General features: G+C 40.8%; 6 protein-coding genes across 9 annotated transcripts; all 6 read left to right on the top strand.

Moving 5' to 3' along the window:
* Positions 1–311: 311 nt before the first annotated feature.
* Positions 312–12,204, top strand: ankrd67 (ankyrin repeat domain 67). Of its 2 annotated transcripts, none has more exons than XM_056239376.1 (5): positions 312–582; positions 4,758–5,010; positions 7,363–7,915; positions 9,998–10,294; positions 12,001–12,204. In XM_056239376.1, exons 1-5 carry the CDS (start codon positions 552–554, stop codon positions 12,169–12,171), a joined length of 1,305 nt encoding a protein of 434 aa, XP_056095351.1. In that variant the 5' UTR covers positions 312–551; the 3' UTR covers positions 12,172–12,204. The 2 variants fall into 2 exon arrangements, with proteins under 2 accessions (XP_056095351.1, XP_056095353.1); XM_056239378.1 differs by having other exon boundaries at positions 313–514.
* Positions 12,205–15,675: 3,471 nt separating this feature from the next.
* ccnl1a (cyclin L1a) lies at positions 15,676–31,289 on the top strand. The gene is made up of 11 exons (XM_056239410.1): positions 15,676–15,962; positions 16,342–16,416; positions 17,782–17,891; positions 19,935–20,055; positions 20,141–20,205; positions 23,719–23,818; positions 23,901–24,005; positions 24,090–24,231; positions 29,996–30,107; positions 30,207–30,305; positions 30,382–31,289. Exons 1-11 carry the CDS (start codon positions 15,720–15,722, stop codon positions 30,803–30,805), a joined length of 1,596 nt encoding a protein of 531 aa, XP_056095385.1. The 5' UTR covers positions 15,676–15,719; the 3' UTR covers positions 30,806–31,289.
* Positions 31,290–35,744: 4,455 nt separating this feature from the next.
* Positions 35,745–39,704, top strand: selenot1b (selenoprotein T, 1b). The gene is made up of 6 exons (XM_056239411.1): positions 35,745–35,935; positions 36,878–36,988; positions 37,094–37,220; positions 37,780–37,867; positions 37,969–38,126; positions 39,534–39,704. The coding sequence occupies exons 1-5, from the start codon at positions 35,745–35,747 to the stop codon at positions 38,091–38,093; spliced, it is 642 nt and encodes a 213-aa protein (XP_056095386.1). The 3' UTR covers positions 38,094–38,126; positions 39,534–39,704.
* A 1,004-nt stretch (positions 39,705–40,708) lies between these two features.
* Positions 40,709–45,721, top strand: tsen34 (TSEN34 tRNA splicing endonuclease subunit). The gene is made up of 4 exons (XM_056239379.1): positions 40,709–41,324; positions 42,238–42,379; positions 44,411–44,683; positions 45,291–45,721. Exons 1-4 carry the CDS (start codon positions 40,998–41,000, stop codon positions 45,506–45,508), a joined length of 960 nt encoding a protein of 319 aa, XP_056095354.1. The 5' UTR covers positions 40,709–40,997; the 3' UTR covers positions 45,509–45,721.
* Positions 45,722–46,447: 726 nt separating this feature from the next.
* Positions 46,448–49,191, top strand: bcl7bb (BAF chromatin remodeling complex subunit BCL7B b). Its single transcript, XM_056239382.1, has 6 exons — positions 46,448–46,668; positions 47,262–47,337; positions 47,424–47,526; positions 47,784–47,966; positions 48,318–48,397; positions 48,500–49,191. Exons 1-6 carry the CDS (start codon positions 46,577–46,579, stop codon positions 48,569–48,571), a joined length of 606 nt encoding a protein of 201 aa, XP_056095357.1. The 5' UTR covers positions 46,448–46,576; the 3' UTR covers positions 48,572–49,191.
* Positions 49,192–49,982: 791 nt separating this feature from the next.
* On the top strand, positions 49,983–71,798 carry baz1b (bromodomain adjacent to zinc finger domain, 1B). Of its 3 annotated transcripts, none has more exons than XM_056239409.1 (19): positions 49,983–50,696; positions 52,632–52,748; positions 54,439–54,583; positions 55,775–55,967; positions 56,099–56,418; positions 56,497–56,685; positions 57,268–58,768; positions 59,217–59,525; positions 59,876–59,996; positions 60,224–60,322; positions 60,443–60,620; positions 60,774–60,959; positions 62,086–62,233; positions 63,495–63,642; positions 63,892–63,998; positions 64,220–64,438; positions 64,487–64,539; positions 66,818–66,924; positions 70,407–71,798. In XM_056239409.1, exons 1-19 carry the CDS (start codon positions 50,578–50,580, stop codon positions 71,071–71,073), a joined length of 4,926 nt encoding a protein of 1,641 aa, XP_056095384.1. In that variant the 5' UTR covers positions 49,983–50,577; the 3' UTR covers positions 71,074–71,798. The 3 variants fall into 3 exon arrangements, with proteins under 3 accessions (XP_056095384.1, XP_056095383.1, XP_056095382.1); XM_056239408.1 differs by having other exon boundaries at positions 64,220–64,333; positions 64,370–64,539; XM_056239407.1 differs by having other exon boundaries at positions 64,220–64,539.
* Positions 71,799–111,285: the final 39,487 nt, after the last annotated feature.

The following is a 111,285-nucleotide window of genomic DNA, read 5'->3' on the forward strand; positions in this document are numbered from 1 at the left end:
TTTTGATGATAATGATCACATTAAAAAGAGTTGATTTATTGCACATTTCAAATACATTGGTAAATGTATTTGTGTTTAACATAGGATAAAGTAAAAAAAAGAGACAATTACACATATTTTAAATGTAATTGTGCCACAATAACCATCAGGCATGCGCAGTCTCAAACATCTCTCTCTCTCTCTCTCTCTCTCTCTCTCTCTCTCTCTCTCTCTCTCTCTCTCTCTCTCTCTCTCTCTCTCTCTCTCTCTCTCTCTCTCTCTCTCTCTCTCTCTCTCTCTCTCTCTCTCTCTCTCTCTCTCTCTCTCTCTCTGTGTGTGTGTTCTGTGCCATCATACAATAACAGTGCTCTAAAAGCCCATTCTCACCATAGCAACCTCAGATGAACATAAAACACTTGATGAACAATATCAGAGGGGGTGGAAAGACCGGATTTACATGTATGACACCCTGAGAAATCTGTTCAACAGCACAGTGGAGAGAAGCAAGACGTCATGGAGTAACTGGCACTCACAGGTAACTTCTCTGTCTTGTTTCCAGTGAACTGAGTTGGATGGATCTGCAAATTCATACGCTTATCTCTGGTAATGTGTATTTGTTTGACTGCTAATTTGAATCAAGAAATTATGTGAATTTATGGAGTGATAATTGTTTGGGGTGCCAAATACAAGTTTAATAGTCATTACTAAGAAATACGAACTGTTCAAATAATTTCACTGTAAATTCAACAAAATAGCATTATCTCACTTGATTGAATTGTTAATCTTCCTCAGCAGCAGTGTATATGTGCAGTTACGTGTTTTGTAATGATATTTTGCTTTGATAAATAGCAAGGCAGGAGGCAAGGGCAGGAGCCAGTTGTCCGCCCACATAATCCCGAACTCCCACGACATGACAGGCCGTACACGCCTCCAGATCTCCAGTGGCTCACAGCTTGGCTTTGAACACGCACTCACACTGAGGATAACACTAAAAAGTGTCATCTTTTAAAACTACATCTCAATTCACACACACAGCACAATGGCATAATTCTCTGTGAAATGAAAATTCTGTCAACCTTTACTCACCCTCATGTGTTTCCAAAGAATATTCTATAGAATAGATGGACCAAAAAACTTTGTGACTTTGGTCACACTTTAGTTTAGGGTCCAATTCTATTAATTCTATTATTCTTCAATTAACTAACTATTAAAAACGACTTTTGCCTCAATAAACTCCTAATTGTAAGGTAGTTGATAAGTTTAGGTTTCTGGTAGGATTAAGGGATGTAGAATATGGTTATACAGAATAAGGCATTAATATGTGCTTTAATAAACAGCCAATATCCTAGTAATATGCATGCTAAAAAGCAACTTGTTAACAGTGAGAATTAGACCCTAAACTAAAGTGTTACCAAAACTGTTTAGGCGTTTTGTCTTTTCATTTAAACGACAACGGCATTTTAAGGACCTTGAAAACGGAAACTTTTGAAAACTAGTTTCAACGTGCAAATTTTTGAAAACGATACTAAAGCCACTTGAAGACAAGCCTGCAACCTCAGCCAAAAAAGCGTAACACTAACGCTGCGGTACACAGGGAAGGAGACAAGAGGACGTTTTTTTTTAATGGATGTCAATGGATGAGAGGCTTCACCACGCTAAATAAAACCGTTTTTGTGAGGAAATAGCTTAATAAATCGTCAGCCCACCGGCTAATCTTCAACATGTTTGCTCTTAAACATTAGTTTTGGATTGATCTATTTTTAGAATTTACACCGGAAAAAATGCTGTTTTATAAGAGAAGTCACGGACAGGTGAAGTTGCGCGACAGGTATGATTCAGTCTGGCACTTCTCATTCATTTCTGTGGTATCCGCAATCAGTGATTGACTGTCGCACAACTCTGAATGAAATTCAATGACATCGAAGGCTGTAATGTGATTTGTTACCAAGGTATGTGATCCAAGTTAGCCGTTGCGCTTTCTCCAATGGTAAGAGCTGCAGATCCTCTCATCTCGACAATCTCTGGCGATATCGTTATCGTCTCCATGTAAACTACTAAAACGCGAATTTGTTTAAACGGCGACATCATGAGTATTACGTGTTCAGTCTATAGGTGCGTAGTGTTTCTTTACAAAGTGACATCATCAACTACTAGCCTGGCATTCATAACACAGCGTTTTCAATCGTTTTCGTAGATCCGTGTGAACGTGGATTGTTTTGACAACGTTGACGTCTGTACGTAAAAAATGCATTTCTGTTTTTAGTACATCATTTTCGTGTTAACATACCCTACTAATTTAGTAACCCTAACGCATAGAATTATTAACCCTGACACAGCGTTTCCCAAACCCTGTTCCTGAAGGCACACCAAGGGGCCGTTTACACAGAACATGTTTTTCCATTCCACTGCGCTCCATTCCAACAAGCACTACACGGACATGTTTGACTGTTACGTTCGCGTCTCGCATCTTTTGCAGAGTCTCGCTTTTGGTCTTGGAGTGTCTACTAACGATCTAACCAGTTGAATCAGGTGTGATTTGATTAGGAAGAGTATTTGTGTAGTGTTGGTGTGCCTCCAGGAACAGGGTTGGGAAACACTGCCCTAACTAACATTCTTCAAAAAATCCAAGAAAGAAAGTCATACAGGTTTGGACTGACATAAGGGTGAGTAAAGGATGACAGAACTCTGGCAACTTTTATTTAAAGGGTAACTAAACACTAAACCAACTTTTTTTAATTAATGATCTGTAAGACTGGGGCTTTATTAGTGGTGTTCATTGATTCGAGTAACTTTTTTGACATTTGGGTATAAAGTGTTTTAATTCTACAATATATGGTGTGAAAACGTCTCTGAGTGCTGCCCTCTTCAGGTTGAACGCTGGCTACTGCAGTTGAATTTTCCTATTGAATGTTTGCGGTAGTTCGTGACGGTAGCGGTGAGAGCTGACGTAAGCAGGTTTCAGCTTACCACGCCCTTGGTACGAGCTACCACGTCCATGGCAGTATAAAAACCATCTTGTTTCGTCAAAACCACTGTAGCGAGTCAGGAGTTGGAATTGCGAGTATTGAAAACGATCAGGATAGAGTATCCGTTCATCCCCTCTATATCCGCTGGGCTCCGCCCACTTTTCCAGCATTTTTCAAATATTGCCAGTGGGTGGAGTCAGGCTCTGACCAGGGGTTTAGTTACCCTTTAAAACAAACTTATGGCACACATTACTAATGGCTCATACTTCAAATCTGAGTTTGAACAATTTGTTTTAAACTTTGTGCTACAGACATGAATGATGCCTCAGATTGTGCCGCTTGTTGTGGAGAGTTTGACCATTTTCACCTGGTTAACGATAATATAGGCGAAGAAAATACTATAGACTTAAATTGAAAGTGGGACCATTTTTAGAGACTACATATGGCTAGGAGTTGACTCTTTTTACTTGAGCCGGGAAGCAACCGCTCAGAACACCTGTGCAACCACATGATGTGCTAAAAAAAATCACTTAAAGTCCTGGTATTGTCTCCCTAAAACTCATCTTTGATCACCAAAATGACATATTTAAACGTTTTTTCCTGTGAAAAGAAATTCTTGCCTTAAAATAGCTTGAAAGTAACTCTACACCCTTGCTTCATTTAGTACAGAGCCGTTGAACTACTAAATAATTATTTAACGGCTCCGATTTAGTATAGCCTATACGCAGTATCTATAAATATGCAAATTAGCCCCGCCTCCACTATAGTAATAGTAGACTATAGTAATGATGGTATGCTAAGCCCGACTGCATGTTGACGTGATGGTTACAAGGTAGTTTGTGATGTCAGAAACGCAGGCGATTTCAAATCGCCTTTGGTTCACTGGACCTTTAAGGAGAAAACATTCAGCAATGGTTTTGACTTATGAATTTGCACATGGTTTGTCTGAAAGCATATTAAAAACAACACATATACATATAAACAGCATTAAAAACATGTTTTTCACCACATGGGGTCTTTAAAACACCCCGAAACTCCCTAGCATTGTGGCAGCAATTTTGCATATACTCAGATTTTCTTCAGAAAATGTCAAAATCTTGTTGCATTAGCCTATACATGATGCTTAAGAAACAATTGCTCAGTGTACATTTCTAGTTTGAAATGTCATGAAACTGTGTACAGTGCTGGTCAGAATTACTGCCCCCTTGGTAAATATGATCAAAGATGGCTGTAATGATGTAATGATGTACGTGATCTGGAGCATTACACAATGTTTATTAATCAAATCCTAATAATATCACTAAAATGTCTTTCCCTGTTTTGCATCTCCTCTACAAGACAGGCTGCCAGGAAAAATGGAAACCTCTAAAATAGTAATTGCAGCCACTGTTACCATGACAACTGTGTCTCTAGATAGAATTACAGCAGAACTACAGATCAGAAGACTCTGTGAAAACATTCACTGGAAGATCAATGTAAAATTTTTGGATCCATAGAGACAATGACTTTATCGGTTACGCAACCGCTCCAGTGATTTACTCAAACTTGAAATCTATCACACTTTAGATGTAGGTCAGAAACGGTCCAATTTAGTGATGTAACAAAACTGGCTGAGAATCTTCTAACTGCTGTAAACTTTTACCACCCCCTGGTGGAATTAGTGTAGTAAGCCAGAAACTAATCTGTACAACTCTCCATATTCTTTTAGTTCAGTATAATAATTCAAATCAGTAAAGTCTTACTAACAACCAATGAAAATAAAAGGAATATGTGATAAAGCCTGTAACTTTGCACCATGACCTTTCTCCACAGGCTACCCTCCTGCCATGGCCCACGCAGGCCCAGAGGTGCACTGGAGATGGTTGGAGCTCCATGACTCTGTGTCCATGGTGTCTGTGGAGAGGAAGTTCCGGACAGCTGCGGGAACAAGACAGTGGAGGATCCACCGACGACCCAAACCCAGGCACTCTCTCTTGGATGAGCGCAGGCTGCACTATGCCGCTTGGCAGGGTTGTCTGGAGCAAGTCAGGGCCATGCTGGGACATGGGGTGCCTGCTAACTGCCAGTTAGTGAGCTATAAACTTAAGCGAACAATTCATCCAGAATTTTCAATTCTGCCATTATCTTCTCTCCCAAATGTCATTCCAAATGTTATTTTTGGCTACACTTTTAACCTGGTAAATTATAGATATATTGTCGATTTTTTAATGGCAGCAACTATCTGCAAGTGGTATTTACACTAGGTGTAAATAGCGATATATGCTATTTACACAAATTGAAAATAGCAGTACTTTCTTTGCACTAATGTAGCCTCTCCAGTTTGCACAAAGTGGAACGCTATAACCCGGGCCTGTCCGCATGGGATCCGTCACTCTAACAAGGAGGCTAAAGACCGCAGTCTCTAGTGTCAGTCACTAGAGCGCTTCTTGAGAGTGAGGTTTACACGCATAGCTCTCACTGGCCTATGTTTGTTACACTAAGTGTAAATAGTTGTTAGTTGCTATTCATAAATAGGCTACTATTTGCACCTCAGTGTTCACTCTGATGAACTGGGATTAAGATCCATGTGCAGTTTATTGAACAACAGCAGAGTCAGTGTAGCCTACTTACAGGCGCTGGTCAAATCACAGCGAATAACAATCGTGGTCATAACAGGCAGAGGGTCAGCCAGGGCAGGCAGCAGACAGACAAATACAATATCCAGATGATCAAGGCGGGGTCAAAAGACAGGCAGCAAGAGTCATGATAATGAAATCATTATTATAAATGCAAGATTTCGAATCCGAAATCGCCCCCTATACCCTCAAATAGGGTATTATTTGAGGGCAAAGTCATTTGTAATGGTGTCGGAAACCATAGTGAACATTATCGAGTGTACTCTTTCTATCCCACATTGCACCACAATAACGAGTGTAAGCCGATGTACGCTCAACGGCTGTCCGAATTCGTTCACTCGTTTTCATTCACCTCTTCAAGGGATCTGTATTAGTTGACTAACGTCAGAGACTATTTATATAGAGACATGCCACTTCATCAATCCTTAATACAACTATATAGGGAAAACCCGTAACGCCAAAGATGGCGGTTGTATGCACAAGTCCCGCCCCTACCGCTGGAAAGCCAATCGTCTGCTTTTAACAGTCAAGCCGGGAAACATTTAAGCCTATCGTCTGGTTCCACTGACGCATGCGCACAGTTGAGGTTTGCGACAGCGCAAAATACGTTACTGTTTGAAAAGGCGGCAGATTTGATATGCAGTGTATGTGTGAGTTGTGTAAATATCAGACATCAGAAGTCTCCCGCAGATTGATAGCGGCTCCCTGATGCCCGCAAATTAGTTCAAATCTCCCGGATTCTAGAGCGAGCGAGCAAGAGCTCGCACATACTGTGCTTCAAACTGTGTAGCACGCGCACGACAGAGGGAGAGAACCCTTGCGCATGCGTAGTAAAAGTATAATCTGTGGGGAAAAAGGCCTTTTAAACCTTATTTTGGGGCAAAGTCATCAAACTTTTTTAGCGATTTTTATCATAATTTACTGCTGTTTCTATACATGCAGTTTTTATGTCCCGGTGACCAGTGAAACTGCAGTTCTGACTCTCTGCCCATTCATTTAGAAAGGAGCCTGGTCTTGTTAGTCCGAAATAGCTGCCCGGAGGCGTTGCCAAGATGGCGGCCGAGTGGCATGACTTGCCTAAAAGGACTTTGCTAACGTATAGGGAATAGTGATTGAGGGTTTAGGGGGTGATTTCGGATTCAGCCAAGACTTCTCATTAAGCCTAGCGTGCTCAGTGCTTAACAGGTGTGTGTGCAGTCAGTCCAGGTGAGTTCTAGGATTTGTAGTCCAATTGCTAATATTCAGGTGCGAGAGACCTCCTGTGAGAGACGAGGGGATTTTCGTAGGTAGCGTTTGTGAGAATTTAATAAAACAGCATGCAATATAACAGCATATTCAGTGTATATGATTATATTTATTAAAATTATAGATGGATGCTGCCTTATTGGGGCATTACTTGTCCCTGTCCCCAAAGCCCTCACCTACACTTTTGCAATTTTGTCTGGCTAAATCAGACAATGGTGGGGGGAGTTAGTGTAAATAGCCTCTGTCAGCAAAGCAAGCTATTTGCGCTTGGTGTAACTAGACGCTATGTTGTTTAATTAATCTTATTTTTTAACAATAAAAGCTATCTATTCCATGTTTTTGTCCTAACAAGCCATGACACAACAATCACAGTATTTGTGGTATAATGTTTTTTTTTTAATTTTCACTTTCCATATATCCCTTTTAAATTAGTATTATTACAGTGTCAGATGTTAATAACATAAGGTAACAGGTTAAAAATAGTAACGTCTAATGCCATGCAAAAGAGTGTTGAGTTAATCCCAAAATAAATACACAGTACCATTTTGTACTTCCAGGGACCCGCATGGTTGGACAGCTGTCCACCACGCCTCTTTCAAGGGTCATCTCATGCTGATCAAGTTCCTGTTGCAAACTGGCCAGGTGGAGGTAAATAGCCAAGACTTCTTCAACTGCACTCCCCTGCACCGCTCTTGCAGCGGAGGAAACCCCGAGACCACAGCCTTTCTCCTCCAGAAGGGGGCATCACATTCAGAAAGGTCCTGCTCTGGCCAGACGCCCCTTCACCTGGCTGCAGCCAGCGGATACCTGTGCACGGCACGGGTTTTGCTCCAGCACTTGGCCTCACCGAACGCCCAGGACTTTCACAAGTGGACACCCTTGCATTGGGCGATTTTTGGAGGCTGGGGGGACGTGGCGGAGCTTCTGCTAGATAATGGGGCAGATGTGGAGGGAGGAAAAGGTGTGGGCATGAGCCCTCTGCAGCTGGCAGTGTTGACAGGGAATGAGGCGGGGGTGAGACTGCTGTTGCACCGAGGCGCAGATGCCAATATGAGGGGTCCTAATGGGCGCACAGCCATGCACCTTTGTGCCTACTCTGGAGACAAGAAGGTGATTGACTATGGGTTTGAAGTCGCCATTAAATGAAATCCACCCTATCTATTTTCTAAAAGGATGCTATAGACCTTATTTTAAAAAATCTATCCATGTATGTTTTATTTTTAAGAATGTTTTGACCTCATAATGTGTCCTATTTACACCTGGTGTTTCAGTGATACGTTTTCAGCCAAAACTCATTACCGTTTACACTTAAATGCGTCTCCTGTGACCACTTGTGTTCTGATTTAGTCTAGACCTTCCTCTCTTCTTTCGTCATACTCTACATCACTTTCACATGAGTGCACCGCACAAATATTATTGAATGAATGAATGAAGCCATTACGCTGCTTACAAGCAAGCTGGGAAGGAAGAAAATGGAAAGGATATGAATGATAATGTGTTTTGGCCAACAACATAGCGAAGTTGGAATCTATTGTTTTGGTGCAGAATTTTAATTTTAAGTGAACTATTCCTTTAACATTGTCCACCATCATTTTGACAAAAACACATTTTAATGCCAGGTGTAAACAGGTCTAAAAATTCAAAAATGGCTCTTCTGGAGACAAATCCCAGACTTCTCTAATCGTTTAGTCCACTTAAACCCCGCCTCTGCAAGTTTGTGTTCATTTGCCTCTAATTTTGAGTGCCCACATCTTAAAATCCAATCAACAACCGATGCATAGAACCAAATCCTGCACTACATCTTTTTTAAACTTTGAAACTATACCAGCATTTACCCCTGGTTTCACAGGCAAGGTTTAAGCCAGTCCCAGACTAAAATGCATGTTTAGGCTGTTTAAACTGAAAGCAACTTGCACTGACATATCTTAAAGTGGATCAAAACCTTTCATCAAAGTTTTTTGGAACAATACCTGTTCTTGTCTTAGGACAACTTTGATTAACTTTTTTGATCTTTAGTTTTTTACAAACCTTTTCCAGAGTACAATATCTATCAGATGGTCAGTGGACTGATTGTGGGTAGTGCCGACTTTAGTTAATAAGCTTTTTCAATTAAATATTGCCAATTTTTATTAATTTAATGAAGTTACAGACATATACAACTGAAATTACCTCCCTTCCCAAAACATTGTTGGGGAAAACATCAAATCTACCAACTGTTTTCACATTTTTCTTTGAAAAATTATGTTTTATTAACAAAGTTCAGGAGGAGCACATCCAGATAATCTACCCAACCGGCATTAGAAGAGGCTTAAATATAGATTCGACTGACTTCTGTTTCATGAACGTTTTTCCAACATCTCTCCTCTACCCCAACTTCTCACTTTTGTTTATTCCTATCCCAGCCAGGGATGGGGTGGGGGGTGGGAGTGGTAGAGGTGTTCTGTGTTCGGGCCAAATTCTGAGCTCGGAGCCCTCTGCTCGGACAGCACACCAAATACGCATAATATATACTATATCCGACTATATTCAAATCAAATTCAAATTCAAAAAAGCTTTATTGTCTATCCCCACAGGGGGGTAGAAAATTGTCTTTAGACAAGGGCTCAACAAACAGTACAATACAAAAGACAACCACACTATTTAAGACACGCCTCCCCCCTCCTCCCCTCCCCTCCCCTCCGCTCCCCTATTTCCTATTTAAAATATCAATGGCATATGTAAGTGTAATCTTGAACTAAAGACTGTAAAATAAGTTTTCTGTTTGGAAAATTGGCAAGTTGGACTCTGTTTTAAAAGCTATTTAAATAAAAGTAGCAGTGTAACAGTTACTGTATAACAGGAGTGATGAAATAATGTTATGCTATCCAATGTTATCTCATGTGATCATTGAGTGATAAATGTTCTCGCTAAAAAACTGAAGTGTCCTATAAACACCTAAATGCATTTGTTTCCAATAATCCCTATTACTGGAGCAAAACTTGCATTGCCAAGACTGTGAATTCAAGGTCTCGCTGCCCTTTTGGCAGAATGCTTTCAGAGTCACGCCAACCGCGTGCAGTGAAACAGATGGCATATGTGTGGGTGAAGGGCAGTGTACAGTTCCTGTCTGCTTAGCACCATTTGATCTTTCTTTCACTCTCTACTTTCCATCCTCTTCTGTCACTTCTAACCGTATCTTCTCCTTCCCCATAGATCCTTCAGCAGCTGTTAACAGGAGGGGCCAAGGTTGATGTCAGGGATGGAGATGTGGCGTCTCCGCTGCATCTGGCTGCCCGCAGTGGCTCCAGGGCTGTAGTGCACTTGTTGATTCTGAACGGAGCAGGACTTGAGGACAGGGACAACCTCAAAATGACACCACTGCACTACTCAGCACTCAGGGATAATGTTGAGGCTGCCAAACTGTTGCTGCATTACGGGGCAGATGTGAATGCTGTGGAGAGGCTCGGACAGACACCTTTGCACCTGGCCTCAGAGAGGGGTCACTGCAAGGTGTGTTGATTCTCTCTCTCTCTCTCTCTCTCTCTCTTTCTATATATAATCAGAGAAGCAGAAGAGTAAAAGTCTCTGTTTGCTCTCCATTTATTATGGTCTCAAGAAGAAACAATTTAGGGCCTACTTACACTTGGTTACTTCATGCATTTTCTCTGATAGCTATCAGTTTGTGAAAAGACCAGCGCTGCGTTATCCTATTTCCATACTATATAGTAGGTGAAAAACTGTATGTGAGCTGAGTAGTAAGGCCGAATTCATAGTGTTCATAAAACAGGTGAAAGTACCAGGATGACTTACTACTTCCGGCGAGATTCTGAAGTGCACATTCGATGGACACTTTACTATCCCATGAGGCCACGGGAGAGGATTTATGAATGGAGGTGAAGCAACGCAACTGAGGCCGTGAGTTACATACATGGTGGATGTACGTCCCAATTTTATTCATACTATGCGCATTCATACTATATAGAATGTATTTTTTAAAGTCCCCATGTAATCAATAATTTTATCCCTTAAATCTCATCTTTGATCAGCAAAATTACATATTTAAAAAATGTTTCCTTGAAAAAAAATTCTTCATGCCTTAAAATAAGCTTCAAGCTTTCACCCTTGCCTCATTTAGTATACGCAGTATCTATAAATATGCAAATTAGCCCCGCCTCCACTCACTCGCACCTTTTTTAAACATTTTAAAAACACCACATATAAACAACATTAAAAGCTGGATTTTCACCACAGGGGGACTTTGACGGTCACAAAGTAAGTTTGAATTTCAGTATTCAGTGTTACAGTATGTGATTTTGGATGCAGCACAGTTGTAAATGCCCACAAAATGCTTTCGAGACAGATTTAAAACCAATCACTCAAACCACTTCAGGAGGCTCCTGGTTGTAACATGGAAGAGGCGAGGAAGGCAGGCAGAGGTGTGGAACTAAGTACAGGTAATAACAAAAGAACCAAGGAACACAAAGGGCAGGAGTAAGAAAACAGGAAACCAAAATACAAGTACACACAAGAATTCTGAAATATGAGAAACAACTGACAAAGTAAACAGCAAACACTATGGCTTATGCACACAGGGAAAACTAGATATCAAGACACAGGTGCAAATGATGAGGGAGTAACGAGTGGAACCAAAAGGACTACAAGACTAGAAACAAGAAATAAACCTAAAAACTAAATATAAAAGTCCAAATGAGACATGATACCGGTAGTCAAATATGACAGCACTACTGCAACATACATTGCCAGAGATAATAGTTGAGCATCTTTTTTTAACAAGCAGACGCGCAAACTGCCACAACTGAAATTCAACATACTGCATCTCATCTGAAAACTCAACTCAACACAGTCAATTCCATTTAAAAAGCCCGTGCTGACGCATCTTGAAATAAGCTGATAATAAATTTTAGCGCATATGATATGCAGCATATCTGTTGCTTTTAGTGGCATGAACTCCGTTGAATTAAAATGTCATATTTCGGATTTATATCTGTTTTGCGGAGACACATTTATGTGGCCGTAAATAAAACAATTTTAACAAATCAGATAGCTATCTGATCAGTGAAAATGCATTAACTGAAAAGTTGCTCATCTGTGATTTCGCTTTCCTATGGGATGTTCTGCTCTTTGTATTATATAAATGTCTTTATGAATGTTTACCTGTCTTTACTTTCTCAGAACACTTGTGATTCAATCCACAGGTCTTCAAGGTTCTGCTAGACAAAGGTGCTGATCCTGCTGTAAGGAGCAGCTGGAGAGAGACAGCAGAGGACGTTGCAAGAACACACAATATGATAGGCATCGTCCAGCTTCTTCAGCAACACCAGACTGTCAGGATGAGCGATCGAGTTCAGGACGGTGTGCAGAGATAGAAGAAAAAACAGTGAATTAAGGCCTGATCACACAGAGGGGTTGGGTTTCACAGACAAGGCCTAAACCTCCCAGACTAAAAGCAGCTTGAACTGACATATCATCAAATATGTCATATATCCATTGTTTTGTCTCAAGATACACAGCAGTAATATTTTTTTTCTAAGGCACGTTCATAAAAGCTACTTAAATATCCTAATTGAACTAATGCCTAATCCTGCTTAAGCCCTCTCTGTGAAACCAGGCCATAAATAATCTTTCCAATTCCACACCAGAACTATAACGATACTGAGGAACAAATTTCAACAATTTGAAAACATTTTTTTTTTTTTTTTTTTTTAGCTGATGAACGATACAAATGATTGTGGCTCTGAAGTCTTGGGATTGTAGTTTTTATAGTCTACTTTTAGCTTTTTACTTCTGCCGATTGTATTTAGGCTTCAAAATGCATAAAAGTTGTGTTTATTTGTGAAGATTATCACGATGAAGAAAAGTAAGAATGATAAACGTTTGTCAGTCACAGAGCTTATTCTGAGTTATCCAGAATAATCCAGAGTTATATATTATGCAATAATCCATCCTATTGGGATTTTGTTGAGGGAACCAGGGTGATGCAGACTTGGTGATGGTTGGCCTACAAAAATATGTCATCCTGCAGCACTCTATTGACAGCCAATCAGAATCCACCTGAGCTCGAGCATTTAAAGCGGCAGACGGCATAACTGCAGGGTGAGCGTGATTTCGCCAAGTATACCACATGTTCCTCGATCAACATCATTGTTGATCCTGGAACAACTTTCCAATCAACCAATCAGATTTGAGGGACAACCAGGGTGAAGTACTTAAACATCCTCTGATTTTAGGGAAAAGTTGAGGGGCTTCAGTGGTTCATGTAGATTGTCTACAAACCGGAAGGTTGGTGGTTCAATCCCCGGTTCCACCTGACCAAGCTCCCGACGAGCTGGATGCCGCCTTGTATGGCAGACACCGCCGTCGGTGAGTGAGTGAGTGAATGGGTGGGTGAATGTGAGGCAAATTGTAAAGCGCTTTGGTGGCCATTGGGTCTGTGAAAGCGCTATATAAATGCAGTCCATTTACCATTTACCATTTATGGGTAGGGATTAGGTAAACAGAATGTCATCATGCATTGGTGGTGCTGATATAGTTATTGTTATAGTTATCTTCGTAGTGTGAACGGGCCTTATACGACAGCAGTCCACTGGTTTGATTGCAAGTGGGATTTCAAGAAAGTTTACATTTTGTGTAAAAGCTTGGTCACATTTACTGTTATTCGACACATATTTGTGGTCAAAACCGAGTCATTTTTATAGGAATCAAAAGATTTTCCCCTTTGCAGATTTCGCTCGAGTTCAAGTTGGTCCTGCAAATTCACCATGTTGACCAACAGAAAGCGGCTTGGTTTGAAATTGAAAGCGACTTCTGTCAGAGCTGTGACATTTGTGCCCGTGAAATTTACAGGAATTTCACTAATGTGACCTTGTGGAACTTGTGTTTGTACCTGATCTTCCCTAACAAAACATTACCATGATAACACAATTTCTGTCAAAATGCCAACTGTGACCATTGCTAGAAAGCATAGAGGATGGAACAAATTTTTACGTTTATTCTAAGTTTTTTTTTCTTTTTTGGACAGTGATGGATAAAACCTGCATTTGTAACTGTAGTGCCTATAGTATTTTGACGCAAAGTAGCTTATCTTTTAAGGGTCTATACGGAAATAAAATCATCTTCAACATTCAGATGCTGGCGTGACAATTTCTAGTAAAGCATGTATCATTTCAGCACATTATAATTGAAAATGTTCATGTGAAATGATTTTTTTTATTGCAAAGAAGAAACAACACTGTAATGAAATATATCTCAGCAAGAAAGACTACAAATCTAGGCAAAGAGTTCAGTTTTTTTTTTCTTGTGAATAAAAACATTGCTAAAATAAAGTTCACCAGCATGGTTACTGACAGAAAAATAAATCTTTCAGAGAGAAGTTTAATTCACATTTTATAACATGACATAGATAACACTTTATTCTTCCAAATGGAATGTAAGTTATCTGATTGCATAGATAAAAGCAGCAAAATTTGGGAGCTGGTTATTATGCAGTTTCTTAGTGTAGTAATCTTAATGTAGCCTACTTCTTTTATCTGGTTATAAATGCTGTATTTTTCAAGCAATAACCATGCTCTTTTCCAGTAAATACTGCCAAAAGAACTAGGTGATTGTTTTTTGTTGTTGTTGTTGTTTTTTAAACTAAGGGATCGTTGCTATCATGTGTGTATTTTCTCATGACGTCAGCCACACGTCTGTAGAACGTACCCGCGGATTGATATGTACTGCACATTTCAGTTCCTTCCTGTCATCAGCGTCATGGTACTTCCCGTACCTAGTCACTGGGTAGTGGCTGGCTATCTATCTTAAAATACACAAATTACATAATAGCATAACAGTTTCTCCGAAGGATAAGTGTAGCCTACTATTTATTTTTCATAATGCGTTGATGTCGAATAGACTCAAAAGATTATGAAATCTTTAACGCTGATTTTTTTTTTTATTGCAAAGAACAAACAGCACACAGCATTGAAATACAAAAACACATAACATGAAAAGGAAAGGAAAAATACAAACAGAAACAAGTAGCCTGCCTACTGAAAAGACACCACAATCAGTGAGAAAGATCAATTTGTTATTCTTATTGAGAGATTTTAGAGTATGAAGAAATTTGTTATTGTAAAAAAGAAAGAGAAAAAAGAAAGCAAAGCAAAGAAATTAACAAGGCCAACACCATGGGTACTGCCAGAGAAAAAATGAAATATATATTTTAGCGAAACGTTAAAATTACATTTTATGAAAGGAGAAAACATAAATTCTCTCTGATTGCCATGATAAAATGAACGAAGCACAGCTTCTTCCTCAATTTTACAGACTACACATAAGTTGGCAAAAGTAGAGACACCATGCTGATAAATTGCTATGCTCGCTCCCTCGTGATTACGTGGAGTATTTTATGTGTTTACTTATGTTATACGTGAATAAAATCCATTTTATCTCTCATTTTATCCGGCTCTACAATAGGTCGCGGATGTGTACAAATATGCTGTTTGTCAGGCCAGACTTACGTCAGACCTACGTTCAACCCTTATAGAAATATAAACGCCTGGAGGCGCAAGTGTCATTTACAGCAAAAGACTGCTGCAGGAGGCGCTGTGAAAAAAAAAAATCCACCGATAAAAAGCCTTATTGATAACGCTTACAATCCCAGCATAACCAGCAATGTATTTAAAGTGTATAATAAATGGTGTCTACTAGTCTATCTATGGGTGCAGAAACGTACTTCAAAGAAATGTGGTGGGTTACAGCGTTAAATAATGTAACAGTGTCTGACAGCTAACATTTGTTTTGGTCACATGACACACATCTCTGCACCAATCAGCGAGCTTTCACAGAAGCAGCGAATGCAGTGCTATTATCCGCTCTGGGTAACGAGAATATTTCTAGATTCTAACGTCCTCGGCAGGTACCGACGACAGCGATCATGGAGGCGTCGATGGCCACCGGTCCCGCCGCAAACGCGCCCGCTAATAGCGAAGGCATATTAATAGGGGATAAAGTGTATTCCGAAGTCTTCCTCACCATCGACAATTCTTTGATTCCAGAGGAAAAGCTTTCCCCGACCCCGTCTATGCAGGATGGCCTCGACCTGTACGTCGAGACCGACCTGCGGATCCTGGGCTGCGAGCTCATCCAGGCCGCCGGAATCCTGCTGCGCCTGCCGCAGGTAATTCATATGTTTGTTGGTGTAACTTACAAAAACGATTCATCTAAGTGCAACTGTTATATTATAGTGGAAGTTGAAATAAATAATTAGTCAAAAAAAATTGCGATGTGACATAAACGTTATCAAACAAACACCTATAATTCGACAAAACACGCCAAACGTTCCCATGGACTAAAAATATTTGTTAAAAAATGATATAACGTTACAAGTTTAGATTTTACACAGTGTTTAATCTTGAGTTCAGTAACATGGATTCTGTAAGTTACGTCTTTCACGAACGGTGTCCATCGGCTAGACAAAAACAAAATGGCGGACGTTGCTTTTTTTAAACAAAACAGGGCGGTTTATTAAATTGTCTTTAATTGCATTTCTGTTTCAGGTTGCCATGGCGACCGGACAGGTGCTTTTTCATCGGTTCTTCTACTCGAAGTCTTTCGTGAAACACAGTTTTGAGGTAAGAGAATAAAGCCGTATTTACAAGCAATGCGGATGGCAGCCATGTTGTTCGAGCTGCTGTAAATGACATTCAATCAGATTAAAACCAAACTATAACCCTGTATAGTGTATAAATTTTTTTAATGTTGGCGTCATAACAGGGTAATTATAATGTAACGTTACTTGTCTTCAAATGAACTGTCTAACTTGGCGTAATTTTTGGGCATCATACATAACGTTAGGCCTGTTTGAAAGGAACACTGTCTAGTTAGACAGCTCACTATGTTGACGATTTTAATATTTATATAGCTCTATTTTATATATATATAGTACTGGTCAAAGGTTTGGAAACGTTACTATTTTTAAAGTTTTTGAAAGAAGTCTCATGCTCATAAAGCCTAAAAAATACAGTAAAAAACAGTAATATTGTGAAATATTATTACAATGTAAAATAATGTTTTTCTATTGTTATAAACTTTAAAATATAATTTATTTCTGTGATACAAAGCTCAATTTTCAGCATAATTACTCCAGTCTTATGACACATGATCTTTCAGAAATCATTCTAATATGCTGATTTATTATCAATGTTGGAAGCAGTTGTGCTGCTTAATTTTTTTTTGGAACCTGTGATTCTTTTTTCAGGATTCATTGATGAATAAAAAGTTGAAAAGAACAGCGCTTATTCAAAATAGAAATCTTTTTTAACAATATAAGTCTTTACTATCACTTTTTATCCATTTAACATCCTTGCTGAATAAAAGTATTAATTTATAAAAAAGAAACAAAATGACTGGCCCCAAACTTTTGAACAGTAGTGTATATGGTTACAAAAGATAATAAATTAAATAAATGCTTTTTAATAACTGAGTATTAAGTCAGCATTTAAGAATGATTTCTGAAGGATCATGTGACAATGAAGACTGGAGAATTGGCTGATGAAAATTCAGCTTTGTATCACAGAAATAAGTTATATTTTAAAGTATATTAAAATAGAAAACCATTCTTTTAAATTATAGTAAGATTTCTCAATATTGCTGCTTTTTTTCTGTATTTTTAAATAAATAAATGCAGGCTTGATGAGCATAAGAGACTTCTTTCAAAAAACATTTAAAAATAGTAATGTTTCCAAACGTTTGACCGGTACTATATAATTTGTGTGTAGTTGTCTGTTTTAATTTGCCGACACTTACAAAATGAAATACATTTCATGCAACATTTGCTCAAATTCACTATTTAAAAGCAGAAAATGTTTCTTGTCCACGTACAAGTTCTGAAATTGATATATTTATCAGTATATTGGCCTATTAACTAATGTATGCTGCTTGGTTTCTTGTGTAGCAGTGTTTCTGACAGCTCTTTCTGTCATCTGTTCTCTATCTAGATTGTTGCCATGGCCTGTATGAACTTGGCTTCAAAGATCGAAGAAGCCCCTCGACGAATTCGAGACGTCATCAATGTGTTTCATCATTTAAGGCAGCTCCGAGGCAAAAGGTAAGCATGTCTCGGTCTCGCAGGGCTTCTGTCACACACCGTTTCCTCTGTTCGTTACCTGTGCGCCCAACCTCCCACCCTTAACCGATTCATTTTTCTTTGAATAACGTTTAATGTCATCACCTCAAATTGTAAATGATTCAGGTATATTTAAACATGTTAACTGTGAGTAGTCTGTGCACTTCTGTTTGTCGTTGATATGATGTCTTAATTTTGTTTGCTTTATTCTAAACCATTTTAAAGCTTTTCAGTTCCGTCATCAGTCATAATTGGTAGTAACAGCAGGATATTACCTGAACAAGTAAAATACGTTCAAACGGCTCAAAAGGTTAATTTTGATCAAGGGAATATGATGGCAATTGGGCTATGTTGCATAAATCACTGGCTAGTCTCAATTCTGAAAACAATTTGAAGAGAATAAAAAGGAAAAATTGTTCATCTGAAATCAAGGACGCGGTATTAACTTGAATTCTCTTTTCCCTTGCAACCAACTAACAGCGACCAGCTACATTTACCAATGCCTGGGTGATGTGGAATGGTACGTAGAGATGAAGCAGTCGGCATGGCAACAGTGAGCGAGGTGTCGCTTCCCCCCCTCCCCCGGGAGAAGCCAGTGGTCTGAAAGCGGTCACTGGGATATCGGGGATCGACAGGTTGGCCGCTGGTCCGAAGCGTCTGGGTGACTCCTGTATCTCAGTTTAAGCTTATTGTCTCTGCCAGCACAGGTGATGATCTAAATTTTCATTTCATTATCAAGAGACACCTCACCGCACATGTCATAGCTTCCACAGAAATATCTCACTCTGCACATCCAAGATCGAATTCTCTTGTATGTTCACATGACAGGAGCTGTGAGGGTTGCACACTGAGAACGTGCTTTTTTTTCTTTTCTTTTTGCGTCGTCTCGTAATACAAGTCTTCTGTTTGGATTGGGTGTTTTAGACACTTTATTGTCCAAAATGCACAATTAAATGTTGAGTTATCCTAAGAGCAGTCTTCGACATCAGGTTGTCAGAGCTGTTTTGTGTGCATTTTGCCTTAGAAATCACTAACCATGTTGTTTAGTGTAGATTTTTTGATTATTATGATTTCAGATGTAATTGTGTGACATGAAACTAAGTATGTTGTGTTAATGTTTATGAAATATTTCTGCATGTCTGGATGTCATGTCAGTGAAAATGAAAACATTTAGATAATAACTAACTATTGAAATATAAAGAGGTTTCTCTCTATTTCAATGCAAGAGAGAGAAAATGTAAAAATTTTAAATCTGTTATTTTGGTAAAATGTAGGCTCTTTTCCAGTACTGAATAATTGAATTTGTAATATTGTTTAGGTGTAGTGCATAGTTTTGGTAAAGTAATAAATGTTAAGTGTTTCTCTTGATATCACAACTGGACAGTTTTAGTTTTTAATGGCTAAAAGAGTACAAGAATACAATTCATTTAGATGGTCACCTTTTAGTTGGTCAGTATTTTTTTGCTGTTGTATTGCAGATTTTGAACATGTAGTGAAGGTGACCAATGTTATTACCTTACACACCCTGAAGTACATCCGTACTATTCTCAAATCGTGACTCAGCCTTGTTTTGTTGCCATGAACTTGTTCTTCAAGTAGTGTTTTTGATAAAAAAGCTCATGTCTCTTCTATGTTTTTTAATGGTTATGCTGAGACTTTGTATACTGTGTGTGTTGAGGTTTTTGATGCTTTTGTTTCCCAAGATTGACCTGGTTAGTGTACTATTGTGATATTCCTTAGTGCGTTTATAGTAGAACGTCTTTTTTATTTATTTTTATATTCTGTTGAAGCTATGATGTGGTGAGAGGTGGAGCATTTTCTTGCTAGTAACTTGTGGCAGTGTACTAAAAGTCTTAAACTGAAATTACAGGAGTCAAAAAAACTGGACCTGTTGCCTGTAGTTGGTTGAAAGGGAAACAGAATGATTTTAATTGAAAATGAAGCAAACAAAAGGCACTTTTTCATTGTCTTAAATAGTATTTGGGTATGGGGAAACCATTTTACTTTCGTTCCTTCATAAATCAGGAGTCCAAGTCCATTGATACTTGATCAGAACTACATAAACACCAAAAACCAGGTGATAAAAGCTGAACGGCGTGTGCTGAAGGAGCTGGGCTTCTGCGTCCACGTCAAACACCCACACAAGGTATGTCACTTTCTTTTGTAGCACTTAATAGTTTTGTTGGAAACTGAAATGAGTAACTTAACATGCAGTTTGGTGGTTTTTCTAGATTATCGTCATGTATCTGCAAGTCCTTGAATGTGAGAAGAACCAAACGCTGGTCCAGACAGCATGGTGAGTAACTAAGCAATCTTGAATTGGGTGTCTAGACACTGCGGTGTAACCAGCCCAGTAATTAACCCTCTTACGTAACTTTTCTGTCCCCTCATCTGATGGATTGGTGTATTCGTGGCTCATGTGTGTGTTGGTGTGTGTCTTCTGTTTAAATCTCTTGTTCATGGCTGTAATTAAAGGAAAATGGAGAGCTTAGTTTAACTCTGTCCTTTCTCTCTACTCTTTGATTAAAGGGTAGTCCATGATGGTAAGTGTCATAAAGAACCTCTGAACTCTGCTCCTCCAACCACATGACCTCAGGAATCTCCCCCCATTGGCTGCCCTTCTCGAGACAGCCAATCCAGTGAGAGCTCTCTGCCCGAGAATCACTGAAGGGGGCCTTTTCCAGCTGCCATCAGCATCTTGTTTTCTTGCGGTTGTCCAAAAGGATTTGTATTTGTTTTTGCTTCAAGTCTCAAGTTTTCTCTCTTTCTTTTTAATTATTTGCTTTTCACCTTTATAAAAGGTAGTTTAAAACCTGAATATTTGCATTTCATTATTAGACTTCACTTATTAGATTTAGGTGGTTTTTTCTTTCTAAATGTACTCCAAATTAAAGGGTAAATCACCCAAAAAGGAAAATTGTTGTCATTCACCCTGATGTCTTTTCAAACCTGTATGATTAGTTTTTTTTTCATAGAATAGCTAAGTATAAATTTTAAAGAATGTTCACGTTGCTCTTTTCCATACATTGACAGCATATAGTGTCCAGAGGCTGTCAAGATGTAAAAAGGGCAAAAAAGTGGTCATTCTCTTTATTCCAAGTCGTCTGAACTGAAATTTAAGCTTAATTCTGTCCTTTGATCTTATGTGCTTCTACATTAACAGAATTAGTTTTATTTAAATTTGTAAGATTTATATAGAAGATACATTTAAAAAACCTTTTGTAATTGTTTCCCCCAGATTTTGTGTAACTAGTGTAAATAATATTGAAACCTCTACTGGGCTATTAGAGTTTTGCTGAAAAGCCACTTCTTCACAAGCAAAGCTTGTGAGTTGTAATAGTGCGCACAATATGCTTTGTCATGCTTTTATATTCATTTTGGAGATGGACGGCCTCTGTTCACCATATTATTCCTTTGTATGGGGTGGGAAGGTCTTGAACATTGAACGTTGTCTTTTTTTTTTGTGTGTTCCACTGAGGAAAATTTCATGGGTTTAGAATGACATGATGGTGAGTAAATGACATTTTTTATTTTGGGTGAACTATTCCTTTAAATAAGCAATTATCACAATAATTTGGTGTGAGGCGTTATGTCTTACAGGAACCCTCTCCTGCTCAGTCTACGCTTGAACGATATGTTTGAAGCTCAGAATTTTCATATAAATCAAATGTTCTAAGTAGGGTTGGGAATCGAAAATCGGTTCTGGAATTGGATACTAAAGGTCCGGAATCGGATACTTGTAATAAAATTATCTTCGATTCAGCTTATCGATTCCTGTTTTCGAATTTTAATGTAATTTCAATCCATTTTCAAGCGCAAGAAGCAGCGAAAGAGAACTCAATTCGGCACTTGCGCTGTGCACAGTTTTGTTTTCACACACATCTAAAACGCGCACCCAGAGAGCCAGCTCATATAGTGTGCGATACCGAGTTGAGTTCTTGTATGTCGTCTTGGGCTTGAACGCACAAATGCACACAAAATTATGTCACAATCCTCGTAAACAGTCATGTTGTCTTAAGTGAACGTAAACAGTTGAGAAAGAAAACGCATATTGGATCCTGCATAAGGTCTTAAAGTGACAGCAGTCTAATAAACCTGCTGCAGTCTCATAACGTTAATCAAAAATCAAAATCACTTACTGATCTTGACTGAATAACTTTTGTGACTTTAATAAGGATTAATCTATATTTTATTTATAAAAAGCAAACTATGTAGTGTTATTTTACAGTTGATAACAATTTCTGTACCTGAAATCTGTTTAGTTGTATTTATTTGTGCTATTGCTAATTTGTTCTTATTACTTGTCTTAATGTTTGAAATTTGTTTGACAGTTGTTTTTGCTGTGGTATTTTTGTTTAAACTGTAGGAAGATGTTCTTTAGGCTTTTTTTTTTTGGCAGCTGATTTATGAAAATCAGCTGCAATAAAACGTTTTGCCAAAAGACTAAGAATAAATATGTTGGACATAAATGTTTGACAATTTTTTTTTTTTACCTTACTGGAATCAAAAAGAATCGGAATCGATAAGCAGAATCAGAATTGGAATTAGAATAGCTAAAATTCAAATGATACCCAACCCTAGTTCTAAGGCCTGCAGTATAAAATCTAGAGTGGTTCTATTTCAGCGTAATTCACAAACATGTAGTCTTTCCCTTATTTGTCGTAATGACAGCGTTTTGGGTCCATAGTATCCATCTGCTTGCTTGCTTTTTTCAGAGAGCTTTGCATCTCATTTCTGGCAGTCATTCAGAGTTGAAGTTAAAGATTGTCTGTCTGCAAGTCTCCATTTAGCCGTGTATCCTAATACTACAGGAGACGTGGATTTGCCCATTCCCAGGCCGACTCCTCAGCCCGCTTTGCATGCCGTATATTGTTATGAGTTGCATGCAGACATCAGTGCTACATCCCTGCTGATCCCGTTTCTCTTCATTTTACACTCTCATCTGCTTATTTTATGGAAAGTTAATCGAGTATGTAAGATGGAATTATGAAAAAACAGATGGAGTTGTAGTAGAGCTGCACGATTCTGGATAAATTGAGAATTACAATTCTTTTGTTTCAAACGGAGATCGCGATTCTGAACAGACAGCTAAACAATAACACGTAGTTCACTAGAGGTTCTAACAAATGTTAATTGCTGCAGTCTGTTTAAAATGTTTAATGAATCTGAATTAATTATTTTGGTTTGGTTTGAATGAATGATTCAATGACATTAATGATTATATTAATGGATGAATCAATTTTTTGATCAAACCTCTTGAACGAATGACGCGTCGGTTTATTTTTTTACCAGTTCTTCTGTGATCACAGAAATACCGATATTGTGTGGTTAAAAAGACTTGTTTGTTCATGACAACTGCCCTCTCTGGCTCAGCGGCAGTGCAGACGCAGGTTTGAATGTTCTGGTGTGATTTTTGTCAAAGGTTCAATAGACACAGGTGATTCGTTTGGGTTTTCGATTCGAGATCGCAACCTTTTAACGATTAATCGTGCAGCTCTAAGTTGTAGTAATATGTCGCATGCAAGCCAGTTATATTTTTGACAAATGTCCTCCCATGAGCTTGTCTATGTGCACATGGGTACACTGAACGTGTGCGTGTGCCCATTCACACTGCATGCTTGCCTTAAAACTTCTGTAGAGCGACAGAGGAACGCGAGGCAGAGAGGGAAAGGACAAAGTTAAGCTCAAGCCTCCATTTATTTTTGGTCTTTTTGCATCATGTGACAAATCTCGTACATAAAGATGATGTTATGGATGATCAACCCATGCAGGGAAGTTGCAATTTTGTGGTTCACCTTCTGTGTTGCAGGAACTACATGAATGACAGTCTTCGCACTAATGTGTTTGTGAGATTTGAAGCTGAGACCATCGCCTGTGCCTGCATTTACCTCGCTGCACGAGTGCTACAGGTACAAAACCGTTCTCTGTCCTTCATCACCTCTTCTTGGTTTACTCAGAGATGTGGTGGTGTTAATGTCTGACTTTTCCCAGATATCGTTACCCTCTCGGCCGCTCTGGTACCAGCTGTTTGGTGCTACGGAGGAGGAGATCAAAGATATATGTACAACCACTCTGAAGTTGTACACCAGAAAAAAGGTTAGACCTGTTTTAAAACGAGCAGGTATTCACTCTTGTGTTATATTGAGTCTGTGTTTCTGATTCGTTTCCTTTGTTTTTTAGCCAAATTATGAATTTGTGGAGAAGGAAGTGGACAAGAGGAAGGTGGCTCTACAGGAAGCCAAACTGAAAGCCAAAGGGCTGAATCCAGATGGCACTCCTGCTCTCTCCATATTGGGCGGATTCTCTCCTGGGTCCAAACCATGTAAGTTGTCACTTCCTCTACCTATTGTGCAGTCTAACGGCTTTACTTTTAAGCATAGTTTACCATCGTGGTTCCAACGGTCAAAACAGAAATGAAGGAGATGCAACAGCTATGAACTACTGGAGAGCTTGACAACAATAGACTCCTGTGTCGTCGAGCGATGTGTGAGGGGATTAAGTAGGGGTGTGTGATATCACGATTTTATATTACAAACGAGGGAATACAGGGCTCCAGACTAACTTTTTGCCTTGGTTGCACTGGTGCGCCTAACTTTTTTATTTAGGTGCACCAGCACAAAACTTAGGTGCACTCAAATTTTTCCTCGTCTCGCGTCGCCTTTAACGCCACAATTTCAAGGTCACCTTTTTATCACGCTCCATATATTCATATATATTATGTAAATGGTTTTAAACAAGAATAAGGTGTAGTTTTTTTTTTTTGGAAGCACAATTATACTGTATATAAAAATATAAATTTAAAAAAAAAAAAATTAAAGTGCTGTTTTTACATTGTTCAAGTTAGGGCAGGGTATTGACAAATTTCACAATTCGATTCAATATTGATTATTATGGATATCAGGTACAATACATGGCAAATTTTCTCAAGAAAAACAAATCTCAACTGCTGTAAACTGGGAGTCAGTTGTAGCCCACTATGCTTCATTAGCCTACTATTATATTGAAGGTAAAAATTACCTGATTTGTACACAAACACTTAAATTACACTTATTTTTTTTAGAATAATAAAGTTATATGAAATATAAACATTTAAATGGTGGCTGCATAAAAACTTGCCAGATTTTTTTTAAACATGCATTAAATATTGAAAAACATAAAATTATAATGACTATGTAATATGGTGCATATATTAGGCACAATGCTCCTCTAGAGTTAATTTTTCTAGCTAGCTAACGAGTTTATGGGCACTGTTTTTTCTGAGGTAAATGTGACGTTACATTATCTTGTTTACAATTGTTTTACTGACGTCTTTCCACGGTTGAAACACTGATTGAGCGATTCCATGTGAAAGATACGGATTTCGATAAGTTGTACTCTATCTTTTAACACACTTTCAGATGCTCGTTCATGTTTATTTGGCGCTGTAACTGGTATTATTAAGGCGGAAGAGGAGATCATGTGCGCTCCGCGCTGCTGCTTATCTTGAGCTGAGCTGAGCCAGAGCGATCTCACGCCACAGCCTCAAAACACTATTTATGTTTTTGAATTTCGTAAGAAAATGGACCTAATTTGAAATCTGAGACTTTGTTACATATCAATAGTAACAAAGCACAAAGATTATTGCGATTTATTGGATGGGATGCTCGCTACAATGTTCCATTCATTCATCAACTGAAAACAGCATAGCCCAACGGTTCGTAAAAATCAATGAGAATCGATTAAAATCGAGAAATCAATATTTTTTACCTAGTTCAAGTAGCCTACATTTTTAAAAGCTTCTTCGTCGTCTGTTTTCCTGCGTTTATTTAGCTGATGCTGCTGATTGCCGTAACAGATTCTCTGGTGCTCAGGTGACAGGTCGCAATTTATTTTCAATCACACAGCACGGCACGGAGCATTTTAGTCCTACAGGAATATCTGAACCACAGCCAATCAGAGGCAAAGACCCGCCCAATCTCTATCTCTGATTGGTTTAGACAACGATATGATCCAACCATGCGTGCAAGGAGAACAAAAGACTCGTTTTGTGGAGAGGCAGCGGATGCGATCATGCGAGGACGTTAGGTGCACTGGTGCGACCTAGGAAAAATTCTTGTCGCACCCTTACAAATTTTGGTCGCATGTGCGACCAAATTGGTCGCACTCTAGAGCCCTGGAATAAAAGAGATTGTAGTATCATGTTACAGCCACATTCTATCAGGTGCAGTTCTGGTGCCCCGTCCCAACATACTGTACAATACGACATACATTCACATCACGTTTAGCAACGCAGCAGTAGGGTTACACTCGTGTGACATTGCAGTTGTTTTCCAACTCAAAAATGTATTATTTGCATGCGTTTTAAAAACTTGCCAGTCGCTGGCTGTTCTGACATAAGCTTTTCTGAGCACGTACACCAGAAGCGCACACACACAAGGCCTGTCACACAGCGCTTGAGTACTAAACTAAATTGTGCTAAAACTGTCAAATACACACAAGGTTTACATAAACAGTCGTTTGTATATTAAGTGAATGTAGACAGTTCGGATATGTGTCAATGTATTGGATCCGTGCATTCGATCTTAAAGTGACAGCCGCCTAATAAACCGTCTGTGTCTTTAGTAGCTTTAACCTTTTGAGCGGTACAGTCCCACATATGGGATTTTGAATGAACAGTGACGTGACATATCTGCCAGATTCAAACTGTGCTTTCGCCCATTGGTTGGCGCTGAGCCAGAGACGGACGCGCTCAGCACTGTCATATATCACAACTATTTGCAGTGTTTTCAAACACATAATGTTTAATTTAGGTTTCAGACCTTTTTAAATTTAAACACACATAAGCACTAGTAAAAGAATACTTTTCGAGTTTGTAAAATACACACTGATGTCTATGGAAGCACCAATAATAATCTATTCAAATATAATTTGCCAACATGTGTTATTCATATCAGATACACATCGTGCAAGTAACTATAAAGTTTACTCTTCTTCTCCCAGTTCACCGGACACTTTCTTACATGTATTTCGGGAGAAACTGATGAATTTTTGTGCTTTAAATCCGACTGACAGGACTCTGAAGTCTGAATTGACAAACATGGTGGCGCCCATCTGACGTTATAGATCAAGATTATTTATAAACGACAAAACGCACTCCCTTAAATGTATTTGAGAATCGGAATATCAGTTGTTGACATGGTAAGCAAGTTAGTGAATGTTTAGAATTAAAAAAGGAAAAACTATATAAAAGCAATACATCTATCATACAGTGTTATTGTGGCTGCGGTGTATCACGTGACAAACGTCACCATGGAAACATTAAAGGGGAAACGTTCTAAAATAACGGTCGCCTTGAAAAAAACACTCTGGGCGTCAGTTAGAATATATTATACTACAGGGCCGTTGAATGCTTAAATCTGATTGGTTGAGGAACGTTCTAAGGTGTGCAATTATTTTCAGGGAAACGCACGGCTAAAGTAGTTCCAGGCAGGTCTTGACCACATTACCGTTCCATATCACTTCGCGTAGTCAACTGTCATAACGGAAAATATAATACAATTCATAACAAGAAAAAACATGCAGCCCATGCGCTTGATCTGCCATTTTCGATGTCTAACTTCACAATCAATGCAAACATGCAGTTTAATTTTAATAAATAAAGTATATAGTCCTATCTATAATCAATCAAATTAAACTGAATATAGGCCAAATACATTGATAGTCCTGCTGCACGGGTTTTCCTAATTAATGCAGATAATAGGCTATAACAAATAAATAATTATTGATAGGCCTATACTTGTTAATAGGACTTTGTGTTTCATTTATTAGGCTAGTCTACTGTCAATATTAGAAAAAAAAAAAAAAACATGAACAAACTAATTAAAACGAATTGAGTTAATTAATAAATAATAATATTGACGCACATGCTTCTCTCTCTATCTCTCTCTCTCTCTCTCTCTCTCTCTCTAATAACTGCATTAATAACTGCATAAAGCCGAGGACACACTTATTGTAAGGGCGGTTATGAATGTAATTTGATACTTTGTTATGATTGATCATGCCCAAACGCGTGTTCAGTCTGTGTTCACAGTCGGTGTGTAAAATCTGCTGCAGCCAATGGAAACAGTCAGAGAGTGTTTCAGCCAGTCGTTAAGTGTGTCCAGCATTTAGTCTGCTATCAGTGGCTCAATCCTCCGTTACTAACTCTAAAATGACGTTTTGGAATTAGCAACGGAGGCATGGGATTAGATGCGCAAGAAATTAGTCCTACATACAAGAGCGTTTTAATGACAAAAACTTTACAAACGTCTTGAAATACATCATTTGAACAATGTTTCGAGGTGTGGTAACTGTAGTATAAGCGGAATAATTGACTTCAGGCCGTTAAATTATTAGAAAAATAATGCACACCCGAGGTGTAACGGCCACTCCGCTTCGCGTCGTGACCGCATTACCACCTCGGGTGTGCATTATTTTTCTAATAATTCAACGGCCTGTCGTCAATTATTCCTTACTTAAACTTACGTGTGAAAGGGTTAAGAATCAGTGTATATTTAGTCTATGTAGTGTTTATGTAGTGTTTTTTTATTATTTTTTTATTCAGTTTCTTACTTAAATTGTAGTTACAGTAAATACACTTACTTTAGCTTATATTGTATTTGTAATTTGAATCTTTGTTCTTATTTTTACTTTGCCTAAATGGTCTGTCATTCTTGCTTTTTCTCCCTTTATTTTTAGTTTAGTAAATGATGACAGACCATTTATTCTTGAGTGAACAATCCCTTCAAAACACATCTCACTAGCCTGAAGATGTCTACAGGCGTCTGTTTAAAGGGATACTCCACCAGTTTTTCTTATTAAACTATGTTATTCCCTTAACTAAGACGAGTTGATACATACCTCTCTCGTCTCAGTGCGTGCACTATATCGCTCTGTATTGCCGCAAAACTATGTTAGCACTTAGCTTAGCCCATGCATTAAATATGGGCCAAGCAGAGAAGCGACCAAACACTTCCACGTTTTCCCTATGTAAACACAGTTACTCGAGTAGTGTAACTTGACCTGGGCTGGTGACACAAAATAAACCGTTGCGCTTTTCTAAGCGTTTAAAATTGATGACTATATTGTATGGCGGAATACCATAACAAGTGCTTTTGAGCACTTCGACTTGGCGCAATAATATCTTCACTCGTGAAAAGTCCCGGCTCCCGCTTCCTCTCCCCCTCCCTCTCATTTCCGTCAATACAACCAACGTGACATGCGCCGGTAGTAGTAGTTTGAGCGGAGTTGACGAAGTAACAGGTTGTTGGAAGCTAGTTTGTATACAATCATGGTTAAAACGTGCATCGTAAAGGGTTGTGAAAATAAGGAGAATGTACACAGTGCTGTCATTTTTCACCGAATTCCAACACACCACATACAGCGGAGAGCTTGGTTAGCTGCTTTCGGGAAAGCTCCGGTCTGTTCTGGATCATATCTTTCCCTCTCACGGTCCATAAGAGCTAATTCCTCCTCTGTGTACTCGGGTTCAAACAGATATGGCTCTGGGTCTTCTACAAAGAAGTCATAATCATCTACAAAGTCCGCCATTGCAAATGATCTGCAGTTTGCTAATAGCACAGCACAGGTAGTAAAAGTCACGTTGGTTGTATTGACGGAAATGAGAGGGAGGGGGAGAGGAAGCGGGAGCCGGGACTTTTCACGAGTGAAGATATTATTGCGCCAAGTCGAAGTGCTCAAAAGCACTTGTTATGGTATTCCGCCATACAATATAGTCATCAATTTTAAACGCTTAGAAAAGCGCAACGGTTTATTTTGTGTCACCAGCCCAGGTCAAGTTACACTACTCGAGTAACTGTGTTTACATAGGGAAAACGTGGAAGTGTTTGGTCGCTTCTCTGCTTGGCCCATATTTAATGCATGGGCTAAGCTAAGTGCTAACATAGTTTTGCGGCAATACAGAGCGATATAGTGCACGCACTGAGACGAGAGAGGTATGTATCAACTCGTCTTAGTTAAGGGAATAACATAGTTTAATAAGAAAAACTGGTGGAGTATCCCTTTAAGGTTAACAGTAAACCTTTAAAAAATGTAATGCTTCTTGTTAGGTTCTCCTAACATAATGAAGGCAGATGAGAAGTCTCCCAACCCTCAAACGCTTAAGACCATGAAGAAAGAACCAGAAGATCGGACTCAGGGCTCTAAGAGCCCACACAACGGGTGAGTTATTTGACAGATAAATTATGCGACTGTCAATCAGATACTTGTGTAGTTTAATTAAAGAGCACTGATTAAGCAGCCTCCTTGTTCTTTCCTCAGACTCAGGAAGGACAGCAAGTTAGGTCGGAACAGTAGGAGTGCAAGTCGTTCTCGTTCCAGAACGAGATCCCGGTCCAGATCTCGCTCTCCCAGACGACAGTAAGTACCGTTTGCAGTGCGCTACTGTATGCTCGATGATGTTTGTGTCTGTACTCAATTGCTGCCTTTCCTCTAGTTACAATAACAGGCACAGTCACTCAGGCACCTACAGCTCTCGCTCCCGAAGCCACTCTCACAGCCGCAGCCAATCGCCACGGCGACACGCCAACCACGGCCCTCCGTCTCCCCTCCTGCCACACTTGAAGTCAAAGCAGCGCTCAGACGATCTGCACCAGCACAGCAGACACGGCCACAAAAGGAAACGGTCGCGCAGCCGCTCTCGTTCCACCAGCAAGCCCCGTGAGCGGGACAGAGAGCGAGAGAGAGAGCGGGACCGGGATCGAGGTGCCTCTGACCTGGCGAAGAAGCACAAGCACGAGCGTAGCAGCGGCGGCGGCCATCACCGCGACCGGCGGGAACGCTCACGCTCGTACGAACGCTCTCATAAAAGCAAACACCACAGCAGCAGCCATTCAAGCCACAGTCGACACAGACGCTGAGTGTTTTCTTGTTACACGTCTGCGAGACTGCGAGTTCGTTTGTGTTCGATTTAAGTGGTCAACATTGACCTAGTTGTCTGTTTTACTTTATTGATTTCTTTTGTGTTATTTTGGTGTTTTAGTTTTAAATGTTGAAAGGATATGAAACTACATATTTACAGTGTAAAGATGGGTTCAATGTTGATGTAATATGGGAAATGCTTTGATTTATAAAAGCAAAGGTGGGAAAATCAATAGTTACATAGAAAAACGGAAAATGTTTTCAGGAAAGACAACGATACTTTGCACAGATATAGGAATAATAAATAAAGATGCTCTGCTGATGGATGAAAATTGGTTACTCTGAAAATAGATCATATTTTTTTACAGCTGGATGCAGACTTTTTTTTTTGGGATCATGGTGACTTTGTTGCACTGGTTTTTAGTCTGCACGTCTTCAATGTCTGATTTTTACTCAATAAAAAGTGACTTATTCCTACTGTCAGTTGTTGCTTTTTACTCCGTTATGGAACTTGGTTCTATGAATTGAAAATGTCTTGCTCTGACACACAAATCCCATGAGACTTTAAGACCAAACCTGTTATCACAAAATTATATTTATCACACCAGCACAAACGGCTAATATCTGGAGCTGTGGTGTTAAACATTTTGATTGATTTTAGTATATCGGCTTGTCATAAATGTTGTTTTTTTCTCTCTTATATGTAGGAGAAACCTGTTCATTCTAGTGAATCTTCTGTTTGAGGGAGGGGTCTAGAACACAAATTCAACTGCGGGTCAATCTGGTACATAGGACTAGAATCCCTTCATACTGGCCACTTTCTCTTGTTTACTGATGCCTCTTATGAGTGATTCCTTCTCAGTCAAACCTTTCCACATCAGGCTTGTTGATCATTGCTCAGTGTATTTCATGCAGGTAGCATCTGAAGACCAGGATATGGTTTTGGTGTTTTGTTTTTGAATTAAGCAGGGTTTAAAAAAAACAGCTGAGTAAATTATTCAGTGACTCAGTGATCAGAATATCTCATTCATAGTGAGTCCCATTCACTAATAATTGTGTAGTTGCAGGATTTACTTTACTCTGCTTTAGGCTACATTAGCCTAACATGATAATTCATACATATATCAAGTAACACTGCTAAATTAAAGACAGACAAACAGATCCAACTAAAATCACGTTTTATTGAGTCAGCAGTTATATACAAACAATAAGGAAAGCGTTGCAGTAGCAGACCACATCACCAATCTGGCTTTCTGCCTCTGGTATGCGCGCGCACCCTGTAATGTTTGTAAACAGGAAACCATAGACAGTAAAAGAAACAGGAAACCCGAGTATAGATCAGTGGTCGCCATCTACTGGCGTAAAGAGTCACTGAGAAAAGAAAAAGACACATTTTCAGTGCGATAAACATTTTAATTTGAATGAACGGCTATTATACTCTGTTAGACCAACACAAACATTTGCATGTCGTCAGTTTTATGTTTTATCCATGGAAAGGTTCAGAGAAAAACAGTATAAAAAATAAATACATTTTATTAAAACAAAAAATGATTTTAAAGATATACTTACAGTATAGTAATAGTAATGTTCACGGTATAAATTGGTCATATAACTATATAGCTGCCTATTCAGTTTTATGATGAGTTTCCCTCGCATGAGAATGATCATATTTGAAATTTGACCTTACCCTGTAAGACCCGTGGTGGTAAAATTACAACATCACTTTTAGCTCTTCCAAAAACACATCTGCAAGTTTTTTTTTCTTTTTTCGAAAGACCAAATTTACATGGGTCCTATTGTTTAGCCTCGCAATGTCATTGGATGGTAAATGTGTGTATAGGTCTTGCCATGTGGCCATGAACTCATTCAACCTGTAAACTTTCCTGGAAGCGTATATCCTTGTTTCATTGGACTGGATATCTCAACATTGAAGTAAGTAAAACCCCAGAAATATATTTTTTGTGTGTGATTATTATGTCTAGTTCATGTAAATACTTGGTTATTGTGGAATGCATGCATTAAATTGGATTTTTTAGCTTGTTATGTCTTTGTTGATTTCTTTCAACGTTGGTAGAGAATGGTAGTCAAAATAGCACGTGCAACTTGCACATTACATGGAGACATGGCACCTCTCAAATGTTCACATATAGGAGAAATACTTACAGAAATATAATGTATTTGATTATTCACAATTTCTAAATGTGTTATTTGTTATAATTTTTCAGTTTATATCAGATTTGAATCATTCTAAATGAATAAATAATTTCTGGTTGCAGTGTTTTAAGTCCTCTCAGTACCAGTATTTGAAATTGTTCCTGTAGCAGTAAAATATAGTTAACTGTTTTTTTGTTGTTGTTGTTTGCTCAAACATCTGCTTGTTGCAAGGCAGACACTGTTTGTGGAATGCTTTCGAGGATGGTTATTCAAGGCCATGTGTGAATGTCCAGACATATAGGGGGTTGCATGGTTCATTGTTCAGGGACAGGTGCTAGTGTTCTGGAATGTGGGGATGTGAGAGGTCTGGGGGTTTGTATGTTCCTTTTCGAATTGTGTGACTTCAGTGGAATGTATCACATCAATAGGATTCATTTACATTTAAATGATTTATACTTGAACTCTTACAACTATTATTTTCATTTAAGAATGACATCCGCAAGAGGCTCCCACAGCGTGTATGATGTTATTGCTGCTGTCCAAAATGGAGAGAGTGATGTTGAAATGGAATCGGACACCAGTGATTCGAGTGATGAGGAGGGGGTTGAAAATGTTGATGAAGTGGAGAAAGAGAATCAGACACCCACTGATTGTCCAGCTGCTGACGATGAGGACATCGAGCCAAGCCAACCAGCTAAACTGACAATGCCCCGGGACCGGTATCGCTGGATGAAAAAGAATTTAATCAGTCCTAATACTGATTTCTCTGGTCCGGACGTCACCAGTGGTGCTGTTTCCTTCCAGACACAACTGGAGTACTTTCAGAGGTTTGTGTCAGAAGACATGATTCAAACTCTGAGAGAAAACACTAATCAGTACAGCTATCAAAAGACTGGAACAACTATAAACGCAGACCACTAAGATCTGGTCCACAAACTATGAGCTGGCTTAAGCTGGTTGTTGAATGCCAGACTGGTCCACAGCTTGTAAACTGGCTTGGGCTAGTTGTTGGATGCCAGACTGGACCACAGATTATAAGCTGACTTGGGCTGGTTGTTGGATACTAGACTGGTTTGCCGATTATGAGCTAGCATGGGCTGGTTGTTAAATGCCAGACTGGACTGATGATTCCTTTCAAGGGGAAATTCAGTGCCATTAAGCAGCGAGGCAAACCTCAGCCATGGGGCTTCAAATTGTGGGTAAGAACAGGAATCTCTGGCATGCTCTGTGACTTTGATGTGTGCCAAGGCAGTGTTGATGGAAAAAAAGCCAAATGAGAACTTGGAATGTCAGGTGATGTTGTGATGAAGCTTGCCTCCACACTTCCAGAAGGTCAGAACTACAAGGTCTACCCAGACAACTTCTTCACCTGTGTCCCATTAGTAGTTCAGCTCCTTGATCGTGGAATTCATTATGTGGGAACATTCAGGCAAGAGCGCTTACCCAACTGTAACCTTGAAGATGAGAAGATCTTGAAGAAAAAGAGGAGAGGAAGCTTTGACATCAGAGTAGAGGCAAACCACAACATCTGTGCTGTCAAATGGTATGACAACAGGGCAGTCACACTTGTGTCATCCTTTGCTGGGACAGAACCTGTCCAAAAGATTCAATGCTGAAACAAAGCCACCAAATCCTACATTGAAGTTGAGAGACCTTACATTGTGGGTGCATACAACAAATACATGGGCGGTGTGGATTTGTTGGACTCATTTGCAGCCAAATACAAGTTCCCCATGAAAACGCGCCACTGGTACATTTACATCTTCTGGCACACCATTATCCTTGCTGTTATCAACGCCTGGCTCCTTTACAAACGGGACTGCAAAGCTCTCAATATTCCCAAGAAAAAGATGCTAAACAGGAGGCTGTTTCAAGGGCAGCTAGCATCCTCTCTCATCCTGGTAAGAATCCATTTCTGCTCTTTACCACATTTAATATTTGACTGATTATACCGTTTTTAATGTATGTTTGACATCGCAATTGATTCTTTTCTAATCGAATTCAGACAAACACAGCCGTTACCACACCAAGGAGAGGGCGGACATCTTCAGCCAGTAGGAGCCCTCTGACGTCCATAACAGTGACACCTCAGAAACCTGTGACTGCTCAGAGAAGACCCTCCTTAGGTCCACCAAATGAGGTCCCAGCCAAGAGTTGCAGGAAGTGCAATCTCCGTCTCTGCTTTTCAGAGGAAAGGAACTGCTTTTGGGACTACCATTGCAGTGAACACTGGACAATGTTTCTTTGACAGTTTTCAATCTGTTTTGTATTTAATATTTATATTTTGTTTATTTTTAATACATTTTAATGAATACAAATATGACTGTTGGGTGATTATTATTATTATTCATGATATTTACTGTTATGGTGCTATGCAAGCAATCCGCACTTCAAATGAGCCCTTAGTTGTTCTGTATATTTGTTCTGACAGTGTGAGTGCAAATGATGAAATTCGGCTCCCAAATAGGCCCAATTTCGCTTAAGAATTTCCTTAAAAACTTACTAAAACATAATTTAAAAATAAAAATCCTTCATTATTTGCATCAGAGCAGAGGCCTCCTACAACAACATCTGACAGGTGCATTTTTTTCTTTCTTTTTTTTCTATATTTGGGTCTTACAGGGTTAAAAGATTAAAAGATCCAGATTTTTGACCTTTAAAAGATTTGACATTTTAAAGATTGAAAACCTCGGTTCTAGTCATAGAGTGTAAATGCACAAAATAACAGCCTGTCTGAAGCACGCGAACTGATGATGAGAGCTTTTAATTTGACAGGCTGCATTTATGTATTTAATGCGGGAGTTTCCTGTTAGCTTCAGAGGTTTTGCGAGCAGATTGTGCGGGATGGAAACGCGGTGTTTAAGTCTTCTACTGGTCTGTGTGCTGTCAGTGTGTCATGCTACAGCCGAGAATGCCAGCGTTAAAAAGATGAAAATGCAATATACTGGAATGCCACTGCTGAAGTTTCAGATTTGGTAAGCAAATGGAATGTGCTTCCGTTTCCTGTCAGTGCGCGTGCTGATCAGTGTCATGTGTTGATGAAGCAACTTAATCTAAACTGAAATTATGTACATCAGTAAATGCACTAAATTTGGATCATGTATGTTTCCTATTAGTTTTCTATGTCTAGCTGAGCGTAATTGCCCCGTAGCCTATATATCAATGCAAAAATCATTAAAAAAAAAACAAAAACATGTAACGTTAACTGAATAATTACCATTTTAATATGTATAGTATACATAGTGTTTTATATGACATTACTCTCCTTGGTCATTCAGGACAAAACAACAAAAACGCCTTATAGCATTAGGAATTCATATTTTTGTACCGTTAGCAAACGGAAGTAGGCTAACGTTTTATAGCACACAATTAACCCTTAGGCCTACGAATATTAACCATGGTTTTACTACAGTAGTAACCATGATTTAACTATGATTTTTTTTTATATATTTTTTTTGCAGTAAAACCATAGCAGCTACAAAATTAACCATGGTTAACTATGGTTTTGTAGTAAAACCATGATAAACACAAAACTACATATGTTTTACAATAGTAAGTGTACTTTTGTCGCTCAACTTTGTTGTTAGGTATGGAAACTTGTTTTCACAATGGAATAAAAAAAGGTAGTTGTTTGTTGTTACTTTTTATTTTACAATTCTGACTTCTGCTTCGCAGTTGTGAGTTTATATCCAACAATTCTGACTTTTTTCTCAGAACTGTGAGATATAAAGAATAAACAATTAAGATATAAACAATTGTGAGTCTGAATTGTGAGGTAAAATGTTTTACCTTTTTATTTTTTATTCTGTGGCAGAAATAAGCTTTCATAATTATGCGAGCATATTATGTGAACCAGTTTATTGGTTTATTTTTCCTCGGTGGGTCAGTTCCTTAATTCAATGCGTCTCAATTTGCAGCGTGTCCTGAGGGTACAGGCGGGTGTTTGAAGAGTACTCCCGGGTTCTCACCCAGAGGTACCCAGACATCCGCATCGAGGGAAAAAACTTCCTGCCACAGCCTATATACAGGTGGGTTATTCTCACGCCTTAGACATTTTGTTTTGCAGACCATACAAATTCATGGTAGTCTGTGACTTCAACTCATAAACTTGTCTTTTTTTTTTTTTTTTTTAGGCACATAGCTTCCTTCCTCTCTGTCTTCAAATTTGTAGTGATTGGTTTAATTATCCTGGGCAAGGACCCTTTCACATTTTTCCATACGGAGACTCCAGGAATCTGGCTTTGGGCACAAGAGAATAAGGTCAGTGAGGGGCATTTTTGGAGTGCATATCAATTCCTGTTGAAAAAAAGTCACATTATATTTGGGAATATAGTAAGTCTCATTTACTAATAATTGCGTAGTTGGGGGATATCCCTGCCTCTGCTTTTGATATCCACCCTTCTGGTAGTTTATTTTTTCATTCCCATTAAAGAGACGTTTTGTAATCCGCTTTTTTTTTTCATTTCATTTTTTCCGTTTTTAATTTGTCTGGATTCTGTTCAGTTTTGAACATATAGGGTATATATCTCAGATAAATTTAAAATATAGTATCAGTTTTGTGTAAGTGTGGTTTCAGTTGTTTCTACATTTTTTTCCCCCCAAAAGTTTGTATGTTGTGTTCACGCACAGTCTTACCCCATAAGAACCTTTGAAAACAATGTAATAGAATTAAACATTTAGTTCATTAATTGAATGTTTGGGAAATCTGTTATTCAGTCAGTTCTGTTTGGTGATGCTAGTGATTCAGAAATTACAGTTCCCACGTGAAATGTTGCCTACTTACATGTGTTTGTGACCTCAGTTTGTTGTGTTTTTATAGATATATGCCTGCATGATGGTGTTCTTCCTCAGCAACATGATTGAAAACCAGTGCATGTCCTCTGGCGCCTTTGAAATCACACTTAATGGTAGGACTGATGATTGATAAATGATCAAAATACTGATTTCACACTACATGATGTTTAATACTAGTCATTTTTACTTTGCCTGTGTGTTTATGCGCTCACAGATGTGCCTGTATGGTCAAAGCTGGAGTCAGGCCACCTACCCTCCATGCAGCAGCTGTTGCAGATTCTGGAGAATGAGATGAAGCTGAGCGTACACATGGACTCTCTCCCCCACAGACGGGCGTAAGGCTGCAGGAACTGAACAGACCGGCTGTGACTTGTGGGTAGCCGGATGGTTTTTACGCCACCGTGAATATAGTGGTGCAGGGATGATGTGTTTCTGTAGGCCAAAACCCGGTTTTGGGTTAGCATTTTAGCACTTCTGGTTCCATCGTCCCGAAGTCAATGTTTTTTTTGTTTTTTTTGTTAAAAACCTGAAATAAGGTCTGTGGTGAACACAAGCTCAAGATATTTTCATGTTTTATTCTAAGACATAAAACACACCAGTAATACCCCACTTGTGATTTTTTTTAAAAAAAATTTTAAGCCTTTACATTTCTTGAAAGTGGTCGCTAACAAGTGTGGGACTACAGAGGACATTAAACTTCATCACACAGACCAGTAAATTCATAATTGGCTCTTGAAAAATATTCTAACTCAAACTTTCAGGGAAAATGTTTTTTTTTATTTTTTTTTATGAAGACTGAAAGAGCTGTCAGAAGCTTAAAGGGATACTCCACCCAAAAAATTCTGTCATCATTTACTCATTTAGCAAACCTGTATTAGTTTCTTTCGTCTGCTGAACACAAAGGAAGATATTTTGAAGAACGATTGGAACCAAACAGTTGTTTGGCACCATTGACTTCCATAGTAGAAAAAATATATATTATGGAAGTCAATGGTGCCAAAGTTCCAATCGCTCTCCAAAATATCTTCCTTTGTGTTCAGCAGAAGAAAGAAACTCATACAGGTTTGCAACAACTTGAGGGTGAGTAAATGATGACAGATTTTAATTTTTTGGTGGAGTATCCCTTTAATGGTGGTGACGTGGAAGTCTAGCCTACGTTTGTCTTGTATTTAGGCTCCAAAATTCCTAAAAGATGTGCTCATTTGTGAAAATTATCTTGATCCTTTATTTGTTGATCACAGAGCTTATTTTTTTGCAATAATTCAAAACCCTATGGAAAACCCTATTGGGTTTTTGTCAAAGTAACCAGGGTGATGCTGATTGCTTGTTTATCTACAAAAATGCATAATCCCTGCACCACTCTATTAAGATCAAAGATCTTTGAATGTGTCCAAAATAATACATTGTGATTTTAGTCACTATGAAATCAAAATTGACAATTCTTTTTTTTAAATTTTTTTATGGAATATTGCAGTATTTATTATAAATTACTTATCTGTGGACATACTTTTTTTTATTATTATTCATGTGCCTTCCTAATCTTTAATCAAAATAACTTGCAGCGAGATCTCTTCTCTGATGATGATAGTGTTTACTGGCGAGTAATTTTTTTTTTTATAACACTTTTCACTCAGATATACATCACAACAGGGAAGAAAAGACTATCGCAACTTCCATTTCATGCTGACTTTAAGAATATTCTGTAAATTCAGAACTCCAGATTGTTTTGAACCTCATACAACACTTCTCTGTTCCCCCTCTTTATAACTTTTTCTCCAGGTGTGTGATGTGAGCCATTGGTGTGTGAGACGGCATTAATGAAGGTTTGCACTGAATGCAGTGTGTCTGCTAGTGCAGGCTGGATGTCCAGTCCCTCTCGCTGCTCCATGAGTCTGCTGTACACACAGCCGCTCTGCAGTCTTCGGCCAATAAGAACATGTCCTGTTAAGTGGATCAAATTGGTGTCAAATACAGTGTTTTACCTGTTTTCAGGTGTATGCAGGAAGTAGACTGCTGTATTAATTACTGAAATCAGTTTTCAAAGTATTGGCGTTATTGGGAAATTCAAACTTTTTGTAATGTGTTCAGAACTACAAACTGTATTTGATTTTGCTCACTCATTTTATTGCGCCTTTCATCTCTCTTTATATGATCATATGCCAATTTATTCATTCCACTGATGTTTATGATGATTGCAATGTACGTTCTAGACAACGGTATTCTTTAAAAAACAGTTCTGTAAATGTGTCCAATAATGTACATATCATGAAGGATATACTTTAATAGAGTTTGATTTTTTTTAAAATCATATTTAATATTTGTTTATAATGTGTTTTGAATAAAGTCAATCAATGATGGATGTGTAAACAATTGGTACCATTTTTTTAAATTGGAAAACTTGCCTTCCATAAGAGGACTATCGCTCGGTGGCTCAGAATGCACCTTTGATCGGCATTTCTTTTTCAGGATGTATTTTTCTTTCCTTTACCATTTGTGCATTAAGCGGTGAAATATATTAAACCTATTAATTATAAGGCTTGGCAATGGCATCCGAAACCCAAATGGAAATACTAAAACGATTAAATAAAACGAGTATAGGTATTAGAAACGGCTGTGATTGGTTCATCTTAAAGAGCGAAGAGAAAAGTAACAGATCCCACATGAAAAAGCGGCTAATCACATCAACGGCTTTTTCGAGGGAGATTGCGTGTAACTTATTTTTATTATTATCATAATATATTATTTATATTATATCACCAATTGCTTGCCATGTAAATCTATTTTAAACCATGCCAGTAAAGCGAATTCTGACATGTAACTTTTAGGGGACCATTAGATGGCGCCAGCTGTTCTGTTTATTCAAACAGAGATTGTGGTCACATGGTATGCGATCAATGCATGCGAAGGAAGTTGTGTGAATACACGTGTTGTGAATCGCTATTTGACAATGATGTTTTTATAGTGAATTTATAATGTAAAAGTCTTGCAGCAGATGAAAGTACTGAAATAACATTCGTTTTCAGGCAGCGCGAGGTAAACGTGACCCTAGCATAGTTCATTTTGAAATATCTGTGCCATCACTGCAGTCATGTTACTTTAATTTTCTTCTTGAGGGTGAACCGAGATATCGTATTTACTGTTATAATTCGTAGTGCCGATACAAAATGTCTTGGTAAATGCTCTTTAGAGCGGAGGCACAGCGTACACATAATGTGTTGAGTCCAGGTGTGTTTTGGAAGAGTAATGGATGGGCATCCTGCGGAGATGAATATGCCACAATCATCATCAAGTATTGAAGTAAAGGATGATATGGATACCAGAAGTGAAAGTGAGAATCAGCCAGCAGGAGATGCTTTGGTGGACATCAGCTTTTGTGGATCCACTCCTCTGTTGTGGAAGGTCTCGGACATGAAACGGTGCAGGTCTGTGGGTGTGACCGGGGCTCTGGTGGGCTCTCTGGCCCGTCAGCCTCGGCAGAACGTGCGGCTGGGACGACCTCTGGAGCTCCTGCAGGAGGAGGCGCTGCTGCTGGAGGAGACGAGCACTGGTGTCGCTTCACTGCACACTCAGGTGTCACACTACACTACTACAGCCACATATCTATCTATCTATCTATCTATCTATCTATCTATCTATCTATCTATCTATCTATCTATCTATCTATCTATCTATCTATCTATCTATCTATCTATCTATCTAAAGCGGATTTACAGCCAAAGAACCAGAATGATTAATTAGGACAAGAGTCAGAATTATAATAAATTAAAGAAAAGTTTTACTGAAGATAGTTTGCAGTTTCATCAGGCAGAAGTCAGCTTCAAGACTCTCACAGGAGTTCGGAGGCCGCCCCGTTACAGTTACAAAGATCACATCAATTATACCCTACACCAAGGTCTACGTCCTTGCTTCAGGTTGAATCATTCTCATTGGCTAAGAAATAGATAAACATTGTAATTTTCCACACATATACAGATAGATTGAAGCATATCTCCATCGATTATGCAGCTGACACTCAGACCCTGAAGTTAGGCACGTCGTGACTCGTGACCTTCCAGGTCGCAGATTTGGGTTGCTGGGAGGCGGACACCAGCATGTCCAGAACAACAACTCAGTCAATCTCCAATAATAGCAGTGGTTCCTTAACCTGAAACTAAGCACCGACACAGCTTTTCCAAGGTTGGATTTGGCCAGGCTCTAACTATAAACAGGAGAGTCGTCTCAAAACATCAAGATAATACGTTCTTTCTCTAAAGGAAATAACACTTTAATCTAACACAGTAAAGTAAAGACTTTAGCTATGAAATGGTCTCTCAAACTATTGATTCCAATGACCCTTATATGTTTTAACACATGTTGAATACCTTTCTCAAACAAAACGAGTCCATATTTCATTTCTGGAAGCCGGGCTTTTTGATAGTATCTATCTATCTATCTCTCTGTGACTTTTTATGTGAGTGTATGTATGTGCTATTATTTTCATCAGGATTGTGGAGATGAAGAGATGCATTCAGCGGCTGTGAGGCAGTATGAGGCAGGTCTGGAGAGCAGTTATAAGGAACAGTGTGCTCTGGCCCTGGAGGACAAGAAGACCGTGCTGAAGAAAATCATCAATGAGAAAGAGAATGGTGAGAGAGAGATGCATACCTCATTACATGTCCATTTTACTTCACCTGTTCGCCAAATCATTTCAGTTATTTCAAAAGTCCTTACAGCCTACAACAGCAAAGGAACCAAAACCCACTTCGACACTGGCCAAGCACAGAAATATAGTGAACAATAGGATTAAAAACGACAAATTATTTCCATGTTTTTTTGCCACAAAGTAATGTTTTATAATGTACGGAATGCACATACTCTTTGTCTCCCGCTCTCCCACTCACTTGCGCACACACACACATACAGTACGGGCACACACTCACACAGAAACGTGTTGTCAGTGCTTCTTCGATGATTTTATCAGTAAATTAGTTTAGTAACTTAAAATCTACATTACATTTCTCAGTGAGGTCATGGGCTCTGTTCTTGAGGCAGATAAACTTACAGTTTCACTATTAGTAGAGACACTGCTGCCGAACACTGTTGAGAGACGCACAAACTCAGGTAATTCACACACTTTATCTCTTTCTCTCTCTCTAATAATTGCATTAATAACTGCATCAGTCTGTTATCAATGGCTCAAGCCTCTGTTACTAGCTCTAAAATTATGTTTTGGAATCACTAGCAATGGAGGCATGGGATGAGATGCGTAAGAAATTAGCCCTACACACAAGTCAATTCACCTTTATTTATATAGCGCTTTTTACAATACAGATTGTCTCAAAGCGGCTTTACAGAGATAACAGGAAAATAATGCTACAAAGTTTATTTCTAGAAGAAAATAGCGTCACTGCACACCTGTGTTTTAAGGACAAAAACCTGACAAATATCTTGAAATACAACATCTGAACAATGTCTTTTGGCGTGGTAACCATAGTATAAGCGGAATAATTGACGACAGGCCATTCAATTATTAGAAAATAACGCACAACCCATTCAAAGGCCCTTCGTCAATTATTCCTTACATTTGTTTTTTAAAAAGTGCAGTTACAGTTGAAGTTTAAGGGGCTTAAAATAAACATTAAAATGTTTTTTTTAACTACGATTCACTTTTAATGATTATCACTTTTCACTACACATATGGTTTCAAATTTCTGTGTAATGTAATATTTTGAGATTCATTAAACCCTTTTTAGTAAAATTGATTGATCAGCTGACAAGCGAATAGTAGTACATTACCAGGATACTGCAAATAATGCGCTTGACCTATTTTTATTTCCTAACTGTTATAATTGCTCCAAGCCTCACAAATAAAAAAAAATTAAATGTTTTCAAGTTTATTTTAAGGCATCAAAACTTTAAACATCAGAAGAAAAGTATTGGACATTTGACAGTTTGTCCCACAACTGTGTTAAAGTAGTAAAAACAAAAACATCCTCAGGGCTCAACACTAAGCCCCTGCCACAGAAATGAATGAATAAATACAAAATATTGTTTTTGACCCATGTAACCTTGTATTCTAACAAATAAGGGTATGACACCAGTGACATTTTTTCAATTCTTGATTACAATTTCGATACCACAGCAAAAACGACTAGCCAAACTAATATAAATATTCAAACATTAAAGGCAAGTAAACAGACAGTAATAAAAAAAAAAAAAAAAAAAAAAAAAAAAAAAATGAATTGCATGCATTAGCTCTAATACATGCAACAGTACAGAAATAAGACCGTAATTGAGTTAAGTTATTAAATGCAAAATAACACTGCATGATCTTCACTGTATAAATGAAATGTAGATTAATCTTTATTAAAGCCACATAAGTTATTTAGTCAAGAGCAGGGTGATTAACAAATGTTAAACTAATATTAGTTAGCCAGAATATTAGGCTGCTGTCACTTTAAGACTGAATGGACAGCTTTAATAATTTACTGACACACATCAGATTTTCTCTCAGTAGTTGATGTTCACTTAAAACATAACCGACTCTGTTTATGAGGATACTGTTCAAGGTGGGCATTTTGACATAATTTTGTGTGTATTTGTCTGTTCAAGCATGATAAGAGCCCTGATACTGTATACAATGTGTCAATGATATTTGACTCTTCCTGATCCCACAGCCACAGATGACTCCGGCAATGCAATTAGAGACCGTCTTAATGCATTGGACCAGGCTTTCCGCTTTCCGTGGCCGGCCATGGCGGTCCAGCTCTGTACTGCCCGTGCCGGCTTCAGCCACTGTCCAGAGGAACGCAGTTTCCTTTCCACTGATTGGCCAGTGCCTAGAGATGAACGCTTGAACACTAGATTCTGTGTATACAGGGATCTGAGAAATAAAGGCTTCTACCTGACCTCCGCAGGGAAGTTTGGAGGAGATTTCCTGGTATATCCAGGTATGTTTATGACGAAGGCAAATGTCTTTTTTTTTTTTAATGGAAGCTTCTTTCCACTTGAGAATAAAAAAAAAATCTGAATTATGAGATATAAACTCACAATTGTGATATAAATTCAGAATTGTGGGAAATAAACTCATTGAAAGATGTTAACTCGCGATTGCGAAATATAAACTCACAATTACCTTTGTTTTATTTTGTGAGAAAGTGACAGAATTGGAAGATGTAAACTTGGAATTGTTAGAAAAAAAAGTCCGAACTGTGAGATGTAAACTCGGAATTGTGAGGAAAAAAAAGCCAGAGTTGCGAGGTATAAACTCAGAATTGTGAGGAAAAAAGTCAGATATGGGACATGTAAACTCGGAATTGTGAGAAAAAAAGTCAGATTTGTGAGATGTAAACCCGGAATTGTGAGGGGAAAAAAAGAATTAGGACTCGCAATTCGGAGGGAAAAAGTCACAATTGTGAGCTTAAAAAAAGTCGCTATTAATATATATAAAAAAATTAAATTATGGAAACAAGCTTCCATAATTTTTCCATTGAATACAGACCGTAAGTATTTTCAGTGCAGCTTAATAGTTAAGATCTTATTATTGTCTTTTTGCAGGTGATCCTCTGCGTTTCCATGCTCATTTCATTGCATTATGCATTTCCATGGATGAAGAGCTACCTCTCTGTGATATTCTAGCTATAGCTCGTCTGGGCTCTAATGTGAAGAAAACAGTGTTGCTTTGCTCTCCGCAGAGCCGGAGTGAGACTGGGAAGGATGAGAGTGTGGAGTGTGATGTGGTGTATTCATCGCTGCAGTGGAGTTCTATGGTGTAACTACACAAATATAGCTTTTTTTTTCATCTATTTTTTATAGTTTATAGATGATGTGGTGCTATTGGAAACTCGGCGTGCCTTCTGGTGTGTGTGTGTGTGTGTGAGAGAGAGAAATTCTAATGACTGAATTCTGCTGGACTACTAAATGTGCATGACCAGCTATGCAGAGGGAGGATATTCCAATATCATCTAATAAATATCTTTAAAATGAAATGAAGTGTTTGAGTCTATTTATTTATAACATTGGTTTCCATTGTTACTCAGTTTAAACCTCATGAAGTATTAAAATCTACTGATAAAGTGAGATGACAAATATACTATGAACCTGTATTTATTCCTGTTATGCAGGAATACTTGTTAACTTTTGAAAAGTTAATTAATAAAGTAAATATTGAAACAATATGCAATGTGTTTGAAATATTTTGATTGAAGAAACATTTTGGTAGCACTTTATAATAAGATCCCATTAGTTTAACATTAGTTAATGCACTAACATTAAACAATACATTTGTTACAAGATTCATCTTTATTAATGTAGTTAACAAGTGGTATTTTTACTGTATTCTTCTAGCACCAAAATGGTGAAAATATTTATAATTTCATGTTCATGCTATTTTAATAAAGGACAACTAATATTATTTACATTTATTTTAAAATCGCAATTTTAACATTTTATCCAATATGATGATATATATCAAATGCAATATGATGGAGAGTGGAGACGTTAAATTTACTGCATAATAGGAGTCTGTCAAGTCCCAGAATATTTAAAGTGCAAAACACTGTCATCTGGTGGTATGATGAGGACGTTATAATGTACGTAACAGCTTATTTTGATGTTCACTCATATGGCTGTTATTAGATAACAGAATTCAAATAATGATTTATAATGAAAATAAATTAATTAATAAATTAAATATGGGGAATGTGAAAAATGCAAAGAGGCAGAACCAGTGGCGCGTTATGAAGTCTCGCGAGACAGAGACGAAGACAGGGTGAGATCAAGTCGCAGACGGAGGAAGGCAAGAAAAAGAGGAAGATCTTGACAAACTAATAAAACCCATTAAAATGTCGGGACGGTCCGTGCGGGCGGAGACACGCAGCCGTGCAAAAGATGATATCAAGAAAGTGATGGCGGCAATTGAAAGGGTCCGTCGGTGGTAAGTTATCTTTTCGAAGAGGGAGACAAGTTTCTTTTCTTCTACGTTACAAAAATAAACTTCAGTGGCGGGGAGAGTGGCGTCATTCAGTAACATGACAGACAAGCAAGGCAACCAATGGGCTTCACTGTATACTGTGTGTGGGCGTGTCCGTCATAGAAGTGTCAATTGTTGAATGTTGGTGATGTTCGGAATGTCTGAAATGTAAAATTTAGCATTTTTACATATACATTACAGGACGTGAATGCAACGTATATGCGTGAATCTTATTAAATCTGCCAAGAATTAGAATCGTAATGAAAAGAAAATAATCATTAGTCATGTTAAAATATTTGCATTTATTTATTGTACTGTTTAAATATTGTTTTTATTGTATTATGGTATAATTACTGCATTACATTATTTAATGAGAACTACCACTGAGAATAACAAAAATACACTCACAAAAAAACATCTAGGGGCATTTCTTTACTGAGAATCTGCAAACACAATGGTCCTAACATTGGTTTTATGCTCTTTATGCTAAATGTAATTTAATGGGGAAAATGTGCTTGTTTATGTGAGGTTAACCTGTAAAATGTTTGTCCTTTTAGGGAAAAAAAGTGGGTTACAGTGGGAGACACATCATTACGAATATTCAAATGGGTCCCTGTCACAGAAACTAAACAGGTGTGTGTATCATATCATCTTGAGTCCAGCTCCCAGATATATAAATATGGTCTTCAAGTTCAAAATGTCTTTTTTCTTTCTCGTAGATATACAAGCCTAAAGCGGCAGGTACTGCAGTGAGGAAACTGAAGGGCTTTCCTACAGATGTAGTGTTGGAAAATGCCCGTTCTGTGCTACTGGATTTTCAGGGTAATACAGGTTATGTTTATGTCAGACACAAGGAGGCTTAATATTTCCTCTGTAAACAATTCAGAACATCCTCCTCTATTTAATGTCACGCAACACTGGGCTGTGTTGCTATACTCTAGTTACTTGACCTGTTGTTTGCAATGTCGACAATGTTGTTGGCATACCAATTTTACCATGCTGAAGTACTTAAAGCATAATTCACACATTTCTTTAGAAGACTGCACACAAATATGTTTTTGGTTTATTCTCCTAAACAGATGACAACAGTAACCAGAGTTTCCTATCAGATGCCTATCAGTCTAATACAAAAGTGGACAGCAGCAGCAACTCCAGTCCACAGCATGTGAGTGAGGCAGTGAGCCCTTCCCAACCACCTTACTTCCGTACAGAGGATTCCCAGCCGCCCACCCTGGGACAGGAGACAATGGAGGCTGAGAGAGGTGAGAAATACTGTAGTTTACCCTATCAAAATACAATAATATAATACAATGATATATTTGATTTAAATACCGATATGTTTAACAATAACAACAATCTGGGTTTTTTTTTTTACTTGTTTTGCAATACTGTATTGAGAATTTGCAATTTTTATGAATTGTTATGAAAATAATGCAATCTTTTTTTCACTCCTAAAACAGACTTGAAATTAAAAGATCATTCAATTTCTTATTCTTTCTTTCTTTCTTTTAATTTTGGGACTTTCACAAAAGTATCTAATGATTATGCATCCTTCATTTCACATTGCATACTAGTATTTTACTTAGCTTTTCATGATCAACCCCCATATTTAGAGACATCAACAACCAGCAGTGAGGTCACGGATGAGCCCCCAACTCTAATTAAAGAAGATGTGTTGTCGCTTTCTACTCAGGTAACATCCACTAATCTTCATATAAATACTCAATTAAAAGAGATTTTATATATTGTAGATATTATGAATGCATGCCGTGTGTGACATTACTGTTTTTCATAGGAGGAAGAGGAGTTGATTGGAGCCCCGCCGCTTAAAAGAGTTTGCACTGAGCAAAACTCAACTCTTAGTTAGCACTATTATGCTGAACATCACAGGTCAAAAGTATGGAATACATTTTGAAAGAGACTGAACTGTACATTTAAGAGCCGTTTTACAGCCTGCCAAATGCCTGAAATTCGCTTTTGTGATCAAGAAACAAGCTTGAAATTGTTTTTGTTTGTACATAAAAAGATTTTACTTGGGTCTTTTCAGGTATTTTCTTATGAAGGTTTGTATTACATCTTGAAAATAAATTGTTTAATTGCATGTTTCTTAATCTAAATTGAGAAAGAACTGTATCAGTATAATACATGTGAGTCTGCATGGAGTGATGATTGGTATATACAGTATGACAAAACAGTTGAATTTTAAACATTTTAATTTGTTTTGTGTTTGCGGCATCCTTATAGATTATACAAATAACTTTTATTGGCTTGTTTTACTTTGCTTCATTGTAAAAATACTTAAATGCATGCAGTTTAGGGCAATTTTAAATAACCTCTGTGTTATCTATTTCTTCATTTGTTTATTATTGTTCATTGTACTGCATCCAATTACTGAACTTTGTTTTTGTTTTTAAAGGAATGCTTATATTTTATAAATGGTAAGGTAACTTACAGATTTGTATTTTAAATAAAAAGACTTCCACTTTCCATTGCCTTTGAAGTATTTTTCAAATAAAAAAGAAATATGTTTGTATGATCCATAAACTGGTAAAAAATTTACCTGGACTTCTTCACCAGAGATGGAAAATAAAACTACTTTGGATTCATTTGATTATTTTCTCTGATGCATTGTATGGAAGAGATAGAACATTATTCTACATATGAAAATAAGTGCAATGTCCAAGATCCACATCATCAAATCATGATTTTTAAGGCGATTACCCAATATTGGTTCCAAATAATGATACAAATTTTCAATAGACTGATTAGGGTTTAAATTGAGTGTTATATGAATACTTGAGACAATGCTTTATTATTTCATATGTTGCCTTGAGAAAAAAAAAACACGATATAGTACATTGTCTCCACTGCCAAGAGTAGCATTAACATATTAATCAAGGCTGTCTCTTTAATTGGATCATAAGTGTCGTGTGCAGGTTCTATTGTCTCTATTTTAATTATATAACAGCTGCCCCTTTCAGCTAAACGCTAGGCATTAGGCCTCATAATTTATGTTCTTACAAAAATAAAATGTCCTTAATTAAAGCAAAAGTACATGAGTCAAATTGCCATTTTGAAATAATCTATGAATTTACCACAAACTAACCTCTAGCCACGCTTCCAAACACGCCTTGTATTTATGATTGGAGGGGTGTTCCTTTGACAAAAGGTGGAGTAGGTATAACTGACAGTTCAAGCGGCCAATAAAATACCTCAGTCGTTGTCGTAGTTGTTAAGTAACCAATAGTTGGAGATGATGGGCGGGACTTATCCTTGCGTTGCAGCTTGCTACCGGGGTAACGGAGTTTTGAGGTTGTACGGAATGTTGCCGGTGTAGCAGGAACTCCCGCCATTTTTCAATAAGCTATAAACCCTGTTGTTTGTTTATGTAATCAGCACGTCCTTCAAAACAGTATCTACGCGGTCTATAGTCGCTGCGGAAAGGGGATTGGTACGTCGCTTTGGCCTGGAGAATCGACAGCAACACGGACCTGAGCGGCATAAGAAAGCCCGCCATACCAGCTCTGACGGGCCGCCTTTCGCGCTTCCATCCCCGGCACTCAGGAGGAGCTTCCGTTCACTTCTTACGCTCTTTTCAACCATCTCACCATGACCCCACCGGCCGCCCCAAACCAACGGATTTCACACAGGAGATGTAACTGACCAGTAAAGCCGTAGTTTGGTTTTGTTTCGTTTTCACGCGCTTTGTAAAAAGTAACTTAAGTAAAGCAGCGCGCGCTAGCCTAGCCCCCATGCTACGCCGCTGAGACGCGCGGATTTCACTCCATATTCAGTTTAAGCTGAGATTGAGCGGTGGGTTAGTTAAGTAGTTCACATTGCCGACACATCCAGGACCGTAGCAGTCCGCACGCGATGGCGCCGTTGCTAGGCCGGAAGCCGTACCCGCTGGTGAAGCCGCTGTCGGAGCCGCCGGGCCCAGGAGAGGAGGTGTACATCATCGAGCACTCTAAAGAGGCCTTCAGGAACAAAGAGTATCCTTTCCCACTGCCACCACTATCCACCTGCGAGCACTGAACATACACACATGCGTCCGCGAGAATCCCGATCTGTTGTTTCCACGCGGATCGTGGATTCTGAGCGCGTACCAGAACAGTGTGCGCATTTAAGCGGTTATTATTGTTTTCATCCTGCGCGCTGCATCTCATTGTAACGCTAACAGGCTAAAGGTGACATGACGTTTAGATCATCCGGGGTTACACTCTTAAGGCTTGGCTTAATGTTATATTTGTCTGATTTTGAGTGTTGGGACCTGGTAAAATTCATGTTATTGAGAGGTTGCTGATGTTGTCCTGTGTGCATTTTAGAGCGAGCTAGTGTTAGCGAGCTAGCTCCAGGAGTGTTTGTGTGACGTCTGGCGGCTAAGCAGTGTCTTATCCAAACTGCTATGACTCAATCTTGTGTAACGCGCGCGAGCTCGCTCTCATTAACCGTTCACGGATATGAGTTTATAGATTGATGCTCCAAGATTGAGACTGACGGTTATCTGTATACTGGGAGTGTGGTTATGATTGTACAAATAGTTTTTGCTCAGGCTGCCACTGGAGGGGAAAGTGCGAGTTCACGTGCAGCTGCTGCGCGAGGTCATTTGCGCGCGAAATGTTCCCCGCGCGCCAGTGACGCCACGTGAATTTGGTCATAATCGTCAGGAGGAGTAGAGCTGACCTTCAGGGCATCAGCAACCGCGTATTTTAGTCTTTTGATTTATGTTGTTAAATCCAGCATTCGCATGTTTGTTGACTATGATGTTTTTGTAAATTTGACTAGAGGTTTGCTCTAAAAATATAGATATTTATATGGTGTAGAGTTTTAACTATCTAAGACAAAATCTCTTATGGCAGATGTCACTGTAACAGGTTTCCTGACGAACCACACCTGTCTCTGTAAATAGTATAAAAGAAAGTAAACTCGCATGTGTGTTACGGAATCAGAAAACTAGCCAATCAGAAACTCTCCCTGCGTCATAATCACTCTCTGCATTCGGGTTTTGTGACATCGGATTGGCTAACGTGTCTGTGGAGGGCGGGGCTTTGGGGAGAAGGCTGTAGGATGGAGGTCAGTTTAATTCAGTTCGCATTCGATTGAGGTGCAGGTTATACAAATTGAAAACTTGTCTTTCTGACTCATTCTAAAGATGTAATCACGTGCTTAAACTTTACGCTTGTTCCAGTTCCAATTTTCCTGTTTTTCCCACCAAGTGTGTGTTCTAGATCTGCCAAAAAAGTGTTTGAAGCAAGCAAAGTTTTGAGTCTGTAGCTTTCATAAGACGTTTAATGTCATGACGTTTTTTTGATGCAATGATGGAATAATACATGAGATGGCATATTAATTAAGACAATATTTGGGCTTTTTTTGCGATGATCGGCATCTGCCATTTAGGTTTTGCTTGTCTGTTGTGAAATCTACATATAATGACCATGTCATAATTTCATTTAATTTGAGCATTTTTGTCTGTCTTGTTTGCTTGCATAGCCAGGTTTCTAGATATACTGATATCGGATATTTAAAGCCCACATTGGGTGACCAGTAATTATTTATTATGCTTAGATAAACATTTACATAATACATGAACAGAGCCAAATTAACTTATGCACAAGTATTTATCTTGCCTTTTGGCACAGTGGTTTTACTCTTTTCAGAGTGCGTGTAATATCAATTTTACTGAAATACAATATACTCTTGTATTTTTGCTACCTGTTCTTAATTGCAAATTTAAATCGAAAAATGTTCATGGAGGTTCTGCTGCTGCTGGCCCTTTAATTACTGAGCTTCTGTGCTACACACATGCAGAATGAGTCTCTTTCATAAAGGACGGACGGACGGCAGGGCAGCTCTGCTTTGGAAATGCAGAAGAGCTAGAGGTGTTGTAGTGTTTGACTGTGTTGGTTGTCCTTAATCCTGTTGTTCAGAGAGTATGAAGCTCGACTGCGCAGGTATGGAGAGCGGATATGGACGTGCAAAAGCACTGGCAGCAGCCAGCTTACACATAAGGAGGCTTGGGAAGAGGAGCAGGAGGTCACTGAGCTGTAAGTAACAAAAATGAGCTCATACATGAGTGATATGAGCATCATTCAGTCATCAGTCCATTAATTCAGTCCTTCTCAGTTTTTTTTTTAAATTTTTTACTCTATCTCTGTTTAGACAGCATTTTTGGCTGTCTCAATATGTAGTGAGCTGCCAGTGCCTTCTTGCATTTGTGCTTATCTGAGGCACAGAAATGCTGGATAGGTATGCAGCTCAATAGGTTTAAGCTATAGCTGTTTGTCATACATTATCTGAGTTCTTGGGAGGGTTATTGGTTTACTTAAACTTGGTACTTGAAAAAAGAAATGTTAACTCAAAATAAACTGAAAAAAACTTGTTCCCAAGGCAGCATTTCTCGTTTTAATTTATTACATCAACTTGATGTAATAAAATAACTGAAGCTACAACATGAAAAAACCCTGACAAACACACAACAAATTTACTAAAACTTAAACTAAAATTAAAAAAGAAAATATTAATAAAAACTATAATAGTGTCCCAGTGATACTGAAAAAGTGCTGTTTTAGATCATTGGAATTTTAAAATTGTGATTTCCAGGCCTAGAAACGAATCCGGCAGTTTGAACCGATTCACAGACTCTTAACTCTTTCTTAACGCTATTCATATATACCTGTAATTGGCTCTGAAATATTTTATTGATTTGAAATTATTATTTTTGTGCAATTTGTGTAAAATGAGTAATCTGGAAGAGGCATGGAAATTCATTGGGTGTTGCAACCCTTTATTTTCCAGCATGTCTGCTGTATGTTTCTACATTGGTGTGTGGGAGAGAGAGAGAGAAAGCAGTTTAGTCTCGTAAGCTGCTTATGTAACCAGACACACTCACAACAGTTTACTGTACAGACCATATAGAGCGTTATGCTGCTTTAAGGGTCAATGTGTTTTGGATGCTATTTTTACTGTTCATTCTTCACTCCCGTGTTTCTCATCTCCCTCTGCTGGCCATGAAGAGTATGAAGTTGTACTGTTTTCAAATGAGCTTTACTGGTGTTTACGGAAGCGTATTTCATTCACTTGAGGAAAAAAAATCTACTGTTTTTCTGAATTAACGAGTTAATTATCTCAGAATTACGAGAATTTTTTCATGAAAAATAGTTTTTGCTCTGTTTTTCTGAATTAACGAGTTATTATCTCAGAATTATGAGATACTTTTTTCTTGAAAAACATTCTTTTCACTCTGTTTTTATGAATTAATGAGTTACTCATAATTTTGAGATAATGAAGTCATTAATTCAGAAAAACCGAGCAAAAACTTTTTTCTATGAACAATTATCTCGTAATTCTGAGATGATTAACTCGTTAATTCAGAAAAACAGAGCAAAAACTTTTTTTCAATGAAAAATTATCTCGTAATTCTGAAAAAGTAGTTTTTTTTTTTCCTCAAGTGAATGCAATACGCTTCCGTAGGTGTTAACATAAATCCTCTCCAAATAAATGTTTTCAGGTAAGTCTAACAGTAGTATTCAGCTAAGAAATTGGGCCAGTGACGACTCCAACTGTCCTGAGCATATTTCACTCTGGCCTAACAAACACTTCCTAACCTGCATTGGTTAGCAATACAAAGTTGCAAATCAAAGCATATTTTCATAAAGTTTTGCAAGTTATGGTGAGTGAATCAATCATTTATGTACTTATGTTACCGATAATATAGAATGGTTTCATGTTTGGCAGGCTTCAGGAGGAGTATCCGGTGTGGTTTGAGAAGCCTGTTCTGGAGATTGTGCACCATAACACAGTATCTCTTGATAAGCTAGTGGATCTGGTCTGGGTGGAGATTCTCACCAAGTATGCTGTGGGCGAGGAGTGTGACTTCTTGGTATGAACTTGGATTTAATATTTTGATGCTTGTATGTAGGATAATGGTACACACCTGCATGTTCACCTATATCCGAGAACACTATCCCTCCATGCAGATAAAGGAATCTGTTATAACTTAAGGCAATGTGATTTCCGTGATGCAGAGAGAATCCCCGGAATCAATCCAGTCAAGAAAATGCAATTTCCAGTATAATGCAGATGTCACATAAAATGCACAAATTGATGGATGAATAAATCAAAAGTAGAACTGTACAATAAATCTGTGAATATTAAAGCGCAAAAAAACTGCTATATAAATATGTAATCTGCGCGTTTTTGCGTATGAGTTGCGCCGCTTCGTCTGCTACGTACTCAAGTATGCGTGACTCAGCGTCTGCCGTTTCACAATATGAGGACGTGAACACACGAACATCTCCAGAGCTGCTCCGAGAGAACGCTTAAGCATTTCGTCATTTTATTTGAGGAAAAACTATTGTCAAAAACTTAAAGGTCTTCACTACATCCCGTCAAAATAAAAGTTGTTTAACTTGAAGAACTTGGCAAATATATTTACAGAAATATGTACTGTTTTACAATAGAATGTACTTCTCAAAGTTTAAATAATAATAACAAAAATAATACAATTTATTTGAACCTTTACGGAATATAATGTTTTGTCCATTATTTAGTTTAGTAAATCTCTTGTTGTGCAGCAGAAAAATAAAAGGTAAAAAGTTGTTAATTTTTCATTTGGTTACATATTAAAACATTAATTATATTGTTAGTTTTATGCATTTATTTGATTATCACCATTTTTGATAATATATTTGTATTAAATCATAAGTATTTTATTCTCTATTATTCTTAAATTAATAAATTATTAATGATAAAAAGTTGTTAATCTAATCCATAATTAAATTGATTAGACATGTTCTTGATTATTGAAAGTTGAATAAACAAAACAAACAAATGGTTTCCAGTTTGTTATAAAGCTTTTGTTCAACAAAGTTGAGTGGAAATTTGTCTGACACTGGTGACATAGATGCATTCACATTAATGATTAAACACATCACACATTAACAACACAAACACATAATTAACAAAATTATACAATTAAACATTGTTTCCATCATTCCACTGTTTTAAAAAAAAAACTTTTTTTCTCTCTTATGGATGTAAAATGGTAATTCTGTCTTGCTCTCTCTGTAAGGTTGGCAATGATAAGACTTTGCCTGTGAAAGTGGTAAAGCTTCATCCGCTGGAGAATCCTCCGGAAGAAAATGTGGAGAAAAAGGTGGAAGGAGCTTGTGATTCTCCATCCAGTGATAAAGAGAACGCCAGTCAGGAGAACCTGAAGAAGGAGCCACAGTCCAAAGAGGAGGAGAGCAGGAGAGAGAGTCTCTGTAAGACTTAGCTGCTCTTTACGTTCATTCATGATGTCTTTCATTATATTCAAAAAAATGATTATTAGTTATTATTTACTGGTATTATTCAACTGACCAGTAATTGTACTTTTTTTTTTTTTTGTCTGTAGCGGATAGGGCCCGTCGCTCACCCAGAAAACTCCCAACCAGTATGAAAGAAGAAAAGAAGAAATGGGTCATGCCCAAATTTCTGCCCCACAAGTACGACGTCAAACTTCTTAATGAGGACAAAGTAATCAGTGACGTTCCCGTAGACAGCCTGTTCAGAACGGAGCGGCCTCCCAACAAAGAAATCATGCGCTACTTCATCAGACACTACGCTCTGAGGTTGGGGTCGGGAGAGAGCGCCCCCTGGGTGGTGGAGGATGAGTTAGTGAAAAAATTCAACCTGCCAAGCAAATTCAGTGACTTTTTACTGGACCCTCACAAGGTGGGATACGTATGTGATATGCTTTAGAAAGAAGTGTTTTCATAAAAAAAGTTAAATCAACATATTTTCTTTGTTTAGTTTTTGGCAGAAAATCCTTCAACTAAGAGGAAAAGCATGAGCTCACCCGAAGGTAAACCCAATAAGAAGCTGAAGACTGGAGAGACGGGAACAGACAGTGAGGGAGTAAATGTAAAAGGGGAAAAGAAGAAAAAGAAAAAAGACTCCCAGAACATACCTCTCAGTCCAACCCTCTGGAGTCATATGCAGGTACGTTTGAGCAGAGTACTTGCAAAATCTAATCATGTGAGCTGATGTCAAAAATGCTGGCTATAAAATAGTGACTGGCTATTTAATGCTAGATTAAATAGATAATGTACAATCTAAAACAGAGACCATGTATTTAATATGAAATATGAGCCTCTGATGCATCCACTGTGGGGGGGAAAACTCCTGTACAATGGAGAAAAACATGGATTATCATATAAATTTCTTTAGAAAGAAGTATTATTTTCCTATTTTTGACCTAAAATAGGAATGAGTTGAGCGTTACTGAGCATTTGTTTCATTCATTCTGGACGCTAGAGGGCGCCGTCAAGCAGAAACTCCAAATATGCCTCAGGGACTTCCTGGAACGTCATTGTATTACTTCCATAATTCCCACTTCCCTACTAGATGGGCGGCACATCGTTTTGAAACGTATTTTAGTCATCTCATATACAAATTAATGGCTTAAAAGCTATCTTATGCTCTTTAATGAGACTGCCCGATTGAGTTATTTGTGCATTTTATTGTATTTATGCAATGTTTGTGTATATTAAATAAATAAATAAATCATTTTCTTTTGTTCAGGTGAAGAAAGTTAATGGATCACCTTTAAAAATGAAAAACTCAGGTACTTCCAAGAAGTCTGATGGGGAAAACATCCTCGGCACCCCAAAATCGAACAAAAAATCCACTGACCCCAAAAAGAGCCGCAAGAGTGGAGTCACCAAGACTCCCAGTGGCCAGAAGCTCTCCAAAAAGGAGGACAAAATCACCAAGAAACCCAAAATGAAGCAGATGACCCTTTTGGATCTTGCTAAAAGTCCACCTGCTCCAGCTAGCCCAAAAAAGCGAGGGCGAAGTTTAAGCACTGGCTCCACTAAGCTGGGCAAACCTTTTCCGCCTATGGCCTTGCATCTCCTTCGGTTTTACAAGGAGAATAAAGGCAAAGAAGACAAGAAGGCCGCTCTGTCCACACTGGTGTCTAAGGCAGCAAAAACGCTGTCCGCAGAGGATCGCGGGCGACTTCCCGAGGAGCTGAAAGAGCTGGTGCAGAAGCGCTGGGAACTTCTTGAGCAAAAACGCAGATGGGCCCTCATGACCGAGGAGGAGAAACAGGATGTTCTGCGTCAGAAGCGTCAGGAAGTCAAGAAGAAGCTGCGTGAGAAAGCTAAAGAGCGAAGAGAGAAGGAGATGCAGATGAGGCGGGAGATGTCGCGCCGTTACGAAGACCAGGAACTCGAAGGCAAATGCTTGCCAACATTCCGTTTGTTCGACATGCCCGAGGGGCTTCCCAACGCCCTCTTTGGTGACATAGCCATGGTAGTGGAGTTCCTTCAGTGCTACTCTGGCCTCCTGATGCCAGATGACCAGTATCCCGTCACCTCCATCGCTCTGATGGAGGCTTTAGCTGGAGACAAGGCGGGTTTCCTCTACTTGAACCGTGTGCTGTTGGTTCTGCTGCAAACGCTTCTGCAAGATGAGCTGGCCGAAGGTTACAGTGAACTGGACATGCCGTTATCCGAGATTCCTCTGACCATGCACTCCGTATCCGAGCTGGTGCGCCTGTGTTTGCGGCCAACGGATGCACACGAGGAAGAGAGTGCCCGTGGCTCAGATGGCTGGCAGCCTGGTGGGGGCTATGATGACGTGGTGAGCAGCGAGTTTTTGGAAAAGCTTGAGACATCGGAAGTGTTTGAACTGACCCCTCAGGAGAAGGTCAGCCTGCTGGTGGCGCTGTCTCATCGTATCCTCATGACCTATTCGGTGGAGGATCACGTGGAAGCCATGCAGCAGCGATCAGCCGAGCTGTGGAAGGAGCGGCTCGCCACGCTCAAAGAAGTCAATGAACGTAAGAGGGCGGAGAAGCAGAAACGGAAAGAGCAGATGGAGGCAAAAACCGATGGTAGTGGTGATGTTCTCTTGAGGGCAGATGGGAGGAAAGATTCAAACGTGAAAAAAGAGGCACTTAAGGTCCCTGCCAAAGTGGAAGCAGAGCCGGAGGACATGATCAGCACTGTGAAAAGCAGACGCTTGATGTCCATTCAGGCCAAGAAAGAAAAGGAAGAACAGGAACGGCAAAACAAAGGTGAGAGATGAGTAAAAAAAAAAAAAGTGAAGCTTGTTTGGTGCGCATCAGGGTTCGGATGGCAGCGTTCACACTTATTCAAATTAACTACGTTAACAGAGCAATCGCTCCAGAGTTTACACTTTAATCGAACCAAACCTGCCAAGTGTGAACACACCATGAAAGTAGGGCACTGAGAGACACAATGAAGACAGAGTCTATCAGAACAGGGTAATTAAAGAGAGCAGCATGTTTAATGTGAAATGGTTGAGTTTTAGAATTGTTTTCTAAAGGCATTTATATTATTACACAAGATTTCTATTTTAAATTGTTCTTTTGAACTTTCTTACAATACTTGAAATTGCGACCATTTTGGTGTCTTATCCTCCCAAAATTGTATGTGCGCCCTCAAAATAAATGAGATAATACAAATGTTTTTAAATAAAATGTATGTATGCATCTCTTGCAGAGCGTATGGAGAAAGAAGCAGAGGAGGAGCGCATAAGGAGGCAGAAAGCTGCAGCAGAGAAAGCCTTCCAGGATGCTGTCACTAAAGCCAAGCTGGCGTTGAGGAAAACACCGCTGGGCACTGACCGCAATCACAACCGGTATTGGCTGTTCTCCGATGTGGTTCCTGGGCTGTATATTGAAAAGGGATGGGTTCATGAGAGTATAGACTACACGTTCACTCTTCCTCCTGAAGAGGAGCCGGTGTTGACAGAGGAAGATGAAGAGATAAAGAAAGAGGAGGAGATAAAGAAAGAGGAGGAGACAGAAGGTTAGTCTACCTTTGCACTTTCTAAATACTTTATTGTAAATGTGTTATTGACCAGACTTCTTGGCAGAATTTAAATGTTAGCCGCATAAAACCTGTTTGCCAGACTAGGTGTTCTGGTAGATGTATCACATCTGTTGTTTACAGAAGCAACAGTTTTCTTGGTTTTTGGTACAAACTTCTACCTAACGGGTGTAGTCAAGTACAATCCATGTAAAATGGGTTCTGTTTGGAGTAGAAAAAAAAATCCTTAAGTATTTTCAGATCAAACTTATAAATGTATAATATACAGAATAATGTTACTTTCATTGAAATGCAATCTGTTTGAACGTGTCTGTTCCTTGCCTTCTCAGATGGAGAGAAAGAGGATGAGGGCAGCATAGTCAGCACTTCTAATGAAAATGGCCAGCAGGTGGCACCAGTGCCAGAGACTTGTATTGAGACCACTGTGCCCAAACAAGGCCAAAACCTCTGGTAAGTGTTCTTGCAAATTCCCAGCTGTATCATTTGGTGTCTGGGAAATCTGCCTTTAAGTAATTTTTGTATGAGACTACACATTTTTTGGGAGGAAAGGCCTCCAATAAGAAAAAGGTCTAAAATGGGGTTAAAATTAACTTTAATCAGGACATGGCATGACATCTGTCAAGATATATCAGTATTGGGCGGCAACACAAATGCTTGTTCTTAAACTGTTTTACCAGGTTTGTGTGTGATGCACCAAAAGACCTCGATGAACTAATAGAGAGTCTTCACTCTCAGGGAGTAAGAGAGAGTGAACTCAAACTCAGGCTGCAGGTCAAGTGAGTATATAAATATACACACGCACACATCCCCTTTCTCCTGAAAACACATTTTCACAACTTGCTTTCAATCCCAGTAAAATGAATGAAGAATTCAGATGGTTTTATTTTGTGTTTTAGTTACCAGGAAATCTTGCATTCCATCCATCTGACAAAAAAAGGTAACCCAGGCCTTAAGACCTGCGACGGATACCAGGAGCTGCTTAAATTCTTGCGCACTGACATTATCGAGGTAGCCTCTCGTCTGCAGAAAGGAGGCCTGGGATACATGGAGGACACGTCTGAGTTTGAGGAGAGGGTGAGAAACATTAAGATCTTGTGGTGAGGGTGGGCGCTTATACCATTACCATCTCGTGAAATAAGATTTTGGTCAATAGCCCTGAAGCCCAGCCCTGCTTCATGGATCTCTCCACCACTTTGAACCTACCTGACCTCTCACTTGTGTTTTCAGGTGCAGACCTTGGAGAAACTGCAGGATTTTGGCGAGTGTGTGATCACCCTGCAAGAGAGCGTGATCAAGAAGTTTCTGCAGGGCTTCATGGCGCCCAAACAGAAGAAGAAAAAGAAGACTGCGGGAGAGGAGAGTACGACGGCAGAAGAGGTGGACGATCAGAAGAGACTGGCTGAAGAGGCCAGGGTGAGTGCATTTGTGCTCAATAGGGCTTCATGACACTAACATTTCAGTAATTAATTTAATTATTCTCAATACCATAGCCCAAAAAAAAAGAACAAAAAAAAAAGCGTGTGTTTAAAAAGTTAAAAATAAATATTAACAAATTAAAACTATGTACTCTTCAGTCAAGTAAACATTGCAGGCATTGATTGAAGCAAACAGAAACAAATTCCGTGCATTAGAACTAATAAAAACAGAACAAAGATGGTGTTTTAATACATTTTACATGTAATTCTATTTCCGTAATGACAAAGCTGAATAAAATATTTTTTTTAAACTAACTCCAAATCTTTATAGGGTTAGTTCACCCAAAAATGAAAATTCTATCATTTACTCACCCTCATGTCATTCCAAACCTGTAAGACTATTGTCCATCTTTAGAACACAAATGAAGATCTTTTTAATGAAATCTAAGAGATTTCTGTCCCTCCATTGACAGCCATGCAACTACCACTTTGACGCTTCAAAGATTTCATAAAGAGAACGTAAAACTAATCCATATGAATCGAGTGGTTTAGTTCAAATTTTCTGAAGAAACCCGATCGCTTTACATCATGAACAGATTTACTTTTGGCTTTTATTCACATATAAACATTCATCAACTCACACATCAGTTGTGGTAAAAAAAAAGCATGTTCGCTTGACGTGCGAGAACAAATGAGGTTCATTCTCGTGTTACGCAGCACGTTTGAGCTTCCACAAGAGGTTTGTTCTCAAACTTCTAGCATGTTCGATTGAGCTTCTGTTTGTTCACTGATCAATGTTGATGTGTGAATAAAAGCCTAAATTAAATCTGAATTTTTAACTAATCCACTTGATTCATATTGATTAGTTCACGATCTCTTTATGAACTTTTTGAAGCATCGAAGTAGTTGTTGCGTCAACTCAAAGAAGGGACAGAAATCTCTCAGATTTCATTTAAAGTCTTCGTGTTTCGCAGGTGAATGAAAGTCTTACTGGTATGGAATGACATGAGAGTAAGTAATTGATGACAATTTTATAATTTCTCGGTGAACTACCTCTTTAAAAGTAGTGTATGTGAGTGTATATAATGTTCAAACCACTAAACTTGTGCATATTGAACTTCTAGGTAGCCACGGCGGTGGAGAAGTGGAAAACTGCCGTCCGTGAAGCTCAGACTTTTTCTCGCATGCACGCGCTGCTCGGCATGCTGGACGCCTGCATCAAGTGGGACATGTCTGCAGAGAACGCTCGCTGTAAAGTGTGCCGCAGGAAAGGTGAGACATCAAAGATCAATCTCTAATGCTGTGAAGCACTGTTTTATAGTGTTAAATATTAAATGCAGTGGAAAAATGTTGGACCAAGTCATCAAAGCTATGAAATCACACATTACAACGTGAATGAGACGTTGTGTACAATGAATTAATTAATTATTTATTTATTTTTTACATTTTGTCATTTTCAAAGTTGCCACCCTTTGTCTAGATTCCAGCTCTGTTCTGGACATTCACTAAACCCACTTTAGGAGCTGCATCATGGGATGCTTTTTTAAACTGCATTTAAATAAGTTAATCTGTACTTTTGCTTCTCTTTCCAGTCTAATTCATCAAACAATATGATTTTAATCTATTTTAGTTTTATAAATGACAATTTAAATTGGTCTGCAAAACTAATTTTTTCCAAAAGTTTTAATAGTACTATTTAGTGTTTCCCATTAATTACCTAAAATCTGGCCACCCGTCACAGTTTTATAATAATACGAAAATATACTTAAAAATATACAAAAAAAATCTCGTAACGTTGTAATTTCCACCATTAATTTGGCAAAGCATCTATTGAAATCACAAAAAAGACAACAGTTTGAAGTATATAGTCTGTGATCATTTACACTGCAGTTCATGATCAAGTGCTTTCAGCGTCTAAGGGGCTGTTTACACCTGGCCACTTTACCGTTCGTGAAAAGACCAGGTGTAAATGCCAATGCAAAAAAAAAAACGTGTGAGCGTGTTATAGACTGTCATGTTAAAGCCAGATATAACGGCTCTACTGCAACACGCATCACCGCAGATGAGCATCTATTCGTCAAGCCAACGCAAACTATCGCAAATCAAAGTGAAAGTAAGTTGCAGACGCTTAACACACAATCATCTTCATTAAAAGTAAAGAAACGAAATGATCTTACCAGTGCTGTTGCCGCTCTCCCCTATTGCGGTCTTTTGATTTTGAGATTAGCTGATTATCAAAATTCAGTACAATATTTATTGTACTGATATAGTACTGTCACTTGCATCATAATTTGGAACACAGTGTACCGAGTATGTGAAACAAATGACCTTCAGACTAGTTACAGGGAGTAGTTGACTTCACACCTTTAGCGTATGAAATGCACAAGGGAGAGAATGACCATCAAAGAGAGAATGTCTAAGATTTAAACGGCACCTGTTGCTGTAATGTGAGCTGCACACAAGAGAAAGTACTGCATGAAACAGGAAGATTTAATGTGTAAGTGATCTGGTTTCTGAATGTCTTTCTCTGCAGGAGAGGATGATAAGTTGATTCTGTGTGATGAGTGTAATAAAGCCTTCCACCTGTTCTGTCTGCGGCCGGCTCTGTACCGTATACCGGCGGGTGAATGGCTCTGCCCAGCCTGTCAGCCAACCACTGCCCGACGCAGCTCCAGGGGCAGGTTAGTGCTCACGCGTTGTAAAATCTGTGCTAGTGTTTTTTTTCTTTTTTTTTTTCTCTTTTTTTCTAGGTTTACCACTGGAAATAAGCTCTAGTAATTCAGGGTTTGCTTGGATGTTTTGAAGCATTTGTCTAAAAGCTTTAGTTTCCCCAGTTAAATGAATGTAAATATGAGGCTAGTGTAGCTTTCTGGGTTTTTTTCCATGCTCAAAAGTTCCTCCAATTCATTTACAAATCTTTGCATGTGCAGAAATTATAATGAGGACACTGAGGAAGAGGAGGATTCAGAGGAGGAAGATGAAGAAGAGTCTGAAGAGGAAGAATCGGAAGAAGAATACAGGGATACAGGCCACAGCTGTGAGTGTCACTAAGAGCTTTGAAAACCAATACACTTTTCATTTAAGGGTGGGGGAAAAATGCAATTTTTACTTCATCAATTTGTATGAATGTTTTCATACCAAAAATGCAAAAAAAATTAAACCTGGTCTATGTACTACAGCATCATGCCATGCTGAAGTGCTTGAAACTTTGTCTTAAGTATTGGCACAAACTCTAGTTGTCTGTTTTGGTTTTCACAGTAAGACCGAGGAAAAAGATGAAGACATCTTTGAAGCCTAAAGTGCAGAGTAAACAACCACAGAAGAAGCATTCGCCTCCTAGTTCCAGACCCGCTTCCAAGCCAGATCCCAAACCTGCTCTCAGATCTGCTGCTAAATCAGATCCCAAACCTGCTCTCAGATCTGTTTCCAAACCAGATCCCAAACCTTCTCCCAAACAAGATCCTAAACCTCCCAAACCTGCTCCCAAACAAGATCCTAAACCTTCTTCCAAACCTGCTTCCAAACAGTCACCTAAATCACGGCCCGCACCGAGCCACCCTGCTGACATCGACGAGCTGGTGAGTAAAACAAGACATGTGGAAGTGAGGTCTATGTTACTGTTCCCTGTTTGCATTAAATTTGTTTTAGTTAACTGTGCAGTATAGATCTTTACAAATGTTAGGTTAATTTTTGATTGCCTTCAACAACAAAAAAAGCACAATTGAGACTAGGGGTGCAACGGTACAGATAGCCCACGGTACGGTACGTACCTCGGTTATTGGGCCACGGCCTCGGTTCGGTTTCGGTACATGTTTTGTGCAGAAAGAGACTGCTATTTCATCCCAAAAATATGTTTTATTTTTCTTATGAGCATAAACAGAATGTCACAGTAGGAAGAACATCAATGTGTATGGAATAAATTAACACTCTAGTCTGTACTGAACAACACTAAGTAATACAACCTCTTACCACTTATGAAATACAAAATGTAAACAAACACAATTTAGAATATTCAAGTGGATCCCAATTCCAAACCTTGATAACTGGTATATGAAGTGATCAATGTGAAAGAAAAAGTGCACTTTTACCTTTAACAAACATAAATTAGCTTGTGGTTTGAATAAAAAAAAAGCAGAGCAAAATAATATAATAAAAAAATACTGCATTCAGGATACAAAGTGCAATGTTATTTACTCATCCACTATTGAGAGATTCTTGTGCAAAAAGATGAGTCTATCAACACTGTCTAGTGCAAGGCGAGACCGGTTGGCACTAACGATGTCCCCAGCAGTGGAGAAAATTCTCTCACTAGGAACTAAAGTCCCTGGGACACAGAGAAGACGTTTTGCCGCTTTTGCTACATGAGGTAACTTGCACTCATTGGTCTTCCACCACATGAAAGGATCAGCATCAACACCAATGGAGTCTTCTAACCTATATGAAGCAACTTCATCCTCAACAATCTGGGAAAGAGCCTAACGCGAATTTTATTATTTGCGCGAGTGGATTACATACAAAGTCAATGCAAAGACGCGAATGACGGGCGTTGCGAATGACGCGAATTGGGCGACGCGTTTGCCTCGAATGTCTTCCGCGCAAGTTGAAAAATTTGAACTCGAGCGAATGTTCAAGCGTCTAACTAGACGCGTATTTGACGCTCTATTCGCGTTCGTTGTGTGAACACACCATAAAAGGATCAGCGCGAACTCAATGGCAAAACCGAAGTCCCGCGGGACACGAGGGTAGATTGTCCTGTGCAGGGCTGGCCGAATGGTCCGGGATTTTACTGTGTACCGTTGCATCCCTAATTGAGACTGATTCAGCTGAACCCATTTGAAAAGCTTTAGTGAATCAATGAAGTACTGGTGAAAGAACAGTTTGTTCATTTTAACAAGCATAATATGGGGTGTGTTGAGGCAAAAAAAATTTTTTTAAATGAACAGTGCAAGTGGAGGCACATTAAAGGGTTAGTTCACCCAAAAATGAAAATTCTGTCAGTAATTACTCGCCCTCATGATGTTCCGACCCCGTAAGACTTTCATTCATCTTCGGGACACAAATTAAGATATTTTTTTATTAAATCTGAGAGCTGGATCACTCCTCCATAGGCTTCTTAAGGGATCGAAACTGACTGGCCCAAAAGTTATGAAAGACATCGTTAAAATAGTCCGAGTGACTACAGTGGCTCAATCTTAAGTTTATCAAGCGACGAGAATACTTTTTGTGCGCAATAAACAAACAAAAATAACGACTTTATTCAACTAATCATTTCCTTCTCTGTTCGGCCGTGATATTTCACGTAGTGATATTGCGCAAAGCTTCTAGGTTGCACGTCACACGTAGGCTCACTATTGGCCAACGCTGGTCATGTGTGTGTGTGATGCGTGACGTACAACCTAGAAGCTTTGCGTTGTTCCACTACGTGAAATATCACGGCCGTACAGAGAAGGAAATGAATAGTTGAAATAAAGTCGTTATTTTTGTTTGTTGTTGCGCACAAAGAATTCTCGTCGCTTGATAAACTTATGGTTGAGCCACTGTAGTCACTCAGACTATTTTAATGATGTCTTTCATTACTTTTGGGCCGGTCAGTTTCGATCCCTTAAGAAGCCAATGGAGGAGTGATCCAGCTCTCAGATTTAATCACAAATATCTTAATTTGTGTTCCGAAGATGAACGAAAGTCTTACTGGGTCGGAACAACATGAGGGTGAGTAATTACTGACAGAATTTTCATTTTTGGGTGAACTAACCCTTTAAGTATTAGTCACTGTACTAATATAGACCTATATGAATGTTTAGGAATAGGAAAGCACCATATGTGAGTGTTTCTGAAGTGTTTTTGATTTTTTTGCAGATCCGACAGAGCTCTAAGCCTCTATTAAAGAAAAAAGCTGTTGAGCTGGAGAAATGTGAGGAGATCCTTCAGAAGCTCATGAAATACCGATACAGCTGGCCCTTCAGGTAAACCCTCACAGACATTATAAAGGCATATGATTTTGTGAACGTTTTAATACACACATAGATTTGTTAATCACAATTAATGTCATAACTTTTTAATAGACTTAAAAAGGTAAAAATTTGCTATTTAATTTACTGTTTTAATTGAATATTTATACAAAGTTATTTGGCCTCTAGAGGGCGAAATTAAAATCATTGACTGAGTTGTTTACGTTAACAAGTGAGGCTGCGTGCAGCACAGAGATTACAAACTGCACGGAGAGCGCTGACACTTCAGATGCGCATTTAAAACTACCGTATTTTCCGCACTATAAGGCGCACTTAAAAGCCTTTAATTTTCTCAAAAAACGACAGTGCGCCTTATAATGCGGAGCGCCTTATATATGGATGGGGAACACACGTTCACCAAGACGGGGAGACAGCGCCGGGCGACTTACGCCACTATCTGCCAATGGATCGTGGATGCCTGGGCTGATATATCAGTCTCAACTGTGATCCGAGCTTTCACGAAGGCAGGAATAATCTCTTTATTCAGCCAGCTCACATACCCGTATTTACTTCCTGTTTTCGGCCGAAGTCCACAGTAGTTGATTGTCGAGTTCGCGCGCGCGCGATCAAACCTCCTCCGTGTGTTCAACATCTGATTCGGATGAACTATCCATTTGAGCTGATATTCTCAGAACACCACACAGCACCGTCATCGGCTGACAGCTGACAGTCTGAGTCTCCACTGTTGCTTAGTTACCAATGATCGCGCGCGCACTCGACAATCCCCTACTGTGGACTTCAACCGAAAACAGGAAGAAAATACGGGTATGTGAGCTGGCTGAATAAACATCATTTTTATTCATATCTTTCACATTTACTGGAGTCAGATTCACCGTGTTCACTCACATGGCTGTGCACTTGTAATGACACATTAAGGTTGTTAAGAGGCTAAAAGCAGGTTTAAAACTTTTCCCGTTTAAGTCAACAGGGTGCAAATTTTAAAAAGAGGATAACACGGTGTAGGCAACACCGGTTTTGTCGTTGTTATCTGTACTGACAGCACTCCAAATTTACAAAAAAATGAGCTCAATGTTAAAATTGACCAGAGTTTTCCTTTAACGTTTGAACAACGTTACCATGGGAGTGAACGGAGTTGTCAGAAAGCTTAATAAAGTTGACATTTGTTGACATCTAGTGGATGCATAACGCAAACCCAGTCAAACGTTTGACTGCAGTATCTTATGCGCCTTATAATCCGGTGCGCCCTATATATGAAAAATGTTCTAAAATAGGTCATTCATTGAAGGTGCGCCTTATAATCCGGTGCGCCGTATAGTGCGGAAAATACGGTAGTTAAATCACTGAGTGATTTGTAGTTTGTAACCGAGAGGTCTGTCGAATTGAACCGCTTCTCACTGGATTTCTCACTCATTGTGATGAGATCGTGTTGGTTTAATACTAGTGTCCGCGACCGGGAGTAAACGCAACTCCTTTAAGCTTGCGTTCCGTTTTCCACTGGGCCGTGCTACGTAGTTCAAAGTAAACCAGTGAAACAACTGAAAACCGTGTTATTTTTTCTCTATTTGTTGTTACTGACCGAGAAACCGCTTCAGATGATTCAGTGACAGCGGTCCGAACGAATCCGAATCGTTTCAGACCGTTATGCAAGTGCGTTTGGCCAATTCATGGAAAGGAAATCGAACCAAAAGAATGATTAATTCACCAATGATTGGTATCGCTGGTTTAGTAGACATGAATACGGGACACGCATAATAACTGCTGAAATTTTCTAACTGAAAACCTTTCTCAGGTCAGTCAGAGCGCTCATGGTACGGTCAGTGGGTCTCATTCATGAAACATTCGTAAATATACGAGTAAATATGAGAGTGATTTGCGCGTAAAGAGACCTTCCCGAAAACTCATCTCCTGATTCACAAATACTTCGTAAACGTCAGATGTGATAGTGAAATGTGTGCGTGTTAATAAATTCCAATCAGTCGTAAATGGGACGTGCGTGAACGCTCATTCTCAATTACCATAAATCCCGCCCTTTAAATCCGACTGACAAACTATATATGGGCATCATGTTATGACACCAAATGAAGGATTTCAACATGTCTTCTCAAAAACGAATGAAAGAACGATTTCTGCATCTGAGAAATTTAAGTTTTATTATCAGAAGTTCATTCAAAACACCACATTTTATTTTCAAGCATATTCTACTTAGTGGCGTATCAGGTCCTAAAAAAAAGGAAGCTTGGCAGCATTACAGATGCAGTTAATGGAGTTTCATCTGTTGATCAAACAGTCCCAGAAGTAAAAAGAAAAACCGTATGTAATTACTATATAATACTTTTTCAAAATGCTGTGTAAATATGTACCCGATTAAGGTGAAATTAAAATGCAGCCTTAGTTATTAATGAGCAAAACATTCGGGTGTTAAACTAACTCTTTACGCGTGGCTGGGAGCAGGTGTAGATTTCTTTCGTACCAACTAACATTTGGAAAATACGAACATTTTAATGAATCCGAAAATTTACGCCAGAACCACTTGACACACGATTTACACAAATTCGTTCTGCTCGTGTTTCATGAATGAGACCCAGTGCGTATAGCCGTACAGCTGCAGGTGCCACTGTGGCCACGCGCATATCAAGCCAAATTTAGCGGCACCGCCAGGAGGAGGAGGGAGGTTGGGGTGCCCTCGGGCCGGATCTGGCCTTTTGAATTGGCCTGGGCTGGCAATTGAATAGCCCTGCTGTATAGTATATATCGCCATACACAAGTATACTGTATGCATGTGGATGAAGTTGGACATGCTTGTATATTCAACGTTATATAAAGAGGTAGAAGATGTTTCATTTTGCAACAAAATAAAAATAATCAAGCAGTTGAAGTTTGCTATATAATATATCACTTAATGCAAGTGTAATGCATGTATGTGAAAAAAGTTGGATGTAATATATCCAACTTTATAGGTAGCAAATCTCAGCAGCATAGTTTATCTCATTCCATAGAACTGTGCAATAATATGTTTTTCAGTGTAAATTGATATTGCTATGTTTGAATACATATGTATGTATGCAGATAAAGTAGGATGTAATAAATATCCTACTTTTAATATCGCAGAGTGGTAATATAGTTTATATTTTTTGACGGTATAACAATCAAGCAGTTGAGTTTTGCAATTACTACATGCCACTTAACGTGAGTGTACTGTACGTATCCTGTCAAGGTTGGATATTCTGACTTTAGTTTTATAAATCGTTCATTTTTTATCTGGTGATATTAAGAATTATGAAACCAGTGAGGTTTTTTTTTCTTTCAATTTATAACAGTTTGGCTAATTGACAAGCCGCCATGGGTAAATGATGCATGTAAATGACGGGGTTCAAAATTTCGATCAAATGGCCCACACTAAATCAGTTTAGTGGAGGCATTAATTGAAAGCAGTCGTGGCATAAAACATTCCTGTGCTTTCTCTTCTCTTCATCCAGGGAACCTGTATCCGCTGAAGAGGCAGAGGATTATCAGGACATCATCAGCACCCCAATGGACTTCGCCTCCATGCAGGACAAGTTCAAATCCTCTCAGTACCACAGCGCCAGCGATTTCCTCGAGGACATTAAGCTCATCTTCTCAAACGCAGAGGAGTACAACCAGCCCAACAGCAACGTCCTGACCTGCATGACACGCACAGAGCAGGCGTTCGTCGAGCTCCTGCAGAAGAGCCTCCCTGGGGTCGGATATCTGCGCCGGCGAACGCGCAAACGCCCCGCCACTCCCTCCGAAGAGGAGGACGACGAAGAAGAGGTGGAGGGAAGGAGGAAGATCCAGAACGGGAAGCAAAGAGCCACATCCAGACAGAAGGAAGATGACGAGGAAGTCTCGGGACGAAGGAAGGCCAGACAGAGCGGCAGACAACGGAACCAAGCTGACAGCGAAAGCGAGGATGATGACGATGATGAGGAGGTGGCTGTGAGAAGGAAGAGCAAGCGGTCGAGTCGGAAAGACTATCGAGAGCAGGAAAGCGACAATGAGAGGGACAGCAGGAGAGCTGGATCGAGACGGACACCACGAGGTGTGACGGAAGACAAGGACGAGGCCAGCAGCGACGAGGACTCGGGCGGCCAGCGACATTCCAAGAGGCTCAAGCGCTCATGAAGACCAGGGTGCTTTGTGTTCTTTGTATTCGTTTTCGTACCCCCTCCTTATTAATCCGAAGGCAAAACAGGCCACCCCGTACCCGCTGCATATCGGACAGAACCCTTTTTCACCCCGATGTAGATGTTTCTGTTTATTTTACTTTTTGGAAGTTTTTATGTTAATATTGGAGAAAACTGATTTATATTTGTAAGTTGATTAATAATGGTGACGCTTGTTTGTTTTTTTTCAACCTGAGGATTTGCATTGAAAATGAGATGTCATCTCTTTGAGCTCTTAAGACTTTTTTTTTTTTTCATTTGATATTTGACCTAAAAAAATTGAAAGTTAAAAAAAGAAACCCCCTACGTCCCCAAAAAATTGTAATCGCAAATACCACCAAGCCATGTCTCGTTTTGATGACTTAGGAGGTTCCTCTGCAGAAGCTGACCTGTAAATGTTATAAAAGTGGTCCAGAATGAAACTCGTAGATCCTTTTGCGTAGACCTTCATGCAGACTTTCAAATTAATTATCTGGTGACCGTCCAGAACTAGGCTCTTTCAATGAAACTGACCTTGTGTGTTTTCTGTGTCTCATGAGAGCTGTTTAATTGGCACTAAACCCCCATGGTGGTTTGACGTTGATCTAAAAGTCTTTATTTTTTGAGTGTGCCACCAATTGTTAATTTTCTTTAGTCATTTATTATTTTGGTTGTTTTACAATAAAAAAAAACTGTCATCCTTAAGTTTGGTTAAACAACTTTTTTTTTTCTAAAAGCAAGAGATCCTGATCCTGTTTATTAGCCTATTGGGATCTAATGATTCCTGGCATCATCTTATTCCCTGGAAACCAGTAGGTGGCACTCTACTACAGTGGTCTTCGAAAGAAAAGTTCCCCTTGGTGTTAAACTGACATTTGAATGTTATATTCCCCCTGAAAATCTTTGATTAACTGAACCTGAAATCAAGATGGTAAAAGCAGATGTGAATTTTGTTTCTGGAGACACTCAAGTGAGATTCTGGTATCTGATGGGCACAGATCAGTTCAGTGTCCACATATGAGTGTATAATCTATTCTTCAGAAGTACCATAATTCCTTTTTATATTACTATGTAAATAATGAGCTTTGACTATTTCGTTTCTTGATCATAGCCACGGAAGTTTAAAATAGGTATGTTTGTCCACAGCAGACGTGCTGCTCAGGGCTTTATTCTTGATTTTTTATTTTATTTAATTTCCCTCCACCCCAATTGGATTGGGCTCAATTTAATCTTTGGAAGCAAAGTCACTATCATAACCTACTTGTTTTGGTTTGACGTCACTTGGTAACCTAACAGCATATCCATCGAATGGCCTGTTGTTTTCCAGATTCATGAGTAAAAAATTAACTGAAACCGTAGGATGTACCCCAAAGATTCTCGGGCTTGGAAAGCGAGTCGTCTCACTGGTGTAAATGCTTTCTTTCAGTTACTAGGTGGCTTTCAGGAGGTTCTAGTGGTGGTCAAAGCAGTTTTCATATGTATTTATAGGTCCCGGACCTGGTAGGGAAACTAAACTTTAAGGATGTCCTTATCCCTTTTTGCACCCACAGATTTCCTAAGACTTCCTTCAGTTTTCTGAAAGTATTTTCTTTTTTAAAGACCCCTTTAGCATCACTGCCAGTTGTAAAATCTTGTGTTAAACATAAGCAAGGGGCAGGGAGGGAGGGCCTGGTAGTTTGGGGATTTTTTTTTTTTTTGTTTTTTTTTTTGTGTGTAATTTCTTTACTTTTTAATAAAACATTGTACAATGTCCAAGATTTGTCATGGTTTCTAATACCCTCTGGTTTTTATCACCTGAGACCTACAAATACTGATATAACCTCATAGTTGGGCTGTTTCAAAACCTCTTGTTATTTGAGGCGTTTTGGTGCTTTCAACATGAAGGCTATTCCTGTTATGCTTTTGAAGATACCTCATTTTTTTCTGTGTTTTAAGTTAGCTTCCTGCATATTCTGTGACAACCAATCCCAGAATTCATTGCAGTTCACTCAAAGAAATTCAGCTAAAATGGAGTTGAGATAAAGGCTGTGTCTGAAATTGCATACTCGCATGAGTAGGTACTTATTTTGAGTAAGTACATTGCAAGCTCTATGAATGTTATCTGGATGTACTACATTCATTATGTTGTCATTATCGTGTGACCTACCTGTATCAGCGTCAGTTGCGTCTCTTCACTGCCATTCACAAATCCTCTCTCGTGGCCTCATGGGATAGTAAAGCGTCCATCCGATGCGCACTTGAAAATCTCGCCAGAAGTAGTAGGTCATCCGGGTAGTTTTTGCCTACTCTTTTATGAGTACTGTGAATTGCACACTTTTGTCACATACCCAATAAATTTCCCTCATCCACTTGACAAAGCTGAACATAAAGGTGGTGGGGATTTCCCCCGAGGGAAATGCTCATGGCAGTTTGCAAGTGTGTCTAAAAGGGGAGTTAAACGCAGCCCTGTTTATTTGATGTTGATTAGAACATGAGATGTGCCCGTTTAACTCAAAAGTGAAGGCAGATGAACTTGAGTTTGCAGGGGCAGAGTTTAAGTGGACTAAATGATTGGAGAAGTTTGGCATGCATCACCAGAGATTGTGCGAGTTATATTTTGATCCAAAATGTAGCTTTAAACGATTGTTAGAAAAATAATGGTAACACTTTACTTAAAGCCTTTATATAATTAGAAAAGTATTTGTAATGCATGTAGCCTAATGCACATTATATTACACTGAGCAAAATTAGAAACGCAACACTTGTTTTTGCCCCCATTTTTCATGAGCTAAGACCTAAGACTTTTTCGATGTACACAAAAGGCCTATTTCTCTCAAATATTGTTCACAAATCTGTCTAAATCTGTTAGTGAGCACTTCTCCTTTGCTGAGATAATCCATCCATTGTTCAGGTGTGGCATATCAAGATGCTGATTAGACAGCATGATTATTGCACAGGTGTGCCTTAGGCTGGCCACAATAAAAGGCCACTAAAATGTTTATAATTTTGTTCAGTGTAGATTGTTTGGTCTCATGAATAATTGTTACCAGTTATAGTACATGCTGCTTATCTATTCATTGTCACACTTTTAAAAAGTATAATGCATTACAACATGACAAACAACGGATTTCAGATATAACAAGGAATCTGCAAATATTAATCCATTTCAACTGGTTGCAATTTAGAGATGGCAAAATGCGCAATGCATTATGAATACTGTATTCATAATGCACGTTATCCTATGCGTTAAGTAGTTACCAAAATAACAGGAAGGGGTGAATAATTTGCCATAAGCTAACTTGCATATCCTCACCCTATTCAAAATGGGTTCGAAGTTAAATACTCAAGATATTGATAATTTTATTTTCAATATTTTAAAGTTTACCCAATATTGGATTTTTTTATCTTCAAGAATTTTGTGTCATTAGACTATTGAAATTAGGAGTGTGATTCAGTGTTTCAGTTCAGCTATAGCTTTAGATTTACTCTACGGATCATGGTGAAAGTGCACCAGTCATAATCTGGAGAGATTTAGTCTTTTACCCCATGAAAGACGTTTGTCTCAGCGGTTCCTGCACTGGCCCCCAGTGCTCCTCCTGTCCACGCGTAATGGGGCCCTGATCATGAAAGGGTGAGAGAGTAAAGAGAGGTCCGCCATTCACTCTTTAATTACACACACTGGTGTTTTTGTTGGATGTCTCGGGTGGCAGAAGGTAATTGCCCTTCCTCACATCGCCGCTCAGCCAGCCTGGCTCCAGACTTTCCACTGAGGACAGAGACTGGGCAAAAACCTGAAATAAATATTTGAAGCGCTTGGAAAAAGGACACTGGAGGAGAAAAGAGAATGGAGACAGATGCAGGCCTGTTAATTGAGTAAAGTGCATGTGTGAATGACAGAAGTAGGTGAGGCCATGTCGATGCATCCTCTAAAGTTCCTTATTGAATTATGTGTTGTGATGATGTTGGTCCTGCTTTATTCTGAACAGAGAAGCTGTAGAAACAGCTTTCATGTCATTTTTCAATATCCCAGCATGTATTTTGTAATATTCTGTTGGGCAGATCAAGGCTAAAATGCCACCAGTAATGACCATGGTGGACCTGGGGGTTTTTTTCAGGAGACTGTTTCATGTGTTGTTTGCTCCATAAGGTCGCTGGAGAATGTCACATCTTCTTTGAAATTGCGAGATTATCACTCTCTTGTCTTTCCTGCACTGGTCATCCTCTTTTGAAGATCAAACACGTTGTGGTGCTCATCTTTAAAGCTGAAAGAAATAAGCTTGAGCAATTGCAGTCTGAGAGCCCTTAATGTCTAAATGTTTACACACAAAACGGGCATTGAAAAGCACGTACCGCACTTCCCACATGTATACCAGTATTTATTAGGCTAATACCACTGGGATTTATCAAATTAACTTTGCACAGATCTGATGTATGTAGGGTTTAATGAATCTGTAAACTGCTTCTACAAAGGTTTATACACGAGACCCCTGGTGGGAATCATTTACATCCATAATACAGCACATTAATCTAGCGAAATGAATACCCATATAGCTTTGAAAACACGCAAGCAAGGCAGCACTGTATTTGAAATTCTCTTTTTTTCCTTTTTGAACATCTACTCTTCACTTAATGTGGTAGAATGTTTGTCCTTAGCCTGTAAAAATAATTTTTCAGTGTAATTTTTTTTTTTTTTTTTTTTTTTTGCGTACTGAATTGGGATTATTGTGGTCATAAAGCTTTTTTGCATTCCATGCACTTGATGGACATTCGCTGCACTTTTGTCCATAAGCGGTTGACTTTGCGACCCTGCATCCATTCCTATTTCAGAGTATTGCATTAAAATGTAAATCTCAAAAAAAAAAAATTTGCATTACTAATTACTTTCTAAATCCCATATCAACCTCGACCTGTTGAACAACTACACATGACACTGCTCTTATTATTCTTTCAAATAAATAATATAAAATTGCGTAAATTATTCTTGAACTGACCAAAGCATTTAAATGGTGAAGGTTACATTAAAAAATACACATTTTTGCATTCATTAGATGTTAAATTCAATTTTGATGTAAATGTTTTATATATCGTTCTATAGTCTATGCAGTATTTCATGCAATTACATCAGAAGTAACTAATTAAATTACATAAATTCCTTTTTGACTCATTTAATAAAAATTACAAAAGTGGATTGCAATGTTAAATCATCATATTGCTGACATGTGACATGCACAATGTAACATAATGAAGCCTGTAGACAACAATGTAGCGCAGTACTGTTTAATGTATTCACATATTTTATTTTATTTAAAGCAGACAGTAAACTATAGTAGCCTACACAATATTGTTGGCTAATATTTCCTTCTACACAGCCATAGCTATATGTTGTTTATATAATGGTAGTTAAGCAAAAGGAAGCCTGTCTTACATGGAAATGTTTGAATTGGGTTGGTTTCTGATGCAGAGCAGTATGCTGTTCTTACACCGTTTTAATAAAGATTGGATTGAGCATTGTGTGTATACGGCACAGTTAAGAGGGAATTAAAAATGAAGACATCAAAGTGTGTGACAATAGAGAGGAATCTCTACCCACACAAACACAAAGCAACTCAAGCGAGGCATTAAAGAAACGGGCAAAAGCAGCTGTATAGTAGGAGCTGCAGGAAAAAGGAGGATATTTCATTTGAATTGTAAGACTGTGTAACTGAGACCTTTTATTTCAGGAGTGGGTGTGTGGGTGGGTGTGGGTGTGTGTGTGTGTGTGGGGGTGGGGGTGGGGGGGGGGGGTAGATCTGTGATTTTTGTGTTCTTGTAAAGGTATTTGTTTACATAGGATAATATTTTCGGTGAATAGTGTGTTTGAGACTTTGGCATTCACATGAGTGTGAAGAGGTGAGTGTGTGTGTGTGTGTTAATATGGAGCAGCAAAGGACCAGCAGGCCTATAAAGGAGTCTTTGAATGGCAGAGAGAGCTATAATTCATTACAGATGTGAAGGTAATCACAGCCAGACAGGTCTGGTGGCTGCCACAGCCCAACGACAGGAGACCCGGTCTGGGCACGGCGACAGGACGGCGTGGGTGCGGATGCAGGAGCTCAGCAAGGTCAACTTTATAGTTAAAAAAAAAAATTTGCTTACACACAATTCCTGAAACTAGGGTATGTTTACACAACAATGATATGCTTAAAACGGATAAGTTTTACCTTTGAGTTTTCCGCGTACAGACGACACCATTGTCAAAACGATCCCCGTTCACACGGATCTGCGAAAAAAGACTAAAAACGCTGTTCCCTATCAAGGCTACGGAACTTCGACATTTACGAATGTCGTATATGGAAACTCCTCTCCTCCTTCACTTCCGCTGAAATCTTATAGGCTAACGCCAGCAGAGCTGGCCAATTGACGCAAAAATGCAAATACTGAATATGCAGTATAAATACAAATGCAGCGTCAATTCCTTTTAGAATCTCTCTCTTCACGCTCAAATCGTGTGCTAGAAAGCTGATACTCCAATATCGAACTCAAGGATTTTTTCGCTGTCGTTGAAGGTGCGCCGGAGATACGTACACTGTCTCCAGCATCCGATGGCGACCATCTGCAACCTGTGCTCGGGCCCCATCGTGCCCCCAGACACGCACCTGTTCTGCGTCGCGTGCATGGGGCTGGCCCATGCTGAATCAGCCCTCACGGATGGAGGGTCCTGCGACCTCTGTGCAGACATGTCTCTCCGAGCCCTCAAAGCTAGGCGAGAGGCGGCTCGCGCAGCAGCGGGGATTGGGCCTGCTGCCGCCACTGAGCCGCTGGCAGGCCCCCCACACAACCGCGGGATCGAGGTTCGTCCCCCAGTGAGTTTCCCCGACCCCGTTTTTCTACCCCCTCACGAGGTCGCGGACTTCGTGTCCTTCGGGGCGAGCGAGGAGGACGACTCTATGTCTCTTTCGGCCTCAGAGAACAACTGGGGTGCGGAGCAGGCCGCTTCGCGGGCGACCGCGGAACAAGAAACCCCGGCGGACCTGCAGGATGAGCTTTTCCGCATTCTCTCGAAGGCCGTCGAGGAGCTGGACCTAGCATGGATAGCTCCTGATGAACCATCTAAGAGCAAGTTAGATACATGGTTCCTCCAGTCGAAGCCGCCGTCAGTCCGCTTCGAGAAGAGGTACACCATTCTTCCCCGACGTTCATGAGCACGTGGTGAAGGCGTGGGTGGCCCCGCAATCGGCGCGCACCCTCTCTTCCACCCAAGCCATGTTTGCCCCCGTGGACGAGGCGGGGGACCATGGCTATCTCCGCATACCTCCCGTCGAGGAGACCGTCGCCGCACATCTCTGCCCGTCGGCTCCCGCTCTGGGCTCGGACCGCAGCCTGCCATCCCGAGCCTGCAGATTTACGGCACACCAGGCCAACAAGGCCTACGGTGCGGCGGGGGAGGCGGTTTCTGCAATGCATGCGATGGCCCTTCTTCAAGTGCTGCAGGCTAAGCAGCTAAAGTCGCTGGATGGTGTCGCCTCAGTCAACGCTGACGCCATTCGTGACCTCCTCCGTTCGGCCACGGACCTCGCGCTCCTCGCCACGAAGCGCTCGGCCCAGGCGATCGGCCGTTCGATGGGTTACCTGGTGGTCCTCCACAGACACCTGTGGCTCACCCTGTCGGACGTGCAGGAGGCGGACAGGAAGACACTGCTAAATGCTCCAATCTCCCCCGCAGGCCTATTCGGAGACGCCGTGGAGAAGGTTACGGAGCGCTACTCCGAAACTCAAAAAAAGGCCAAAGCTATGAGCCACGTCATCCCTCGGAGGGCGCCGCCTCCGCCGCAGCAGCGCTCACGCTCGTCTTCTGCCTCAGGCCGCCAACCTCACGCTGCGGCCAGACGCCAGTCAGCCTCCCGCCCGGGACTGGATGCTCGTAAAGGCCGAAGCGGCCAGTGGCAAGGGCCAGGTGGTAAGAGGACAGCTCAGAGGAGCCCGCGCAGGAAGCCCACCGCGTCCCCTGCGAGGCCCAAGCAGTCGTCCTGACCGCTCGGGCAAGAGGAGAAGGAAGCACCAGGACGGCCCCGCGTCCAAGCGACGCGCTCGAGAGCACTTAATCCCTCTGCGTTCCGCGAGCGACAAGTGCAGTTGTGCTGTGAAAGCTGTAAATGTTGTAAATGTTACTCATTGTTCAATAAAGCATGTTACTTCTTCAAAAACAGAGCTTTTTTCTCCTCTTGCACCACACACTGTGTTACCCGCCCTGCCCCCGAGCAGCGCAGAGTCACGGTGAATAGCTTTAAAGGCACCTCGTGGAGAGCGCGAGGTGTCCGTTCCCAGCACTCACATAGCGGCGATGACCGCAGGTTTAGATCGGCCCACACTCAATAATTTTCAGACAGCGTGGGAAGCTATTCCGGGCATTTCACCGTGGGTGCTAAATATAATTCGGCACGGGTACACACTTCAGTTCAAACGCAGACCACCCTGCTTCCGCGGCGTAATTCAGTCATTAACTTTGCCCCAAAACGCTCACGTCCTGAGGCAGGAAGTGTGCAGCCTGCTCGAGAAGAAGGCGATAGAGCCGGTTCCCCCGAGCGAGTGGGAAAGCGGGTTCTACAGCTGCTACTTCGTAGTGCCGAAAAAGGGAGGGGGTCTCCGCCCCATTCTGGATCTGAGACCCGTCAACAGAGCGCTTCACAAGCGCGCGTTCAGGATGACTACTCTGAAGCAAATCCTGGCGCAAATTCGCCCCGGGGATTGGTTCGCTTTGGTTGGATTTAAAGGACGCGTACTTTCATATTCAGATTGTAAAGCGTCACAGACAATTCCTGAGATTCGCGTTCGAGAATTCGGTGTTCCAGTATACGGTGTTTCCGTTCGGACTAGCCCTCGCGCCCCGAACTTTTTCGAAATGCGTGGACGCGGCACTCTCACCCCTCAGATCGAGCGGGATGCGTGTCTTGAACTATCTGGACGACTGGCTGGTTCTCGCGCAGTCGAAAGAAGCGCTGGTCAGCCATGTGGAAACCCTCCTTCGGCACCTGGAGATGCTCGGTTTGAGGGTGAACGCCCAGAAAAGTGTGCTCACACCGAGTCAGACTTCCTCATTCTTAGGAGTATGCTTGGATTCGGTGAGAATGAGATTGCGCCTCTCCCCCGAGCGGGCGGAGGCTCTGAGCTTTTCTCTCGGTCTCTTCAGACTTGGCAGGTTCGTCCCACTGAAAGAATTTCAGAGACTACTGGGTCGAATGGCAGCGGCTTCATCAGTGTGTCATCTGGGGCTGCTGCATATGAGACCGCTTCAACTCTGGCTGAAAGCGCGTGTCCCCCCGAGTGTGTGGTTTTCCGGCCACATGCGCATTATGGTCACCCGCGGATGCGCCCGCGCCCTGGCCTCGTGGAGGAACCCAGATCTCTTCAGCTCAGGCGTTCCTTTGGGTATAGTGACGCGGCGCGTGCAGGGCCGGATTAACCATTAGGGCAACTGGGCACTTGCCCAGGGGCCCATGACATCTAAGGGGCCCTGGGCACCAGGGGCGGAGTGGCAATCGGGAGAGTCGGGAGTTTCCCCGGTGGGCCGGTAGTGTTTCGAGGCCGCGAGGGCCGGTCTGATAAAATGTATTCATTGCAAGTTCGCCATGCGCACTTGTGGCCCAAGCGAGGGGAAGAAAAAAAATATTTTAGATAACGGAGCGTATATTTGCACTAACTGCCTGTCTTTTTACCAAAAAGACGCCCGTCAAGGAATAGCTACAGTGGCGTAGGTCGTAGTGCGCGAACTGCTTGAAAATAGCTTTTGTCGCACTCGACCGAGTTCGAATCCGCCTTTTGCCGAACTCTCTCTTCTCCCTTTTCCCAACACATATGAGATGTAAAATGTATAACCTAACATGAAGGTCTCTAGCGTTATATTTTGCCAACGAAATAAAATCGAAACCATGATATGGCTTTGTGCCTTTATAAAACAGCACAAGACTTTAAGAATAGGCATCCTGTGTGTGCTGGGTGATTTAAAGAAAAGTGCGCTCTTTGCTCACGCGATCAGCATGATTATCTGGTGTTTTCTCCTAAATAAAAGCTCAAGGGTTTCTTGCAAGTGAAGAAATTAGGACAAAAGTATTTTAATTTTCCTGTATTATAGTGTAATGTAGACTAAAATATACTTTTGAAATATTCATTTTCATTTATAGTACATTTATAGGCTATACGGATTTTACGTCATAGGAATAATTATATAAATCATTATTACATTATTATAATAATTGTTTGGCATCCTAAAACACCATTGATAATGTAATGTAGACTGAGACTCTCATAACTAAAAAGATGTTTGAGCCCTCTTTATTGTCCTGGTACAAATCAATGCTTTTTCTTTGTTCAACGAGCAGTTCATGGGTTGAAGCTCTTAATTTTGATCTCTCAAAGAGCACCAGATTGATGCATTTAACCTTAAAATGTACAAAATTTTCTTGCAGGGGAGCATGCCCCCGAACCCCCCTAGAGGCACAGAGGTGCACCCAACATAGTTTTACAAATTCATATGGGAAAGAACGACCATTTACGAACTTTACTCCAGCATAGTACAACAAAGTTCCTTTTAAGTCAGTAAAACTGTAAATGCCATATTAAAATGTCCTTGGGCAAAATATACATTTGGCCTGCCTAAGAGGGGGCCTACAAGACATTGTGCCCAGGGCCCTCTGAACTCTTAATCCGGCCCTGGGCGCGTGGAGGTCCTGACAGACGCTTCGTCCACCGGATGGGGAGCGGTCTGCTTGGGAAAGCCCGCCTCGGGTCGGTGGTCAGAGAAGCAGATGGGATGGCACATAAATCGCCTGGAGCTAAGAGCGGTCTCTCTAGCCCTAAAAACCTTCCGGTCTCGACTGGAGCAGAAGCATGTGTTGATTCGAACCGACAACACTTCAGTGGTCTCGTACATAAATCGTCAAGGTGGTGTACATTCCAAAGCTCTTTTCAAGCAGGCGGAATCCCTTCTGCTGTGGGCGGACCGGTTTTTCCTCTCGGTGAGAGCAGCTCACATCCCCGGTGTTCTGAATCGCGGGGCGGACATGCTCTCGAGGAGCGGAATTCCTCAAGGGGAATGGAGGCTTCACCCTGGGACGGTTCAGCTGATATGGAATCGTTTTGGCAGGGCGGAGGTCGACCTCTTTGCGACGAGCAAGAACACGCATTGTCGGACGTTCTTCTCGCTGTCCCGTTCCTCTCGGGAGGTGGACGCGCTAACTGCGCGTTGGCCGAAAGCCCGTCTCTATGCTTTTCCTCCGGTGAAAATTCTGCCCATGGTGTTGTGCAAAATCAGGGAGGACAGAGCGGCGGTGACTCTAATAGCCCCGAATTGGCCGAATCAGCCATGGTTTGCGGATATGGTGGAGTTACTGACAGAGCAGCCATGGGAGATTCCGCTCAGAAAGGACCTGTTATCTCAGGCGAGCGGAACGATCTGGCATCACAGCCCCGGACTGTGGAACCTCTATGTGTGGCCGCTGCAGGGTCGCTGAGCGGACGAGACGCGCTTCTCTCGCGTGCTCTAAATACCGTCGAGGAGGCGCGAGCCCTGTCCACCAGGCGCCTATACGCTCTGAAATGGGGTGTTTTCTCTAAATGGTGCCAGGATGGCGGTACAGACCCAGCGAACTGCTCTGTGTCAGTTATTTTACGCTTCCTGCAGCACAAGATGGATGAAGGGAGCCTGCCATCCACTCTGAAGGTGTATGTGGCTGCTATTGCTGCGTTTCACCCCCCTGTTGACGGACAGTCTATCGGTAGACATGCATCGGTGACACGGTTCCTCAAGGGAGCTAGGAGATTATGCCCTGCGTGTTCGCCTTCGGTGCCGCCGTGGGATTTAGCATTGGTCTTGGAGGCTCTGTCGCGTCCGCCCTTTGAGCCGTTAGCTTCTATCGCTATTAAGGAGCTCTCGGTTAAAACGGCACTGCTTCTCGCTCTCGCGTCGGCGAAGCGAGTTGGGGATTTACAGGCTTTCTCTGTAAGTGATGACTGTATTCGCTTTGGACCGGGAAACTGTAATGTAACTCTCAGACCGAGGCCGAGCTATGTCCCTAAGTCGCTCAATACCCCGTTCAGAGCGCAGATCGTTTCTCTGCCTGCACTGTGTGCTGAGCCATCGTCCTCTCAGAGTTCGGATGCTCAGAGTGCTTTTTGCCCAGTCAGAGCGCTCCGGGAATACATTTCTCGCTCGGCCGCTTTTCGACAATCGGACCAGCTGTTTGTGTGCTTTGGTGGGTGCAACAAGGGACGGGGGGTCTCTAAGCAGAGGCTTCCTCACTGGATCGTGGACGCTATTGTTTTGGCTTATGTTTGCCAGGGGCAGGAATGCCCCCTCAATGTCAAGGCTCATTCGACTAGGGGGGTAGCCTCTTCGTGGGCCTGGACTAAGGGAATGTCCATTCAGGATTTATGTCTTGCGGCTGGCTGGTCTTCTCAGAACACGTTCACCAGATTTTATAAGTTGGACTTGCCCTCTGTAGCGTCTCGTGTACTTTTGGTGAGTTGATTATGTGCACAGTATATAGGAGCTTCTCTGCGCTGCGCTCATGATTTGCTCTGTGTGTTGTATGTTTTACTATGTCACCGCTGTGCGTTGGCCTTCTTACTGTTGTTGTTGCCCTGACTGATAGTTAGTGCAGACTTTCCCCGGTTATACTGCTCAGGATATGCAAATTCTGGCAGTGTTTTGCGAGCTTGTGATTGGTCCCTTTGGGCCTATCAGAGGTTAGAGGTTCGCTATTGGTCAATCTCAGCCTATCGGAGGCTTGCATACTGGGGGGCGGTCTTGTGTTGGGTCTGTTGCCTGTGGTTGTTTGCTGCCACGGCGGGATTTTATACAGTTCCCATATACGACATTCGTAATGTCGAAGTTCCGTAGCCTTGATAGGGAACGTCTCCGGTTACTTACGTAACCTCGGTTCCCTGAGAGGCAAGGAACGAGACATTACGCTCGCCGCCGTGTTCGCTATTTGATTTTAGCGTTTGTTCGATTCTAAAAGGAATTGACGCTGCATTTGTATTTATACTGCATATTCAGTATTTGCGTCAATTGGCCAGCTCTGCTGGCGTTAGCCTATAAGATTTCAGCGGAAGTGAAGGAGGAGAGGAGTTCCCATATACGACATTCGTAATGTCTCGTTCCTTGCCTCTCAGGGAACCGAGGTTACGTAAGTAACCGGAGACGTTTTCTGCTGCCAGGCCATTAGATGGCGAAACACTATTGACTGCATGTAATACCATAGACTGTGTAATACGCATGTGCATGATGTCATCGGTTTCAGAGATTCGCGTTTTTATTGTTTACACGGAGACCGTTTTTTTAAATTTGCACTTTGAAACCCGTTTTCCAAAGTTTTTTTTTTTTTTAAGTTATGTTTTTGGACTATTATTGGATAGGACAGTAGAGAATCTGACAGGAAAGCGAGGGGTAGAGAGCGAAGGGAACGGGATCGGCAAAGGACCTCGAGCTGGGAATCGAACTTGGGTCGCTGGAGGCGCAGATGCGCTATATGTTGGCCCTAACTGTACGTTCACACCGCCGCCGACTTGAGCTTCCAAAGCGGGTGGAAGTCATTCATTTCAATGGAAGCTGGCTTTTCTCAGCTGCAAGGAGCGTCAAATCCATCGGCGTCGCGTTTTGAGCGTCAATCAGAAAGTTGAAAGAAGCTCAACTTTATGATAATGAGCTATGACGCGGTTCGGCGGCAAGCAGCGGCAAAACGCTCAACCAATCGGAATATAGACGTCCTTCGCGCTGGCTGATTCCGGAGAAACATACAATGTAAACTTTAGTTCCTACCAAAACATTAGTTCCGAGAAAATGCAAGATAAGCTAATAATCACCGTTGCTGGGTTTCCTACAGGTTTCTTATCATTTATGACATGACGTTGTTTTGCTATTATAGGGACCGCATGAGCGCAACTTCTATTTGAAACATTTACGAACGCTCGTTTTAAAGCGGGAACACCGATTTGACCAATTGCATTTATAGCCTAATGCAAATAATAACAATAAGCTAACTATTCTTTTTTTCCCGACCAAATGTGACAAACGGTTATAAAAATGCTGTCATTATAAAAGGTTTCTTCAATGTATTGCTTGTTCCCTTTCAAACGGTCACTTCGTATTGCGTAGCTATACGCAGTGGGGGAAACTCCTTTTCCTCGATTTACTGAAGCCTATATGTAAAACGCATTTGCAGCTGCACAGCTAGCACACTGAGCGTCTGACCGGCTCATAGGCTGTGCTGCAGCAACTGCACATCCAATGGCGCGGGCGAAACTGACGCACGACCAATGAGCTAGCCCAACGTCAGAGCCTGTCGAGGGGGCATGGCCCAGCCTATATAGACCCCCGAATTTGCCATTATAGCAGATTTTACTCCTTCAGCAACAGTACACATGTCCCTGAGCTTTTTACTGTAGTATTCGCCGTCGAACAAGCCTTTCAGCCTGAGCGAGCTTCTCTTCAGCAGACTTCGCCTGCACGTCGATTGTCTCCTGACGCCGTCTCACCTGTGGCTATCCGGCGACATCCTATATCCTTTGTATTATTATTTTGTGAATTCTTTTCAGTATGCCTCGTTCATCCTGCGCCACGTGCGGAGGCAGACCAGCACACGAGCTGCATTTCCTGCCTGGGTGTCGACCACGCAGAGAATGCTCTCTCTGCCGGCGGATGTGAGGCCTGCAACAGCATGCCTATCTCCGTGCTGCGCAATCGGCTATCTCTCTCCCGGGACGGCGAGGCCGCTTCAACCACGCTTTCCATTCCGAGGAAGAAGAAGCGTCGCAGCCAACGGCAACCGGAGGGTATGGAGATTTGTGAACGCACGCCGGCCGCGTCCCCGCGTGCTTCACTTTCTCCGACTCAAACGCCATCACCGGTCCTGTTCGCAGGAGACCAGCGCCCCCCCCCCCCCCCCACACGTGGCGGGCCTCGTCTCCTTCGGCGGATCTCTCTAGGGCGACGACAGCCTATCCATCGCCGCTTCTGAGGACGAGTGGCCGGGCTCTCTCGACCCCGTCACCGCTTCTCAATCGGTGGCCAGTGGATTAGCGACCAGGACGAACTCCGACGCCGAAATGCTTCGGATCCTGACGAAGGCCGTCGCGGACCTCGACCTCGAGTGGGCCTCGCCCGAGGAGCTGCCTCGTAGTCGGCTGGATGGATGGTTTCTGGAGGGGCGCCAGCAGGCCCCGCGTCACAAACCGGCGCCATTTTTCCCCGAGGTCCACGAGGAGCTAACCAAGGCCTGGCGCGCTCCATACTCAGCACGTGTGGGATCCGCAGTTTCCGCGACGCTCTCCTCCGTGGATGGCGCAGCGGAAAAGGGTTATGACTCTTTGCCGCCCCTCGAAGAGGCCGTGGCAGCTCATCTTTGCCCGAACACTGCAGCTAGCTGGCGAGCTAGAGCCGCTCATCCCAACAAACCCTGCCGTAACACCTCAGCCCTCGCTGGACGCGCGTACGCCGCCTCCGGTCAGGCTGCATCGGCCCTGCACACGATGGCCGTGTTGCAGGTCTACCAGGCCAAACTCCTCCGGTCCATGGACGAGGCTGGCCCGGACCCGGAGACCTTTCGGGACCTGAGGAGTGCTACGGACTTAGCGCTGCGTGCTACTAAGTCTACAGCACAGGCCATCGGCAGAAATATGGCTAGTTTGGTCGTGCTCGAGCGCCATCTGTGGCTTAACCTCACCGAAATCAAGGAGGCCGACAAAACGAGGTTTCTCGACGCCCCGGTGTCCAGCTCCGGTCTCTTCGGCCCGTGCCATGCAAGGGATTCTCGGAGAGGTACACGGAGGCACAGAAAGCGTCCCAGGCCATGCGACCCTTCTTGCCGAAACGTTCGAGCTCCGCGTCCAGCAAGCCCAAGCCGCCGCCTTCGCCTCATCCAGCCAAGCCGGCGAAACAGGCCTCTCAGCCCCGCCCTGCGGCTGATAGCCAGCGCCAGTCAAGGCCCGCGAAGCGCTACCCGCTCCCCAGGCGTCAAGGCCCTCGACCCAGCGCCGTGGCCGACCAGGCGCCTCCGAAGTCGTCCTAGCACGGAGGGGAAAGAGAGAGGGCTCGTGTCTTGCGCTAGCCGGACCACCCCTGAAGAAACCAGCAAAACTTCCCACAGCTCCCTGTTCAGTTCAGGCGGCTGGGGATTTTATTATTGTAAACAGGCCCGCAGCAGTGAGCGCGTCTCTGCAAACAAACGCCGTTTTCACGGCGACCCAAATAAAGTACAAAAAGAGCATGTTTCACAATCACAACACACGGGTTCACGGTCCCCCTTCACTAGGCGGCCCCCGCCCTGTTGTAACACTGACTTCCCCCCGGGCAAAAGCCTATATAGTCAGTCAAACACTCAGTATGTGCACAAATCACACTATAAGGGTATCGGGTCCCCCTATGTTAGGCGGTCCCCCCCATTCAGTGTGTCACGCCCTGGCCACACGAGTGATGGCCTGGCAAGCCATCCCTGGTGTGTCGAGTTGGGTCATAAACACTATAAAGCGAGGCTACTCGCTCCAATTCGCTCGCAGACCCCCGAAATTCCAGGCGGTTATCGAGACATCGGTGAGAAGCGGCGTGAATCACGTGCTTCGCACCGAAGTTCAGGAATTATTAGCAAAAGGAGCGATAGAGTCAGTCCCTCCCGCGCTAATGTATTCGGGGTTTTACAGACGCTATTTTCTAATTCCAAAGAAAGACGGCGGGCTCAGACCCATACTAGATCTGAGGCGTTTGAACAGGGCTCTCATGAGACGGCCTTTCAAAATGTTAACACTCAAACAAATTCTCGCGCAGGTTCGCCCGGGGGACTGGTTTGTTTCAATGGATCTGAAAGATGCATACTTTCATATTCAGATCGACCCTCGTCACAGGCCATTTTTGAGATTCGCCTTCGAGGGGAGGGCATATCAATACACCGTTCTGCCGTTCGGTCTGGCTCTGGCACCCCGTACATTCACGAAATGTATGGATGCAGCGCTCTCCCCGCTGAAAAGCCAGGGAGTGCGTGTGCTGAATTATCTCGACGACTGGCTGGTGCTAGCGCAGTCGAGAGACGAACTAATAGTTCACAGGGATTTGATTCTCAGCCATTTAAAGTGCCTGGGTCTCACAATCAATGTTGCCAAAAGCGAACTGAACCCCAGCCAGACTGTGGTCTTTCTGGGCACGGTTTTAGACTCGGTGACAATGAAAGCGCGGCTCACTCAAGAGCGCGCGCTCTCTGTGCAGACACTGGTAGCCGCAGTCAGAGACTGCTTGGTCTAATGGCAGCTGCATCATCAGTACTCCACATGGGATTACTGCACATGCGCCCGCTGCAGCACTGGCTGAAACGCCGTGTGCCAACCCATGCATGGCAGTCAGGCAGCCTGTCCATTATGGTGAATCAGGGGTGTTTGAGAACACTGATTCCCTGGCGGGCTCAGGACTGGTACCGCAAGGGAGTGACCATGGGGATAGTTTCCAGGAGGAAAGTGGTTTTTACAGATGCATCCAACATGGGTTGGGGAGCGCTGCACGAGGGCAAGCCTGCCTCCGGCCTCTGGTCGAGCACGGAGCAGAGCTTACATATCAACTGTCTGGAAATGAAAGCAGTTGGTTTGGCCCTGAAAGCTTTTCTGTCAAACCTCAGGGGTCACCACGTCTTGGTCCGTACAGACAACGTGTCAACAGACAACATAAATCGCCAGGGTGGCATCAGGTCAGGCAACCTGTACGCTATGGCGAGGGACCTCCTCATGTGGGCACAAGCCAATCTGAGCTCTCTGAGAGCAGCGCATGCCCCGGGCGTCCAGAATGTGGGCGCGGATATGCTCTCAAGGGGCAACACTCCCCTGGGCGAGTGGTCCCTGAACCCTCAGACGGTCAGACTAATATGGGAGAGGTTCGGCGAGGCCGAAGTCGACCTTTTCGCCTCGAGAGCCAACACCCACTGCAGGGTGTTCTTCTCGAAAAACAGGGATGCGCTGGCTCATCTCTGGCCCAGCCGCCCCCTTTACGCGTTTCCCCCCGTCTCGGTGATCCCACAGGTTATCGAGCGGGTCATGGAGAGCGGATGCCCAGTCCTTCTGGTGGCTCCTCTCTGGAAATCCAGACCATGGTTTCCGGAACTGGTTCAGTTGTCAGACACAACCCCCTGGCCTGTTCCGATGAGGAAGGATCTCCTCACACAGGCCAACGGAACGATGTGGCATCCCCGACCCGATTTATGGGCCCTCCATGTGTGGCCCCTAAACGGGTATCCGGGGACCTTCCTGACAGGGTCTTAAGCACTATCTCTGAAGCAAGGGCCCCGTCTACTCGGCGCCTTTATGCTTTAAAGTGGTCGGGTTTTTCCAGCTGGTGCTCGAGAAATCGTATTGACCCAGAGTCATGTGAGGTTTCGGTGGTGCTCTCCTTCCTGCAGGAGCTACTGGACGCGGGCCGCACCCCGTCCACGCTCAAAGTGTATGTGGCAGCCATCGCAGCGCATCATGCTCTGGTGGCTGGCCAATCACTAGGAAGGAATGACCTGGTGGTAAAGTTTCTGAAGGGTGCTAGGAGGATTAACCCCTCCAGGCCCCCTTCGGTGCCGCCTTGGGACCTCTCCACGGTCCTTAGGGCCCTGAGGGGACCACCTTTTGAGCCGCTCCAGTTGGTTGATCTAAAACCACTTTCGCTAAAGACTGCTCTCCTGTTGGCATTGGCATCTATCAAGCGAGTGGGAGATCTGCAGGCCCTCTCAGTGAGTCCTGCATGTTTGGAGTTTGGATTGGATGACTCCAGAGTCTTTCTCAAACCCAGGCATGGTTATGTACCCAAGGTGCTCTCAACGCCGTTTAGAGCACAAGTTATTACGCTATTAGCCCTTACCCCTTCTGCCGAGGATGGGGAGGTTAATCTTCTTTGCCCTGTCAGGGCGTTGAGAATCTATTTGGAGCGTTCTGCGTCTTTTAGACAATCAGAACAGCTTTTTGTCTGCTTTGGGGGCCGATCTAAGGGTGATCCAGTCACTAAGCAAAGACTGTCTAGATGGATAGTGGATGCCATCTCTTTGGCTTACACCGCAGTGGGTCAGGTTTGCCCCATAGGTGTCAAGGCCCATTCGACCAGAGGTATGGCCTCGTCGTGGGCTTGGTCATCTGGTTTTCCCATTCAAGATATTTGTGATGCGGCCGGCTGGTCCTCGCCTTCCACATTTATGAAGTTCTATAATATGGAGGTACCTTCCCTGCAGGCAAAGGTGCTTTCGGTATGATTGAGACCTGACAGTGGCTGGTCTTATCTACAAAAATTACTGTGCATAATCACATACATATTTATATAAACCCGCTTCGGCCGGTAATAAGGTTATACTAATAATCCCGACGGTGTCTGGTTTTGTTAGTATATTCTGTTAGTTGTTACTGACTTATATATATATTATTCAGACCCAACTGTGTCTGGTCTGTTATATATACATGTATATGCATATGTTATTGGGTTCTGGCTTGTTCTGTTAGCTCAGGGGTCCTGAGTGGCATTGCAAACACTCAGGGTGTGGCGTTTTGCATGGTGTCCCCACTGCGTATAGCTACGCAATACGAAGTGACCGTTAGAAAGGGAACTACTCGGTTACTATCGTAACCTCAGTTCCCTGAGATAGGGAACGAGTATTGCGTAGCCGGCCGCACTATGGTAACTAGTGAAGTTGTCGCTTCAGTCGTATAAACCTGCTATAATGGCGAATTCGGGGGTCTATATAGGCTGGGCCACGCCCCCTCGACGGGCTCTGACGTTGGGCTAGCTCATTGGTCGTGCGTCAGTTTCGCCCGCGCCATTGGATGTGCAGTTGCTGCAGCACAGCCTATGAGCGGGTCAGACGCTCAGTGTGCTAGCTGTGCAGCTGCAAATGCGTTTTACATATAGGCTTCAGTAAATCGAGGAAAAGGAGTTTCCCCCACTGCGTATAGCTACGCAATACTCGTTCCCTATCTCAGGGAACTGAGGTTACGATAGTAACCGAGTAGTTTTTTTCTGTTTATTACATTTCATGTTGTGACACTTCTATTCTCCCTGCAACGTCAGAGCGTTCAAAGCGTCAACAAGCTTCCCCGTACTTTTTGACAAGCGTCCTTGACAAGGCGACCGACCAGAGCTTCTTTGACGCTCAAGTCGGCGGCGGTGTGAACGTACAGTAACCACGAGGCCATATCGGCGCCGACGTATTTTCAAAAGTTTGCGTTTTCAGGCACCCAAAACACAGTTGTCGTGTAAACGAACGGCCAAAACACATAAAAAGTTTTACGTTTTTAGGGGCTGTATACACAACACCGTTTTCAACTAAAACCGTACAACTTTTTATGTGTTTGGCCGTTCGTTTACATGGCAACGGTGTTTTGGGTGCCTGAAAATGCAAACTTTTGAAAACGGGTATCAAAGTGCATGTTTTTGAAAACGGTCTCCGTGTAAACAACCAAAACGCGAATCTCTGAAGACATTGACGTCATGCATGCGTATTACGTGTTCAGTCCATAGGGTTCATCGCCATCTAATGGCCTGGCAGCAGAATACAGGGTTTTTAGTCGTTTTCACAGATCCGTGTGAATGGGGATCGTTTTGATAGTGATGTCGTCTATATGCGGAAAACTCAAAGGAAAAACTTCTCCGTTTTAAACATATCGTTGTCCTGTAAACGTACCCTTTGTTGAAAACTGTGTCGTGTAAACCTAAAGCTCCATTTCTCCAAACTCTACACGCAAAACATGCACACAACATGCAAAACGTCACACATCTCTTGCAAAAGCGAACACTTTATTAAAAACTATTTTATCTCCTGTAAAAATTGAGTTTTTACATAGTAACTCTACACAAAAACCATCAAATGATTAGCCACATACATTTTAAACATGGATTTGGAAATAGATTTTTGTGTCATTTTGCTTGAGTTTGTCATAGCACTCACATGTACATGCATGTGCACAAATACATTGTACAGTATGTCTGCACAATAGGTTAACTATACAGTTATTGAACTGAATAAACACTGAACTGACTTGAGCTGAATATAATGACACTATTAGATTGTTAGAGCTGCTTCTCAGGCGATTTTAAGGGTGTATTCACACCTGCCTTGTTTGGTTCGATTGAATCGAACTCTAGTTCGTTTCCCCCCTTGGTGCGGACCTTTTGGGCAGGTGTGAATACAGCAATCGAACTCGGGTGCGGACATAGACAGTAAAAGAAACGGACAGAGCGACCCCATTGATTTCAACGGAGAAGACTGAAGCCCGATTATTGCACTTCCTGTCTGATGTCTGAGCGACTGCGCAGGGTCAAACTGAGCGTGACGACAGTCTGGCAGTTGAAAATCTTCTAGTAGCTGTGCCAAGCCAAATCTGAATCACCTAATTCCTCAAAAACGTTGTTGAAATATTTTGTCCCATTGCTTTTATAGACTCTCTATTTATGGGCTTCTACCTTGACTTTGTGCCTCCATGTCCCCCCGATTGCCTCATAGACAGTTAAAGATTGCCAGCGAGCTTCTCCTCCTGTCTATACGGTAATGTCTCTATTGTGCGAAAGAAAGTCCCGTGGTTATGACGCAATCTTTAGCCTATTTTTAAAAAAACGGCTTCTACGGGGCCGTAACGTAAGATACAAAGTAATGGAACATTTTATACATTGTCGTGTTTCTTTAGAAATAAATAATGGACAAATGAAGTCTTTGGACGCCTCAGATGTAAAGTTATTCACTGTCAAAGTGACGCCAAAATGAATGGGAGTCAATGGGATGCTAACAGCAGGTGATGGTCTGCTACAATGGCGGCTCCCGCGAGGCTTCAACTTCCGGCTAATGGATTACCCCCTTGGGTGCGGACCAAACAACCGAACCGAGACCCAGCTGAAGAGGTGGTCTCGGTACGTTCCAAACGAACTCTGGTACGGTTCGTTTACGTGTGAACATGAACCGACCCAATTGCAAGAAATCACTGCGCCTTTGAGTTAACAGGCTTCCGTAGTCTGAGATTTTGGCATAATGGTTCAAGTGCGAAAGAGAATTCCATTCCGGCGCGCTGTCTGGCCACACGATACTGTTGCACGTCTTTCTGCGCGTCGTGTGTGCATCATTGGAATGGAATGAATGAATGAGTGTGTGCATCAGGACATTCACATACAGAGCGTTCTCTTTAGTCTAATCGCGCATAGATGCAAAAAAAGCTTTTGCAGTTCATATAATGTAACGATAATTACAATACAAGGATGATGCTGCGTTAAACTAGACAAACTTAATCGCAAGCGTTAAAATTGACAGCACTTGTTAGCAGTATATACAATAAGAATCTCATTATTTGAATGTGTGAACATAGCCCCTCTCTATGAATAAAAACTTTATACATTATCCGTCTTCTGCGCAGTTTCTTCATATTGCGTTTGTACAGAATAACACAAATTAGTAAAATAACAAATATTGCAGTACGAAATATCTCCATGCTGAGCCTTTTTTGCACTTCCTGATTTCCCTACTTGAGAATCCTTGTCCAATGAATGGACGACCTTAGCACACGTGTGGTTTTGTTTACAAATTTTTGGTTCACTTGCAAAAAGAGCAGTGTGAAAGCGAACCGTAGGCCTACCAAAAAAATAAAAATAAAAAAATGTATTTGGTCCGGACCAAAGCAAGTGAACTATCGGACTTTCCTGGTGTGTATACACCCTAAATTTGTTACTATTGTGAAGCCACTTTCAAACAATCTGTATTGTAAAAAGTGCTATAAAACTAGAGATGACTTGACTTTTATGCATATTCATCATTATATATTTAGAAAATAAACAGAAATGCAAGGATGAGAAATGTATTTGTTTCTCAAAACCATAGTGTTTTGATTTCTAAGTGATTGAATTAGGTATATTTACACTAGGAACATAAATGCAAGGGGGTAAACACATTTTTTTTCCTCAAAACAATGAGTTTTGATTTCTAAGTGAGTGAATTATGTGTGTTTTCACACATGGTCATGGGATGTATGTAGGTAATCGGTAGCCTAGTGTGCCATTTGAATGCCAGTGTTTCCCAAATTAACCTGTTAGTTTTGAATGATGTGTCTACAGTAGTGTGTCTAAACTGTTTTTAGCATTTTGCTAAAAGTTTGTTTTTACAATTGCACACTGCGTTAAAGCAGATAATGTGCTTGAAGTTTTGCTGACTTGGTCTCAAGATTAGGTAAGTGAATGGTTTTACTGAGTACCCAGACACAACATAGTATCAGCCCGGATCTGGGCCGAAACTATGTTGTCTGGGTGTGCCTCAAGTACCACTTTTAGTGTGTAAGCAATTTAACAAACAAAATGTAATATGGAACCTACAGAGATGGAAATTTTGATCCGGCTACATTTCTTGTTTGTAAGAGTTTCTAGTTCAAATGAATATATGGGAGAATGGGGTAATATCTTAAAGTAACAACAGGTAGTTTTTTGCTCTCGGGCTCCCCCTACAGTTGGGAAACAGTATTGTCCTCTACTACTGTCGTAAACTCTGTCATCCTACATGCACGTGCAATTGTTGACAACCAGGATAGCCCTGAACACTGTAGGAGGAGGTCACATGCAGGTGTTCTGCTTGCGTCGCGTGTGAAATGTCTTCATCCCAGGTACAGTGGCATATATTTCAGCATGTCATATGAATATAATTTCATGGGTTTTATTTTTTTTCTAACGACAAATGATCGCGATGCTCACGTTTACAAGCCAGCGTCATTATAGTAGCCTAGTCTATTGGTTACCGTTTTACTGGATCTATATGATACTTCAATGCAATGTTTGAGTGGTTGATAATAACCATATATCGTCAATATTATAATATCAAGCTACCATAAATGAATCTGCAAATTTTACAAATCGATTTGCATTATAGCTTGAGGCAAGACAAATAAACAAATATCACAGACATGTTAGGTATCCTAAAATATGATTTTATTAATAATCTTCCTCCTTTCTTTGTACATGTTGAGTAGACTACACTTTTTAGGTCAAACATTTGCTATTTGCATTTCATCGATTGCAAAGTTCAAATCAGAACGAGAATACTAGCGATAGCTAACCATCAAAAACTAGAATATCGTTTACTAGCTACCAGATTGATAATTCGCTACTACTCTAGCGAATTAGAGAGGTTAGAGAGAGGCATTCTTTTTTCGATGGGGGGTTCGATGCTCCCTGCACACGCAAGGTCTCTCGCTCGCTTTCTCTCTCTGCCGTCCGCGCGCGTTGGAGCACAGTCTCTGTCTCGCGTGCGCGCTCGCTCTAGATTCCGGGAGATTTGAACTAATTTGCGGTATAACTTGTCGATCACGAGTGGCTCAACAGGTAGATCTATAGATAAACTCATCTTTCAGGGATTTGACCGACCGGGTTGACAATTTAGCGTGAGAAACCGGGGGTGTGGCGTACGTGTGAGCGTGTGAAACCAATCAAATGCGGGTGTCTCACGGCCAATGCGTGAGAGTTGGCAGCTCTGCAATGTTGACCCTCGTTCTGCCTTTAACGCGATCACTTTCTCTTTTTCTCTTTTTGCTTTGCTCCGATAAAACCTTTGCTTTCTTGTTTTTCTGTGCTGCTTCGGCCATGACTATAACATTTGGCTCGCAAGTCCGATTTTAAGGAAGTGGGGGTGGTGGTGGAAGTGACGTATATGCCGTAAAGCAGTCGAATTTTGTAGTTCTCTTTGTTCGCCGGTTACTACCCGAAACCCGAAGTTTAAAAGTACGATTAAAAACGCTACAGACCCCGTCAGGCTATGGCAGACGTGTCATTCAACCTATTGTAAGTCGATGTACCATCACAAGAGACTTGGAAATATATTATGAAGGTTGAAAAGTTACCTGTTGTTACTTTAAAGGAGAACTCCGGTCAATTTTAACATTGAGCTCATTTTTTTGTACATTAGTTATATTAGTTACCAATGATCGCGCCCGCGCGAACTCGACAATCGACTACTGTGGACTTCGAACGAAAACAGGAAGTAAATACAGGTATGTGAGCTGGCTAAATTAACTTCATTTTTATTAATATCTTGCACATCTACTGCAGTCAGATTGACCGTGGTCACTCTTAATAACACCACTCACATGGCTGTGCACTTGTAATGACACATTAAGGTTGTTAAGAGGCTAAAAGCAGGTTTAGAACTTGCCCCATTGAAGTCAACAGGGTGCGAATTTTAAAAAGAGGATAACACGGTGTAGGCAACACCGATTTTTGTCGTTTTTGTCTGTACTGACAGGACTCCAAATGTACAAAAAAATGAGCTCAATGTTAAAATTGACCGGAGTTCTCCTTTAAAGCAAATAGCAATTTTTTTACCATATTTAGAAAGACCCACATCACATACAGCTGTCTGTGACTAAGAGATGCACATTAAATGTTTGTATTTCCAAATAAATCATAATCAAAATCAGAAGAACAAGAGGAATGCTCAAACAGAATGTTATTTTCAATACAAAGTCGCTAACAATGAGTAAACCTCATAAAGTTGTACCATGTTTATTTTTATCATATACCATGGTATTTCATTATACTTGAAAATACAACAGATATTATTGTATGTGAATATAGTAATTATTCGGTACTATGGTATACAGTACCATTTAAAAGTTTGGGATTGGTAAGATTTTTAAAAAAATTTTTTTGAAAGAAATCAATTATGCTTACCAAGGCTGTATTTATTTGATACAATATACAGTAAAATTGTGAAATATTATTTTAATTTTAAATAACTGTTTTAATATATACTGTATATATAAAAAAAATTCAGAAATCATTGTATGCTGATTTGGTGCTCAAGAAACTTCGTAATATTATTATAAATGTTGAAAACAGTTGTCCTGCTTATTATTTTTCTGGAAACTGTGCTAACTTTTTTTCAGGATCCTTTGATGAATAAAAAGTACAAATATAAATCTTTCATAACATTATAAAAAGTCTCAAAACTGTCATATTTGATGCATGCAATATGAATAATGAGTATATTTTCATTCAAAAATCGTATTGACTACTATACTATACTATACTTTAGTTAGTTAGGGTATATATCAAAGTACCACATTATTACATCTGATAACATCATTGTACCACATACAATGGTAGCAACTTTTTAATAAGTGTAGAGCCCTTTAAGGATGTTCTCAACTAAAGAAAACAGGAGCTGTATCTCTGACACAATCAGCAACTATGAATCACCAATGAGCTCTAAATATCCGTGGCTGTACGAAACAGACTGAGTTTATCTAGGCACACACTGACTGTGTTTCTTTGCCTGAAAGAGCCAGTTGAAAACCTCTGCAGGCCCCATTCCGTATGCGCACACCAACCTTTGCCATTCCAACCACACTGGTAGCCACCACTTAGTCATACAGAAGCCCACTCACATGAGGCAGCATGGGAAAGACTCCGGTCCATCCCCAAGAGCACTAAATAGCCAGAGAGGTGATGATGGATGGCCTTCCAAATTGGATCTGTAGCATTTACACAGCTTCAGTAACCTTAAACGGTCACTGCGGTTCATCTACTATGTCATATAAGCAGCGTTATGCAATATTAATGATGTGTGCGTAATGAAACGCATTATAGAATGTTAATGCAAAATATGATTCATACCACATCATCGGTCAGTCCTACAGGTACTGTATTTCTCTGTTCATTTATTTGTGGACAGACATGGAGAAAAGGGAGGAGGGGTTGAGACAAAAGAGTTTCTGTGCAAAACCGTGAAGGTGTTCCGCTCGGCTGGGGAAGAGAAAACAAACAGAAGCGAGAAGGAGAAAAGAGGAGGAGAGACGTGATTTCGCACCCTCAGCTGCTCCAGTGTGGCCTTGTGAAGCCTTTAACTCCGTTTATGTTCCACACACATGGACAGATGCCCTTCGTAAAGTCTCATCTGACACCCATCCTGAAGATAAACACAGACAGGCTCTGCCCTCGCCGAGGGGCATCACTTACACTTTTAATTAAAAACTAACACCCCAAATAAATTGGAGGCATGCCCCCTTAACCCCTGTCCTGCTCCCACATGGAAAACACACACCTCTTCACAGTGTTAAAATACACAAAAAAATCCTTCAATCACGTCTCCCGCTTTCTACAAGTTATAGCATGAAGTAAACATGGACATCAGAGGGTATGTTGAAATAAACAGTACAACTTGCTAAAATGTATTATGTCTCATGTAATCCCTCAATCAGTCTTCTAACAGAAAGACGTCAATAAAACAGCTTGTGAATTTTTGCTAAAATGCACTATTACATATTCATTATATTTAATGTATGTTTAAATCAATCTGTCATATTAATGGCCACCGTTTAACGAATTGGAGTAACAATTATATCATTAAAAATTTGGGTTAGGGTTAGGCTGGGTTAGGTTATTTTAAGCTGATGTAGTTACATTGTACTTCCTTAAATAAGTACTAAGGAATATTGATTAACTATGCATGACTAGAGTTACGGTTAGGGATTGGTTTACTTGTAATTATGCATAATTTACTGTTATTACGATAGTAAGAACATATAGTAACGTCACCTTAAAATAAAGTGTTACCAACATTTGTTTGAATACAAACATTTTGAGTGTTGAAAATCTCCAATTAAATGGTAATAAAATTAAATTTATAGGAATAGTTCAACCAAAAAGGATCTGTCATAATTTACTCCTGTATGGTGATAAGAAGATATTTTGAAGAAGGTGGGTAACCAAACAGTTGATGTGCCCCCATTGACTTCCATATTATATTTTTTTTCTCATACTATGGAAGTCAATGGGATCCATCAATTGTTTGGCTATGGACATTCTTCAAAATATCTTCTTATGTGTTCAGCAGAAGACAGAAATTCATACCAGCTTTGAACAACTTGAAGGTGAGTAAATGATGATAGAATTTTCATTTTTGGGTGAACTATCCCTTTAATAGGTTAGAGTATAATGTATTAATATATGGTATTCCCAGTAAATTTTGTTCATCTTTAGTTACAGATACAGCTGGGTATGCATTTTTATGATTTTAATGCACGACACAGAGGCAGAGAACCACCCGGCGTGAAGCACTGAGTGGGGCTTTGATTTGGGCCAGTGTAGAGAGCCTGTGTGTGGGGGCCCCCCGTCATAGGCACCAGAATATCATAGAGACATGAGTATTCGCTGAAAAATAAACTCCAACATTGTGGGCGGACAAGCACCACTCACATTTTCTTCGGGACAATGTAGAAATGTAGCTTGAACTCCCTGTTTCTCTTTATTCTCTTTCTGTGCGTGCAAGAGGTTTGACTTTCTACTCAACAAACATAAATACACACACTCTGTCTTTCCCTGTCTCACTGTTCCCCTCCCGCTGCATTTATTTTAGTAGCAGATCTCTTGCCACAGCTTTGATTGTGTTACAGGAGAGTGTTTGCGTTTGTTTTGTGTGTGTCTAGCGGAACTGAGACTCTTATACCAGCTGTTAATCCCTTGACCCTATCGTACACCCACACACACTCACACACTCTTGGCCCAACGCCGCCTTTATGACACTTGAGACTCCAGCAGAATTCATCTCGTGCTTTGCGGTGGACTTAGTCCGAGTGCTCTCTCAGCATACCACCCCTCTTTACCCTTTGTGTCCAAACATGCACTTTTACAGGATCACACATGGTTGCGCGCGCACATACACACACACACACACAAATGTCCTGGCTTTTCCAAGCTTTATAATGGGAGTGAATTGGTATATATTTTTAAGTCCATCAAAGTGCATAGCTAGTTATTTTACTTTATAATGTTTTAAATATGTATATTTTTCTTACACAAACACATCGCTTCACTTCAGAAGGCCTTTATTAACCCCCCAGAGCCGTGTGGAGGACTTTTATGATGGATAGATGCACTTTGTTGGACTTAAAAATATATACCAATTCACTCCAATTATCAAGCTTGGAAGAGCCAGGACATTTTTTAATATAACTCTGAAAGAAGAATGTCATATACACCTAGGATGACTTGAGGGTGAGTAAATTATGGGCTAATTTTCATTTTTGGGTGAACTATCCCTTTTATTAATCCATTTCCCTTGTGGGGACCACTGGCTAGTCCCAACAATGTTGGTTAAGCACCCGCACGCACGAGCACACTCACGCACGCACGCACGCACGCACGCAGCCCTCTCTCACACATGCTTACTCTATCAACTGTAATTCAGAGGGCATGATAGAGTTGCTGAAAGAAGACGGGAGACTATTACTGCTATGACCCTCTAACAGAGCCAAGCCAAACATAGACCTGGTTCAACAGCACTGAATGTGTGAAAGCATTGTGCTGCCCATGTTGATGCCTCAATTATGTTCAATGTCTCATACCATCAAAAATACCACACAACGGCCCTGTTCAAAAACCCACCCACCTACCTAGACCCCATAGCAGTCAACAATATGCTGCTTTTTACGATTCCAAATTTTGAAACCATGTCCTAACTACACTTGATGTGACAGGTTTCCAGTGAAATCATTTGTCTGTATATGAAAGTGAAAGTGAAATGAAAGTGAAAATGTTTTATTCTGCATTCCCAGCAGTTAGATTACCTTGATTAAAAGTTACTACTTGTAAAAGCAGTTCATAAGTTTGTCAAACTTGTTACAATTTGGAAATACGTCATTTTATGAACGTTCCAACTCGTCCCACTTGACTGTTGTGATGTCGTGTAAAGCAAAATGGCTTTTATTCTGATATGCAATTTTATTATAGCCAGTAATAGAGGCCTCATGTCATTGCAAACTTGTATGACTTTCTTTCTTCTGTGGAACATAACAGAAGATATTTTGTGAAATGTCTCTGTGCTTGCAATGCAAGTCAATGGTCACCAACACTGGTTACCAACATTATTGAAAATATATATTTTTTTGTGTTTCACACAGGTTTGGAGCAACATGAATGTGAGTAAATGATGATAGAATTAATATACATTTTGGTTGAATTATCCCTTAAGTTACGTCAAGCCATGGTCACAAGACTTTGAGCACGCAAAATTTCTACTGGCACTGCAACAGTCGCAATCTGCTGTATCTTCTATAAAAACATACTTCAACATCTAATACATCCAAAATGTAACAATATGCAATCTACTCCACTTTCTTCAATGCTGCAATCCTTCAGATTTAAGGTTTGTGTTCTTTTAATTCAGCTTAGAGGTCACAATGTGAAGTATCAATCTTCTATTGGTCACACGTCTTCAAGTGATTTGAATTTGCAGGGCAGAGCTCACCAAACCTGAACTTTGGAACCCAGGGAAATTCGCATGAGCTTGCGTTTCCTGTCATTTGCATGTGTGTGAATGGAAGTCAATATAGGGAAAAGTATAGCGTTGACCCACGACCCCCCACGGTGAACGTGATTTCACCAAGTACCACATGTTCCTGGATCAACATCTTTGTTGATCCTGGATCAACTTTCCAATCAACCAATCAGATTTGAGGGACACGTTTACAGTTTATGTCAAGTTAAGGCTTAGAACCAGGGTGAAGTAGGTGCTATTCACCTTTCATTGCCCTCTGATTTTAGGGAAAAGTTATGGGTAGGGTTAGGTTTAGGGGTAGGGATTGGTTAAGGACTACATTTTGGGACAGGAATGTTGATCCAGGATCAACAAAATATGTTGATCCAGGACCATGTCTTACTTGGCAAAATCACAGTGACCGTCACCCCCCTTAAGCATTAAAGTCGGCATGAAACGGAAGTTGCGATAGTCTTTTCTTTCCAATTGTGACGTATAGCCAAGTGATACGGCTTCACGAACAAGAAAAAATGTAGGACGGGACTGGATTTGTCCATCGGGAATTGATTGGATTGTTGGATGGTTGTGGCTGCTATCGCTGTGATTGACAGGTTGTCCCGCCCTCACGCCAGTGAACACATCCTCGAAGAAGAGAAGAGATGCCGCCGCAGAGGAAGGGAAAATTATTTTGATTAAAGATTATAAGTGCACATGAATTTATAAAAAATAATAATAATAATGGATGTGCACGAATAAATAATTGTCTATTTTGATTTCATGGTGATTTTAAGAGTTTTGCGGTATAATCAAAACATTTCTGAGAAAGTCTGAGACTGTGTACAGCTCACGATACAGTTACCATTCAGCTATGTGAAGCAGAAATTTCAACCAATAGGATTCACTGTGGGCGTGGCAACCCACAACTGCACAGAAATAGAAACCAAATAACCAACAAAACGTTTCACACTTAGTGTAAAGCAGCATTGTACATGTCCTACGCAGACAAGGCAATCCCAAAATGCACTGCAATGAGCCCAGTGTAAAATTCACCAAGATGGAAAATGTCAATTCAATTCAAGTTAATAATATAAACATATTGACTCTTATTAAACGCGGTTTCCTTTTTTTCCTTATTAAAACACACCTTGTGAGCTTAGCAACAACTTCACTGATCAATTATGTGTTGAGTCTCCAATTTGTTGTAAAATGTTCCAAATTAATCAATTATGAGGTTCCATTTCTGTTAGGATTCTGTAGATAGCAAAACCAATCGGTTTTGGCACAGAGCTATCATCAATGAAATTCCCGTGTTTTGAGTATAGACTCAAGGACTTCTCTATCTCATGCCCCAGTCCCATGTGTTGTGGTTAGTGCAGACTCTGGGGTCTGGGAATCGCTAATAGGCACTAATGCTGACACGGCCCCCTACAGAGCAAGCGGACTTTACAAGCGACTGTGCTGCATGCTAAACAGAGCCAGATGCACCGCACAAAGCAAACACAGCTCATAAAGAAGTGCAGGAAAGGGGTAATTAGTACAGAATGGCGAGTCATGTCCGGCAGCACGGAGTAAAACGCGACAGGAGAGAACGCCGCTCTCACGCAGTCTCACTCTGGGAACCGTGGATTTTGCAGAAAAAGATCAAAGGTCATCATCGTTTGGCTCCTAATAAAATCCCAGTACAAAACAGAATTATCGCTGGCTTTCTAAACAGCTTCTTTGTTATTTGCATAGCATGTTGTGTTGTACAGCATGCACTAGAAGTACAGCACCAGCAGTTCCAGATGTTTGTACCTTAATAACAAACTGTTGGGCATTTATGATTCAGCTTATGCACTTTCTCAACAGTGTGCCTTTGAACGATTCTTAAAGGCTGCCAAAATATCTGGTGGTAAAAAAAACAAACAAACAAAAACAACAAAACAAACGCTTGAGCCACGGCAGTAGTTTTGACAGGCCTGTACTCTGTGGCACTATAAACAGGATACTAAGTATTAGTAGGTATGTGCACGTAGAGGTATGTTATAGAGGTATATTTGTGTGAAGCTACCTGGCCCTGAGGATAAACGGCTTCAGATCCAGAAATAAGCTGTTGACGCAGAGGAAGTCAAGATGGCTTAAGATGTCCTGGGGAAGTCGGTCCAGCAGCTCAAAAAGGAGAGGACCACTGCAAAAAGCAGCTTCACCAGACAAGCCAACTTCATTTCAAGAGGAGCAAGCAGCATGCTTCAAGTGGAGTTAAAGGAGGAATTCACTAAGCTTTCAGACTGTTTCAGAAAGATGCTCGATGCCAATGATGACTACAGGATTGGACCGGAGGCTGACATTAAGACTGAGGATAAGGGAGCAGGTCTTGATGAACAGCAAGAGGCCGACATTAATAAATCTGTAAATGAAGGTGAGACAAAGTTGGCAGAAATAAGAGACATTGTTCAAACAAACCTGTGGTCAAGGTATGGAAGGAGTGAACTTCATGTGGCAATCCTGGAAGCAGAAAAAGACAATGATAAAGCGGCTGATGAACCTGTGAAAAGTGCCAATTTAGAGGGCTATGAAGTGCACCTCGCTCTCTTGGACAAGAGAATAAAAGAGGCCATCTCAGCAATGTCAACATGGGAGAGATGGATCCCTGTAGAATTTAACCCTTTAATATAACCCTGAAAGAAGAATGTCATATACACCTAGGATGACTTGAGGGTGAGTAAATTATGGGCTAATTTTCATTTTTGGGTGAACTATCTCTTTTATTAATACATTTCCCTTGTGGGGACCACTGTCTGGTCCCAACAATTTTGGTTAAGCACCGGCACGCACAAGCACACTCACGCACACACGCACGCACGTGGGAGAGCCATCCGGTTCAACTGAAGTTAAGAAAATTCAACTCTTGGAGAGTGTGGATGACAAAATCTCAAAAGACCTCAGACTTTCAACCTACACCACTGCCAATGACATGTTCAGAGTCCTGGAGAACAGATATGGCAATGAGTCAACCATCACAGTGGAAATCCTTGAAGAGCTGGAGAAGATGCCACATGTGACGGGGAACCAGCCAAGAAAGGTCATTGATCTCATACAGTCAGTGGAGAAGGCCCTAGCAGATCTCACAGAGCTGAGAAACTCTGGAGCCGTAAATAACCCACTGGTAATTAAAACCATTGAAAGCAAGTTGCCTGACTTTATTAAAAGATACTGGGTGATGTTCATGGTTGAACCCAGAAACAATGTCACATCAGACAACCACTTTGTCATGCTCTTGAAGTTCCTGAAAAGTCAAGAAGAAATACTAGAGAGACTCGAACAGCTCAGAATTGTGGAGAAGGTGGAGAAATCAGATCGTTCAGACAAGTATGAAAGAAAGATTGCCTCAACAAAAACCACAAAGAAAGAAGAGCTTGATGAGGTATGTGGTTTCTGTGGTGATAGTGGGCACAACAACAAAATCTTCTTCTGTAGAAAGTTCAAAAGACATAAGCTACCTGAAAAGAAAGCTGTATTGAGAAAGCAGGGAGTATGCAGAAAATGTCTCGGATGCCATGATAAAGATGGATAGTGCAGAGACACTTTCCTATGCAGAAATAAAGACTGTAAAAGGGAAGGTGGTGCCCCAGACCACCATTTTTTCATCTGTCCAAAAGGAGAAGTTAAAAGAGGGGAAGAGAGAAAGAGTGGAAATGACGGCAAAGGTGGAAGTAAACTAACGGAGGAACAGGAGGAGATCTTGTCTGAACTCTCCCCAGAAATGGCAGATCGATGCAGAAAGGCTTTCACCAACACCAACAAAACCGCAGTGACACTCAATGCTTCAGGCCAGTCTGAGCTACTTCAGAGGAATGGGATGATGCTGATGCAAGTCACTGCAAATGCAGGGCAAAAGATTGGGACTTTAATTGACCTTCAGCTTCAGATACAAACTACATTACCCATAAGGCTGATGAAAGACTGAGGTTAAGACATGAGAAGATAACTTTAGTTGTGCATGGGGTTGGGTGTATGGAGGTGAACACACAAAGGTATCTCCTCAAAGAAAAAAAACTACAACTTTATTCAGCATTGTATTCTCTTCCGGTTTTGTTGTCAATCCGCGTTCAGTGATGCTGATGACATAAGACGCTGCTGACGTGTTATCTGGTGTTTTGAAGGTTTACAACCTAACACGTTACAACCTTACAAGTTGAACAGACCAATCAACTGACAAAGCCAAATGAAAATAAAAGTGATTGAGTCGGAACATTGAGTTGTCCTTGTGTCCTTTGGATGTTGAACTGGAGTAGGACTTGACATTAGGAATACATGTTAATAAAGAATTTAATAACACATTAAGTAACTGTATTTCTAAATAATAAGATGTATAAATGTACATTTAAATAATTAATAAATTATTTACTTACACTTTCTAAATGATCTTATGAACCACTGACAACTCCCAAATAACTGGTTTGTAAATAATGTAATACATAATTTAGAAATGATTAATTGGTCATTAATAAAGTATGAAAATACAATTATTAAACACATAAGATATGCTTATAAATCAAGAATAAAGCATGTATAGCTGTATTTATAAACAGTTTATTAATATCTATTAATGCTTTATAAATTATGAATTAGCTATTTACTAATGCTTAACTAATGATTCATAGCATGCAGTTATTATAATGTGTTACCAAAGATTTTGTAAGCATTTTACATTGTTGTGCTTGGAATCAATTGTTTTATTTGTGATAATGCAATGAAACATGGCAAATTGAGCAGACTTAATTTTTGTCCAGGCTGTCATACAAATAAATTATGAGCTCATGCAAAGACAAGAAAGAACCAATTACTGTATGTTGTAGTCAATGAATGTCTTTTCATGTGAACTTTTTGTTTTTCTATGCGTTTTTTTTTTCATAGTAAAATAAAACCTGTAGCTGTAGTTTGCCATTTTTGCTAAATTATTTTGTGAGAAAAATACCGGCAGGGTTAAAATTAAAGGCAGGGTAGGTAAGTTTGAGAAACTAGCAGAAAACTGCTGGATTTTGAAAGTATCCAACAGAGGAACTCCCATCCCCTCCCTTCTGGGCTCCTTTCAAAGCCACGCCCCCAAAACACATGAACGCATGATGCCGACCGCTCAGCTGGAGGACGCGTTTACCAGCGCCGAGCGGAGAGGAGCGCAGTGCATGGAGTGACATCACCTTTTTTTGCCTTTTCTGCCTGCGCTGACTGTATATGCAGGTACAGGTGGTACTGGGAATTTCCACTCCTCTTTCGAAATGAGTGAGTCAACCGGGTGCGCGCATGTGGGCAGCTCCTGTAGCAGCAGGGGTGATAGCCATGGTAGCGAGGGAGTGTGACAGTCGCCCAGCCAATCATTGCATTCGTTCCGAATGGAAAGAGTAGCTGTGTTTTTTGCAGCCCTGAGAGGACTACAGACACTCGATTTTTATACTCTCCTTTTCAGAGTACTTACATTTTAGACATGTATTGGTATATAAAGACAGTTTAAACAAATTTGGGGAAAAGTGTTTTAGAAACAAATGGCGCTTTTCCACTGCATGGTACGGTACGGCTCGCTTCGGCATGCTTTAAATGGTACCACCTCTGTTGAGGTTCAAAGCGTACCGTACCGATACTAAAATGTGACGTGAAAACACTGCAGATCACTGATTGGTCAGACAGAATCGTCACTATCAGCGTCATTGTATTTGCGAGACATCAAACCCGCTAGATTTAAATAGCCAGTAACAGCCACCGCTGTAGCACCTGTTTTAAAACTACTTGCTTGACTTGCTTGAAGAAAAAAAAGATAACGCTTCCTTTTACAGTCCTGTTACCCATGTACTTACTATGTACTTATTATAGTAATTACAATTACTGGGTAATAACTAGGTACTAACCCTGAACCTACCCCTAAACCTACCCCTAACCCATGTACTTACCTTATATTAGCCAGTACTTTCTAGGTAAGTACACTGTAAGTACACGTAAGTACTGTACTGTAAAAGGAAGCGTTACCGGAAAAAAAAACATCCAAAAAAGAAATGGCTGAATCCTGGTCAGTGGACGAAGTGCAGACGTTCCTCTCGTTGGTTGCCGAGGATGGATAAACTATAACGATCAGCCACTTTGAAGCGGTCACTGCAGTGGAAAAGCAAACCGAGCTAAAGTGAACTGAGCCGTGCCGTGCCGAGTCGTACCACGCAGTGGAAAAGCGAAGCGAGCCGAACCGTGCCGCGCCGAGCCGAACCGTACTGAGCCGTATTGAGCCGCAGTGGAAAAGCGCCAAAACTGCCTACCCTGCCTACCCTGCCTTTAACCATGATTTGTGTTTTATTTGAAAAATATATATAAAATATTTCCCTCACATTTTGATGGTTTAATCAAACTAAAACAAATTAAAACATCACTTTTGGCCACTACTTTAAATGTTTTCATAATTTCATAAATAAATAAATAAATCTAAGGCGTAATTAATAGCCACAGTTGCAGGGAAACAAAGAATAAGGCTGCGTCTCATTTCTGTGAGAAATTCCTCTAATTCTCTTTTGGTTGACCAAATACATTCTTAACTGAAAAGACCAACTATCCAACTATTTGAAGTATTGATTTTGTCACCAATATCTGTTAAGCCTGTTTTCTTTCTTTTGTCTATCTTTCCATATATATAAAATGGCAAACACCTCAACACAATTCATATTGGACATATGGCGAAGAAAAAATTGATTTTGGCCAAAAAAGGAATTGTGGGATGAACTGAAATAAGCATCTGTTTATAGCCATCTATTGTTCTGATTGGTGGGATTATATGAACATACTCTACTCAAACGTTTGTTAGGGACTCCATGCAAAGGAATGCACAGAAAGGGATGATGATGAGGCAAACAAAGAAGCAAGAACAAAATTCGAACATTCCAGATGAATAGGACCATATTTCAAACTATCACCATACAGAAAGGACTTTTCTCTCAAACAGCAGCAAGTTTTACGGGTCACTGTGCACAGAGCTCCGTATGGACTGTGCTTCAAATGAGAACCTCCTTCTCTACCCTATTTGCATCCCGAATTGCACTGCAGGGAAGCACCATTCGGCAAAGAATCTTCAGCAGGGGTGCTAGACAAAGAATACATCCCTAATATTGCTGGGTAGTGAGTAACATATGCACTTTGTCCCAAATTCTACAGAGCATTTTAAAATAAAATAGATGGGCTCCCATCGTGAATCTGTTCTACGAGATGGCCAGCATAATTATACATGAAATAAGGTCCTGTTCAGCAGAATTATGCAGCCAATACCTTAATTTTGACAAATTCTAAGCATAAATAGGTAGCATCAAATATAGGCTACTTTATATAACTTATATCCTCATAAAAACTAATTACAAAAAAACCTAAATCATCCATTTGCAACTCTGTTCATAGGCATGCATTGCAAAAGCTCATTGAAAATAATAATCCAAGATGGTGGATGCAGCAAGAGAAATGTAAAGATCAAGAGTCCAACCCCAGACATGATAGTGTCGGCAACATGATAGTGTCGGCCCAGATCCGGCCCACATATGGTGTGTTGAATCCACATGTGCCAGATGTGGCCCGGATCTGGGCCGACACCATGTTGCTGTCTGAGACGTCAGACGTATCAAGAAAAATGGTTTGATATAATTAAAAATGGACTGTTTTTACTATTACCCAATACGTGTGTAATGTTGTTTTCTGTGCTTATTATCACAATACATTTTTAGCTTGGCAATTATACTAACAACAAACTGCCTATGGAGGCGATAGCAGCAATACTGCTTTCATAACGGGCCAGTTGCATGAACTGCGAGTCTCCAAGGTTTTTTTTAGACTGTTGATGTGTCAGTTACGTAAAAATATACATTGGTCTGCAAAACTGATAGCCCCTTTGCTAAATGCTAGCTGGTTTTGCTAGTTCTTAAGACAACATAAGGGCTTTGTTTATGCAACTGGTCCAACATCAAAAACATACTTGCTAATTAAAATGATAAACTACTTAATAGCATTAATAACATTTTAAGAAACCTGATTATTCATAATAACAATCAACCAAAATTGCCTCCATATATTTTTCCTTTAAATTGTTGATGAAAGACCAAAATATAAGATCTGAAGTCTGAATATTAGCCTTCGATGTTCCTGCAGAGGCTTCGCTTAATTGCACAGTTCCATTCACACCCTTTCTCACCACACAGACGCATACTGACCTCTGACCTCCTACTCTTCTCTTCAGGGGCTTTGGTGGAATAAAGGGTGATGGTTAGAATAAGGAAAAGAGAGGGTTAACTTCATTATAAAGTTCTCTAAAAGCATTATCTACACCCCTACACGGCTCCCCACAACAAGAGATAGAAAGAAAGGGGTGAGAGAATGAATGGGAGAAAGGGACATGAAAGTCTAACTCACAGTGCTGTTAACACAAAGACATGCTGTGGCATAGCAAGCAATATGTGGATTTCAGCGGCGTTTAAGCTATTCTTTAGTGATACTTATGGCACTTTTCACGAATGGGGTAAACTCTGGTGTCCAATTACTTTTCTTAAAGAAGTAGAGAAACAAATCCTATGTTTGTTAATCAAGCTCAAGTATTCAGCCCTGTTCACAAAGGCATTCTAAGAAAAATGAATATTTTCTTTAATTAATTGGAAATATAATATAATCAGTGGCTACAAACTAAAAAAAAACTCACATTAAACCAACCTAGCATTTATATAAAAATGTGTTAATTTTATACATTTTGATTTATTGTCTTGCTAGTAATGAACATAAATCAGGCTTTACTCTTAAACATGTCACACATTTTTGAAGGCAAACAGTTGCAAACTGTTTTAAATCTCATATAAAATAAATGTAAAAGTGGACAGCATTTTCTGAAGGTTAAGCGCCTTTTGACAATTTGTTATTTTTAATTAGTAAACTAGCTCATCTGGCACTTGCTATTCAGAGCACTCAGATAGGAGTCCTGTGAAACGTCATAATAAAAAAGATCAGACTTGTAGAAGCAAGCTAAAAGGGCATGGTTGTTAGTGTTTCCCAACCTTCTTTTTTTTTTTTTTGCCACCACGGCACAATTTGGATAAGTAAAAAATCCCATGGAACATCACCTATATAAAAATATGACAAAATTACACAAACATGGATTGCTTCAAATGCCATATAAATCTAGATATTAGGCTATATTAATGAAATGAATCAACATTGAGAATAACCTTTCAACCACAGTCTTGAAAATAATACAGGTTCCAGACTTACACAAGCATAAATATAAAGATGCCAATGGACTTCCTGTGTTCAATATACATAAAATAGACACCACATCCTCATTTGTAGCGCATTTGGTTCAAAATTTGTAGCCAAAACCCTTTTTCGGACAGCGGGCATATTGAATTTAGGGAATTTGGGGGGGAGGGTTTCGGGGGGGTCCTGATATACCCAATCATAAATATAATTTTTTTTGTGTGTTTCCCATAGCCAGAAAATGTGAAATAGACATCAAGTTTGTATTTGTATCTCATCTGGTTCAAAATATGCAGCCGAATCCCCTTTCAGGTGTGGCGGCCATATTGGATTTGGCAGCCATCTTGGTCTCAGGGACCATTGGCTCGGGCGCTCTGGCTAAATCATTTCAGTATGCCCTCAGTTACATCTGTGCCAAATTTGGTGCAAGTAGATGAATTTGCGCGAACAATGGGGTGTAAGGCCCCATACTACAGCCCAAACTGCTTTTTTGGACAGCGGCCATATTGGAATTGGAGGATCAAGGGGTCCAGATATACTGGGTCATAAATATAAACATTCCTATGTGTTTCCCATGATCAATTAAGCTGAAAAACATATCAAGTTTGTATTTGTAACACGTGGTTCAAAAGTTATAGCCGGAACCCTTTTAGGGCAGCGGCCATATTGGATTTGGCCGCCATCTTGGCCCCGAGGGTCGCTGGCTCCGGCGCCCTAGCTAA

Source organism: Rhinichthys klamathensis, unplaced genomic scaffold (assembly GCF_029890125.1).
Source record: "Rhinichthys klamathensis goyatoka isolate OS25496 unplaced genomic scaffold, OSU_Roscu_1.1 h1tg000561l_1, whole genome shotgun sequence".
NCBI lineage: Eukaryota > Metazoa > Chordata > Actinopteri > Cypriniformes > Leuciscidae > Rhinichthys > Rhinichthys klamathensis.

Bases quoted from the DNA above. Each gene is read 5' to 3' on its own strand.
- ankrd67 (XM_056239376.1), top strand. From the start codon at position 552: ATGGATCTGCAAATTCATACGCTTATCTCTG. The intron at 5,011-7,362 runs GTTAGTGAGCTA...TTGTACTTCCAG, and splicing joins GGGGTGCCTGCTAACTGCCA to GGACCCGCATGGTTGGACAG. The intron at 7,916-9,997 runs GTGATTGACTAT...CCTTCCCCATAG, and splicing joins CCTACTCTGGAGACAAGAAG to ATCCTTCAGCAGCTGTTAAC.
- ccnl1a (XM_056239410.1), top strand. From the start codon at position 15,720: ATGGAGGCGTCGATGGCCACCGGTCCCGCCGCAAACGCGCCCGCTAAT. The intron at 17,892-19,934 runs GTAAGCATGTCT...TTCATAAATCAG, and splicing joins AGGCAGCTCCGAGGCAAAAG to GAGTCCAAGTCCATTGATAC. The intron at 30,306-30,381 runs GTAAGTACCGTT...CCTTTCCTCTAG, and splicing joins TCTCGCTCTCCCAGACGACA to TTACAATAACAGGCACAGTC.
- tsen34 (XM_056239379.1), top strand. From the start codon at position 40,998: ATGGATGGGCATCCTGCGGAGATGAATATGCCACAATCATCATCAAGT. The intron at 42,380-44,410 runs GTGAGAGAGAGA...CTGATCCCACAG, and splicing joins CATCAATGAGAAAGAGAATG to CCACAGATGACTCCGGCAAT. The intron at 44,684-45,290 runs GTATGTTTATGA...GTCTTTTTGCAG, and splicing joins AGATTTCCTGGTATATCCAG to GTGATCCTCTGCGTTTCCAT.
- bcl7bb (XM_056239382.1), top strand. From the start codon at position 46,577: ATGTCGGGACGGTCCGTGCGGGCGGAGACACGCAGCCGTGCAAAAGAT. The intron at 47,338-47,423 runs GTGTGTGTATCA...TCTTTCTCGTAG, and splicing joins CTGTCACAGAAACTAAACAG to ATATACAAGCCTAAAGCGGC. The intron at 48,398-48,499 runs GTAACATCCACT...TGTTTTTCATAG, and splicing joins TGTTGTCGCTTTCTACTCAG to GAGGAAGAGGAGTTGATTGG.
- baz1b (XM_056239407.1), top strand. From the start codon at position 50,578: ATGGCGCCGTTGCTAGGCCGGAAGCCGTACCCGCTGGTGAAGCCGCTG. The intron at 60,621-60,773 runs GTGAGAAACATT...TTGTGTTTTCAG, and splicing joins CGTCTGAGTTTGAGGAGAGG to GTGCAGACCTTGGAGAAACT. The intron at 66,925-70,406 runs GTAAACCCTCAC...CTCTTCATCCAG, and splicing joins CGATACAGCTGGCCCTTCAG to GGAACCTGTATCCGCTGAAG.